The following is a 111,603-nucleotide window of genomic DNA, read 5'->3' as shown; positions in this document are numbered from 1 at the left end:
GACTCCTCAATGAAGCCGCTGTTGTCCTCGTCAAGGATCCTGAAGACATCTTTGACTTCCTGGGGCGTCTTTGAGGACAGGCCACACAGCTGGAAGAACTTTTTGTAACAGAAAGAGTCCGGAGCTGGAGACACATGACACAGGGACAAACAACTACAGATATATTTATATATAAAAAAAAGAACTGAGGCAAAAAGGGGGTTAGAGCTGACCCAGGAAGTTCAGCAGGTTAGGAGCTGATGTGCAGATTAAACCAACATGTGGCTGCTGTCCAGGTGGGAGATTTTCCACTCCTGTTTTTATCTTTTAAGTCCTGTTGACAAATGCCTCGGCTAAAACAGACAAGATGATTGAAAACCTTTTCAAATTCAGTTAAAGCTGGATATGACTTTAGCGGAGAGGATACTGTAGCTGTAGAGAAGATTATGTCGCAGAGTGTTTTGCAGATCAGAGAGTGACTGAATGCCACACAGATTATGAGCATGTTGATTTATCAACTGTGGATTATTGTGAGATTATTGTGCATTTTATCATAATTAGGTGTGAATTTAGTTAGTTAAAATTAAAGCTGTTGATCCCGTGACGGTATCATCATAATGTTGAAGTCATGGATAGATGAGCCACGTATTCTGAATAATTTGCTTAGTCCAGTGTGTGTGTGTGTGTGTGTGTGTGTGTGTGTGTGTGTATGTGTGTGTGTGTGGAGATGCTACCTTGACAGTCCTTGACAGCCTTTTCAATGGCCTCAGCTGAAAGAATGGAGGTGAGCGACATGTTGGTCCTGTAGGGACAAAGAAAAGCTCGGTAAATTATTCACACACACACACACACACACACACACACACACACACACACACACACACACACACTTTCTTTCAGATACACATCTTCTTCACCTACCTCAGGTTTTGTAATTTGCTCCCAGTCTGTTTTTTGTGTCCTGCTGGATTAACTTTTTTTTTTTTTTTTTGGTATTTGCAGATGTATCTGGGTTAATATTATGATCCCATCAAAAGTTCAATCATGATTGCTTTGCAAATATGCTCAAATTGTCAGAAAGATTTTAGAGAATCAGTGAAACCACAATCTTACATGTATTACTATAGCAAACTCATGAGGCTAAACTGCTTGTGTGTTGTCCTAATTCCTAATTCCTAATAATTATGTTATGATCCATCTGATTTATCAGGCTTCCTGGTTGTATTTCCCCTGGTGGCATCTTGGTGACTGAGGCTATTTGGTGTACTTGAACTGCTTAATTGGATTGGCTGGGCTGTGCCAGATAATTGGCACTCAGGGACTGTGCAAAAGTTATTGGGCTGTGAAGCGGGGGTGAGGCATATATTTTATTTTATGGAAAAAAAAACAACAACAAAAAACAAAACAAAGCAAAAGCCTCAACAGTGTTATTAATATTGGTCCTTTACCCTACCAATAATAATAATATAATTTTACTTCAAAATAAATGGAGCAAATATAAATCCATCATCAGAAAAAGTTTAAACACCAGCTGCTGCACTCCAAACAGATACAGAATCCCTTTGCTTAGTAAAAAAAAAAAAGAAAGAAAAAAAAGAAAAAAAAAGATAATAAAATAAATAAAAATAAAATATACAACCTTTCTGTTTTTTAAAGTTTTTATTCATAAATGTGTTGCTTGCAATTTCTTTTGGTTTTATTTGTCTTTTATTGTTTTGTTATTGAGTATCCATTTTACAAATTATATTTTTTGCTTTATGTTTTCATGCTGTGTACAGATATGCATTTTATTACTGACTGTAAAACACTTTGGAAAAGCTGTCTTGAAAAGTGTACATACTGTAATAATTTTAGTACAGTCCCTTAAAGTCTGAGGAGTTCTTGTGTTTTCATTTTTTATTGTTTTAAGTTATATTTATCATCCTATAGGAATATTTCATGGCAATAAATGTTTAATGTGCTGAAAAGAAGTACTATATTTGACCTAACCGCTTGAGAAAATCTTTTAACAAATCATGAATTGCTCATTTTGGTCGGTAGTCTGCTGGCAAAATACTGCTTTTAGTCACTTAAGGAATTTCAGACTAAGCTAAAACGTGCATAAACCCCTGAAAAAAACAAAAAAACAAAAAAAAACATATAATACAGGCTATGGTTCCGGTGCCAGCTCCGCTTCCCTACCGAGCAGGCAGGTAGCACACCTGGCCAGCACCTGTGTCCTCCCCCGTGCAGCTGTGGGACTCACCGCTGTTGGCTCGCTTTCCTCTCCGTCCAGGTCCAACGCAGCAGCAGCAGCAGCAGCAGCAGCAGAGAGAGATAAGGCTTTGTGGTGCCCGCTGACAGCTGGCTTACTCTTATATACACCGGGGTGGATGCACCGAAGGATGCTTGAGTTTCCAACCTGTCTGCGGATCAAGTTTTCTCGCAACCCGCCGCCTCCTTCTCGTGTTCCTCACCTGCCCAATTAACCTTCACTGTTTTATATCCGCTACTCGCTGCTCTGTCTCTCTACCTCACTGTCATAAAACTGTGGGTTTGGTCCAATCAACTTTTCCCACTGTGATACATTTCTCTCTCCTCTCTCCCTTCCCTCCTCTCCATCCTCCGCCCCCTCTCTGCAGGTGCATGTGTGCAAGCTTACAGGCATCTCAAATTTAATCAGGCCCCTTTTCTCTCTTTGGTTTTAGTGAATAATCTCCTAAATTCAGACGAACATAGAGCAGCAGGTCACATCATCTCAGCAGGCAGAGGATTGTTGTCCTCATCTTACATTATGGTATCACTAATATTTCAAGCTTTGTCAGTAAAAGATAGGGACTCGAAACCGCACTGTCTGGCTGTTTGGGGTGTATTTTATTTACCCATAAGCCTGATTAACAGGTTAAAAGAGAACTGTGGTGTAAATTTGACTTTAGTTGAAGTGAATCTTGTGTTTTAACAAAGAAACAATGCAGTATCCTATTACCAGTCTCTATCAGATTGTCATCAGAGGGGGAGGAAGTTGGAAAAAAGGGAAATACTTAACACAATAGTGTGTCATCAAAAATCTACTTCTGTGACAGTAGAAGATATACAAACACACAAAAACAAGATTTTCAGTCAAAATAATACCAGAAATATTTTACTTTTTTAACTCAGATCATTCACTTATGTGTAACACAGGTTAGATACTTGGTCAGTTTTGAGTATTATGATGTGTTTTAACTAGAAATGCTGTGACACACACATGCACCCACACCTGACCTACTGTAAGGTGAAGAGTTGGGTGGTTTTTAGGGTTTTTTTAAGGTTTGCAACTGGTCACCATGACAACAGGCCACTCTAAACTGATGAGTTTGTTGTCTGTGAAGGGAAGCCTCTCAAACAATCTGACACAGCAGCGTCTCCTGTGAATCCAGTCAGCACTAATGGCATTAGCAGAGAGAGGGGAGGGATGCTTTTTTGTAACGAGAACCAAGGGAATAAATCTCATTATTCTCAAAAGTGTCTCAAGCTGTGAAGCTCTGACTTCACACTTTGTGAGTGAGAGCGTTTTCTGTCTCAGAGCCACTTGTTATACTGAAAAAACAAGCTATTAAGGCCTAAGTCATGTGAAGCTCAGTAAACAAATATAGCGTATTTCCATGCCTATAAGTTTGCAATATAAAACCATCAAACATCTGAAACCCTTGTGACTTACTGACAGATTACAGGCGCCATCTTGTGGCTGCTTCCCCTCAACGCAGCGCCATCTTGGGGCATGACCTGAGGAGGAATTAAACCTTCACCGCCACCTCATACTGTATGAGATGAGAGCTGGATTAACATACAGGGCAGGAGTCGGGTGCATGTGAGTGTGTTTGTGTCTATTTTAAGAGATTACATTTTGTGTTCTTTATGACATCATCACATCTGGATTAGACTTCCAGCAATAGTCCCTGTTTATAACGTGAAAGGCAACTTTTAAGGTGAGACTGACTTTTTTAAAGAAGAAGCAACACAATCTTCTATGGGGTGCCGTTTGTAAAGTGTTTCACGCTGAAAATAACATCAACATTTTGCCACATTTAGCTTCAAACAATGTTTAAAAAAGTATTGTGATTTTTTTAACGTCACCTTTTACCACATTTACAGCAATATTTGTTAACTTAGAAATATATTAAATAGTTAAATCTAAATATTAAATGTGGCACCTAAATGTTAAATGTTAAATCTAAATATTAAATCTAAATCTAAATGCTAAATCTAAATCTAAATATTAAATCTAAATCTAAATATTAAATCTAAATGCTAAATATAAATATAAATATAAATATAAATATAAATGTTAAATCTAAATATTAAATCTAAATCTAAATCTAAATGTTAAATCTAAATGTTTTGGGTGAAACTAAATATTTAGCTAATATGCAAATTCACACTGCCGGTCACCGGAAGTACCAAAATAAAAGCTCGAGATGGTCAGACTGTTTATAGAATCAAATAACAAATTAAAACCAACTTATCGGGGGAAATGGACACTTGAACATACATTAGCGTGATAATAACTACCTAAAATAACAAGAAACGTGTTTGGAGAAATTTTATTTGATGTGTACTTTGAGCTGTTAGTGTCCCTTCGGAGGGAATCACCTTGTTGTTTACAAATACTTCCGTGTTTCGGATTTACTCGCGACCCTGGGTCCGTTTCACAAAGCAGGTTTAACAAACTCTGAGTCTAATCCTGAACTCTGAGTTGATCTACTCTGAGATAGGAAACTCTGAGTTTCCAGTTCCAGAACAGCTGATTTGAATCAGTTTAATCAACTCGGAGTAGTTTCACTTGGAGTTAAGCGCATGCACCACAACTATAAAAAGCCAGCATCAATGGAGCCCCGATTTGACGAGTCACCATGGCAACGCGGAAGAGGAGGGCTGCGTTTTTCACCCCAATAGAATTAGAAATCTTAATGCGCTCATACGGCGAGTTTGCACATGTTTTCAAAAAGAAGTGCAACACCGCTGCAGCTGCAAAAGAGAGGGAGACGGCGTGGGAGAACATTGCTGCTCGGGTCTTGAATGGTAGCCTATTAATTTATTTCATTTAGGTGCAATCCCGCGGGGGAGAAGCGCACTTGGCAGCAGTTTAGGATGAAATGTAAACACATTGTTCAAACAGGTAAGACCTCGGCATAATCTCATGGGGGTACCTCATTTTGATCATGCTATACATTGTTAAGTAAATATTAAGTGGCTGTTTGACTGTGCAGTTGTTTTATCCCCAACATAATGCTGTTTTCACACACATAAATGTCTTCTCATCTATATCATGTTCTGTTAAATAATTAAGCCTAAGCCTATTTAAACTTACACATACTTCTACTCAGCCAACAGAAAGAAGGCAGATGCCCGTAAAACGAGCACACTTTTCTGACCGCCCTGCACACAGTTGCCTTACTCAATAAGTGCTCAGCATCTCCGACATTGTACAAAAAACTTCCATTTGCAAAGAAACGCAGCGCAACACACAATATCTGCTGGGATGTGAGAGCATGACTATGATTGGTAATGTTGCAAATGTAAGGACGGATTAGGTTGTGTATGTAGATGATGGAGTGTGACGTGAAACGGTAGACTACAGCTCAAAAATATAATTGTGTGGAAATGCTAAAACATCTATGCGTGATCTGATAACCATCTCCTGGCGAATATTTAATTCTCTGTGCAGTAATGCTGCTCCTTCATCCACGGGATCGTTATCAAAAGGACATGCCATGTAGTAGTGAAAAAAGTCGCCACCTACTGTGCCTGATGGACTTCTAATATACTGACTCTGATTTTTTTTTTTTAATGATATTTTAAAATGACAGACGGCAGAACTAGGCTACGCCAAAACTCGCCTGCTGACTGACTGAATGAGGAAATCAATTGGAGTGTGTGGCTCTGAAAGAGGGCGGAGACAGAGAGAAACTCGAGGTTCATTGAGAAAAACCTGGTCCCGACCAGGTTAGGTTCATAGAGTCTGTTACTACGGTAACTGACCGAGAGCTTAAGTTACCTCTCTCTCTGAAACAGGCTAGAGTTACCTCCCTTTTTGAAACGGAAAACTCAGAGTTTCCCTCATTTCAGGGTTTAACAGACTCTGAGTTTTCACTAAACCTGCTTTGTGAAACGGACCCCCTGTTAACTGGCGACCTTCAGCCGAATGCGTCTGTGGTTGTCGTAGTGACAACAGCTGTTTTCAACCAGGAAGAGAACACGTAGCTGTCCTCGCGAAGGCCTCTTTATTCAGTTTTTCGGAAGAATATCAAAACATAGCCGACCTGATCCGTCTCTGGACTCTTGGTGAAGGAATGTTGAAGGAAGAGCGCACTCAGTTAACGGGCGCCACTATGGCAACGCTACTTTATTGACAGATCCATTAAAAATCCGACAACATACAGCCAGTTATGTCTTCACATTGGGAAGTAGCTAGATCAACTTGTGACCACACTGTCCATGCACTGAGGAACATTTTACATTCTCACTGCTTTCCAATACAAAAACCAGCGGTTTTAAATCCACTTAATTCATAAACCTAACGTTTATTGTTGTGCTACAGGTCGATAAAGCCAATATTCATATACTCACGTGGAAATACTTTATTTTAAATTAAGCAATAAAGCAGCAGAGGTGAAGTTAGTTTCAGTGATTTCCTCTCATAGGCAGAAAATAGTGAGTAACAAAGAGAAGGGCTAATACCCCCATTACTGGACCCAGACACCCCACACCAATGTAGAATGGTTTTGCCAAGTGGGCCTAATAAGGCACACCTCTTTATAAATGGGTTTCAGGCTCTAGTTTATCTATTATCCAACGGCAAACTAACTTCACCCGGAGTCACATGCAGTGCACTCTTGGGATCATTTGGTCTTGCCATGATCTGAGAAAGTCCCTATTTACATGAATATTAACTTGACTTTTGACACTTTCACTTAGTTCCGATGTCATGTTTCCTACCAGAACAATGCTACCGGTAGTAAACAATGATCTGCTGGAAACTACAAGCACAGCCACATTAATAAAAGGTGAACATTGAATGCAAGTTTAGTTACATGAATGACAGCCAGATGAGTACATCAGATCTACTTGTGCGTCATCTCAAGGAAATATGACCTTTTGGCCAAAGGAGTTGTGGTTATGTTGCAGGATCTTACTTGTTTCTTCACTGTTGAACCCAAAATGTTTGGTATACCATATAGCCTACCATGTGTGTTTTTTCTGGACCACCTCAAATGTATTTATTGTTAATGGTTTCATAAAAGATGTGATTTTCAGTGTTTGTCATAAGGCTACAACATGACGTTATCTGCTACAACATGAAGTAGGCCTAACTGGATACATTATTATACAGCTGCTGCTTTATTGCTTAATTTAAAATAAAGTATTTCCACGTGAGTATATGAATATTGGCTTTATCGACCTGTAGCACAACAATAAACGTTAGGTTTATGAATTAAGTGGATTTAAAACCGCTGGTTTTTGTATTGGAAAGCAGTGAGAATGTAAAATGTTCCTCAGTGCATGGACAGTGTGGTCACAAGTTGATCTAGCTACTTTCCAATGTGAAGACATAACTGGCTGTATGTTGTCGTATTTTTAATGGATCTGTCAATAAAGTGGCGTTGTTATAGTGGCGTGCCCCGTTAATGGTGCGCTCTTAATTTATTTTCCCATGACGAAGCGGGTTCGAATCCCGTGAAAATTTTCTTTTTTACGTTTCACAGGGCTGAACGGTTCTTTAATATGGCACATGTTTATTTAGGCAGGCACCAGAGACGAAACTGTGTAGGCCTATTTAGAAAATTTATTCGAGATAGGAGTTAGATTTACAGGAAAAGCAACTTGGCCTCTTCCTGTTTTCAACATTCCGTCATAACAAGTGTAATTCAAACCGCGACTGAGTGTCGGTCCGTGACTGGGTTCCTTCACCAAGAGTCCAGAGACGGATCAGGTCGGCTATGTTTTGATATTCTTCCGAAAAACTGAATAAAGAGGCCTTCGCGAGGACAGCTACGTGTTCTCTTCCTGGTTGAAAACAGCTGTTGTCACTACGACAACCACAGACGCATTCGGCTGAAGGTCGCCAGTTAACAGGGTCGCGAGTAAATCCGAAACACCGGGTAGAAACCCAGCGGAGTTTAGCAACATATATTTATGCACATCTCACGTTTTTCACGTCACTGTATCACCGTTTAGACTAATCTGGTGTTTGTAAAGCCTATAAACACTATGACTGAACAAACATTACTATCACGGTCTGAAATTAATAACATGGTTATCGTAGATTAGCGAGGCTAACTGTTAGCTGTTAGCCCCGTTAGCGGTGTCTGTAATGACTCACTAACTCTAAACGGTCCGTGAAGAAAATATTTTTTCCAGCGGATGTCTTAGTTACAACATGATTGAGCTAACTGGAGTAGTTTAATGTCGTATCCGACAATGGGAGACATTTAACAGATGACGTCCTGATAGCTTTGCTGCTGCTGCGGCCACTGGTGCTTTCTAGACATCGTGATTTCCCAAAACTGAATAAATACCACACATCGCAACACAAAACTGCTTTGCTAGCTCAATCATGTTGTAACTAAGACATCCGCTGGAAAAAATATTTTTCACGGACCGCTTAAGAGTTAATGAGTCATTACAGACACTGCTAACGGGCTAAGAACTGACGGTTGTTATTAGCTTAGGTTGTTAATCCTCCAAGGGACACTAACAACTCAAAGTACACTTAAAATTTCTCCAAACACGTTTCTTGTTATTTTAGGTAGTTATTATCACGCTAATGTATGTTCAAGTGTCCATTTCCCCCGATAAGTTGGTTTTAATTCATTAATTGATTCTATAAACACAGTCTGACCATCTCGAGCTTTTATTTTGGTACTTCCGGTGACCGGCAGTGTAAATTTGCATATTAGCTAAATATTTAGTTTCACCCAAAACATTTAGATTTAACATTTAGATTTAGATTTAGATTTAATATTTAGATTTAACATTTATATTTATATTTATATTTAGCATTTAGATTTAGATTTAATATTTAGATTTAGATTTAGCATTTAGATTTAGATTTAATATTTAGATTTAGCATTTAGATTTAGATTTAATATTTAGATTTAACATTTAACATTTAGGTGCCACATTTAATATTTAGATTTAACTATTTAATATATTTCTAAGTTAACAAATATTGCTGTAAATGTGGTAAAAGGTGACGTTAAAAAAATCACAATACTTTTTTAAACATTGTTTGAAGCTAAATGTGGCAAAATGTTGATGTTATTTTCAGCGTGAGACACTTTACAAACGGCACCCCATAATCTTCCTCTCACAAATAAAAAGTTGAATTCATAAGAAATGAAAAGCACCATTGGTCAGTTTAGCACTCTCTGGGGTTTTGCTGCTATGGCCTTGCTGCTATGTATAAGGAGAACTGAACACTGTATTGGAGGCAGGCCCTCATTGATTCAAGTCCTCAGTTGCACATGAGGCTAAAAAAGTCTGACTTTCTGGGTGTAAAATTACCCAGATCTCCCGCATCGTGGGGCTCATGCATAGACTGTAAAAATATTTGTTGTACCTATTGTGATGTCACCCATTAGTTAGTGGACTCCCATTTTGAAGCCTCCAGTTCAGCTTTTGGCCGTCGCCATCTTGGCTTTTTGGAGCCAGAAGCGACCATATTTGGCCAAGAGGCTGGCGCTGTGGAAGAGCGAGGGGTGGATCTGACTGAGAAGCCGAGGACACTATTGGCTGACAGCCTGTCACTCGAAACACACTGCCCTTAATTATGGGTAACTTTAAAAATGTAAACAGGTGATTTGTATAAAAATTCCCCTTCCCTGTACAGTTGTCATGAAGTGAAGGGGGACAAGAGAAAATAGCTATTTGAACGAGGCTGCTGGAAACATATATTTCTGCTATGGGGGTCTATGGGGACGGACTCGCTTCGCTTCTGGAGCCAGCCTCAAGTGGCCATTCGGAGAACTGCAGTTTTTGGCACCTTCATATTTCAGCCTCGGGCGGGTTGCCACTTGGATTGTGAGCTCAACTAAATGTATCAACAGATGTTTTTTCCACAATGTTGGTCTGTGGGAAAAAGTCTTTTCAGGCCCCATGGCATCATATGACGGACCTGGAAGTTGAACTTCCACAGTTTGGCTATGTCAGATTGCAGTTTACAGAGGTTCATGCTAGCTAATGTTGGCTGATATTAGGTATGGTTTGGAGGCTAATGTCAGCAAACTTTAGGTAAAAATTGCTGTATAATGCACATTACTGAGTAACTTCGCTGACTTTTTGACTCTTCTCCACTTGTGCTCCTGTTGCTTTAAATTAGCATTTTAGCTAAATGTTTACTGTAACTTGTAGCCATAGTCATTGCTGTGGCCTCAATGGCCTGAGATTTATTCTCATGTGGTCATTTAGTGGATTGATCTAGATAAAATAGTCAGATTTATTTTGTAAAATGTTTTTCCTTTTCCCAGATTCATCATCTAAATCGTCCTCTTTAGTGTAAAAACTGGAGGCTAACATGGGTGTTAAGAACATTTCCTGCATTGTCAGAATGTTACCTTTACTGTCACAACAATTTTTTGTAACTTTGATTCACTGCTTGAAAAGCATATTGAAAACCAGGGTCAGATGTTATTGAAAAAGAACCTTTATTGTTAGCTCATCGTCTGTCCGTTTCCCATAAAAGTGCATCATCACTGATCTCACAGTTAGCAAAACTCACATAGTAAAACGAGGACAGAAGTGAGTGAGAGAGAGAAAGACACAAGTTAACCACGCTATACACTTAGTCCGGTACATTCATCGTGGACAGCAAAGGGGTGAACGTTGCCAGAGAGAGAGAGAGAGAGAGAGAAAGGGGGGAAGCGGTGTGTCTAAGGCCAGGGGGGTAAAAGGTCAAGTGTATAAAAGCCATGTAGAGTTGAAGAGAGAGAGTGAAAGGGAAGAGGAGAAGAAGAGAGGAGTCTTGGCTCAAGTTGTTCCTTTAGAGTAGTGAAGTAAGATGTTGGTCTGTTGCTTCATTTATTCCTTGACCAGGGCGGCAAACTCTGTAGGGAGACAGAGAAAGAGAGAGTGTTTTTATTTTAAGATCTCTGGAGAGCTTTGCATACATTTGAAGACATTAAATCTGAATTCCTAATAAAGTTCCTCTTGTTTTCTCACCATCGCATCCGATCATGCCGTCACCATCAGTGTCACCGGCCTTGAGGAAAGCCTTGGTCTCAGCATCGGTCAGAGCTCTGGCAGAGGAAGAGAAGTTCTGCAGGAACAGCCTGTAGGGGGCGATCAGAGGGAAATACTGAGTGGCACAGTAAATACAGAGTAAGGACAAGAATAGGCATGTAAATATTTCTTCTGCCAGATCATGAATTGAGAGTTTGTAGAGGTCATGTTTCAGAAGATCTCTTCTTATTGTATTGTTCTGGATAATTTAAGATTTCTCAATAAAAAGCACTTAATTTGGCTCAAAATTTAAAGCTGTTCTGTTATCTCCTCTGCTGTGCCATCAGACACCAGAGCTGGCATAGGGTTACTGCTTTTCTACTTCTCAGAAGCTTTGGTGCACTGGTATCATCCCCAATTCACTGTGGTCCAAAGAAAGATGATCCCTGCACTACAAGGTTCAGAGAAGCTGTAGGTGAAAAGCTTAAGAGATGGTGCCTACTTCAGCTCATCCTCCTCAATGAAGCCACTCTTGTCCTGGTCAATCACGGCAAAGGCCTTCTTGATGTCATCGGCGCTCTTGCCAGAAAGACCGACCTTGGCAAAGAAGTCCTTGTGCTTGAAAGAGTCAGCAGCTGTGAGGAGACAGAGGAGAGGTCAAGTGATATGATGTCACACAGAGACTGATGATTGTTTTATAGCTGCAAGGTGTGCAGAGGTGTTTTTCTTACAATTGCTATGCTGATACGAACTACTTTCTGCTAAGATGTGCGGAAATTGCACATTTTGCAAGCTAGCTGCACTGTTGATCCAGCCCCAAGACAACCCCATAGTGTTAAATGCAAAAACATCTGGCTGTAATCTGATGATGTGATTCTCTGTTTGCAACTGAATCCTGCGGCATTAAGGACAAAAAGTCTTGCAACACAGATCTGACTGTGGATTTTGTGCATGTGTAGCTCCCATCTAGGCTCTCCTCAACTAAAATATTGCCTGCTGTGTCACTTTTATTGTGGAGTTTACCTTGGCAAGCCGCAAGGGCTGCAGTGATGTCAGCGTCATTCAGAATTCCGGCGAATGCCATTTTTGACTAAGGGAGGAGAGCAGAGGACAAGTCATCAATTCATCAGTTCAGCTGCAGCAAATCAGACAGGAGTTAAGCTGTTTTACTTTTAAGCTTAGCATGCTAAGTTCCCTCACTGCTTTCAAAGTTACAGAGGTGCATGTAATCTAAAATATATCATGCAATATATTAAACAGTTCCTCTCTGTGAGTATTCCTCTCTGGCATCCCCAAAACACAAGCCACAAATGATCAGAAAAGGTAGTCCAATTATCCCAAAACCAAGCCCTCCAAGGCAAAAGATCAAGTATCCTTTGCAGCTGTGGTTGGTTGGCAATTTTTTCCCCTTTGGTTCCTTAGTTAGTCCAAAGCCAAACTCTGAGCCTCTGATGTTCAGAATCTGGCCCTGTGCGGCCCCTTTGCTTGATTTATATCCCATTGCATGAAGTCGAAGCCCCGAAAACCCTCTTTGAGTCAGGCAAGTAGATTTGCCTAAAGGCCTGCAGCTCCTCAGTGAAACTCACTTTAGATTTGTCTCCAAAGGTAGAGAGTGGATTCGCTCAGATGAATCTGCTCAGTCACTGCAGTGAAACCCCTCAGCCTCCCCCGCGAGCTTATATACCTTCACTGGCCCGAAATATGATGCATAGGCTATGTAATGGACACTGTGTGCAGCGCAGTCAAAGCAGTGGGTCGAAAAATGTGTCCAGTAGACAGAGCTGTTCTATTTATATGCACATAAATGAAGATGCTTAAATGGTAGGCTAAGTGTAGGCCTATGCAAAAGTGCTTGATATTGCATAGGGCTAATAATATACGCTGCTGATTTGGGTGAAACGTATTCCATGTAGTGGCCATGAAGTTTTGATCTGTTAGACTGTGCAGAACACCACGGGAGGCAAGAGTGAGGTAAACTTTTATGTTGTGCATTGCAAATTATCAGACAGCTCGAGCAGGCTTAAGTGTGACAGCTGCTTATTCTGTTATCAGGCAGGTTTGTTGGTGAAACTTAACTCAGAGACTGTGCCAAAGTGTTTTAAACATTGTATCTAAGACTTCTTAATATAAGTTGGGTTTTTTTTTGTTTTTTTTTTATCAAACTCTCTAATGTGACTTTTAAACGTTATCTTAATAATAATGGTTATGATGTTTGTAAAATATATTGTGTGTATGGCCCTTTAAAATGTCAGCTACATTGTCAGCTGAGCCATCTAAAGTATATTGCTAGATTTTCTTATTTATAAAAAACAATGTAATTGTGTAGTTTATAGCAAAGCACAAGCCACCCTATACTTTTATATCATAATCACCTGTGATGACTTATCACCCACACGTGCCTCTGAACTGTACAGTTTTGGTGCGCCCGTGCGTAATTGGCGTGCGTAAAATGTCTGCAGTGACATTCCAGTGTCGGAAAACTCTGGTTGTTGTGACTGATTATGGCAGCAGATGGTACTGTGGTGACCAAGTTAAAAAAAAAATCACATTATATTTTTTGAGTCAGTGTGTCTTCATGTGTTGTTTTACGCAGATTGTAACATGAATGTCTCCAACAATACCTAACGTTTCTCTGTTCTTGTGTTTAGCGCAATATCATGGAGCGTTTGTGGACAGGCTGAATGAAAGCTGCAGAAAGTAGTAACTACTGAGCCAGAGAGGGGAGGGGGTTGATTGGCTATCTAGTGGGATTAATTGAAATGCTTTAATTGAATAGCGCATATGATCACAATCTACTCACGCAGCTGAGGAAACGCCAAGCCAGCTCTTATTTTCGGAGCTCAGCCCTTACATCCATTCAGACCATTCCTCCTTATGGCGATGAAACTATTTGTGTTGCTATTTTTAGGAAACACCATAAACTTACCTCCATGCCAACACTTGGATGTGTGATTGCTCAATGACACCGAGTTCTTACACAGTACCAGACAATGAAATTAAATGAGGAACTGGTCCGGGGGGTCTTTCCATGGCCATATTTGCACTCATGACGGGTGCAGGCTGTGATGTGACTGTTACACATCAGGTGGCAGTGTTGAGATGATCCTGTGACTGATATGATATAGAGTTAATAGCAGCAGATTTTAATTGACTGCACAAATCATCATATATGTATTGTATATTATACCTATGGGTATAATAAACTCTCAGTTTAACTGCAGCTTCTAAATAAACTCTTAAAATCTTAAATATGTTGTCTAATTTGTCACTTCCTTCCCCCACACCAGTGGTTTCAGGTGTGTGATGTCTCAGCAGCCTGAAGGAGCACTTACAGAATAAAAATTCTTTTTCACTTTGGTAAAATTAATCTTTGGCTTTAAACATTTGCTGTGGTCAAGTGAGGTCTCTCACCTCAAATGACTCAGCCATTAATACTGCAACTATTCCTGCTCCTTCTTCCACATCAGGTTTAAATTACAAATATCTCACAGCGGGGATGAACTTCTGCAATTTGAGACTGCATAGGATGACCCACCCCCATCATGTTCCGATCTGTATATTTGAAATGTACATTTGTTTTTGCAAAATAAGCAGAATACCCAGACAGCTCAACCCTAATTTCCCAAACTCAGTAAGCATCTATAGGACTGATAAACACACGTATATTTTAAGAAATCAACAACCACATAAAAGTCTAAGATTTTCTAATTTATGATTTTAAATCAACAACCCTTCTCTGATGCTTGACCTGAGAGCAGGGGTTTGTTTTCTCATGCTGCAGCAGAAATAGAAGTGACCTATATTCCTCTGCCATTTGAGAGAGAGTGGCAAATAAATGTGCTTCATTAACAGAAGTCCTGTAAATGTGCTTGCATAGAAACTTTATCCTGTCCCACAGTTTCTCTGCTGGGTCACTGCGAGTATTCCACCAGCAGCCATCACTGAGCTCTGCCTGCCAGACCCTTCGATCCAGCTGTTTCTGGGAGTGCCACTCTGATGCGGTTTGGCATGTCGCGGACAGGCTACTAGCCCAGCACCAACTAATGTACGCTCACCTTTTTCCTTTTATAACTTAAGATCCAGGCGTTCAAGAGGTCTTTCCCAGGGAAAAAAGTATCTGCAGAGGTTTCTTCCTCTCCGAAACAAATGGGCCAGGTTATTTAAACCAATAAAAATACTTAATAAAGCAGTTTCACATAAAAAAGTCAGTGTTTTTGTGAAGCTGATTCTTATTTCAAGGTGATTATACATGTTATATTCAGTCTTACACACTGGAGCTTTGAAAGAAAAATAGGTGAAATGTTGAGTTCATGTTTTTTTAAGTGTTATCATTAAATTTACACCAAATCACCTTATCTGAGGAGTCAAATTCAGGTTGCCAGAATGACAAACGCTTCATTTGCACTGTGAAAAGTTGCTCCTGGTGTTAATTAGAGAAACCAAAAGCCTCCTGACCCCCTGTACAGGCTGGACCTCTCCCAGTGCTCAATATAACATCACAACACAAGCCTTGTGAGATTATTCTGCTCATGTCTACAAAGGTCTTCCTAAGTATAAAAAGGAACAGAAAAACACACACTTCAGCATTTCACGGAGCAGAGTGTATTTATTTGTACAGTTTTCTGGCAGGGACATATAGCAGAGAGACAAGATTAAATTTGTGGATTACTTTCATTACTTTATCATATTACTTTCTGTTAAAACATATTACTTTAAACACATAAGATCCCTGAATGAGTCTGTGTCATTTACTGTAGCTAAAACACTATAAAAGGAGGTCCACCCTGAGATTATCACCATACAACAAATCATAGGAGTCACATATGCTTTATGATGACTTGACCAGCGCAGAAAACTCTGGAAAAAAAAAGAAAAGAAAGAATGTTAGACATTTTTTTTTTATTTACAACCATGTGGAAATAAGAATTCTCCAATTACTGAGCTGTAATATTAGCTAGCTCAGTGGTGCTAGGTGAGCCAGCAGTAGACAGTCCCTCCAGAATTTCGTGGGCTGGTTTTCTGGATTTACATTTCTAAAAACATTGCGATGCATGATGCAATGTTTTAGGGGCTTTTTTTCACGGTGAAGTTATGGAGGTACGTTAAAATTCAGAGCCTATTATTATAAGCATTCAGCGTTTCTCAGAGAATGAGATTCTATTTCTGATGGCTGTGTGATGCTAACAGTTAGACCTGTCACTGTGTGTGTCCCAGGCACGTAGCTCACACTCCCGCAACAGTAGTCTCATGATAAACAGAGACCAGCTCTACAATGAACTGAAATTTTACCTGTTTTAAAAAGCCAAATTTGGGATAAAGTTGTGGTGATTGGACAAAATTGCAAGGTGGCGCACAAAGCATAGGGATTGGCTGAATTTGCATTAATTGTTGTGATCACGTCTCAACATCCTGCAGGGGCTGAGTAGATGCACGCTTCCTTCTGAGCGGTGATATGGTTTGGGGTGTAGTTCTATAGACAGAAAATAGTTTCTACATGAAACAAGGTCTGTGGATTATCTTGAGTAACTGGGTCATGATTTCTGGAAAGAGACATTGCTGTTGAGTTTTTCAAATGTATTTTTATGCCTCTTTGAGCACCACAAGCCGAGTGCCATCTAGTTCCATTATATTAGAGAGAAGGCAGACATCTCTATGACTGATATATCCAACACTCTGCAACACACCCCAAAACAATCTAGATTGACAAATAGCACTAAATGTAAGGGGATGGGGTGAATTGTTCCTTTAAGATTAAAAAACAAACATTTCTTGCTGTACTTACAATTACAATTTGTCATGATGAAAGCAACTTGTATAATTCAGAACAGGGTGTTTTCAGCCTGTTATTTGCATTTGTTTTGTGCATGTGACAGATGTTATCTCTCTTTTTCAGGAGTGCAAACAAGAAATATGAATAAAGCTGATACTGATTCATTGTCCACATTTGTAAATGAGATACTACTTCCTGTATGATCTGTGTTCTTGGATGTAGTTTGATTTCTTTTTATTTCTATTTCAGCCAACTTCCTATTTTAGTATTTCCTTCAACCTTATTACAAAATTGCATTGTTATATATTAAAAAATACTGTGTTCATTTCACTTTTTAGTCACTATTTGCTTTACCTTTTTTGTAGAATATTATATTATCACTAAGTAATATGTGAGGATTTCGAAAAAGAATGAACAACATTGTAGATGGGTAAATTCTTGTATCTGATTGGCTGTTTTTGCTCTTAGCATTAATAGAAAAATCATGTCATCATTTCAGATTGCTTGTTAAGCTTACTGTAACTAGTATTAAGTAGCTTGGCGTCGTATTCTTCACACTCAACAAAGCTTTTTCACTGATCTCGATCACCTCTCTGTTTGCTCCTTCTTATGATAAAGCAAATCTTAAAGCCTAATAAACCACAAAAGAAAGTGGACCCCTGAGCAGTATCTACAGTGAAGTGGCCCTCAGGCCTGCCTACCTTCCCAGCCGATCTTCCCGTCTCCATCTGAGTCTCCCTCCAGAAGGAAACCTCTGGTCTCAGCTGCAGTCAGGGGCCTCGCTCCTTTGGAGAAGTTCTGCAGGAACAGTCTGACGAAGAGCGGGGATGAAGCGACACATTAAGAAAAAAGTTTGGTGAAATACAGCTTGACTTATGAATTATAGATGGAACAGAATATATGTATAAGATATTTCATGTGTATAAAACTCAACTGTAACTCATCCTGTTCTATGAAGCCACTTTTGTCCTGATCCAAAATTTTAAAGACCCTCTCGATCTCTGTTGGATTTTTCTTGGATAAACCCACTGTTCTGAAGAACATCTTTGGGTTGAAGGAGTCCTTCGCTGAAAGTGAAATCACAGGCAAAACTTGATTAGATAAAATTATGATGTAGTAGACACCTTACATCAAGACAAGAACAATTTTCAATGTAGACGCACTCATTTTAATCACAAAATCAGCTCACCTTTACAAGCATTAATAGCTGAGGTGATGTCCGAGGCTGCGAGGAAATCAGTGATAGCCATGATGGTAGAGACTCTGCTGTGGTGGATGTTGCAGCCTGGTGCAGCAAGTGTCCACTGATGAGCAAAAGAAACTACTGGTGACAGTGAATCTGCTACACTCCCTCCCTGGTGTCAGAAACCACCAGTGTCCTTCTGTCTGCTGTCACCTGCAGCTGACCACTCCAGAGAACAGTGTGTGTGTGTGTGTGCGTGTGTGTGTGAGACACTGAAAAGGAGGCTAGAAGACAGACAATCTTGTCATTGCACACGTTATTTGAGAGTGGTTTCTTTAGGGGTCAAAGGTCATAGTAGATTTAAATCTACCTGAGCAGACCCCAGCCAGGTAGCGTATGTCTGTAAATAAAGCTCACAGTCAGCGAGGATATGTTTGGTGCATCTGGAGGGAACCTGGCTGGCCTGTGTTTCCTTTTTGCTCTGGTTTCCAGCCACGGTCGCTGCCTGCTTGTGGTCATCCCTGGCAGCGATTCCACAGGCTGTAAACATCCTGTTATTATGGCCTCTGTCACTTTCAGGCTGCGCTCCATGGAGCTGTCTCCACTCACAGTCACCTTGTTGTCACATGCTACTTATAGTCAAGAGCTCTGTTCTCAAATGAAAGGTTGCTTGCTTATAAAGACTCTGTCACATCTCTCACTACAGTTAATATTAAATTACATTTTTTATACATGTTCTATTCTTTATGAATGCAGGATCAAGGTGCACTAGGTATCTGTAAATTCATTACAAGTTTCTATGCAAAGCTCTTTGTAACTATAAAGAGTGCCTCAAGAATGAGTCCTAAAACCCGGAAATGAGTTAGCATTTTCCCACTGCCGATTCCCTTGTCTCAGAGTCAGTGGAAATTTTTTTAATGTGTTTCTGGTTAGATGCCTGAAATAAAGTCTGTGGTTAACACAAGGTTAAAAGATTTTCATGTTTTGTTCTACGACATAAAGACTCCACTCGTGAACTTTAAAGCTGCTATGTGTCCTAAAAAAGGCAGCCGATAACAAGTGGCCAAATGAGACTACAGAACAGCATCATGTTGAACCTCACCAAACACAGCTTTACAGTCTTGTTATGGCGGTGACGTTAGGTCATGTGACCATAGTGTAGTTTGTTTATAGCCTAACATTAGCCTTTTACTTCTGGTGATGCATTTAGGCTTCAATAATCATGAAAAAGGTGTTGATATGTGAGGATTATCTTGCTGAACTAAGCATAGAAAACGCCCCTATACATTTTTATATGTCCTGACTACAATTCATCATATTTCCACATGCACTTATATCTACTGTTAAGACCTTGTTTTCGTATTTTGAAAAGCAGAGCTAGTCACGTGTGTCCTGGGCCAAAAAATACCCTCCAATAAATGATTAGAGGAAATTACTGCAAGGTATTCAATCATGACATCATGTCAGGAGTGAACTTTTTTTTTCTTTTAGGCCTATTAATTTAATCGTGAGGGTTGCTTTGATTAAATATTGGTCAGATTGTGTGCAGAACTGAGATAGTGTGAAGACTATATGGCTGTTAACGCTCACTTTTCCAGTTATACCCTTTTAGTATCAGAGTAGTATCAGATGGCACTTTAAAATGGATTTATTTATCATGTAAATACATATAGCTTGTATTGTCAGTGATTTAAGTCAGGGGGTAAATTGTTGTACTAGGGTTAGCATGGATCTGCTCATGGGCCCCCCCCCCTTTGACCTTGACCCTGTACCCTTTGACCCTCTCTGACAGCGGGCCTGCTGGTCAAATTAAACCTCATCTGGCTAAAATAGGATCTTTTGATTGAATTAACATTATTTTGTGTTGAATTAAATGTGTAGAACTGATCAATGAATTTTGTGTCCATTTTTCAGCTGCATGTAGGGTTGAAGTCATGTCTCCTCCTGCAGAACACACACAGTTAAACCAATTAAACCAACAACAGTGGACACATCAAGTGATACCCGATGATGACAGAATATGCTTGATGGCCATGTTGAGGCTGAGCCATGTTTTGTTAAAATACAAATACAGTACCTAGAAGCAGACATGCATTTTTAGACTTCCTATAAATCCGTCAATGAGAGTCACTGGAAAACACCTGATAAGGAATTCCCACATTTGCAGGTGGCTTGGCAGTTTGTGACAGGAAATGGAGTGTGGTTCGCTGGCAAAGTTCTAGACTTTTGTTCAGACAAAACACAAAGCCTCCTCATGGTTTCTCTCTACACCACATTTGACCCCTTTAATGGAACTGAAATGCACTCGATGTGACTTTGTGTGGACTTTTCCTGCTTGCTTGTGCCATTATGATGTGAAAAGCAAGTTTTCCACAGTTTTAATCTGCACATGTCTTTATAGCTCCCATGTGTGAGGGGCTACCAGAGCGCTGTAGCTACTGCGTCATACCGGCCACCAACAGGCAGCACGTGTGGGCCCAAGGCCTGGCAAGAGTGACGCGAACGTTGCTTCCTCAGGATGGACTCAGTGAGGCCTGCAGCGACCAGAGGGGCAGAGGAACGACAAAAACATCCTCTGCCTCCCCCTCACGTACCTGCCCCCCTCAGCCTTGTCCCTTTCCATGCTCCCATGCTTGTTTTCAGGAAGACCAGGCTTCCTGAGTGATGGAGTGGTGGATGAGAGGAGGAAGAGGGGGATGGTAGAGAAAGGAAGAGACAGACACAGAGAGAGATGGATGGGGACAGGGGTGATGGTCCTGTGCACGTAGTGGTTTGGGGGAGTTTGTTGCGTTGGTTATTTTCTTGAAAGGCAGGTAGCCTTAACCCTCCTTGGTAGAAGACTTTTTTTGTATCTGGGGAGCAAGGCAGACAAGGAGCGGCCTTATGTGCTACGGGGCTTAATTTGAGGAATATAAATGTATTTCGTGTACATATTAAGATCATGCAGGGACTTTTCCATGCCTCCCACTTGTGTTGGGGAATTCTGAGCGATGGGACAATGAGCACAGAGCATGGAATCCAGCAGAGGTAAGTACAAACACAAACAGATGGTAAGTTGCATTTTACACAGACTAAAGAACAGGACAGTATTTTATTCTTGTCTTGATCTGAATTAGTTTGTACAAGTCTGCATGTCTATGATATATAGTTAGAAAGCTCATCTTATTAGTAAGTGAGCTGGTAGACATTCATTCAGTGTCGCTCAAGGACACCTTGACAGGATGTATCATAGATGCACTCACACATACTGGCTTTTTGGGGGATTTCTGAAATGAGATTTGGCTTACATTGCGCTTTTACCTCTGTTGTGTCAGTCAATATTATTAAGTAATCACAGAACTACAAATTGCTCCCATTGAGTGTGTATAAATAGGAGACACTGTGAGGGAATTTGTCCATTTCAGGCTAAAAAGTGTCACATAAGTGCACCCCATTTACCATTTACTATTTTCTTATGAATACTTCTGAAGTGGTTTAATTCTAAAATTTGCTCTAAATAATATCTGTGTCATTTTTTGTTAAACTGGGGCACTTTAGCCTCTGTGGCTGAGGATCTCCACCCATAGGAAACATATAGGGTTTTTTTCAAATCATGATGTCAACCAGTGTTAAAGGAACACTTTACCCACAGAATGTCCATTTATAAATCACTTAGTCGTTCCATGTTACCTTGAATTCTTGAAGGATACTTAATTTTTCTTGAAAGCCTTCATGGGAAATGGTGAATACATTCATTTATTTATTAACTGATTGGGGACCACACCATACAACAACTAACAACAGCAAAACAATATCAAAACATCCATTAACAAACTCTCCCACAACTCATGCAGTATAATCCAAGTCTCATTCATCCAGTGGTATGCTCTGTACTTCCCAAACACTTGCATTTTAGCTTAAAAAAACCTTAGTATTGGACTTTTTGAAGAGAGTTTTTCCTTCCAGTTCAGTTTTAAACACAAAGATTTTGGCAAAAAGGCATGTGTGTGGAAAGTACTGAGCATACAACTGGATAAATGAGACTTGGATTATATTGCACGAGATGTGTGAGAGTTTGTAAATGGATGTTATGTTATAGTTTTGCTGTTGTTAAATGTGCTCCGAATTAATCAATAAATCAATATGATTGACGTTTTCCATGTAGGCGTGCTAGAAAAACAAAGTTCTCTTCATGAATTCAAAGTAACATAGCATGACAATTAATATACAAATGGTCATTTTGTGGGTGAAGAATTCCTTTAAGCTTTGGATTCCTACATGATCATTTAAATAGCCTGCATTTTACATTCATATACATGACTAGTCATTTCTGTCTGTCACCATTTATGCGTGCTAGAATAAATGTTTGCAAAGCCCAAAAAGTTAAATCATAAGCTGTTAAGTTTATTTTGCAAATACTGCAAATACCTTGGTGAGAAGAAAAACAGGAGAAATATGAAGATGGGAAATGTTGTTGTAGTTGTTATTGTTTAACCTCACAGGTTTGCTTCTCTGTTTATAACCTTCATATATATTTGTGTAACAGAAAAGGTCTTAACATCAATAAATCAAGATTTTTGAGACATTTTAAAGGTGCTGTATGTAAGAATGTGGCCAAAATGGTTACTGCACTCAAATTCAAAATACTGCCGCGAATCGTGTCTGCCCCCCTTCCCCTACAGATTCGAGGTTGCTTGACAGCGGCACACTGGAGACTGATTTGTTTGCTCACGGGTGGCTGCCGTGGCAGGGCCGCGTCACCGCGTCCTTGATCTTCGGTTTTCCTGCAGACCATTCGAGCAAGTCCGGCTTCTCTGCTGCTAACGCTTCTGCTAGGATACAGCTGACGAGGAGCCGGCTGCTAATGCTATGTACCGGGACACTGCTAAGATTTGGGCCACACTGCCAACGAAGTGCTGCGAAGCGCAGTGCACCAAAATTCTCGCGCGAGCCCATTCACATGCCGGTCGACAAGCGCTTCTGCTCCCAGCTGTTGTCTCCGTCACAATTGGGGCTGTTTTTCCATCATGGGTATCTCTCTCTGTTTGCATGTGTGTCCCCTAACCCCCACCCCCTATAGCTGGCCCACTCTCTCTCTCTCTCTCTCTCTTTCTTGTGTGTGTGTGTGTGTGTGTGTGTGTGTGTGCGTTTGTGGGTGTGGGTGTGTGTGTTGGTGTTCATCTTTCTCGCGCTCTGTTTAGATACCACTGACTAATGATGTATATAAACACACACACATATATACATCACATTTGTCAAACGGGGTGTTTTATTTTGAAATTTGTTTTATTCTGAAAATAGACCGGATGCTGTTGTTGTTCCTTTGTGTGACTTCCTGCCTGGTTTGACACATTTCGCTCGTGGCTCGCACAGAAAATAGACCCGCCCCCCCGAACAATCGCTGTAGGGCCAGCCGCGGAGCTGGATGACACAATCTGTTAACATGGGCGCCGAAAGGAAACTGGCTTCACTTCGAGGCTATTCGCAGCGCTTCTGTGCCCGGTGTGGCCCTGGCGTAATGCTGCTTGCCGTGCTGCTGTAGCTCAGTCATAACTGTGATGCTGAGACTCTACTGACTGCGTGACTGGTAGATGACGGTGGGTGGCGCAACAGGCCAAAACACAAATTCAAAACATAAACGTGATTTGCGGACCGTAAATTTTTTTTTAAAATGCGAATATTCTGGCTGTACTATTGTTGTCAGTGAGATCAGTATGTTATATGAACGTTATTCCTTAGTCTCTGTGACATATTAGGAGGATTTTATGACTATTTGCTTTAGATTTCTTACACATAGCTCCTTTAAGAGAAAAAAGTAGCCTTTTCCTTGATATTCATAGTGACCTTTAACCTTCCTATGTTTAGAAAGAATAAATAGGCTATAAGAGATGCTTTGGATAACATTTCAGATTTCAGACGTCTGTGTTTAAGGCCTTCAGTCGAAGCTATTTATGTTGAAAGCCATTTTAATTCAGATGGATGATATTGTTATCAGGTTCAACTTAATGTCCTGCTGCATGCTTAACTAAATCTCTAAGTCCCTCTGTAATGCCTGAGGCGTCTGACTTCTCAGACAGACCTGTTCATCCATACAGTAGAAAGTGGTCGCTCCTCTTTTTTCCTGGGCTCAGTTACTGCCTCTTCTATTTCTATCTGACCAGCTGTGATGTGGGCATGCCAGTGACGCTCTCAAATTCAGCCAAGACGCCCCCCCTCCACCTGTGCTTTAAGCTCCACCCTCCACTCTCACTAACAATTTCATCTCACACCACTGCTTTGGCACCAATCTCTCAATCTGTGCGGTTATCTGAGGCATTCGAGGTGTCTGTGTCTGCGTGTGCATGTTAATCTCTTCTTTATTCTCTGTTTTGACATCAATCACTCAAGCCTGGATGCATGTGAGTTTGTATCTGTACAGCCTGTAAACGGGCCCATCCAAAAATACATCCAAAAGTATGATAATGCTCCATGATAAACTACATGTAAAATTAAAAGAGTAACTCTTTGAGGACTAATGTTGATTGACAGTTGAATGTGGTCACTTTAAAATGGTCAATGAGAACATGCCATTCAGATATTTCAAAATGACTTCAGCCTACCAACCAATCCGTCTCCAATTTAGGTATGATCTGAAATGTTCTCATTATTAAGGTAAAAGAGGTTCAGTACCAAGTGAGTTTGAATAGCCTCTTGATTGATCAAAAACAGAAGTCATATTTTAGCTTGCATAAGTATCAGAGAACAACATTTAATCTAAAAAGAGAGACACTTTTTTGTTTCCTTGCTCAAAGTTAAGGATGAGATAATTAAATCCAATCTCATATTTCTGTATATTAGCAAACTCTAAAGGTACAGATGGCAACCAGGCCTCCAGGAGGTGCATTGCGCTTTGAAGCCAATTTTTATAGTGGCCAAACAGTGGAATTACAACTCCTGAGTCTGTCACATGATGTCAATGGATCCTGAAAGAAATTTTCCTATAGGCTTACATTGGGAAAGACATCTGTAAATAAGTGTAGGTAAGTGTTAAATAAATGTTTTTGAGCATCACAACTGCAAATGACTTGTTTTGCTATTAGGATTTGATCCATTCATCCCAAAAACATTTTGAAAGTGTAGTAGAGAAATCATTTTATCCCACTTAAGTCAGTGAATTGCTAAGCTGGAAGTATTCAGCTTGACCAGCAGAAGTCTCTAGTGCACCCGTTTAATAAGCCCAATGATGCAGAGGCTGCTCAAATCATTCGGGTAATTTCATACATGACAGTTACATTTTTGGCTTCATGCACCACTGAACAACTTCCATAGGAAGGAGCAAGGTCCTACCTCCAATGCTGTATCCAGGTCTTTTTTTTTTTAATATTCATACTAGCAACCAGCTATCTTATCTTAGCACAAAGATTACAAACACAGGTACACAGGGGACACAGGTAACTTGTTTTAGCCAGCTTTGTTTATTTAATAGAAAAACCAAAGTGAAAACACAACAATTTTTCGTTTGACATTGGGTTATGTTCCAGGCAATTTCTTTCAAGGACCAGTAACTTTCTGGTTGTTTGACAACTGGTGCTTGGCTAGAAATAGACTGCTCCAGGGATGATGTTTTTCTGAAGACTGGCGGCAATAAACAAACTACACTACAGTTGAATGTCTTAGTGTCGCTCCCACAGTGTAGCTATAAAGCTGTGTTCAGTATAATGGCATTCTGTGGTTTCATTTAGCCACTTGTTAAAAAAAAGCATAAAAGCTTCAAAATTCACGAGTAGGGTATTTACTTTCGTGTTCCCACCGCCAAATGAAACAGGATCAGATTCCTTAAAGCAGCTTCAGGATAAGAAGTAACTCCAGAATCTGAGCCAAGTCCTCAATGAGGGCGCGTCTCAAGCCCATTGTAGGAGGGAAGCGGAACAGGGTATTTACTTTAATATTTTTTGTTGTAGAACAATACATAAAAGTCTCTTAAGCTTGTGTAACCACAGAACTTATTTCAGGCATCTAACCGCTGACTTTGACACAAGGGAACTTATTTCTTGGTTTTAGGACTCATTCCTGGGGCACTGTATAGTATGGCACACTCCTGCCTGCTAGCTGTTTCCCCATTTCTAGCATTAATGCTAAGCCACATTAGCCTGCTAGTAGCTTCATATTCATACAGACATGAGGGTGGTATGAATCCAACGAATAAGAACATTTCTCTAAACTTTTCCTTTAACATATAAAACACCTGCTTGCAGCATTGAGCTGGCGTTGACCTTGTTTAGCTTCTGTGAAATTCACAGAAGTGGAGCCGTTTCTCTCTTCTGCATCCTGGCCGCTCTGTTTTTTTTCTGAGTCCTGGCCACTCTGTTTTTTATCTGTTTGAACCGTAACTAAGGGGGAATCCTGACTCAATGCATTTTTGATTTAAATGTGTTTGCTGCTGTGCAACTGGATCGGGGCCTGGTGAATACCAGCCAGCTTAGGATGCAAGCGATAGGATCTGTGCTGGGGTAAGGGGGGTTGACGAGTTTGGGAAGGTGAAGTTGGGGACTCCCTCGGGTGACTCTGAAGAGAGGAGGGAGCGGGGATAGTGGTGTCAAGGAGAGAGGCTTGGTTTCGATTTATAGGTGTCCTCGGAAAGCTGCATGTACAGGACGCAGAAAGATAGACGCTGACGCTATATTACTTCTAAACAGCCTTCTCTCCACATGACAAGCCCTAAACAAGTCAGGAGCCTATCGATGTTCCTAGGGTCCTATGTTCGTCAGCTCAGTATCCTCCTCATATAACACAGTAAGGAGATCTGTCGAAGGGTTCATGTCCTCAGTCATGTTTTTTCGCTTGTTCAAATGTTTAATGTATTTTGTCCTCCACTATGCTGAAATCACCCAACTACAGCCCACTGATGTTACTCTCTTTGAGACCTATGCAGTTATATTTACAGGCATATTTGCTCAAGCCATTTATATCCCCACTGTGTCTGAACAAAATGCATTTGAAGTGTCTATTTTCCTTTGTTTTTTTTCAATTAGAACTTTGGAGGTAGCCCTTACCAATCTCTGAAAACACAACTCCAAGCCCTTAGGAACTTAGGACCCTGGGAACATAGTGATGACCCAAACAAGTGTCCATATTAAAGTAAGACTTCAACATGAAAGCACAGTGTCCAGTTTCCTGTTCCTATAGTGTGAGGTAGTGTGATATACCCCAGGGCAGCGCCTGATTCCCAAATAAAGATATTTATGTATATTCCACTGCCGCAGGCCTCTGTAAACCTCATCACATTTAAGATTAGCCGCTGAAACAGATCTGCTCTTATCTGATCGGGGCTGTGTGTGTGTGTAAATGAGAGCTCTGTCAACGAGCGCTCAAGCTCAGCTTCTCCATAAACGCTTTAAACCAGTCGAGAAGTCCCACAGCTGTCTCGGCCTGTGGGCGCTCACAGGAGTCGGGTGTGCCTATGTGAGTGTGTCAGGTCAGAGGTCAGAGCCCCTCTTTTCATCACCTTTCCGCCGTCTTTTTCCCCTCCTGACACTGTGTGTGTGTGTGTGTGTGTTAACTTCATGTTATGGCTGAAATATCATTTCGCCCTGCTTAGCTGCTCCCTTAGCTGTGGTTTGATTTCAGGATGAGATGAGGTAAGTGTTTACATACGTACACAGTTGCGGTCGTTGCTCAACCTTTTAAAGCATAGGAGCAGATATGGGCCCACATGAAGTGACAGACAGGCACAGGCCTTTCACCAGTGGTTTTAGTGCCAGGCTGATGTGATGGCTAAGTGTTAAAAGCTGCTGTCTTTCTTGCTCTTTGATGCTTGTTCAGCAAGGGCAGGTGAGAGCAAAGACATTGAACACGTCAAAGCAAAAAATGCAAAGGGAAAATTAAATAATTTATAATTTGATTTTGCATTGCTATGGCTTTATTTGTCCTAACAAGGTTCAGTTTGTGTCTCTGCTTTTCAAATCCGCAACCCTATTCCCCACACTGAGACTATAACAGCTGCACTCTACTGCCGTCTAGTGGTTGAACACTGCAATAACATTTACTGTGACCTGGAAAATAACATTTCTGCTCTTAATTATCATGTTCACGAATCCTTCAGTGTGTTTGCTCTCCATTTGTGACGCTCCTATATCCTATAATCCTATAAACAATTTAGACTTTTACATCATTACATTTATATATAAAAAAGAATGTTAACACCTCACACAAAGACACCCTTACATTTGAGTTACATTTTCAAGGTTCTGAATATGAAATCTCAGAATGTGTTTATTTTTCAACAAAATGTTTTATCGTTTGCATTCTGCACAACACTGGAACACTTGGCACTCAAAAAGTCACGGCTGAAACAAAAAAAATCCATGCAAATGTGAGCTTTAAAGTGTACATATTCTGTATCCTGCAAATTGTTGTTGTCTATTAATGGCTGCAGTGTGAAAGCAGTGACGTTCCCTTGGAAACTAAATAAAAGCACCGTAACCTTCTGTCATTGGCTGTTCCCACTCAAATCCAGTCGAGGTCATGTGTATCCAGATGTGTTTCTAGGACTTGAGGACATTCGGGGCTTAGATCTGACTTGTCTTGCAGGCTGCAGGGATCCTCCTCTGACCCTTTGTTGATAGAGCATTTTACTGGAATTACATTTCAAGGCAACAGCTTGGATATGTTTACTTCCTGTAAACTGGTGTCACTCACACACACTGCAAAACAGCTGGTCAACAGGAAACATAGAGGGACCCATTTATTTTGAAACAGTCTGTCTATTTTGATTATTTTCTATGTAGTCTGGCAACTTACAAACTACATAAATAAATAAATGAATAAATAAATAAACTCATTGATGGCAGGAAGAATCAAACTACTGTAACAGCAAATAAGCAGATACACCGCAAACAAGAGAGCTGAATTGCTTCTTCTTTTAATTTAGTCTTCACTTGACTTTAGGCTTCACTTGTGGGGTGTATGTAATGCAATGTGTCTGGTTGTTTGCATGACACGGGGTATTCTCAGGTGGTGGGCATGTGTACAGAACCATATATGGAGTTCAGTCAGCACATGATCACCCTGCTGCTGATTGGATTCAGTGTATGTCACAACAAACCTGATGAAGCAATGGGTAAAACGTGTTGTTTGTAACATTTCAAGTGAAGACTAAATTAAAAGAAGAAGCAATTCAGCCGTCTTGTGTGCGGTGTATCTGCTTCTCCGCTATCAGTCGAATAAATAAATAAAATTCAGTGTGAATCGGTTTAGTTTCATTCATGAATTAGAAAATGGTTGGGGAGCATCCGACATCCTATCACGGGCAAGATTTGACTTGCAGGCCATAAGCTGAGTATCACTGGTTTGGTGTGTAGGATTTAGTGACATCTAGTGGTGAGGTTGCAGATTGCAACCAACTGAAACTTCATGTGCCAAGAGTGTAGTAGAATTACAGAGGCTGACATGAAAACGCAAACAACCCTATGTAAAAATGGTCCAGTGTTTGGTTTGTCAGTTCTGGGCTACTGTAGAAATGACATGCAAACTCCATGAAGGACAACCTGCCCTGTGTAGATATGTTCTAAGATAATGAAAAGTGAAAAAAAAAAAAAAGATTTCAGGTGATTCTACACTAATGAAAACATAGTTAAGAATACTATATTCCATTTCTGCCAGTATGTCCTCCTAAATTCTGCAGACTGCTCCTTTAATTCTTGTCTTTCAGCAGGGTGATTACCTGCCAAGTCAGACACAATTTATGTAAACAAAATATGTTTCTCCCTCTCTCATGAAATGTATTCTATCTGATGAATGATGGAGTAATAAATGACTCTCAATAATCCATCGTCTTATAACGTCAGGAGATAAATAAATACACCCCCACCCATCCAAACCACCCTCCTCACACAACTCTCTCCCCTCCCCGTCCTGTCTCTGTCTCTCTACACCTTTTCATACAAACATACACTCCCCCCTCCTCTTTTTCACTTACACACACTCACACTTCACCCAATTTGGCAGTGCCCTTGGCAGCAGCGGTGCTAGTTCAGGCGGGCAGGGTTCCCAGGTCTGGACTGAGGAAGAGCAGGTGTACTGCTGTCAACAGAGGCTCATAAATACTCCAGTCGGCGACCTGAGATGGATTACACGTTTATGTCATCATATTAAAGACACTCTGTCAGCAAACACTTTTAAGACCCTATAATCTCCCGCCGAAGAGAAAAGTCTTTTCTCCCCAGAAAGGGAGAGGGCTCACCGCTGCGCAGCACAGCGAGTGCTGATCTGCAACAGATTAGACATTCAGCTGACAACCAGATGCAAAGCTGCACCCTGGCCTTTATCATTTAAAATGTGCCCAGCTTCCTTTACATCCTCACTGAGGAGGGCATTTCAGTTGAATTACTGTTGAAGACACGCACCCTGAACAAATATGTACACATCAGTGACATGTTTACCCCTCTATATGTTGTTATTTTAGCATCATGTTTCACTCCCTCCCAGCCCCTCTCCTCTCCTCTCCAGCCGTGAGACCCCTCTGTGTCCAAATAAAGGCTGCAAACAGCACTACCGGCGTTCTTACTGGATGTTTAGCTTTCCCATATTACCCACAGTGCTTTGCGGGGGCCTCAATCCATTGGACAGCTCCATGTGTTCCTCTTCAGGCCTCGGGCATGGTGTAGAATAAGCCCAATGCTCTCCAATTACCCTCCTCTCACGGATTGTTTGGTGTCATTCGCCGTCTGCTGCCGGCTGGATATGATGATTCTGCGCCCACAGTGTAAAAGGATAGCTCTACAGTTCTCCTGGCATGTGCTGTACACGTTACAACTCAATCGGAGCAGTAAGATATAGCGGGACCAAGCCAATTATTAAAAAATTCAAGCTGAAGTGACACCCTGGTGCTCAGGCTTGTTCTCACCCCCTGTACTACAACAAACACATTCTTTATTCTTGTTCACCTGCTGATGCCCGTGAGGTCAGGTTTCCCTTTGTATTAGAGGGAATTGTGGGACTGAGACTCTGTAGGCATGATTAGAGAGTTGGCTGCCACACCTCTGGCTAAATGAGCAGAGTAGCTCAGTAGGGAAATGATGCTTTCTCCTGCTTAAATTAACTACATCAGATAATATAATACAACTATTAGGCTTCCTCACCTTCCACCCAGTCGGTCAGAGGGCCTGACACCAAAGAGGTATCACTCATTCATCTGACATTTGGATGCAGAAGTTGTCGAGATATCAGATTATGAACATCTCCAGACACAGCACATCAATCATAACTCCAATGTGAAAATAGAATGTCCCGGAACAAGCTCCCATTTTGCGCCTGTGAGAAGGCTTTCAGCTTCGCGGCTGTATCACATCCTCACATGTCCTGCTAAGTGCAGTGAAAAAAGAGTTGACTACATTGCAACACTGTACTGTAAGTAGGCAGAGCGCTCCAGCTGACCTGATATGGGTCCGTGGGTGCAGGTTGCTGGGGGACATGATGCCTCTGAGGACAGCTCAAGGGAGAGGCGTAAAGGTAGCAGAAAACAAAATCAGAGTAGAGAACACCATCTGTCCATCTCTATGTCTTCTTTACCGTCTATTTTGCCCTCTTCTTTGCTCTTTTATTTCCCCTCTCTTGGGAACCAGAGGTGGACTGAATGGTGATGTTGTTGCCTCCTGGAAACAACATCCTGATGCTGTCTGAGTGTGTGAAGCAGAACTCCAGCATCAGTGATTTTGTTGCCAGGGGGATGACTATACCAGCAGGATCTTTGTAATAAATCTAGCTGTGTGGAAGTTACATGATAATGATCATAATGATGATGATGATGATGTGGGAGACCAATGATCCTCTGTGCAGTTGTTATGATCCCCTGCAGTGCCGCTCTGTCAGCTGCCAATCAGTTTCCATACCAGACTGTGATGCAGTATGTCAGTATGCTGTCTACCGGGCAATGGTAGAAAGACTTCAGCAGTCTGGCATCATCTGAGCAGTAGCATCAGTAATTTTCAGTGTTAAAGGGGAGTGAATGCATGTAATTAAACTAGCACAGTAGTTGGACTACATTTTGCAGTAGCTTGCTGGTAGTTTGATTACAATTCATATTTGCATAGTGATTCAAAAAGATAAAAAACCTTTTTGCTGTTTTTTGTTTTTTTTTGTATGTGTAGTTACATAAATGAAAAAGGAAAAAGGAAAGGAAAAAATGAAAATTTTTTGTTTTGTTTTGTTTTACCGTTGTTTCTCTACTGTTGTTGAGCCACCTTAGACAAGCTCCACCCCCTTCCCCCGTCACCCTGACCACTTTAAAGTACATAGGCCCTGAGGGTCAAAATACTACAACATTTCACAAAACAACATTTTGGACAACACAACATTTCACAAAACACAAAAACATTTTGGTAAACACAACAACATTTCAGAAAATGCAACAACGTTTGAAAAACAAAACAACATTTTAGGAACACAACAACATTTCAGAGAACACATTAACATTTGGAAAGACACAAAAACATTTAAGAAAACACAAAAAGATGTAAAAAAACAAACAAACAAAAAAAAAACCCCACAAGATTCCCACAACAAACATAACATTAAAACAACATTTCCGAAAACACAACAACATTTTGCAAAATGTTGTTGTGTTTTTGGAAATGTTACGTTTTTACCCTCGGGGCCACTGTAGTAAAGGCATGCTCATGTGATGCATTTGTCAGGCAGCCTTTGTAAAACTGAACTTGAATATATTATCGTATCAGTTAGTCAGACAAAGTGATTGTTGCTATGTAATAAAAATGTTCAGAGAAGTTGTTGAGTGCTATTTTAAGAGTTACCTTTCTAACTGATTAATCCTGCTTGGTGTAGTACCTCTACCTGGACTCCAGTTTCTGGAGGGGAGGTGTCTGACTGATGAAAACTGTTTATAAAACCAAAGTTACATTCCTTTTTACTTTCCCATGAATAGTAGGTTATTTCAGGAAAGTGGCAGTTTTTATTGGCGTGTGACTTTTTTGTGTTATATTTTGTTATATTGTGTATCACATGTATATTGTCATTTTTTATTTTTATTTATTTATTTTTTTTCTACAGAGTAGTTTAAATTACTTTTTCTGGGTAGCTTCTTTTAACCAAACTGTAGTTCAGGTTCTGCCAGTGTGGACTAATTAGTAGCTTAAAGAGATGCTTTCAAGGTAGCTTTCCCAGCACTTGTAATGTTTTTGTTTCTATGAGTAAAAAGTGGTATAGTTGCATTAATAGCAGCAACAGTGATAGTTAAAAGTGTACATACAAGGCCAAGTTTTATAACATTATTTTATACTTTTATAGATATATTAGCTAAATTTATAAAGCCTCATTTAAATTTAAGAACAATTTATAAGAGCTCTGCTGCAGTTCCCTCCTTTCCCTCAGTGCTGTAAGCCAAAGCTGCCTGCTGTTCTGCTATCAACCTCTAGAGGGAGCCAATTTTCACTGTTGCATCCAGTGAGATCATGCACAAAAAAATAGACTGAGGGGCTTCCCCAAACATTTAGCCCACAAATGCAGTACACATTCATAGAACCCAAAAGTTTTGTTTTACCTATATGCAGTATTCGTCTGGTGAACACAGACTTTGTCAAGCTGTGCTCTTTATGTAGCAACACCTCCTGAAATGTTAAATACAGACACAAGCCCTGGCAAATGGGCCTAGACTGATGCATGATGATGCATAATAATAATGGAATTATTTTGACAAAATTAAAGACACCATAAATTGATGCAGAAAAGGCACAAATTTAGGAAAATAAGGGTTCGATGGTTGAAATTTTGTGTCAGAGGACTCCCAAGCCTAAATCTGATATGTGTCTTCCTCCAGTGTTGAAATGAAACCAACACATCTGGACCAACTCTGACTTTATAAATGTATGAAAAATGTCAACTGGAATCAGAGCTTCTTAAAAGACAGATTGTTTTGGGGAGAGAATGCACAACAAACCAGAGAAATCTTTCAATTAATTGTGAATTCATGACCTTGAAACCAAATTATATGTTTGATCTTGTATTAATATATCTGATGTTTGCACAAGGTGTGATTTACGTGTGATATAATTATTGAGAACAATGTACGTCACTGTCCCATCCTCCCTGCAGTGACCCTCCATCATTCAGGCAGTTGTGTTACATTAGACCAGATAACTTATTGATCCCCATCTTGCACAGTGCTGCTGCAGACAGGCCAGCAGCCTCCAGGGAGTGTGCTGTATATGTGAGCTCTTTGTCCTCTCTCCGTGTCCTCACATCCTTCCTCTTCATCCCCATCCCTCACTCCTCTGATCTGCTCCCCTTATTTCATTTCCCCCCTCATTCACTCACTCTCTACCCCGCCTGATCCCCCCCTCCCTTCCTCTCTTTTTCTGTGCATCCCTCTATCTCCTGTCTCTCTCTGTCCATATGTGTAGCTTGTCCCTTTCGGTGCCCTCCATGAGGCGTCTGCCGTGCAGCAAAAGCCGGGGGAATGAGTGGGGCTTGCAGCATGCAAGGTAGGAGAAGAAATATGCTGGTGTCATGTGTGGAGGAGAGATTAAGAGTGTTGCAACACGTACTGCAGCATCATGATGCAGCAAGATTTTGAAGCAATGTATATCCGTTTGATAACCATGTTCCTCTCTTTCTTTTTACAGAGTTAAAATACTTCAGGGATGGAGCTACGCTGGTAATTTCATTGGAGGATTTAAATTGGCGTTCTAAAAGGAGATGCAGTGACAAAAGAATCAAGAAAAGGTATTACTTTAGTTTTTATCATGAAAATCGATGGGGACTTTTAATGTGTTTCTCTTTGTCTTTCTCTCTTCTTGTGGTGGGTCTCTGTTTGTGTATTGCCTGTTTGGAAGTTATTATAATCTGTCCCTCTCCTGAGCCCCTCCACCTGTTACACAAAGAGGTGTTAATTTACCCGAAACAGGGCAGATTACAGGCTTCACGGCCTACTGCTTAAGAGTGTGCGTGCATGTGTGTTTATGTGTGTGTGTGAGACCATACAGTAGTGTGTGTGAGTGTGTCCTTTTACATCCTTTACGTCACAGCTGCTGTGAGTCAGCTCCTCTCTTCCTTTCCTGAGTCACTCATCCAGCGGTTGCTTGGTTACTGCAGAGCGGTGAAAGTTTCCTATTGCGTCTTTGTCTCTGCGGATGAATGGGCCCCGATATTTATTCAGGCTCAGGAGTGAGTGGCCAAATAATGTATGTGTTTGTGTGCATGCGTGCATTTGTGTGTGTGCGTGCACCATTTCATCCAACGGGCAAAAGCTGATGAATCAGTTTTAGTACATCCTGTTGTTAGTGGACACTCAGGGGCTGTCTGTGCACTGCAGCTGACCTCTTAGAATATCCAGCAGATAAAAACTAGAGAAGGACCAAAATGAAATTATATTTTGTGTGAAAGAAACCTACATATTATTTTAGGTGAAAGCATCAGTCAATGCTCACCATCTAACATGCAAGCTAATGCCAACACCATTAACTATGGTAAGACACTATACTACTTTTGATATATGCCACTTGCAAATAGCATGTCATCGAGTGGCAATCACCACCTCTGCAGGTGCCATTTTAAACTTGTGGTTTATATCCTGCTGAGACCCTGTGTCCTCATATGAGGACATCACATCTTGGGTTAACTTGATCCTCATACTTCATTCTGATTAATTTAGACCTGCTATCCTCATTCGTGGACACTATTTTGTGTCATCTAGTGGTACTAAGAGTACAATACACCAAACCCTGTAAAAACAAAATGGCAGCCATCTCTGCCAAGTCATCTGCAGCCGATCTCGACACAGAAGTGGACAAGGTCCAAAACCTGATCACATTTTATGGTTGAAACTTGTTTGTTTATGATTATTAATGTTTATAGCTTGCTATGGCAACAAATTTGACCAATTTTAGCAACAGTAACAAACTAAGATGCTGGTAAATAGGAAGTACAAATTTGAAAACATTGGGACTTCACTATTGTCTCATTTGAGAACACTGGGACTATATTATCGTCGACAATTTTATCTATGTTATCTATGAGCCTGATGAAGCTGTAAGCGAAACGCGTTGCTCTATTAAATTCTCGATCCTCTTTCTTAGTCCTGTCTTGTGTGCGGTACGTAGCCACAATATATGTGGTTTTTTCTTTGCAATTTTATCTATGTGTTAAGATTTTTATTTATACTTAACGGGTGCTACTGATCCCACATAGCTAGGAAAAATTAAAAATGCATACCAAACAAAAGTTCAGGTCTCAGGGGGATATGACTATTATATTGGCAGATAACCCTCCTCCAGTGTAACTGTCACTACATAATTACCAACTTTAAGTGGTAACAAAGCTTGCACATAAATTTGTCTTACGGCACAGCATAGAAACAATGTGTTTCTCACCACAGAGCAGTCTATTATTTACTCTCTTTTAGCTCTAGTTTTAGTTTCCTCCAACTCCAGAGGGAAATATGTGGTTCTTTAGCTGCTAAACACTCCACTATGTTCACCAGCTGAACACTAAGTGTGTCTGTCTGCTTCTTTGGTGATAAACAGGTAGTGTTCTAAAATAAAGTCTAATATCATTTGTTACTCCAAAAAATAGTTTGATTTCCTTTACTCATTCATTACAAGATGATGAGCAGAACCGAGTTTAATACATCACAAGACTCACTGTGCATCATTCACACAGGAATGAAGAGCTCCAGCTGTTGATATCCTCAGGTCAGATGATCCCGGCTGACGAAGAGCTGCAGGCGATCACCTGCTTCCTTGATCAAAGAGGAAGTGCAGCCCCTCAGCTGTGGAGCACCACTGACAGCAGATCAGGAATGGTAGCGTGGCCACCACCCTCCTCCATCTCCCCTCGACAGTGCTGTCTTCCAGAGGAGCCTGCACGTGATTCAGCGCTAATTTCTGTAGCTTCTGTTGTCTCAGACACCCCACAGGAGGGCCCATGGACGCGACTTATTCTAAATACGCAGGAAATTTGCAGTTTGATCAAAATTAATTTAAACATTTCGACCCAGCCGAACACTGTTACTGTGAACCAGCACAATAGGTTTATTACTTTCTGTGATGAGGATATACCACTGCAACGTTTTGGTGACATCGGCTACACAGAAGATTGCAGGACATTTATAGGAAGTTCTGGTTATAATAACAACGTGTTAGGTGATTTGAAATACTCCACTGCCCTCAGTCCCAACACCAACAACTCTAATGGGAATCAACATGAACTGGTTATCAGAGACAATTTGAACAACCTTAAAAGTCGTCTGAAATCCTGCCAAATCTATGACGCTCCAGGGATACTATCCAGGAGGGACGTGAATGTAAAAAAGAGGAAGAGTGTGTCCTTTGACAGTGAAGTCATGGTCTACCTGTTTGATCAGGTACTGTTCTCATGTTGTCTGTTAAACTGTAGCTTGATGGGTTTTGGGGAGATGAAGGTTAAATACTTACTGACCACTTTAATCCAAACCAAAGCTGTGACACTTCCTCTGCCTGTCCACTGTTACTATTCTCAGGAGAGTCCCACCGTGGAGCTGCACACCGAGGCCTCCACATCTCTACCAGACGTCACATTAGAAGACAGTGGTACTATTCTGAAGGACGATACTAATGATTTTGCACATTTTATCCCATATTGTGTATGCTGACCATTTTGCACTGGTGGGAAATAACTGAGTACATTTACTCAAGTAATGTACTTAAAGATAACTATTATGAAAGTAACTTTTTGTCAAATATGCTGAAATTGTCACTGCATTTTGAAAGAAATACATAAGACAGAGGATCTATGAAAAAATATTATTTCTCTTCCCTCTCGAAATGCCTCAGTGGCATTACCGCACGTAAACGAAAACAACCAATCAGAGCCCAGGAGTCACTAATGCTGCCGTCAATCATGTCGATCGCTGCTTGCAAAACTGCAGTAAAAGGTCATATTATGCAGTGCTGATCAGATATGAATTTCTCGCATCAAATGTTTCAAACATATTTTAGTGTACTATTTAGCTGTAAAATGAGAAAGTTGGTCTGGCTGGTGTGCGGTGCTTGGTGCTTCGTTTGACTGTCTCCAACATGGCGGCCGGGTTGCAAACTTTCTCATTTACATCTAAACAGCACACTAAAATATGTTTCTGATTTGAGAGCCAAGACATAGGTAATGCAGTTACGATCTTGATTCATATTTGATTAGCGCTGCCTAGTTTGACAGTTGACTGCAGTTCGTGAGCAGTGATTGACATGACTGACACCTGCATTAGAGACTCCTCTGCTCTAAATAGTTGTTTTTTGTGTGCTACAGTATATTTTGGCAAATGTCATTAAAAACAACAGGAAGAGGAGGGACGTGATTTTTTTTCACAGTTTATTTTTCTCATGTGCTTCTTTCAGAATATAGGGACAATTTCAGCAAATATGGTAAAAGGGTATTTTCTTAAAAGTTACCGACTGTAGCTTGAAGTAAAACTTTAAGTAGGCTTATATTCAAGTATTTCCATCTTATACCACTTCATAGTCGCTACAGTAGAGGAAAGTATTTGGGAAACATTTAAGATTTTACATAATATGATGAGCTCATGTTATGCACTGATGCACTGTTATATATATCAAACTACCCAACAGTATACATAGCATACTTCCGATTAGGCTGCCACTAACTATAATTTTCATTGTTAATTAAACTGCTCTTTATTTTCTCAATTAATTGATTCATCTTTTTGTACAGAAAATGTCAGAATCTACTGAAAATTGCCCTTGGTAACTTCCCAGAGCCCAAGGTCACATCCTCAAATTGTGTGTTTTGTTCGACTAACAGAAAACACAAAACCCAAAAATTATAAAAAAGATATTTAGTTTATCATATGTGGCAAAGACAAGCATCAAATTTTCACATTTAAGAAGCATGACATGAGCAACTGTTTGGATATTTTGTTTTAAAAATTACAAAAATTATCATTAGATCATCGAAATCGTTGCAAATTAAATTTCTGTCGATTAATCGACTGATCGTTACAACTTTACTTTCAGTTAGCGCCATCTCAACCAGCTGTAGGAGTAAAATGCTGCTTAGACATTCATTTATCAGTAATTAAAATCTAATGAAACAATACTAGTTTAACATTGAAAAGGAGTACTTCTCTGCAGTACTTCTTTTTACTTTTGATCATTTATGAAAAAATACTTCATAGTAATTTCAAAGCAACAATTTCAATGCGAGAATTTTATTCATAATGAGGGTATTTTCACTTTGGCATGCCATTTTCAGAATCATACCATATGCATAACTTTGACTTTGTCAGTATATTGCTCTGAAGTAAGTATCTGCCTTCAATATTATTTCTTGGTGGAACAGGATGGGAAACAGGGATTATTCAAAACGTAAGGAGTGCAGCTTTAATACCCAGAAAATATAACTGCTTTTCTTAAGTAACAATAGGATAACCTTTGACACTAAAACACAACATGGAAAATGCTTCTTGTGTTTATGTCACTACCTACTTCAAACCGAAAAGCTGCTAACAATGTAACAAGATTAGGGCGGGACACTACCAGGGTTAGCAAACTTTAATGTTTGTAAGTCCTCCTAAACCCGATGCTGCGGGCTTTGGGCTCTTTGTTGTCACTAATTGTGTGTTTTGCCTGCAGGCTTGGAGTGGGAAGATGACTTCTCAGCTTTGGAAAAGAACTGCCATTTTCAGTGTGTCAGAAACTCTCAGCAATACACCCTTTCCCTGCCGACGCAGAGCAGCACCGCTCTGTCCCGGCGATTCTCTCTGCCCCAAACCTGCCTGTTCCTCACCCATGTCACTGAGTCAGACCTTGAGCTGTGAGATAAAGGTTTATTTACACACACATATTGAGTTGGTGCTGATTTTTATGACACAGTGGTGATCAAACGCAGCCTTTCTACCCCATCTTCTACCAGCCAAAGGCCGCCTCACTGTCACCATGGCCCAGTGTGACATCCGCACTTGTTTTTCTTCCAGACAGCCAGCCTTGGCCGAATGGAAAAACTGACTAATCTTCCTGATCTGGTCCTCTTCACCTCTAACTCATCTCCCCACCTCCCTCCTCTTTTATGATGAGTCAGGGATTTTAATGGCTTTTTTTCTCTCCCTCTGACCCAAATGGATTCAAAGCACCTGCCGTTCATGACATCACAGCCACGCAGGACTGTGTGACAGTGCATTCAGCTTTCCCAGTTGTGGCTATGACAAGATCACTGACTATGATGTGATAAAAACAGCCAGTTGCATAACGGCGCTGGTGCATTTCCAGCTGCGAACCTCTCTGGAAGCTGCTTCAGATTGTGTCCTTGGACCTGAGCTGTGAAATACAAACATAAATGTTGTCAATTCCAATAAATTAAATTTAAAAACTTGTCATCTGTGTCTGAAATCCCATTTTATCTGGTTGTATTTAACAAATTCCAGGTTAGTCCTGGAATACAAGAAGTATTATGTTGTTTATCCAGTTTGTTTTGCTCAAACAGAGCATGCTTGTGGAGGCCCTGTTTGCTTGCCTCATTACTAAAGTGTATTCAGCTCAGAATTTATCAGCGGCTGTGACTGAATAAACAGTGTAAGCCTTAGGGGCCAATGGAGCCAGAAACTGAACAAACTAAAAGTACTAGATAATGTTTCCACAGAGCCAGCATCAGCGAGGTTTGGTTGATTAGATACAGTGTACCTGAGGAGGAAACGGTGAACCTGGCAGGACCAGTCTTGGTGTTCACACACACACACAGACACACACACACACACACACACACACACACACACACACACACTGGCCCAGTGTTCAAGGACACCAAAAAGCTAAAAAATGTTTGGCTCTTAGCTGGGAGCGTCACACCTGTACATTACTATTGTTGTTACATGTTTGTGATATTCTAACGCCAGTGTTAATGTGGCTGTTAGCTGTAATTATAGGTCGACTGCTGCTCTTTGACATCATTCATAAACTGCCTCTGTGTAGTGACCTATTTTTAACCGCAGGCCATGATACAGTTTGTTTTTATTTTTGGCCTGTTTTCTGATGTTTCTTTTTATTTTAAAAAAGTTCACTCATGTGCCATTGCAGGTTTTCCTTTAAGCTAATGAGCCACTATGTCTTAAAATTGTAGCTTAAAAAAGCGTCTGAATCATTCAGCAATAGGCTAATCTTTTTTTCTGGCAGAAACTGAGCAAACAAAACATTTTTCCTAATTAATTTATTGAATATTGAAATTACTGTTTCTACATTGTTGCTACATTTGCTGTGTCTCAAATCACATACTTGTGTTAGCACACTTCCATGTAGTATACTATGTGCATTATGTACTTATTGGCGTAGTGCGCAAATTTCAACAGGGTAGCTAGTGTTGTCTCCAACCAAACATGGCCGTTGTACACACCGGAAATGACGGCCGCAAATTAGCTAGTTAGCAAACTAGCATTAGCATTCGCGTTATCGTTCGCGGTACCAAATCATTACAGACTGCCAAATTTACCCAACAAATATACTGCTGGCTTATACCCGACAACAGTATAGTGGTGCTTAGTGCAAAAAAACCACATGTATTTGTACAATGCAGCGACGTTCACGGTTGCACAGTCCTTGGCCGCTATTTCCAGTTTGAAAAGTGGTCCCTCCCCTTCCGCTACATAGCCAAGATGGCGACCATTGAAGGCGAGAAGTGTCCATAGTTCCACACTCAACTTCTTGACCGTTTTGAGTGCACCATCTGTGATGTGTGGCTCCTCAATGTCATTATTATGGTATGAAAATGTTCTAAATAAACCTAAAGGTGCATGTTCAAAAGTTAGGGGGATTTAGTGGCACCTAGCTATGAGGATTGCAGATGTAACCAGCTGAAACTTCTCCCGGTTACAATTTTGTCATTGTTCATTGTTCAGAAATTTTTTTTACCATGAGTCCAAATATCCGCAGAGGTCTCTTTCTACAAAACAAACAGACCTGGTAATTAAAACCCATAAAAACACTAAATAAAACAGTTTCACGTTTCAAGTCAGGGGTTTTTAAAATGTGCCAAATTGTCCACAGAGGTCTCCTCCTCTCTAAAACAAACCGGCCCAGAAAACCTGAAAAAACACTGAATAAATCCGTTTCATGTTAAAATCAATGTTTCTCTGGCAAGGGCAGCTAACCTAGCACCTGCTAATCTGTGCTCACCTTTTTTCTCTCATAACTTAAGATCCACACATTCAGGAGGTTTTAACAGGGAGCCAAATTGTCCCCAAAGGTCTCATCCTCTCCAAAACAAATGGATCCAGTGATTAAAACCCATAAAATCAGTGTTTTCCAATGATATTCATTGCAGAGGGGCTTCTAAACATGGTGGCCAATGAGAAAACACAAAAAAGTGAATGACCCTATGTAGAGCCAGGGTTTGGTTTGTCCGGTCTGAGTCACTGTAGAATCACAGTGGTGCAACATGGTGGACTTTGTAGACAAGGATCTGCTCATTCCAACACCGATTAACACAAAGATTTGTATTTTCAGGTGATTATACACCAAAAAAAACAAACAAAATAATTTCTGCCAATACATTCCCCGTAATCCTACACACTTGGACTTTATGAGGACATTTTAGGAACGTCAATAAGTTCACAAATTTAGAAATGATTATTAAAGTGAAGGCCTAAACATGCATAAGAACACTAGCGTTAGCATCATTAGCATTAGCTAAAACCTTTGCTGTTTCAACTATTTTTGCATATCTGAATCAGTTAAGAAAAAAACGCATACTCTTCCATTAATCTACGCCAGAAAACAAAGTATCAACAAATAAAAATGAGAAATGGTAGATACAGACAGCAGAACTAAAAGCCTATGATAGCCTCTTTTCTAAAAATGTGTTAAAACCACTTAGGCCTACTTGCATTTCAAAGCTAAGAGTTCAGAGAGCTTTACTTTCAAGAGTGCCATTAAATCTTATTAATTGTCAGTTTTGTTTGTTTGTTTGTTTGTTTGTTTGCTTTGTGGCTTTCAAGAGTAGCACAATAAGAATACGAGAAACATAGACCCATGTGTGTCTGGAAAACACCTGAGGAGTTTATAGACTGTGAGGTATTTCTGATTAAACCATGTTATCAAACCTGATTTCACTAGCCTATATGAATGGTCAGTCGTTATACCCCACTGCCATGACACCACCCTGTCTCTGCTCCTCTTTCACAGCAGGAGGGGGCAAATAATCCCAACTGCCAACAGTTGTGTTTAGGCCCTCAGGTCAAACAGACCTCACATCACACATTTAAGTGAGGAAGGGGCGTGTGGGTGATTATTCAAATAGGTTCATTATGTTTCTAATGTTCTGCCCTTGTTTGTTTGATAGCTTTGTTTTGGTTACAGTAGTTTGATCTACATTACGCTGTCATTACATGGAAAACAGCAGCGCAGTTTAAAAAGTTTAAAGGAGTTTGACTGGTTAAAAGGAAACACTAAATAACCTTAAATGGGACCTGTTGCTGCTTCTGTACATTCAGCTGTAGCCTGCAGGACTGTATTCAAATTAACCTGTGGAAGGTGATAAGCCACAATGGAAATTATGTTAACTGCTTGGAGTTAAAGCAGTGGACGAGGAACTGAAACGCAGTGTTTCTAACTTAACTCAGACTGAGGAATGTATTTACATTCAGCTGAAGAACAGTGAAGAATAAAATACTACACTTAACTTAGGGCCATGTGCTTAAGTATTGTGGTAGAACAGTGTGAAGTGGAGTGATACAACCAAAATATCTTCCACCTTAATTAAATATTGTATAGAGACCAGTTGTGCTCCCCATAAAACATATCCCTAAATATACTCTCTGACATGTCTCTCCTCCAAATGTGCAAATACATTTTGTTTCCTTCATTCTCTGTTAACGACAAAATTAATGATAATTATTGTGGTTTTTGATGCAACACTACAATGAAACACCATGGCGCTAATAAGATGCTATGATGTTCCTATTTTTACCACACAGCAGTAATAATATTTGGAGGGAAAACGCTGATTCACTGCCATTTTACTTTATTTTATTCTGATTATCTGCACAAAAGTAAGTCAAAAGGTACTTTGAGTGGTGCCATTTTACGCTACTCCATTGCCTACATTTACTCCACTTAATTTCCTAAGGAAATATAGTACTTTATGCACCTCTTGTGGACCACTACAAATATTTCATAGCTGTACTTCTACATTATACACACAAAACATTTGATTGGTTTACAATAGTATGATACATTAGCAGTATGCAAAGCAGTTAAAGTTAGCTCCACCTTGGTGAAATATAACATTAATTTACTGCTTAATGCATCACTATTAATGATCTGATCTGACAACAGACTGGAGCAATTCTAATTTAACTTATAATGTAACTTTTGTACTTCTAAAAGAACAGTGTGTAAGATTTAGGGGGATTTAGTGGCGTCTAGCTATAAGGATTACAGGGTGCAATCACACAAAAATTCTCCCAGTTAGGATTCCTTTAGTGTTCACTGTCCAGCAGGTTTTTACCATGAGCTGCCGAATTATCTGCAGAGGTCTCTTCCTCTCCAAAACAAATTGATCCGGTGATTTAAACCCGTAAAAACACTGAATAAAGCAGTTTCAAGATACAAATCAATGTTTCTCCTATGCTGTTTGACACATCGCAGATGGGCTGTTCACCTAGTGCCTGCTGATGTGTGCCCACCTTATTTCTGATCCAGATGTTTAGGAGGTTATTACCAGGAGTTGAATTAATCAAAGAGGTTTCTTCTTTTTTTAAACAAACACACCTGGTGATTTAAACCAGAAAAAACACCCAATAAAGCAGGTTTCATGTTTAAAAATATGGGTTTTTGCAATGCTCTCATCACAACCCGGTGTCACTCCGAAGTCGTCAAAATCTGGCGCTTGGGCAGTGACTTGCGGCGTCAGAACTGTACAAAGCAGTCCTTTCACATCAGTGTGATACACAGTCAGTCGCCATTATAGTTTAACAGCACTCAGTGGCATCCGGGAGAAACATGGCAGGACAAGAACGAAAGGTGGCAAAAATCCGAGTGGGGTGGGTGGTGAATGGGTCCAATACACACCAACTTACACCTGAGAGGACGGTGTTAACATCCCATAAAATTATAAAACCAAACCCGTTTTTTTTTTCCCTAAACCCAACCACTTATTTTTGTTGCCCAATCCCAACCAGCGCATTAGAAAAAGAAAACCATCAATTTGCAGTGTACCAACATGGTGTGTTTAATTTGAAAGAAACACACACAGGGTACCTTGCATGTCATATGTGGACATGCAAAATCCATGCCTAAACATTGACATGTGACAAGGTAGGAGGGAGAATGTGTTGTTCGTCACAGAGGGGCTGCTAACTGCAGAAGCTGACGAGAAAACATAAATGGCACTGTCTATTTCCAATGTTTGGTTTGTCCATTCTGGGCTACTGTAGCTCCCTATGTAGATGTAAACAGCTCATTCTAGGGTAACAAAAACACTATGATTATTTTCAGGTCATTGCACACTAAAGAAAACATACTTATCATATCATATTCCATTTCTGCCCACATATTCCCCCAAATCCTACACTCTGGACCTTTAAGAGGACATTTTAGGACGATTTTTAAGTTTAGTTACAAACTTCACAAATTTAGAAATCATGAAGTTGAAGGCCTAAACATGCATAACAACACTGGCATTAGCAGCATTAGCATTAGCATAGTCAGGTGATTACACACTAAAGAAAGCATAGTCATTATATTATAGTCCATTTCTGCTAATATATCCTCCTCAATCCTACACACTGGACCTTTAAGTTAAATTTAGAAATGCAAGACTTTAACTTAACTATGACTAAAACTATAACTTTCACTCTTGTTCCACCACCTAGGCTAAGAAATAACATGTTCAAAAATGTATTTTATTAATTTCCAATCTTCTGTGTTGGATATAAACCATTTTTGGACACTGCAGAGTATTAAAAGTTCATGCCTGTTGCAGTGTTGTGACACCATGCAGCAGCAGCCTGTGGGTACATGTGGGCAGAGCGCAGAGCTGGGGGGGAGTGGGCTCGCTCTCTGATTGGCTGAGCAGCGCTACGTGTACATCAGTCAGCTCCAGGTAGCTCGCATGTGACAGTTATCTGCGCGCGTGTGAGTGTGTGTGCTGCTCGGCGACGCTCCGCTGCTCTGTCCGCTCTTTGCTTCATGTGATGGTGCTTTCAAGGACCGGCTGCATGGTGACGGTTTTTCTGTGAACACTCAGGAGGAGGAAAGTTAGTTTAACTTCCAAGGTAAGGCTTTCTTTTTATTTTTATTTTAAGCTGTTTCATTCACTGTATGGGCTGCTGTGTGTGTATCATTTACTACAGCGAGTGGAGCTGACATTTACATGTTTATCTCATGTCAGTTACAACACTAAAGTAGGTGTGATTACACTTGGGATGCTGAGAGAATACTTTTTATTGTGTGCACTAATCTATGTAAAACAGCTTTATCCTACAGCAGTTTTAACACATTAGCATATTTAATAATATAAAGAAATATTCACTGCTTGTGAACCCTCAACTGAAGCTGAAGCAGAAGTCAGCATAATGACTTACTTCAGGAAGTACATTCACCAATAAGATATTTTAAGCTTGACATGTTCTGGTTAAAATGAAGTTAAAGAGCATTGGAGGTGAGTGAGCTGAGAGCTGGCTGGTCTCCGTGTTTTTGTGAGTGTAACCTTGAAATGTGCATTATCGCAGGGCTGTGGGGATAAGAGAGGCGTAGATTAACAGGCCAACATCATGGAGTTTTCACACTGCGAGAGGCTGATTAGATACAACAGGATGCATGGCTGTTTGAAAAGTAGAGAGCCTCGGTCAGTAACTGGAGATCACTTGCTGACTGGGAAAAATACTCTAAATTAAAATGCCACCTGTGTGTATTTCAGAAACCCAAGTTTTTCTTCCTTTCTGTAACATTCTCATCTTTTCTTCCAGGCCTGTTGAAGCTGTGAGATCTACTCTGTCCGAGAGGTGAAGGAAGCATCAGGATGAAGTCCAAAGGGAAGGCTGTGAAACCATCCAGGAGGACCTGGTCTGACCCTGAGCCAGAACTAGAACCAGACACAGAACCAGGCTCCAGTGAGCAGGAAGGCTCAGAGGCCTCGGTCCGGATTGGTGGCTCCTGGAGGGGGTCGCTGAGAGGCGGAGATGGCAAGCGTCAAGGAGGTGGAGGCCGGCGGCGCAGACAGCATGGCTCCAGCACCAAGGAACGCAGTGTCCGGCGACTAGAGAGCAACGAGCGAGAACGCCAGCGCATGCACAAACTCAACAACGCCTTCCAAGCATTACGCGAGGCCATCCCACACGTCAAGACAGACAAGAAGCTATCCAAGATCGAGACACTGACCCTGGCAAAGAATTACATCAAGGCCTTAACCACCATTGTGGTGGACATGTCAGGGGCCTCTCTGCCCGCTGGCGGCGTCCCGTCAGAGTCCAGCGCTGCCAAGCTGCTCCAGTGCTACCAGCAGCACCTGGAGGAGGAGGGGGAGGATGATCTCACCCAGTACCTCAACCACATGCACAGCTTCAGCCAGGGCAGCTAGCAGTGGCTGCAAGGTGGTTTGGAGAGGCTGTCTCTAAGGCAGAGGGAAGTGTGGGGCGAGACCTTTAGGGCCAAATCTCAAACAATATCCAGTTCCTCCGGGCGCACTGCTCTGGGATCTGCTCAGAAGTGGTGATCTCTGTAGGAAACGGGTGCTGTTCCAGATCATAGACCTCTGACAATAAACCCGTGCTTTTCGACGACTTGCCCTTCATGCAAAATATGCAATGACTTGAGGACCAATCACTTAGCAGACACAAAGACTGCAGACTGGACAGTGAAAAGCCAATGGATCGTCCTAAGACTCATTTGTTATTGTACTCAGAAGGGAAGGGCTAATCTTTCGCCATTCTGTCTCTTTATTTCTCGTCTTGTACGGTTTTAGCCGGGGCAGGAACTTGTTCGCTTTTGTGTTATCTTGTGATCTCCTTGTGTGTTTTCTGTTGAGAAACCTGCTGAGCGTAGCCTCTAGTCATAACTGTCACATCCAGGAAGAACAGAAAGGCAAGCAACTGGGCCTAAATATTGAAATGTTGAAGGTGGAAAGTGTGTTTGCTCATTTGCTCATGACGACAATCTGCAACACTTGTCTTCTAACAGGTTGTGCGACTGTTAGCTGGAAGGCACAGATGATGTTTGAAGTGTGTTGTTTGACTTTTTGTTTCTGGAGACAGGACGTTGTAGTGAAAAAAAGATCAGGAGGAACTATTGGGGGAGTTATTATCAATAAACACATTTATTTATTGACAAGGACTGTTACTCTGACCATGCACAACACTTGAGAAATGTACTTCACAATGTGGAAAGTGCTGATGTGTCGCACGCTACAGTAACACAGCATGATGTTAGTTATTCACAGATAATACAGACAGATCTCTGTACACTTCAACACCTCCACAGGCTGCATCATATATAGACAGTACATATAATATGGAGCCGTTAACATAATTTAATGCCTGAACGGATGCAATTTATCGGTGGGTTTTTGAATATTTATTTCTGGAAAATTTGTCAAATATACAAATACTTATCCACCTTAATATTTTACCATTGAAGCAACCAGTATACTTATTGTATAATATTAATATCTTACAGATTTATAACAAAATATATGTATATTTTTTAACGTTTTCTTCTCATTGCTCAATTATTCTACCACCAACTAAGGAAGTAGACGACATGCAAATGCAAACATTCTCCTGAGAAAGAGGAAGGTTCAGTTTTAGCATTTCAACCACAAGACTTTTACAAGTAATCCACACTTTTCCCTTATTTACAACGCTAACCATTGCACAAACTCCATGATAACGACATAATAAAGATAATATAATAATAATGATTTTAGAAAACAATCTTTATAAAACATCAGTCAACTGTTTTTACAAGGCAAGCAGCAACCACCAGGGGTAAAGAAAGCCAGTGTAGGTCGTTTTAGCTGCTACATGCTAGCTTCAATACGACGGCATCAAAAAATGCATTGAAGTCAATGGGGAAACCTTCAAAATTCCTTGAAAAAAACAAAAAACAAAGGGTTGTTTTTTTTAATTCACAAGAAGTTAGAGTCTCAGTTGCATCAGTAAAACAGACGAAAGCTTACAGAGAAGTTTTGAGGTGCTTGCCTTGATCTACAGATGTCTCAGCCTATCACACTTGGGTTGCTTCAGCCTCACACAGGTTCTACCACATCACCCTGAATTGGATTATCTGGCTCCAAACGACTGGCAGGATTGTTGCACGCATTAAACCCAATATTAGGCTTCAAAAATTCCCTTCAGTACCCTGTGACATTAGAAACCAATGGGGGATAGATGGATGTGCATCATGTTGTTCTGCAGTCTTTGGTATGAAATTACAGAGATGTGTCAGATTAGCAAAAATTAGAAGCGGCCCATCCTGCCAGCTCTATCCTGTTATCATTTTCTTCTGTTCCCAGTAATCAGGATTTACTCTGCTGGAACATGTGTAGTCTTGCAAAGCCAGACCTGTCAAACACTGCAATTTCTAGAGAAAGCACTAAAGGGGAAAAAAGAGTTGTTTGTATTTCTTTAAACGAAACATACTCGTCTTGGGTGGCACTGAGCCCAGAGGCAGCAACGGTGCGCTTACAAAATAATGATTGACGGAACTTTTTTTTAGTGGAACTTTTGCTTAAAAGACATTAGTGTGTCGGTTGCTTGCTCGGAGGTTATTATTTCTTGCACAGCACTAAAATGAAATGTGAAGATAGGTCTGGCTATGCGAGACTAGTTTCACGGAGCGACCTGGATTTTGAAAATGGTAAGACGCAGGAAGTGATTTACTGTTTGAAATAGGTGGCCAATGAGCCATTAACAATATGTTGCCTGCTGGCTAATAATAACAGCGTTTTTTTTTTTTGTTTGTTTGTTTTTTAAATTTCTGTATATAATACCAGCCGTGGAGCTGAGAGTTCAGCAGCTAAGCAACTGTAATTTAAGTACACAAATTTTTCCCTTAAAAAAACCCCCCAAGCAACTCATAAAAACATCATTGTTCCACGTTCATCTTGACCTTACATGAGGTACTATATGCACAGACACCACACAAACCAACAGAAACATCACAGTCTGGTGAATAAATAAGGAAAAAATGCATTAAGACCATCGAGTTCAGTGTCAGTGACCACAGACAAACAGCAAAGACGGACAGAAATGCCTGTACAGCTTGGTAAAAACATTCGGGTCAAGAGATTAAAAATTGTCTTCAGAGAAAAGGAGACAGAAGCAGCTCAGCTATAAGACTGTTAACTGAGCTCTAGAGTTTAGATTTGAAATATCGCTGCTACTTCAGTGTTTAAATTAGAAGTACTTTTAAATACATACTACAAAGTACATATAACTACAAAGATCGTATAGTTTAGGATGGCTATGTGCAGTTTGTGCGTGTTTATATGTGTTTCTAGCATCCCACAGCATTGCCGTTGACCTCCGCGGTCCTGACAGGGAGCGGGCTCTGAGAGGGTGGGGCTGTCAGAGAGGGAAGACAGATGCGGGGCGGCTCCATGGAGTTCCCTCTCACTGTAATGTGGTCCCATCCACCCTGAAAGGCAGAAAGAGTGCACAAAGACAAAGACCCTCTAAAGCACAATCCACAGTCCAAACTATTATACTTTAAATTTATAGTGTAGAACATCTCCTTTATATCCAATACAACGGCCTACATCTGGTATAATAAAATATTTAAGACTTATGCAAATTAAATTCAAGACTGTTTGATACCCTAACAGCACTCTCACAGAGTTTAATTTCTATGGTGTCTTACCCCGATGCCGTAGTCCCACGACTGTCCTTTAGGCTCCAGAGGTTGGACTCCGAGTCGATGGCACACTGTTCCACAGCTCAGACTCTGGCTGCCCTGCACCTTGTCTGCTATGATCCAAACCTACCCCACAACAATAAAACAAAACCAGAATTACCACCTCACGGTTCTGTGTTTCCAGCAACCAGTCAAATTGTAGCTTACAACTATTTCTGTCTAGACTTGTAAGACCTTGACATAATTTATTAGAGTATTAAAGGAATACTTCACCCACAAAATGACCTTTTGTAAATCAATTAGTCATGCCGTGCTGCCTTGCATTTGTGAAGAAAACTTTGTTCTTGTCACATGCCTCCACGAAAAATGCCAATCATTGATTTATTGATTGATTGGGGACCACATTTAATAGCAGCAAAACTACATCAAAACATCTGTTTACAGACTCGTGCAGTATAACCCAAGAATCATTTATCCAGTTGTATGCTCTGTACTCCCCATACACGTGTATTTTAGCTAAAACCTTACTATTTAAAACTGAACTGAAAGTGAAACTTAGCTCTAAACTAGACACCAGTACTATGCTTTTTTAGTGAAATATTAAATGTATGATAAATGGGACGGAGAGAGACGGATGGACAGACAACCCAGAAACATAATGCCACAGCTGTCGCCAGTTTGGAGCCATAAAAATCAAACAAACAACATGCACAGATTGTTTATAACCTCATGCGCTGACACATACTTTTTAAAATATATTCATTTTTTAAAAAATTATTCTGATTCATTTATCACAGCAGCATACTTTCATGTTAGAAGTTTCAAATAATACAAAGGCAACTCACTCTGACCTTCAATGCCCCCTTCAAAAATCTATAAATAAATAATAGCCCACAGCATGCTCATGTTTGCCAACCCAGTTTTTCAATGATGCTTCATACAACAAAGAATACCCATCAGGACAAAAAGACTCATTACTGCGGATATATCGAATTGAACGACTATTATATCTATCATTTACTTCAGAGTAGACAGTAACAAAAGTGAAAAAAGAAAACAAAACAAAAAACAAAACAACAGTGAAAAAAGTTGTCCTGGTACTGACCTGGTCCAGAGGCCCTACAGAGACCTTGCGCACATTATTAGAGATGTGTTCCCAGGAGGAGCCTTGAGGGTAGCTGGGGGTCACACCCTGCCGATACCACAGGTTACCTGGATGCAAATATAGAAACATTAATGTCAGGCATCTATTTATGAAATTAGTGTTTGCACAAAGGTGAGCTGTAAATACAAATGCAATCGCTTTACCATTTTCATCTACAGCGCAGACTGATGTTCTCCCAACAGACACCTGCTTCAACTTCTGTTTGGCCGGGGACGGGATGTGGTACCAACAGTCTCCTGCAGAGGGAGACAATATATTACACTGTGTATGTGAAAACAATCTTTGCAGCATCAGAAGCTGACAAGTTGTGTTTCCCTAACTCTTATGTTTTAGATTCAAATCTGACAGTGGCATATTTCACATTCTCTGCTCCTCCCACTGACCTGCTGGGCTCTGTGGAGAGACAGATCCCCTGTAAAAGGCAGAACCATCCTTGGCGATGGCCCAAACCTGGCTGGCAGCTCCGATGGAGATGGACTTGAAAGGCTGGTCAGTTCCCACGTGGAGCCACGAGGATCCCTGAGAGACCAACCAAAGGATGTTAGAATAATTACCTCCTAAGTACTCTGAAAATTGATTTTATTGCAGCTACACTGGAGGTATCTTTGCATTAGCTACTTATTAACAGAGTCCTACTGCACTTCTGTCAAGTTATGAATGACAACTGTGTCAGAAAAGCCTCCATTAGGGTTAGAGAAAGGAAAGGATCCCTCACTCTGTCCAAAGCAAGGAAAGACAATGTGCCCATGCTCTGCTCAGTTGCAATGAGAACAGAAAATGGCTGTGAGCGTTGATAGGTGACTCATCGAATGGTGTTAAACCTGTTCATGGGGTGTCTGTGTTTGTACAATTAGTGAATGTGACTCACAGCGGGTGTCAGTGCGGTGACTCCCAGTCTGCAGAGCACGTCTCCCTTGTTGCTGATCGCCCACAGAGGAACCACGTCCACACTGCTCTGAGCTGTACAAGGCAGGATGGTCACATCACTCAGTGATATTGGGGGAACTTCTTGCCAGGGTCCTGTGGTGGTCAATTTACATTTCCTGTGCAGGAGGAAAACACAGTGCTCACAGCTGCCCTTGACTGCAGTACCTCCAGTTAAGCTATATTAACGCTTTCTAATTCTCAGCCACTAATTTGGTTCTTTAACGGCAGTTTAAAGGGACAGTTCACCCCAAAATCAAAATACATATTTCCCCTCTTACCTGTAGCGCTATTTATCAGTCTAGATTGTTTTGGTTAGGGTTGCAGAGGGTTGGAGATAGCGGCCGAAGAGATGTCTGCCTTCTCTTTAACATAATGGAAACTAGATGGCACTTGGCTTGTAGTGCTCAAAGCACCAAAAATACATTTGAGCAATGTCTCTTTCTGTCTTTTCCAAGTCTTATTTTATGTGTTCTTTTATTGTTACTGGCATTATTTGGTTCTACAATGACCTTCACGTGTCCACACTTTCTTCACTGGCTTTCATCACAACAGTTTGTTTTTACCAGTTAGTATGGCCAGACTAAAGTGATATTGATGCTTGATTGATAGAGATTCTCAATGAAACCAAAGACAATTTTCAGTGATAATCAGAAGCCTGCTATGTAAAATGAAGCCTTACTAAAATCTTAAAATGCAGCTTTAATTACAGACACAATTTTCAGCAAAGTGAATTCTGCAGTTAAACCTCTAATAAGTTTTAGTGTTCATTTCGTTGTCAGATCAAATGCCACATGCTCTGGCTCTGTTGGTCTTTCAGCAGTCAGTATCTTTGTGTTGAGTTTGTGTCTTTTTGCTCTCAGTATCTCATTTGTAAGCCTTAAAAAATTTAAATAACTGGAGAGATGCTCCTTTTTATTGGGTCCTATACCTCGACACCTCTGTCATAAAAAACTTTGCTAAGTAGTGCCTATTCATTAATCATTAAATATATTTTCCCACACCATTCCACACTGACCAAAAGATCAACTCCAGTCAGACCTCCTTCTCTCTGCTCTGCCTCCTCAGCTTAATCTGACAAAACCTACAAATGTCAAGTCCACTCTCAGACTGCTCTTGGACCTCTGTGTACCTGCTAAGCAAATACATCGAAGAGACTAATATGACAGTGTTGCTTTTTATAGTACCTGGCCCATCGCCTGCGACGCACAAAGTCCTTTATTGTTTTATAGCCATGATATGACCTGCATGGAGAAACGGAAAAGAGGAAGGAAGAATTACAGGAATAAAATAAGTAATTGAAAGTCACCATTATGAGGTTTGCATGGTTTGAAAAAACCCTTGCAGGTGTGTTTGAGGGGTGGCAAATGAAACCTACGCTGGAAAATCAGCTGCATATTGCCAGCCTTCTCTGTCTGTTCCCCCGGACACACTGTAGTCGACTGCCCAGTCAGACACCTGGAAACAGCAAACATGGGAAGTGAAACACTGTGAACACATCTGTATTTCTGGCTACACACCTTGTCTGTGATAATTCAAGACCAAATATTTATAGTTTAGTCAGAATGGAAGGATGGTGGGTAATCTGTGCACCACAGGACTGGTTTCAGACCAGCACAGGGCAATTCCTACTGTGTATATGTAGCTGTACTTACCCATGCCCACTGAGGGGACGGGGGTTTCATATTTATCTTTGTGCACTCATGTAGTCCTGATGCGTCACTCCACATGTAGCGGTCTGTGGGGAGCCCTCTGAAATGAACCAAACACACTTTAAATGAGTCAAAAGTGACTTTATACTTCAAACAATCGGAACAACCTATACTTAAGCTGAAGTAGTAATGTTTGTGTTTCGATGTTGTAGTGAAAAAACATGACTGTAATAATGTTGTGCTTATGTAAAAACTCAAAACTTGGAATGTCATCAAACTGCAGTGACAGGTAGTCTAAGAGAGTGGCAGTGCCTTTCATTTTCATGACATGTTTAGTGTAAACACTAACAACGTGATGTGTAGTCACCGCAATTTCATCACAGTTAAATGTGACAATTTTTCTAGACTCCTGCTGTCTGTGTAGACACAGGCTGCCATGTTAGACTGGAAGATTTAGACAAAGTCATTATGCTGCCAAAGAAATCACTGCAAATATTTCACCAATGTTTCTACTGACAGAAACTAGACAGATGTATTTCAACTCCCTTCTTCAAGGATTTTCCTAAAAAACAATTTGTAGATTCGTACAAAAGTATCTCCTCGCAATCATCACCGAAGACCCACTAGAAGAAAATGCATCTCATGTGACATCAATGTACACTCGGCATGTCGATGTAAAAAGGAAGCAGATTGTCTGCTCTGTGTTTGGTTGCTTAGTTACAGAAAATAATACAGAGATGGTGAAAAGATCAAAGATTGCTTGGACTGACAACGAGGTGAAACTGTTACTGAATGCAACACAAGAGTATAAAGCTGTCAGGGCAGCAGATAACAGAGTGGGAGTCATTGCAAAGCAAATACAGCGACATATTAGAGTGGTATTGGAAGTATTATCTATCCCCTGAAGCAACACTGAAATTGTTGCCTCTACCTGTTAGTGTAGCCAGTGACGGGGTTCCACCTCTGGTTCTCATAGATGTAGACACTCTTGACATCCACCTGTGTGTAAATGTTATCTGTGCTGCTGGCCAGTCCTTGGAAGAAGCCTCCTCCGTAGCCCCCGGTATGGACCCAGGCAGTGTGGTCATAGCCAATCCCCCACACTATGCCAACACTGTTACACTCCACCACACGGAGGTGACCTCCGACCTGCCTCCAGAACCTGGAAGGAAAAGATTATTAATAAAGGCTTAGTGATTAAAGGGTAGGTCCATCTGTGTTATTTTCTGGGTTTTTCAAATAAAAGATAAAAAAATAAAACCTACATCAGGTCACATGGGAAAACATTTTTACATTGGGTTGGGGAAATAGCATTTTTATGCTATAACATAGATACTTCAACCAAAATTTAAATGTTTAGATTTGAACACGTAAGGATCACAACTGGGAAGCTAAAGAATTAATGAATTAACAAAAAATAACAGACCTGGCCTTTACAATAAAAAGACAATATGGCCAAAAACAAAGAAAACTTTGGCAAGATATTCGTTCCGCTGCACAAGTGCTGGGTATTCTTACATCTGGTCGCAGGGTGTGGGGTAGGGCATGGCCTCCAGACCAGGAGAGGGCTCACTGACAAAGATGTCCCCTTTACAAGTGATGGACCATATGGCTTGTTTGGAGGGAGGACCCTGGATCCCCCTGGAGTCACAGCATGAGACACTCAACAACGCCAGCTTGAGAGAGAGAGGGAGGGAGGGAGGAATGTGAAGGCAAACAGATCGGGTCAGAGAGGGATGGGAGACACAAATGAGATTAGATAGAAAGAGGGCAATAAAAAGGGAATGGTAAGGATGTGTGTGTATCCCATACACAAATCTAAATCACTTAGATGACTGGTATGCCAGGTTGTTGTTCTGAAACTAAAAATGCTGTGCAGTATCCATACGTACCCAATCATGCATCTCTAGCTCTGTGGCTGCTGCTAATCTGATTGGCCACCTCTGTTTAGTCCGCTCTGGAGTGTAGATGGCAAAACTGTGTTTGAAGTCATTTAGCACAGGAACTAGGATGGTGACCTCGTTGATGAAGGCATGAAGGTACTGGAGAGAGAGACAGCAGAAAGGGAGGAAGAGAAAAAAGTACATAGGAGGTAAAAAAAAACAAAACATAAAGTCAATAGAGGAAGAAAGAAGAACAGAAAATCAGAAGTGAGTGCAAGAGAGGAACAGCAGTAGTGATTCATTTGAATGACTTGTTCCATTGCCAGAGGTCTCCATTGTGTTTGCAGGTACAGGCATTGTGACAATCTGACCTTGACAATGTCAAAACAAATACTTTCCTCGAGAAGGCTTATGAAACTGCCACATATTGTATCGACACAATCTAACCCACCCACACACACAACCGCCCACACACACACACACACACACACACACACACACACACACACACACATTCTTCCTCACCTTTTTCTCCTCATAAAAGTTGTAATAGATGAAGAGGATGCCGTCCTTGTTGCCCTCTGGTCCTGAGAACTGCTCCAAAGCAAAATGAACATCGATCCACTTGTGTGGCTTCCAGTCTCTCCACCACTGCATGGTTCCCTTCTTCACCCACACAGACTGCATTGTGGGGAAGTGTTCAAAGAGAGGAATAAAGTCACAGACGAGTTAGGGAAGACAGAAAAATGCCACACAAAGACAGACACAGAAATAAATAGAAAAGAGCAAATATCCTGAAGATGGCAGGTCATAGTATACTCCAAGTACCTGTTCTATGGCTTGTTCATAATGTCTGAAATTATCCATCTCTCTTTTGGTCCTCTCACTGAGTTGCTCAAAGATTTGTTTACGCCAGGCTGCCGTCTGGGCTGGAGTCACAGACAGACTCATGGACTGGACTGACTGGACCAAAGCTGGGAGAGACACAAAGGAAAAATCAATAACAAAATGGACTGACCTAAGTGCACCACAGGTTCCCTGCAGACTCAAATGCACTCGTGCTAGCCTTGTCTTCAAAGATAAGATGTTACATGATGTTATTGAATAATTATGTTACACCACATCATGCAGCACACGAGTTGTTGTTTGTGCATAGTTAGAGCTCTCATTTACCTCCAGAAAAGCCTAAATTCTTAAAAGCACTGAATCAATTTTAAGAATCTCCTCCAGAGAAAATCAAGTTTTAACCTTGTTAACATGTCCATATTGTGTTTTTTAATATGCTACTAGACATTTCATGAGCGAATAAGAGTCAACAAGCACATGGATTCAGACAGCCAGGGTTTGTTATGTCACAATCCAAAGGAACCAATCTCACCAACTTGAGGGATGCCGCATTAGCTTTAACTTGTCAGCGCTGGCGATCAGGAACAAGGTTCATCTAACATTTGCAACACATTAATAGCTGTTTCACATGGCTCATGTTATTTATTATTCTTTACAAGGAGAGGTTACGCGTTTGATGAGCAGAGTGAGGGTGAGCGGATACGCTCAAGCTGCAGGTAAGTGGCAGTGGGGGTAATTTGCAAATTTAAAAACTGTTGCATACTAAATGAGGCAAAGGTGTAGAGCTTCATCTAAGCCATTTTAGGCACGAGGAGATTTTTTCAAGGACAAAACATCTAAATATATAATTCTGATGAACAGAGATGGAATTTAAATGGTAAGTTTTTGACTTGGGCCCCCATTTTCCCTTGTTTTTATGTCTTAATGACTGACATAAATAACAATTTTTCATATTGGTCCTGTGTGAAGAAAGAGGACTGCAACTGCCCACTGCCCAAATGTAACCAGATGGAGCAATGGCACACAGTCACTGTACATAATATGGTTATTTTTTACCACAGCCAGGCTCAAACCGTTATTATGAGTGTCTGAAGTGTCTCTTCACCTTTCGATTGATTTGGTCTGTTTGTTATTTTGTCTAAGCTGTGCAAACTGTAGTACATTTTGTTGGCACAATTTGGGAATGCAACATGAACTTTTTTTTTTTTTTTTTTAAATTTCCTAATCTTTTAGATAACACTAAATGATGTTATCTGTACTTCAACACATCAAACTATTCCCAGCTCCTCTCTCTCCACTTTCCAGCATTGTCCTCTACATCTCATGAGATCTAAGAACAAGACTTCAAAACTTAGAAACAATAATGAACAGACCGGATTAAGCGACACACATAATAACAATCTAAGCTTGTCTGTGGCAAAAATAACCACTTCTAATGGACACACAGTGATGGTGCACAGTTGCCCAATCTAATTACATTATGACCATCGCACAGCTCCTGGGTGCAGTCCTCTCTCAATACTGGACCAATTTCAAAAACTGTTGTTAAAATCAGTCACTTAGACACAAAAACATAGGAATATAGGGGCCAAGTGGAAAAAAGTCAAAGTTACCCTTTAAGCAATATCAGGAGAGGAACTTTGAACTGAAGAAATGTACAGTCAGCTCATTCCATTACTAGACAGCTGTCTCATTTAACTCACATGAGGCGTTCAAGGAGCAGTTGAACCAGTTGAGTTGGGAGTGACTGTCCACCGAGCAGCCGCCTGCACTAACCCATGCCCACAGAGGGTGCTCATCTGTCCCGTACGAATCCTCCATGGCCAGAGTGTACGTGGCCACTGAAGACAAGCTGCAGGTATCTGCTGAGTCCACCACTGCCCCAGTGGGGGCCTGCTGGGCCTGTGCCTCTTCCAGATCCACGTTACTCCACTGGGGGTCCAGAGGACCTCCCGACTGGCTGGGGGAAATAGCTACACCAGCACATGGGGCTTTGTTCTCTTCTTCTCCTGAGATGAGTTCCTCCTCCAGAACAGCCGGAGCACCCTCTCTTGAGGTCTTTCCTGGTTCTCGGTCAGAGACGAGTTCAGATATGAAGCTGTCGCTGGTGACTTTAGGGATGCGGGGTTTGGGGGTCTCAGTTGTTTGGTCGGAGTGGTCTGTGGGGGCATCAACAAAGGACTCTGGGACGGTAGAGGCGACAAGGCCGCTAGCTCCATCTGTTGATCCTTTCTCTGTGTCTGACTCCACATCACTCGCTGCTGACGGAGCACGCACCTCACCACTGAAGTAACATCCAGCACTGTGACATGGAGAGACAAAGAATGACTGAATTTATTTTGTTTTCTCTGCAAACATTTAAAAGTGCATATAGTATGTTGACATAATAACCTGCTTTAAAAAGGCATGTCTGTAATCTACTGTAACTGCTTCCTGAATCTTGTAATGATTGTAATTTAAGCACATTTCCAAAGTAGTTAACTCTAATAACAGCACATAATTCTAACCATGTAATGGTACATGTTTGCTCTTGAACTGTGTGTGATCTGTGTGTGGCTCTACTTATGTAATCTGTCTGTATCCATTTCTTTGTCTAAGTGTGTGTGTCCACCTATGCAGGCTGCTTGCACTGGCACTGGAGTGGGATCTGTCTCTGTCACGAGGGACGCTGATGATCCTCCAGGTTTTCCCACTCAGTTCACTAGAGGTCACTCCTTGTCGGAAGTACACCGCCCGATCCTCACAGCTGATAGCCAACACCTACACACAAAAAATATAGGTTGACCTTAATTATGTCCACATCCCATACCTCTGCACTAAAAGCCACGTGGCAATGCTAAAAGTAACCAGCAGGGAGGAGGGTGCTTGATTTGGAAGTTTTTTTACACAGGCTGTGATGTCATATGGCTAGAATTCACCTGATCGTTGAGTCCTACGTTGATCATGATCATTTCTCCCACCATGCTGATCCAGCCGGAGCCACAGGGGTTGTGGGAGTTCACGCCACGTCTGAACCACACCTGGGAAAGCAGGAGAGAGTGGGGAGAAATGTTCTCTTTAGCATGACACACATTTGCTTAAACACTCTGGTTAGAGTGAAAATACACAAGTTTTTTTTATGCTTTAGCACGATGTAATGTCTATAGAATAATGACACCATCAGTGCTTGGACTGGTTCCCTCTAAGCCTTGCTTTCACTATGTAATTCCTTCTGACACCGAGTGCGATCTCCCAGGAAAATTACGGCTTAATTTAAGGCACAGAGTAAGTGCTTAACCATTGCATAACCAAAACAGGAAGAGGGCTGATAGAGGTTTCACATTTCTTTCTACATGTTTGCAGCAGTATTTTAATCATGCAGTCTGTTATTTATAATTTCAGAATTGTCTTACTTTGTTGTCTTTGGTCAAAGCCCAAACAACGTTGACCCCCACGGCTACATGTGTGACACCCATGTCAGGACTGGGAGAGTCCACCACCGCCCAGGAGGTACCTGACATGCAAAAGAAAAAACAAAACAAACAAAAAAAAACCATATTCTCACAACAGACTATAAACACAATCACACACAAACCTCATCCTCTTTCCACCAGTGAGCCAGTGTACCTTTGGGGCAGTCTCTGCCGATGCCCTCCCTGACAATGAGCTGCCCCTCCCACAGCACCGCCCAGATCAGATCTCCTGGGCCACAGCTGATCTGGACCACCTCCCCGGGGAGAGGAACCTCCTCCCAAAAAGAGCCCTCGGGATTTTGATGATAGATCCCCTCTCTGAACCACACCTGGGGAGAAAAGGGGGGTTAGATAATCAAGAATGATAGCAGGACAGTAAGCCAGGAAAAAAATCTATCTGCATCACGCGATGCAAATACAGTTGTTTATGTGATGTGACAAGACTGCGTGTGTGTGATCTTGCTATGGGCATTAACAAGGTCAAATAAAAATAATACAGACACACAAACACACCCTTAGTATGTGTGTGTAAGTGTGGACTTAACACAAAATCTTAAAATCCAGTAGATACAGTTAAAGCTACAGTTGGTAACATTTATAAAATTAAATTTGTGATATATTTGGAATATGATTTTTTTCACAGACTACCTCTCAAGTAATGCTGTCAGAACAAGGTGACAGTTTCAGCAAATATGACAAAAAGTTATTTTTTACTAATACAGCTTTAATAAAAGGTTCTATTTTAAAAAGCATGACAAGTTTTATGAGCTGCATGACATCAACGGTTCAGTAATGCAAACTGCAAGTTGTGCTTACATAGTTAATTTGACTCAATAAGCTATGTTGTATTACTGTAGTAAATAACTGACTGATGGTTATTGCTTTACTAAAGTGGCAAACACCAGAAAGTGTGTCGCATTATGCACAAGGACAGTTAAATATTGTTTTCCACACTTTCGCTGACTTAATTTGTGCAAATTCTAAACTAATCAAGTACATACATACCTAAGGCTAAGGGGTGTGTGTGTGTGTGTGTGTGTGTGAGCTGTACCTTGCCCTGCAGAGACACAGCCCACAGTGACAGCCGACCTCTGGGTTCCTCGCTGATCTCCCAGCCTCCACAGCTGATGTCGCTGAAAGGATCTGGTAGAGACGTCTGCTGCGAGGGGATCTGTCAGCACACACACAGGGAGAGAGACGCAAGTGAACAAACTGAAAGCTTGATGCACACACAAACACACATACCGATCAGTAAAACCCACCTTAGCCCAGGTGTCCATGGCTTTGTACCTCCTGTAGCGGAGCCATCGCCTGCGACGGACACAGGAGTTCCACTTCTTGTCTTTGGTGTAAGTGGCGGGGAAGTCTATGGCGTAGGTCCATCCCTGCAGGTACAAACACATCAATCATTAAAACCAGGCAGGAACTGATGCTGAAGGAGGGGGATGCAAGCAAAACTAATGATTGGACACTCACCCCTTTCTCTGTGGGCTCCCCCTCAAAGTTTTCGTCTGCGTACCAGTCGCCCTCCCACTCCCAGCTGCTTGAGGGAAGCTGGAAGCTGTCCAGAGGTTGATGTTGCAGACCTGTGACGTCACTCCATTGCCAGCGGTCACTTGGCAGCAAACGCTCTGAGAAACCATCGACAGGATTCCATCGCTGACATAAAAACAGACAGACAGAGGTGACACAGGAGGAGGGTTTTTTTCCCCTCATAATCCAAACTAAATGGTTTCCCTACCAATTTCACAGTTTGAAAAATCTGTGCCAAAGAGTAACTGTGGTGACATAGTGAGCCGTACCCTTGACAGGAAGTCACAAAACCAACCACTGCAGAGTGTTGACCTGACCTGACCTGACCTGTGTGAGAACTTGATGGTCCAAAATATTTGCAACCATTCACAGGAAGCATGACTCTAATCTGTATATTTTTTGCTAACTGAGTTATATATACAGTATACTTTAACTGTGTGTGGTATTTTGCTTAAAAACTGGTTCAACATGCTTCTAATGGCTTGTGAAGGCGAGCAGCTGACAGTGTGATTGACTTTGCAACAGAGGAAGTGGGACACTGCTGTATGAGGATGTTGTCCTTTCACAGTCACTCACTCACTCATAACACAAGTCCAAGGGGAACTCCACGTTTTCGATTTCACTCAGGATACGTTGTGCGGGAAAACAAGGATCTAAAGGCATTTTTAACTTGCATTGTGAGATTAAAAATACCCTGGCTTCCCTCTGTTGTGTATTTTTAACTTTAATTAAATTTTTTCCTAGATGAGACCCACTTGATTCTCGTAGGTCTCCTCCTGGTAGCGGACCGACAGGTCAGAAGCGTGGACGTTCAGGTAGATGCTGTTGTCGCAGGCGATGCCCCAGCAACACTGCTGAGCTGCCGTCACCCGCTTGAACTCCATCTGGGCATCACGGCACTGCTCCCACACCTGCCCCGCCGTGGACAGGCTGTAGACCCGCCCGTACACATCCACGGCCCACAGCAGGGAGACAGGCATGGTTGCACCGGGAACCTGGAGAGCAAGATGAAGAGAGTGGGGGAATGAAGGAAATGTAGCTTTTAAGTTGCATTATATTGTTTCCCTTGAATGAATGACAATATTGGGAATCTGTGACAGGATGTGAATTATTTTATACGCATTTACAAACAACAGCAACATTAAAAGCTTTGTGATACTGCCTTAAAGTTCAAAGGGTTTAATAAACGCTTACTATAATGGACCCAATGGTGGGTCAGCATGGTTAGGAATGTTCAGGGGAAGAGACAGGCAGAGGGCACCAAATATATTTACATGGGCCAGAGGATAAAATTGGAAGTAGCAATGTTATGATGAAGAAAATTAAGTGACAGGATGACATTTCATTCTGTTGTAAAATAACATACAAAGAAACATACACTAGGAGTGTGAACACAATTAAGTGTTAGGAGGAGAAAATATCATACCAAAATGAATGACCCTGCAACCCAAAGAGCCAGGACAGGTGGTGAGCCAGCATGAACAATATCAGGACCCTGACACTGAAGCTGATATTGCTAATTTCATTATTTCTCCTGGGGCAGGGCAATATATCGACATTGTGATATCAGACTAGATATCGCCTTAGATTTAGGATTCTGTAAGTGTTGTCTTTTCCTGGTTTTAAAGGCTGCATTACAGTAAAGTGATGTAATTTTCTGAACCTGCCAGACTGCTCTAGCTGTTCTATTATTTGCATTTATCCACTTAGTCATTATATCCACATTACCAATGATTATTTAACTAAAATCTCATTGTGTAAGTATTTTGTGAAAGCACCAATAGTCAACCCTACAATATAGCCACAATATTGATCGAGGTGTTTGTTAAAAAATATTGTGATACTGGATTTTTCCCATATTGCCCAGGTCTAATTTCTCCTGTGCTTTCCCCACTGACATGTCAAAGTGTCCTCTGTGGCATTTTGTCCAGCAACTTCATTTGTCTTTCATTTTAATTTATTTGTACTGGTGGTCATTTGAACTTCTCCTTTATATTGTTATATATTATTGTATACACATTTTTCTTTTTACTCTGTTTTTCATTTTTGTTATACACTTTAGTTCAGTTTCAGTTAGTTTCCAGAGTGGTTTACTTTTTTTTTTTAGTAGTTATTTTTAGTGTTAGTTTAGTTTTTATTACTTTCAGTATTAGTTGTCTCTCTTCTTTAAAAAAAAAAAAAAAAATCATAATACAGGGGTTATTTGTCGAAGGCTAGATTTAATAAGTTCGGAATATGTAACACAATAGAAACACAACACTTTGCCAAGGGAACGGACTTGACACTTGAGTAGACATCCCAGTCTCAATAAGCAAATGTACCGATGCTTGTTATGCTGACAAATTTGCCTTTGTAGTCCTTGTTTTTGGCTGTTATGTCTTTTTCTGTGTAAATACATTGAGTAAAATGTAAAAAAAAAACTGAGTCAAATTCCTTGTATGTGTATGCATACTTGGCAAATAAAGCTGATTTGGTTCTGAACTTTTAACCTGTGTGTATATATAGCACAATACATATACTGTATATGTGAGCTGCCGGTTTAACATGGGTAAATGCATTACCTCTAAAATGCTAAACATCCCTCTTGGAGCACAGCTGTACACAGTGATCAGGGTCATGTGTTGAGGTGGCACTGATCCATGCTCACTGTGTTTTCATGTTTATTTACACCACTTCTGTTCCACTTGTCAGGTCTGACCCATTTTATACACCCTGCACAATGTCATCTCAACATCTAAGCCTTCATGGTTAGTGTTAAAATGAAATGAAATGATGGTTAATACAGTTAATGCAAGGGGTTACTCAAAGCTTGCTGTAAGTAGTCTCCATTTCACAACACTGCGTAACTGGCAGGGATGCTGCTGCTTAAAGGCGTATCCTCTATCACCTACATTCACTATACTGTACACTACAGTCAGCTCACAATGATTATAATAGTTTAAAATAACAGATACATATACGTTTTAAGTACTGACACGGTAAAATAAACAGCATTATGTTTGTTTAAGCGTGACATTTGTTTCTGTTTATCAAGGTAGCTTCATGTTAGCACTGCGCCGACGGCACGAGCTACAAATTAGCCTCATTACCCTGCAGGTTTGAATGAAGGAGCAGTGACATGTAGGCTGTAATGCTCCACACACACGTTCACCGTACAGTAAAAACAGCTTTAGGCTTTAACGACAACACTCAGCTTGCTTTTGGTGCAGGCTTACAGGCTTAGCTCTCTAGAAAGAGCGAATTAACAAGAGTTCAAACACACCAACCTCGAGCTTCCTCTCATACACGGGCAAACGGCGCAGCTGGGACGTCACCGCTGTTCATTCAGCAGGTGGAAATGAATGAACAGCTGTCTAAACCATAAGGTGCCCAGTACCCTCCGATAATCACATCATAATTTCTCTCCTACGTGAAACAGGAAGTGGCCGCTGTTTCTTCGTTCCTATTGGCTGTTTCCGCGGCAGTAGGTGTTTGTAGCTTTAAGCTCCAGCAGGGGGCGCTGCTGCATCTATGAGGCGTGTTCACTCAGGTACTACACTGAAGGACAATTTTTAGGTGTTTATACTCTACTTGAGTATTACAGCTCACAGTACTTTATACTTTTTATTCCACTACATTTGTCTGACAGCTGTAGTTGTTTAATTTTACATACATACACTTTTGTTTCTACTCCCATTTTCACAGGTTTAAGTTCGAGATCAAAGCTTATTTTCATGCACTCAGTAGATATGTTTCTTTCAAATTTGGGTCACAAAGTTGTTTAAAATCCATGTCCGTGAGCACTTCTCCTTTTCCAAGATAATGCATCAATCTGATAGGTGTGGCATATCTGTCTCTAATGTTGTTTTCTTGAATTTGGCAGTACATCCAACTAGCCTCACAACCACACAAGTCAGTTACAATAATGAACTGAACTTCTCTGAGATGGTTTCTGATACTTTGTGCAAAAATTCTTCGGTTGTGCAAACCAATTGTTGCATCAGCTGTTAGGGTGACTAGTGTCAGCTGATCTTGCAGGCTAAGACGCTGTTTGTGGAAATCAGTGTGGTCTGTGGTTGTCAGGCCGGTTGGATGTACTGTCAAATTCAAGGAAACAACACTGGAGATGGCTTATGGTCAAGAAATGAGCATTCAGTTCATTGGCAGCAGCTCCACTGGGGACATTCCTGCAGTCAGCATGACAATGGCACGCTGACCTAAACCTGTGAAAGATGGGTGCAGAGATAAAAGTGTTATGTTTACATTTCTGTTTAGTATAGATGAGGTCACCAGTAATGATGATGAAGTTGTAATTTACCCTGAAACAAAACTAAGAGGAGAAAAATCAGAATCTGATTAATTTCCAATTAGATTACAAGAAATTTGTTTTGTTTTATTGGTGCACTATACTACAGGAGTAATGCTGCTGAGGCTGTTTCCTAGGAGAACAATAGCTGATGAGACAGGGGCGGACCAGTTAAACTCAAAGGGAGAAAAATCAGCTAGCCTCCTCTCTGTCTGTGCTCCAGGTCAACATGTGTGTTATAGGAAGACACTGCAAAAGAAAATGTTTTACCTAATAGTTTTATCTTATCCTAATATGTCCCTCCTGTAGACTAAGTATGTTCCTGTTGTTCTGTGTGAAATTTCCTCAGTGCTGAGACAAACTAGTTTACACTGATTAACAGATACCTGTGTGTAAGTTCTCTGAGTACTCAGATTATATCTTTCATTAGATGGTCAAAAAGTTCCTGAATTCAGTTCAGCTTTGTTGTCACTCAGATGTCTTCATTAGCCCACCGCCCTTTGTGTAAACTTTGCTCTGAATTAGAGATGTCCGATATTATCGGCCTACCGATATTATTGACCGATATTGGCATTAAAATGTAATATCGGAAATTATTGGTATCGGGTTTTACTTTTTTAATGGCACAACTTTTACACAGCATGCACATATTATAAATCAAACTATATATTGGTATCGGTTGATATCGGTATTGGAAATTAAGAGTTGGACAATATCAGTATATCGGATATCAGTAAAAAAGCCAATATCGAACATCCCTACTCTGAATCTTGATCTTCAGAGAGAATTCTGCAGCTTTGTTGTGACCTCCTGTCTTTACTAAGCAGTAAATAAAAACTCATTTGACCCAGCCACTGAATAAGACCTGAAGGATTGTTTTTTTCTTTCTCAACATATATTAGTGTCAAGTGTGCTGTGGTAAATCAGAGTGCAGTCAGTGCTCGGTATGTGGTCATGATAACAAGTTGCTCCCGTTCAGCTTGTTAAATGTTAAATGTGAAATAAAAAGTTCAGATTTTGCAGCATCGCTAGAAAATGAAACGTTCATATGTACACTTGTGAGGTGCATCTGATGTAGGCACTCCTTCCTCACTAACACTTACATTTTTGTATCAGTTAGTCTCCTTTTCCCCCTATTTTTAGCACATGAATGTGCAAGTTCTCTTTGCATCCTTAAAGGTCTAGGTCTAGGTCAAGTATGACGCTGAATATATAAACTGTGTGTACTTTGAACTAATGACTAAGAAGAAATCCCGACCCCGTGGTTGGATCAGTCAGGAACCCCTGGTCTAATGTCTAGGATTTAGTGGCATCTAGTGGTGAGATTGCAGATTACGGAAACTACTGTACAGTGGCGGACACAAAAACACAAAGGCCGATCTAGAGCCAGTGTTTGGTTTGTCCATTTTGGGCTACTGTAGTAACAACATAGTGCACTCAGTGAAAGAGGACCTGCCCTACATTTAGATATAAGATATAAAGGGCTCATCCTAAGATAATGAAAACACAAGATTCTTATTTCAGGTGATTAAAAACGAATGAAAGCAAGGCTATGAATGTTTTATATCGATTCCCTTAAATCCTACACAGTGGGCCTTTTTTTTTTTTTTTAAATCAAATTTAAGATATGACTCATTTTGACAAAAAGAAATTAATAGACAGATAAGACTGCTCAATGACACTGAAGGCCTGATATTTATTCAATTAAATTTAAGACTTTTTGACACTTTTTAAGGACTTGCAGACACCCTGTCTTAGATATCTCACTGTTTCTAATCGTCTTTATTGAAATTTAAATGTTTATATGGCAATTAGTTTGATCATATTCAACTATGTTTTTAAAATCACAGAGAGTAACAAAAGGTAAGGATTTTTATCCCTGTCTTATGTGAGGAGGTAAAATTCATCATATCTTTACAGAAAACAAAATTGAACATGAATTAGGCAGACTTTTACTTTACCTTGTTTTATTGAGAAAAAAAAGACTACATTGGTCAACACAGTGGCAAGGTACTCTGAAGAAAGCATGTGGCTCTAACTATGAGTGGGTTCACTTATACACAAGAGTGGGTCTATGAGGATCAACAAACTGTTCTTATCAGTCAGTTCCTCATCATACATTTACATCCTGTAAAGCAAATACATGGCAGAGTCCTCACAAAACACGTAATACTTAGATTTTAAACAACGACCCGCTATTCATACGATGCAAATGTCTACCACTAAGGTACATTTTTATTTTGCATAAACTGTGCACGGTACACAGAGTCTACATTAAACAACAGTGAAACCACGAGGAGTGAAAAATATTCCCTTCATCAAAAGGTCATTTTGCCCATTTAAAATACATACCAGCAGTCAAATCAAAATCAGCGTGGGATCATGAGCTCGGTGACTATCGTATTCAAAGGGGCGCCTTCACAGAATGGACTTCTGTACACTTATTTCTTTTTATTTAAATATCTCATACAAACTTAGTGTATATAAATAGCCTTCTCATTTTAAACAGTGACATACTGTTTTGCTTTCACTCTAATAACAAACCCTTTTCCCAACACGTCACTCTCCCTTCATTCTCACAGCCTTTGTATATCGTAATGCCTCTTAAGAAAAGAAAGACAAAAATAATTATAATAAAAAACAGAAATAACAATATATATATATATATATATATATATATATATATATATATATATAATTTGGCGAGTCAGGTAGACAGCCGGGATGCTGGCCTTCGTCGTCAGCATCAGGTCACTATCATTTACATCTGAATCTCTTCATTCTGTATTAAAACACTGCACTGACTGCAGCACAAACAAGCCTGAAAAGACCTTATGACACTACGCATCTCTTTTGCATCTTAAAGGAAGAGTTCACCCCAAAATGAGGATTCAGGTTTCTATGTCTGTGTTTGCATGTCAGTAGAAACTCCACCAGGGACCACCAGACACACAAAGGCTTCAATAGCTTTATCTCAGCCTTGTATTACAACGCTAAAGGCAGTTTACGTCTTCAAATAAATATGCATAAATGTCCCCAAAATTCCTGAGAGATGTGGAGAAACTGGAAATTGTTTTATTTTTACCACTTTCTATTAGCGTAAAAGTTCCTTTCAGTATTCTAAGAGAAGGACGACATGAAAGTGTTTACTTGTTTTAATTATTTCATCAAGTTTAAAGTCATAATATTTAATTTTTTCATGAAATCAAATCCCAGTTTTCCTACTATTTATGGTCAGCATTTTTTCTGCAATAGCCATTTAATGTACATTCAGTAATTACCTTTTATATACTATAGTAGCTTTTAGTAGTAATGGCGGGGTCCGCCATTCCGGCACCGGATCCTGATTGCCTTGCTATGCACAAGGGATTCAAAGGAAACAATGAGTGTAATCCAGCACAATTTTATCTCATTGATAGAAGCCTCACTGTTTATTGTTCACTCTCTTTAAACTGTATCAGAGCTGTTATTTCCTACTGCCAAAGGAAACACATCGTCAGCGAGTTGGTGACTCGCCAAAGTCTAAATTTTCATTTTGGGATGAAATATCACTTTAACATTAATTATTGTCTTTGTACTACGAAACTTTTCAGAACGCACGCTTCTCCATGTGTTGATTATGCAGTGTATTCCCTGTTGCTAATGTAAAACACACACCGGCACAGTCAAACACACTTGTGCCAAGAAACAATGGATCCCTTTGATAGAGCAGACTGGTACTGAGAGAGACTAGCATGCAGGCTGGTGAGATGTCAGGTTGGGGTGATATTCAGTGTGTAGCAGGGGGTCCCAAGTTGCATGATTCCCCTGAAGGCATGACAGCGGTGAAAATCCTTATCTGGTGTGTTAGATGACTGGCGCTGATCTGTCATTCGTGACAGTCGGTCTCAGCTTGACCGTCGCAAATGGATTCCCTCCTCTGCAGGAAGAAAATGAGAGAAAAAAATCATAACGCTGGTAAAATGCCTTCGAGTCCATCCTCGTGTTGTCATCAATCAAAGTTTATTTAATAATACACATCTGTGAAACTCAGTGAGTCTTTGTTAGTTGTGTTAGGTCACTCACCCTAAAAAGGGAGCCTTTGCAGTCCCATTGACTAAAGAAACCTGTTGTCAAAAACAGAAGAAAAGACCCTTCAAGATCCAGCAGACAACGAGAATAAACACACAACATTAAACACACACACCACCACAGTCACCACAAATCCACACCCTCCATCCAGCTGTGAAGAAAGTCAGTGTTGTCAGACTGGTTTGTTAAGATTTCTCATCAACAGTTGTCCCCCCGCCTCCCTCCTTCCCAGTCAGCGCAGCGGAGCCTTGACATGTATACATAAGCTGCAACCTCAGACCTCAGAGAGTCTGGAATCTGGACAATCTAGAAAGGCTGGAGAGAGACACGTTCCTCTTTCTCTTACTTAAGGAGGATGATAATCTTATCACCTGCACAGAGCTAAGGAGGCATGGGGACAATAAAGTTTAGAGAACATAAATGCCCTGAAGGCTCCTTTAGCACATATTTGCTCTAAAATGCTGTAAAGAAAGTTTATAGGAGTGCTACAGCGGTTAATAAATATGTCAGAGGAACTTAATATTAACCCTTGAGTTTGTAGTTTAGGATCAGATCAGAACGTGCATTTAAATTAAGACTTTATCACTCATTAATTCAGTGTGTAGGGGCTGATAAAGAGAAGGAACTTACTGAATAGATTTTATTCTATTTTTCAGATGCAAATCTTTATAAATTACCTCTAATATTAAGCTTATAGGTATGGCCGTCATTACATTGATTACTAAGTGCAGGAAAACATGTATTACCCTGCTCGTCCATTAGAGAGCAGACAACATCCAGGAGTCACAGAACATGGAGCACCCAACAGGCTTTTATTCCCTGAGCTCAGTCTTTCAGGAAGCACCTCCTCCAATGGCTGCATACTGAACAAACTCTTACATTTTTTTTTTTTTTTTTTGGAATAAATTATAAACATAACAATAATTTAATTTGAGTTTGTTGATTTTCTGGCTTAAAACATTGGTCAAAATCCTTGCTTAATCCTCAGGGACAGATTTGTCACGTCAAATTGCCAAAAATATGTTGGCAAAATCTGTAATAAATAAAGCAATATTTTCAAAAATAAAATCTTAAATCAACTCTTACTGCAAGAGGTTTGACATTGTGTTAAACAGTGTGCCACAGGCTTTGAGATACGTTTTCTCTTGTTTGGTGGGTGTGTCAGAGGTGTTACCCAACCAGCAGCAACATGCATATCAATAAATGCCCAGTAAATCTTTTACTTATTCTCACACTTACTTTGGCAATATAAATAAACATTTCCAATGCCAGTAAAGCCCTTTGCATTGAACTGAATTACACCAAACTAAAAAGCAGTGCACTTGCGTAACAAAACACGGTGTTCAAGGCACCACCATAAAGTTGATTCTTAAGTGCTGACAGGAAGTTGCATACTGTAACTACAGCACCTAAGCAAATCACTGAAACTGAGGCACCTCAATTTAGGGTCCCTTCCACAGCCTGTTAAACACCTGTGTCCAGCGTACAAAAACTTTTTAGGATTACGAAGACGTGATTTGAATGCTGCCTGAGAGGCCAAACTCAGGGAACAAAACTCCCCATGGCAAAGAAGCCAAGGTCCACCTTTGCCCCACAGTCACAATAACAAACCAAAAGAGCACAGTCAGCCATCAGCCCTCTGAACAAATCACCAAAAGGCATAGCAAGGACTTCCTGTATGTGGCAATATTAAAGTTTTTGTCCAAGCTGGGCTACGTTTTCCAAAAATATCACAAATAAAATAAGAAAATAAGAATATGAGAAGAAGAAGAAAAAAGAAAAGCTCTGGGATTCCTAATTTTGGGGAGGTACATCCCTCACTGTGGTTTATGCCATGGTAAAGCCCTGAGGCAGCAGATACAAAGGACAAAGAGTACTGTACAGACAGAGCAGCAAGGAAGGTGATGATGAGGGAGAAAGAAGTGTGCCTGGGCTTGTCTGCTGGCTGGACAGCTACTAGTTCATTCTCAATCAGCTGACACACACAATGAAATTGTGCCTGTACCCTCTTGTCCTTTATGTAACTCTCTACCTCTCCTCTAATCTCTCCATCCCCGAAAGAGACCTGGCAAACCTGGCTGGGAGCATTTTTCAGATATCTTTAAAGAAAACCTGAGCAAACAGCACTCTGGTCTGTTACACAGTTTTCCCTTTTCTCGTAATAAAGTAGTTAAGGATCAGTTGCGGCTTGCACATCCTTATGGGGAAATGCCATCTAGTTAAATATAGCATATTTCCTTGAACTGGTTGGAGGAATTGAGGTGTGTTTCTGGCTGCGCTCTGTCATGAGGGCGTGGAGGCGATGACTGTGCAGCAAGGAGGTGTTGATAAGACACGATTAATCAAACTAAAAGTGTGTGATGGCATTTTGTGGTGGTGTCTGTAATGAATTAGACATGGCAATAAAGAGATCCTAACAGGACACGTCAGAAGATGTGATGTGGCACACTTCATAAACATGTCAACCACAGTCTTTGACTGTTAGCCACATAACCGGAGCTAAAAACCTGTTAGCAAAAAGTTGCCTGGTTACATATCTGCAGCCATGAAACAACATTTATAGCACAGCATTTATCTGGAGTACTATTCTGGCAACCCGGTGAATGTTATTCCAATATTTGTTCTCCATTTGTCTCTGTTTTTGGGCTCCACCTATGCAGCTAACTAACGAATTAGCTGCTAAATGTCTGTCTGTCACCTGGTGCTACATTTGGTCTGTTCTTTCAGCAGGTATGTATTATTGTGTGTCATTGTTCTAAAATATATTGGAAGACAATTCTGTTTTCAAAGCAACATACGTGATAACGCAACTTTTTAAAATTGCATCTTATCGTCTGGCATAGTGACATGAAACAGCCATTTCTTGATTGAAATCAGTGTCACAGGCAGGACTAATGCTGTGTCAAGCAGCACATCAGAACCAATGACAACAATGGCAAGCGCTATAGATGCTGCTATCAAGACTGTTCTATATCGGCACGCCTTCTCTATAGCGCCGGACACCATAGTTTGTATTACTTCGCTCTGTTTTACTCTTACAAGCCCAGCAAAACATGCTGCTTATGTTGCATGTCTACACAGTAGTGTGGAATTGAAACAATGTTAGATTCAGGTAGATACGTCTGCTGTGGAGTCTAAGTGGACGCAATGTCAGACTGAAGATAGAAATGGAGTGTAACAAGTTGTATCAGGCAATAGTAACTTCCGAGAACTAAAAAAAATAGCATTCTCATTTAATCGAGTGACAAATGATGGATTAAAGGATAAATAACATCAAGTTAATCATATCCACACACAAAAAACATGTACTGATTTAACAAACTCAATAGACAACATGTGATCAGTGCATTCTTAGTCAGAGGCTGGTACTGACTGTGTTCTGTGGCGAGGGCGCTGAAGGGACCACTTGGCCAGAGGGAGCATCATCGCTGTAGTCTGGCGGCGGCAGCAACACCGGCTCCTCTTCATCCTGCTCTGGCAGACTGGCCACGCTCAGGCTACGCACCGGTGTGCCCAGATTGCTGGTAATGCATATGACACAAAGGGTCAGCAATCGAATATCAGTTGTAAATCAAATCATCGATTCACTTCCCAGCATGATGTGATGTTGTCTTACCTATTTGATGTCACTGTCTCAGTATATGGTCTGCAGTAAGATGAGGGAAACCAGCCCCGCCTGATAAGGAGGACAAGCACATAAATATCAGAAACATCATAAAACAGTTTTATATAAACAGTCATAAAATCTTTATTGGTCATTGATTACTTTGATACCCATTAGATGCTCTTGGAGTCCATAACATACAGACAGTATGAACTATGAGAGAGACAATGTTCAGAAGCTAGACCAGATGACATCACAGCATGAGTGGGGAGAAGCTGTAAAATCTTCTAAAAAAATGTCTCTAAAACTTGCTCTATCTCGCACAATTTTCACTCTTCATACACAATTTATGCATCAAAACTTTATTACAGTACTAGATATTTTTGTCTTGTTTCAGATGATGTGCCCATTTAAGCAATAGGACTTACAGTTTTTGAATTTTCTGAACGAAAGCAACACAAGATCCCTTCAAAACCACCCTGGCTGCAATGTTATATCACCATCAAGTCTTGTGCAAAAATGCAAATGTGAAGACTTTTGAAATTGTCATTTCTCAGTCAGTTTTTTTTTTACTTGACCCAAACAATAACATGTCTACATCCTCAGCAAAGTCTTGGCATGCTTATAGTTAAGAGGTTTTAGTGATAAAAGTAACAGTTATTGTCTTTTGATCTCTATTTCTATGTTAGCTACAAATGCTAACAATTACACAATACCATTACAAAAAGCCTACTTATTAAAGATGTGGTTCAATTTTTTTTAGGGAAATACATGTATTAACTTTCTTTCCCAGAGTTCTAAGAGATGATAGATACCACTCTCATGGTGTTGCTGCTGGCAGTCAGTTAGCTTAGCTTAGCACAAAGATTGGAAACAAGGGGAAAACGTTTGCCTTTACATCTAGTTTTTTACTCTGTAGAAAAACTGATATGTAAAAACAACACTTTATGATTATTATTTTCCATATTCTTTCTTAGTGGGGTACAGTCAATTCCTGGAGTCTATCAGCTTTTAGTTTTTGAACATTATTTTGTGTATGGATTTAACTAAGAGCCAGGCTGGCTGTTGTGCCGTCTCCTGTCTTTATGCTAAGCTAGCTGCATTAGCTTCATTTTTACATATAATTTGGCAAGAGAGCGAATAGTTCTAGGAGTATTTTCTTAAATGTCAAACTATTCCAGACAATATCTCAACCAAACATTTACAAAAATGGGACCAACAAGTAAAAATTGCCACAATGTGGCAGATTGTGGTGGTTTGAGCAACCTGCACAGTTACAGTAGAATGAACCCAGGCAGGTAAGTTTCATATCTAGATAACCCAAATAATACATTTCTTCAGAGTATCAGATGATGTGCTGCATATCAGTATATCTCAGCCTGGGTAGGTCACATGTTGATGTAATATGTCTAAGAATTAGTTCCACTAGAAGTAGGGTTATGCTTACTTGCAGGACTTTCAATATTTATTCCTTGTTATATAAAAAACAGTCATATAAAAAAGCCAAAGCAGGAAAACTGACTCACAGTCCTGTGTGCACACAAGAAACTGCAAGGACATCTGCTTTTTAAGGGTTCCTGAGTTAAAATAGTTGAAAATTGCTGCTACAGACAACACACTTGAATCAGATGCATCTATGACAGACAGACAGATTTTGTTCACTAAGTCTCCGAAGCTGTCTCCAAGTCACGTCTGGAGAAAAATATGGCTTATCAGACCAATGCACTGGATTTGTTGCTAAGAAACAGAATGTAATGTGATTTATCCCAACATGTCCTCATCTTGACAAACCGCCACTGACTGCATTAAAACCTCTTCAATTCAAAAAGCCACTTAACAACACGCACACACAGAAAGAAGATAAGGCTTGCGTTAATTTGTTTTAAAGTGGGAATGAAAAAAAATAGTCGACACAAGCTCTGTAAGCACTCCGTAATCCTTTCGCCTGCAATATGAGTCCTAATTGATCTAGCGAGGAGTTGAAGATGGCTGTAATTACACAGGCAACTCAGGGGCTACTTTATGGATCTGTGCCGCTATAGCTACATATACAAACATGACTTATTGTACATAAACATTTTCTGAGCTTATCATTTGAACACATAAAGCTAACAGGTGCCCAATGTGTTACACATGTGTCACAGCTGCTGCACAAAGGTGTGGTTTCATCTGAATTGCTTTTATAGTTGACGTATTCATTTCATTCACTCATCATCATCGTGTGCCAGGGTGAAGATAAATTAAGCATCATCGCTGAGGGATATATAAAAGACCAGATGTCTCTTGTTTGTGTGGATGTTTTGCATGCGTGTGTGTGGTGTTGATGGGCAGGGCAAGAGAGACAGAGAGAGGGAGAGACAGAGAGAGAAAGAGAGAGAGCGCTTTACGACTGTCATTTGGAACATACCTGACATACTCTGTGTTTCTAAGCATGATGCATTAGCTCAGAGAAATCATAACAAACACAAAGCAATAAAACGAGTACTGCTAACCTGAGTTATGTGAAAAATGTGCTGCTGCATATTTGTTGGAATGAAAGTTTAGGTGTGGCAAAGGTCGTATTTAGATTGGGATGCATTTCACAGTGAACTTCCTATTCCATATTTTGAGTTTGTATTATTTTCTAACGAGTTATGTTAGACTTACAAACCCTATCTATCCTATCCAGCTTTTAAAGGAATACTTCGACCTCCAAACGACTCACTCCGTGCTACACTAAATTCGCATATAAAAACCTTGTTTTTCTCTCATGCCTCCATGGTGGACATAGAATCCAAAAATGGAGAAAATTCTTGGTGAATTGAAGTCATATGTACCTGCGTTAAAACTATATCAAAACATCTGCTACAAACTCTCACAACTTATGCAGCATAATCCAAGTCTCATTTATCCAGCTGTATGCTCAGTACTTCCTAACACATTACCTTGCCGTGAGATGACACAGAACTAAACTGAAAGTGAAACTTGTCTATGCTCTCTTCAAAGCCAGACTCCATTGACAAAAACAGTAATTTTACCTCACTGAACACAGGAGTTGCTGGTCTACCGCTGCCTCTATCAGTTAGCTTGTTTGCTATCGTGTGACTTTGGTTGTCAAAAGAGTTAGTTCAGATTCACAAGTTACACAGTAACACAAACTTCTGACCCAGAAATGGAAGACCAGCAGTCCTGTGTTCAACAAGGTAAAATTACCATTTCTGTCAATGGAGTCTGGCTTTGAAGAGAGCATAGATAAGTTTCACTTTTAGTTCAGTTTCCCGTAGAAAAGAGCTGTCAGTTTGGGAAGCACTGAGCATATGACTGGATAAATGGAAAACTTATCATTCTAGGGGAGTTGTGTCAGAGTTTGTAAGCAGATGTTTCAATATAGTTTTGCAGTTGCTAAATGCGGACCCTTATTACTTCAGTTCATCAAACCAAAGATTTCTTAAAGAATTCAGTGTAACATGGAGTGAGTTACTGATATACAAAGGGTCATTTGGGGGGGTGAAGCAGTCCTTTAAATTGGATTTTTTTAAATTTATGTTACTGTCAACAAATCCTAGGAAAAGACCAAAACCAAAAATCTGTTAGTCTGTTTGTTTGTGCTGATTGGTTCCCATTTAAGATATAAATCTTTAAAAGCAGGTAAAAAATGAGTAGTTCAATCTTTTTAAAAGGCTACACAATTTCCTAAAAAGCTGCGCACTGCAAACATTATTCAAACAGAAGTGCGTTAATAATGCATTTGTCAGGGATTTTTACTGGCAGATTAATACACATTTGGTGCATTAAGGAGTATTTATAGTATCTACAGTGCATGTGTGATCGACTCAAAATAAACTGCAGTGGGTGTGTTCTTGGTATTGGAGAAACATGTCAGACAACAGTGGTGATCTCTGGTACAGAGGAATAAGCTTTATCAGACTTTTGGCTACACAGGCAATACTTATGCGTAGGATCATTCCATAGTGGGTTTATATCTTTTCAGGGGATTTGTTGTTACTAAGAAAAGGATAGAATCACCAGACTTATCCTTCAAAGCCGCAGATGCTGTGATGAATAAAAAGATGAGTAAACTATGACTCATCGTGAGACAAAGAACCACCAAAACAAACAAAAATCATTCACATTTCCAGAAACTGAGCTGAGGAGCAACACATCCCTGAATATTCAACTAGTTAAAAAAAAACATACTGCTGCGTCTTCTCCAGCTCTCCATATAGCCAGCCGTCCTTCTCTTCTTGGAGGAGCAGGGTGATGGTGTCACCGTCGTCGAAGCTGAGGAGTGTTTGGTTGTTGCCGGCCGTGTGGGGAAAGATGGTCTTTACTCGGGGCTTCCTGCTGACATTAAGACCGGACGACTGGGATGTCGACCGGGACAGACTGACCTCTCCAAGGCTGCCCTGGTCTGGAAATGGCGGAAATAAAAAAACAAACAAACAAAAAAAACTACCAGAAATTAGAGATGTGATATATTAAATGCAGACCTGCTATGGAGGATCTTTTTGACTCATACAAAGTAATCCCTCTCAATCATCACTTTTGGCCCACACGAATGGTGTTGCAGTGTATTTATCTGCAAAGACTCTGCCCCCTGCCTATATTTACATATTTTCTTCTTATCTTGCTATGTTTGGGATATTTCTGTGCATATAACCCGAGCCAAGAACAGTGCACTGCTGTGGTTGAGACTTATTAAAGAGGTAGTGACCAGGTGCCAGACCAGAAGCAGCACGTATCCAAGAGGAAGCTAAGAAAAGGGGTCACAATGGCAAAAAAACGCAAATATAGCGAGACAAAAATCTTGTTCCAAGATGGAGGGTGAAGAAGAGTTGGACTGTTTTCTGTTGGACAGGTAGAAGCCAGCTTTTAGCTTAGTTAGCTTGCTAAAGTATCTGCTTTTCCAGTACAACAAATGTATCATTCCTATAGTAATGGCTTGCAGTGTATGTACAAGCAGGTGGGAGGGGCTGAGTTTAAATCTTGTGTTTACAAACAGTAACCTACAATTCCTTAATAGTATACCTTTAAAATCAAAGGTAATCTAAAAACATATTAATCTAAAGCAGTAGTTTAACACTTGTGTGGATTTTGCTACGTTCGGACAAAGAAAGGCTAGCTGTTTGCCCCTGTTTCAAGTCTTTGTGCTAAGCTAAGCTAAAAGGCTGCTAACTTCATATCTACTGCACTGAGTTTTACTGATTTTCTCTTTCTATCTAGCCCGCCATATAAGTAGGCATATACGTGCATGTTTTAAAAATGTCAAACTGATTTTTTTTTTTAAAAAATCCAACACAATATCTCAGACAACAGTGCTACCATTTTGACAAAACTTAAAAAAAGGAAATCAATGGCACCTTAAAAGTGTTCTATGATGATTGATGTCTATGCTACATGTTTAGTTTTGATGTAATCTCTCATATGAATGCAGAATCTGCAGGCAACGTGAAAAGATTTCGTTATTATAAGAAGTGTTCTGGTTTACATCTGTAGTCCTTTGTTGTCCAAGTAGTACTGACCAATCATGTTTGAGCTGGCTTCTGTTGCATGCAGGTAAATAGTCAGTGAGGAAAGGCAGAGTGCACTGGTTGTAATGCAATCTCAGAATCAACCAGCTATCATCTGACAACATTCTATCTTTTTCGATTTATCTGCTTTCATATGCAGATATCAGTTTATAGACCGTCATGACTGTGCATATAGCGTCTCAAGCTGCTAATTACAATTAATTAGTCTTAGCCCAGATATCCAATATCCGGATATCCCGTGGCTACACTGGAACTCCCCAGATACCGAAAGATGATGGGTTCCGAGATCTGTTGTGATGAAATGTGGCTGCGTGATGAATCTTGTTCACTACAGTACTGAGAGATGCCAAAGTAATCTGTAGGAGACAGGTACATTCATGTTTGTGTTTCAGAGGAGCCAGCTGTACCTGAGTTGTGGTCTGACGGAGGGGTGAACGGAAACCTGGGATCTTGGTTGAACATGTTGGCTAGCGGACTGGTCTGTGCCTTCAGTGGCGGTGCTGGAGGAGGCACCCCTGGCTCCACGTTGTTCTGAGGAGATGAAGAACAGTATCATTAGAAGATGCATTACATGACAGAATATGAGACAGCAATAGTGAAACTATAACAAGCGTTTTCTCTGAATGACCAGGGTAAAGTCCTTCTTAATGACTTTTAAAAAGTCATTACTGTAATTGAAACTTAATGTCTCCCTCCTACACAGCAATAAACAGCCACAGTCAAATAAACATTCAGTGGACTTTACAAGAACAACAAGAGCACATGCAGGATATCCTACGGCTGAGAGCCAGACAATGAAAAGCAGTCACTTTACACAGAGCAGCCTATATCTGTTGCAACAGACATCAGCACCTTCGCAAGATAAACTTAAAGCAACAAGACACGATAAAGCACTTCAGGGCCAGCATTTTCTATACTATCTGCTCTACTTATGGACTACTTGCAATGCTTTTATCCACAGCTTTTATCTGAAGCATCAAGATGAGTATCAAAGTTAGTGACGAAAAGCAACACAAAGTATAAGATAAGTGAATAAAGCTCAAAATATAATATTCTGCCTCATCTCACAGAGCACATTCTGATGCCATTCAGCATGAATCCATTAACCGCCTGCTAATTCTCACCCTGTTGTAGCGTTCAACCAGCGGTGACTGTTCTGGAGTGTTGGACAGCTCCTCTATCATGGTCGTCACCGTGTCTGGCACCTTGGTGATGTCGCTGCACTTTTCCTGCCAGCTGGGGAGCCTCATGGAGAGAATCTCTTTGGCCTGGAAACACCAAAGAAAGTAAGGTGTTAAACAGTGCATTGATGGAGGGGTCTGACTGCGCAGGATTACAACTCTGTTTACGCTTACTTTCTCATGGAAGTTGCTAGTCTGATAGGAGAACATGCAGTGTTTGTCTGCCAGGAAACAGAAGCGTCGCTTTTCTTCCAGCAAGGCCTCTCTGCAGCCGTCAGCGATGAACTTCTGCATGTCCATCTGGCGCGATGAGATGGTCTCCATATACTGTGGGCAGGGTCATAGGACCGTATTAATAATTAGCATGGGTTCAAGTGATCAATAAAATGATTGATAGATTGTATTTTACTGTACTGTATGTATAATTTTTGGCAAGTGACAAAGACAAAGAGGGCATTGTATTTTGCTCAGCCCTTTGTCAGGCTCATGAAAAAGTAGACAGAGCCTAAATAAATTAAATGAACAGTTGAAAATTATATTTATTAATAAAAAAACTTATAATGTGAAATACCAATAAAATGATAAGTAAAAATAATAAATACTAAATGAATGAAACTGGAAAATATAACTAATAAATAGCAAATAAATGTAAAAGAAAAATATAAATAGGTAAATTTAAAAAAGAAATAAAGAAAAAGTAGAATAAATATAAATTATGGGAAAATTATAGAAATAATTAAAAATATTAGTTAACAAAAAAGGATATATAAAAATTAAAATAATTCAAGAAAAAAGAAACTAAATGTAAATTACAGCAAAATAACTAAAAAATTTAAATATTATTTCAAAACAAAATAAAAGAAAGAAAATTTAAAATAAAAAATAAAATGTGAAAAAAGAACACAACTAGAAATGACAGGAAATTACAGAAATAAATATACATTACAAATGAAATGTATTTATTTATTTTTTTCCCCATAATTTCCTTTTTTACTTTCTCTTAATGTTTTTCTATTTAATTACTTTTACTGCCTTTTTATACATTTATTCATAATAATTTTTTTCTTTGCTAAATATTCATCTTGCAGTCGCCAGCACCTCCACCTCTGCAGCACAGACTGTGCTGCTGTGTGAATCTACATGGTGAATCAGTTAAGAATTATAATTTGCTGCTTTAACACCAACCTGAGTGGGAAACTGGCTCTTAATGTCTCTTCCTCAGCAAAAGCGAACCCTGCAGCCACAACTTTATGTTTGTGTGCTCGAGGTCAGATTCACAAATCGAGGGACTAATGAGCGCTGTAATCAAAGCCTCTGCAATAAGCGACAAGTTTATTTGGGTCTCCTGCTGCTAGTGCATCGATCTTAGCGCAGCACTAAACCAAATCAGTGTGCTGAAAGACACATCGTCACCACAGAGACCGATTCTGTTTGTGATGCAGAGCAGATGGCCGACTGGACCTCACATAAGACATATAAAACTCTTTAAAATGACTTTTCAACCCACTCCTCTATCCCTTTATTCTACACCCACTCCCTTTACAGTATCTCTCCCATTTTCCCAGGTTGTCATGGTGACAGTAAAGCAGCCTGTCTCTAAGGGCTCTGTCGAAGACCCTCCTCTACTGTCTGGTCTCTTTCTCCACAATAGCCTGTCAGATGCTGAATCAAGGCTCTTCTTTCCCATTTTCACAGCAAACAGTCGTCCAGACTCTCAGCGAGAGGTGGGAGAGCAGAAAGACTGGACTGAGCTCATCACTGGCAGCGCCGAACATGATTATGAGACAGCTGGGTTAGTTAGCCTTGTCTCCTCTGTAATCCACTAGTGTCATCCTCTATCAAGGGACACTTCTGTGAGAGGATGGGACCAAGATGAGACGACCTATGTCTTTTAAAAGGTGCCATTCAAGTGCGAGGACAAACAGGAGACTGATTCTGATGTTAGCAAAACAGTGCACCTGAACTGCTTTTTTACAGGCTGCAATCACTTCTTGACTTTTCAATTATAAAAATTTGGTTTAATAATTCTCTCTGAGCAAACCAGGCTCACACACCATCCATCATCGAAGTGAAGACATGAAAACGGTCGATAAATTAAAACAAGAGACCGACAGGAGTTATTACTCTGGCTTTGCAGTCCCTACTTCATCTCACCACATTGATTTACAAAGCAAATCGCTATCTGGGGTGTTATGCCTGGTGGTAGGTGGTGGACAGCAGCATGTAAACATCTCACAATGTGCAATTGTAAGCGTACACTTCAACCAATATACTCAGGGTCACTGCGCACCACATTACAGACCTACTCAAGCAAGGCGATGTAAATACTGACAATCTAAATCTTCAAAGCCATGCGCGTATGTACCTCTGTTCACTCAGCAGTGACACTTGTTTTAGCTCTGTTTGTCAATGCTGTGGGATTTCTGAGATGCTGAAGATCTGGTTTTATGAGACCACGCTGCTCAGAAATAGTTGTCATGCATGTGACACTATTACAATACACACTGTAGCACTTTACACTGTAAAAAGTACAGTTTTACCTATTAACGGGTCAAAATAAAAGACAGGCAGAATATTTCCAAATAGTATAGTAATTGTATGTTTTGTATTTATGGTCATTTATATTTATCTGGTAGCTGGAATGTAGAGTGTCTACAGCTGTACTAGCCGCTCTGTGAGGCTACACTAAAGCACTTGGGGTTGGACACCAACTCAGTACTTTCATGGGTAAGTTACCGACTGAATTACACTGGTACTACCGAGTACTGTACATGTTAAATTAATTGGTGCCAAATTTTGGTACCTGAAACCACATCTGGGCGAGAGAGAGAGAGTAATTTAGACTAAAGAGTGAGAAAGAGTGAGACTAATGTTACATCATAGTTGCAGCCTGTTAAAGTTACAGTGAGTCAGGGCAATGGCATGCTGAAAGCGGCCGTAAGTCTAGTTCCTCTTTCCAAAACTCGACACGGACAATGCTCTGCAGTGTTTGTAAGGTGAAATGCAAAGTTGACCATGGCAACACTTCTAACCCATGGAAACACCTGGTCAAACACAAATCTAAAAGCTAAAGTTACCATGTTTGATAGCGTGAAAGCCAAGTCCCGCCGCAGCAGCTGCAGCTAACGTTAGCATGCCTGTAGCCAGCGTTGAAGAAGTTAAACCCTCCATTTACAATTAACAACCTCATCACCATCTTCAAGTAGTTAATAAGCTAGTAAGATAAGTTTTTGTTGGAGATAACTGGGCTTTTTTCACTGTCTTGGATGACGTTAGCTTAGCACTTTTACTAGCATAAGCCAACACTCAGCCACTGGCTGCACCTGCCTGTTCTGAATAAATAAAAATGTTAACATTGAGAAGTTTTTCAACTAAAATTACATTTGATATTACAGATAGGGTAAAGTATTGAATTCCAGGTCATGGTACCACTTTCAGTTCAGATGTGAATGGTACCCAACCTTATTAGCCACAGTGCTGTTTTGAGCTAAATGCTAAGGCTAACATGCTCTCAATGACGTGAGCATTTTAGCTGATGAAAAGCAGGTGCTATGAAACCATGATTGCCATCTTAGTTAGTAACAGTGGCTAATTAGCAGTAATTATTAGCATTCAACTGCTGTTAGCAACCTGATGTGGGTGTTGCTCTCCAGCTTCAATCATATCCTATCTGGGCAGAGAAGTGTTAACACCTAACATCTAAAATGGAGTTACATTTTCCTGTATTGCAGCCCTACCAGCTCTATATCGTCATATAAAACATGCCTTTGGATAATATAATTATCTAGTTGCGCTGAATATACAAGTCAGTCTGTAAACTCTGATTTTTCTCATTTTTGGTTTCCAGGAATGAAGCCTAAACATAACCATATGGTTAAAATTAATCCCACCCACTGCATCCAATACAACCTGGATCTCAGCATGGGCTGAAACTGTGTGTGTACCTGCATTCGTGTGAGCAATCACGCATTCATTTGTGCAAATTTGGGTGTGTACACCTTCCATAACAACACAATCTTCTGTCTGTAGCTGAACGCAGTGAGCCAAGGTAATGGTGTTACTCTGCTGCGTGTAAAAACAGAGTATCTGCAAACAGCTATGGGTGTGGTGGTACCTTTGATGGTTTTACTCCCTTGTCCTTTCTACGGCAGTGATTTTTTGAAGGTATTTAGTGTTTGAATGCACATCTCAAATGTCTGTCATCAATGATGTCATACCTTTACCTAATATTAAAGAAAGCAAAACCTGGAATTTCAGTCCCACATCTCCTTCGTCCCCCTTTGCATTGGTATGTGATTATCATGACAGCTATCTCTCTGCCCCGTCACATGAATTGAACACCTGTCATTTTCTTTTCACAGCAATTAGAGCGTGAGCATTGAACAGCACCGAGCTATGCAAAATTTTAGATATGCTGTGTTTTGAAGCGAAGGAAAAAGGTTGGGGTCGATTTGGTTTCAGACTTACCTCGTTCTCTTTGATCTCATACTTGGATGAGTGCTTCCCCTGGCTTTTTCTCCTGAGCTTCTTCAGGTCTGTCTGAGAGCGCTCCAGGGATTCCAGCTTCACCTTGTGCTCTGACTGGTAGCGCTTGAAGGTGGCCTAAAGGAGATATTTGATAACAGAGGCATTAGACAAGTGAAGGGAGGAACTAATGAACAGATTGCAGTTTTCATTAGACGAATTCCTCAGATGCAAAGACGTGATGCACAGAACCTAAGAACCTGTTTTTAAGCGCCTAATTAGCAGGTCTAAGCTCTGCATTCATTAAATATGTTCACCTATAAGTGATGAAAAGAGGAACTTACATTCATGTATTTAACATCCATCTCCGTCTTCTTCTCCAGCTCGATAATAATCTCCCTGTGGAACTGCTTGAACTGCAGAGAGAAAACACACACCTTAAAATTCATTGCAACACACATCATGCTGCATGCACGCTGTTTGAAACGCAATGTACAGTTCGGTCACATGGCTCAATGGAGATGTTATGATAAGAGTGAAGTGACCTGGCGGAATGCACGATAATGGGTTTCTGAGAGTATGACATTCCACCCATGAGGGATCAGGGGTCTTATCAGCTTGTTAATGTTAATGATTTACAACTTTCCTTTCTTGCAGATACATTAAAACAGTGTGTTATTTAGATTCCAAAACTTTTCTGGCACAAGACTTTGTCATTTGTTTCGCCGTATTCACACTAGCGACACTCGACTTCAATTTACTTGTCATTAGCAGGTATCTGAAGCATTTCACCCCGAGGCGGCAGGGTCAGGAATCGCTCTGTGGCTTTTCTACCCTTGTCAAACTTTCTTTCACCTTTTGTTCCAACAATTTTCAAACTCTCTACAATGAAAAGAATGAGCTCAAAAGGTTGCAGAGGTGACGTATCTAGGAAGGACAGTGCAAATGGCCAATCTCTGTCTATTATGTGAAGATAAGATGAGCGTTGGCTGGCCACAGGGTTCTTCTAGGAATGACAATCGATCACTCTTACAGGCTCTCGTCAATGCGTGAAAGTGTTTTAATGACATAATTGCGACACATGAAAGATTTTGTCTCTTTTCATCCGTCAGATCCATTATGTTGCTTTCAATCCTCTGATTCTGGAACAGCCAGAATTGAGAAAAGATGAAGGGAACAACCTGGAGCTGTGAGCTTTACTGAGAGAACTCAAGGTGTCTAATCAAAATCCAAGCTGGATATATCCTGTGTTTTTCAAATTGTCAACAAACTTTCTACTCCTAACTGATCACCAGTGTCATTAGAATTTGATATTTGGTTGAATTTAGGTTAGGTTGTGACATCAGGACGATGTCAATTTGACGTACAATACTGGCGACATGATATTTTGTTGGTTTTAAGTTGTGTTGTTAAGTAACAAAAATCTAAATGTCTCATTCCAGTGCCATCTTGACATAGAATAACAACAGTTAATCATAAGGTATGGAGAACAAAACCCAACACCTGCAAAATGTCATAATGTTAACATCCAAACAACGTGAAATTCTAACATCATTAGACATCCATCAGCCCAATTTTCATTCCAAACCAAAATTTAATGTCTGTCCGATATTAGAGTCCAACATCTTTCTGACATTGTATTCAAGTCCTGTGCCAGCTGAGCTATGTCTGCACTCTTAGCCCTGAGACCCTTCATTCCTCCTGAAGATGCAGATCTTTAAAACAAGTCACAAATAGATTTCATTTAAAAAAGCAAGCTTAACAGTTTCTTATAACAGTGGACTACTGTAGTTTTTACTAAACACTGCACTAACATGCGAAAGTATTTATTGGAGACTATTTACAGTAGGAGATTTGGCACACAATAATGAATATCCAGCCTACAGTAGCAAGACACTGTATGTGGGATCTAATCAAAATAAACTACAGTGCCCTTGCTCATTGTAATGAAGGAACGTGTCACTCAGTGCAACAATGTGGCTCATTCAGGTTTTTTTATACAGATTAGGGACAACAATGAAAGCTAATGGCACTGAGGACTAAGATATATTAGGCTTTAGCCACACAGGATATACTTGTTTATAGAGTCAATTCATAGTTGGTTTTGATCTTTTAATGGGATTTGTTGGCACTAAGAAAAATATACAATAACACCAGACAAATATTAAGGCTACTCACATTCTCTTCCAGTTCACTGTAGACCTTCTTGTGGGCCTCGGAGATCTCCATCAGAACCACACCTAGAAAGACATCAAGGGAAACTTTTAGTATTTTGAAGAACTTTACAAAGAAAGAGAAACTCGTTTTGAATGGCCCTGGGGTTTTAGATTCTGACCAGGGTCAAGAGGAGCTTTTGACAAAACAAATGTATTCTCTTTCTTGTTGCAAGTTAGAAAAGAAGAGCCCCTGTTATAGTGCACTGTATTGTTTTTAGACTATAGCGAGCTTCCAAGGTGTTGGTATAGAGACAGAGCATAACACATCATACTTTGAAAACCACACCCATTGGAGGGGAAAACAATCAGTGCCACAATATGCAACCAAGGCTTAAAACGCTAACAAAATGCCTGTAGCTAGCTAAAAACATTAGATTTCTGCATGCCAAAAGCATATTTTAGCACCATATGTCTACCATAGAGGAAAAGTAACATGGACAAACTCAATACTGTCAGTCTATTAGGGCAGAAGTAGCCTGAGTTTGTAGGGACTTGGGTTGGGAACCAGAGGGTTGCCCGTCCGGCCAGAATAGGGAGTGAGAATTGGTAGCTGGAGAGGTCCATGGGCACCCCCTTGCTCTGACATCTGTCCTTTTAATGCATGTATAGGTCCTGTTTGCGCGCGTGTGTGTATTTCGGGCCTGTGTGTATATGACAACAGAGAGAAATAAAATTAGTTTCCCCTCTGGGATTAATAAAGTACATCTCCTTCTTCTTCTTCTATCTCAGTGTCCCTGCTTCTTACATTACTTATCTGGGATAAATAACCCCATTGAATGGTTAGAAGTTAACTACTTTGATATTTACAACTATTTAATCAAATTACTAGGTAAGATCATTATTAAACCTAATGAAGATCAAAACCAGGTATTACATAGCGTTGATAGCTTCAACCTGTGCAGTTTGTCTGGTCACATTAGCAAAATGCTTGCTGGTTGAAGGCATGATGAGTGTCAGGATCCAAAAGCTTTCCCATTCTTCCTGCTGATGCCTCGCATCTTACTGCCAGTGCCCACTTTTTTTTCAGTTCAGCAGCTTAAAAAAACCTCTGGATTCTTTACCCAGTTGGTTGTGTATCCCACCACACAGCAGCTTTTAGGCATTTTTGTCTTGTTTGCAAGCAGACACAGGGGACAAGGAGGCACCGTCATGCATATACAGAGTCAGTGGAGGGCATTGAATTGTTTTCCCCTCCGGTCTGTCTCTATGTGGGTTTGTTATCTTTGGACAGAGTCAGGCTAGCTGTTTCCCCCTGTTTACAGTCTGTGTGCTAAGCTAAGCTAAGCTAGCTGAATGCTGGTGGTTGCTTCATATTTACCGCACAAACAAGAGAAAGGCCTCAAAACTTTCATCTAACTCCCGGCAAGAGACTTAATAAGTGTATTTCTCAAAATTTATTAATTAAGAGAGGTGACAGAGCTTTTAGAAACCACACACCAAACATCCAAAAGCAGTGTGTAACAAGATGCAGATTCAGGAGCAGATGTCAGTAACACCTCCCAAATTTCCTACATAAACGTAACCTGTTTTCCATCCGGTCTTGCGTATATCTTTACAACCCATATTTTACAGATGACTTATCTCCTTTCAATATTTAAACAGTTGTCAATAAGTAATCTCTGTGAAACGTTCTGGTATTGTGTGGTCAGATACAGAACAGTCTCCATTCACAGACGGGACTACAAAATAGATAGAGCAGCATATGACATGAGACAATGGGAGTGAGTCAATACTGTAAACACAAGTGGACAATCGTAGCTAAGCAGTTTATGGTGCTACCTCTGGCACAATGGGGTGAAATCTAGACTCAAGGTTTACTATAGGACACAGGGTTCTGGTGAAACCTATAAAAAGGAGAATGGGACATCATATCTGGATGTGTGATAGTGTCAGAGTGAGGGAACAGAGCAAAAATGAACAACCTGCAACACCTTCAGAGGAAAGTATAAAGCACAGGTGTTGAGTTCACTGTGTGATTTTTAGGTAAAAATCTCTAACAGCTGCTCATGTCAGCAAACTCTACCTAAACACTTACACGCATTTGACCCAACACCTGACATTCCTCCGTGCATGCCTTCAACTCAAAGCAAACAAACGTAATGACCTGTTGATACAGAGCTGTACTTCTGTGATCCAGCAGGCAGCGTCCAGCTACAACAACATTGCCCTCTGAAGGTCACCAGAACGTACTGGTAAATGCTGCCTTTGTGCTTCGACAGGGAGGGGTGGCACTGGGCTCAGGGGCTGTTTGTACAGCCCCAACAACAGGCCGTGGGGGGGTGGTGGTGGAAGGGGGAGGCTGAGAAAGGCCGGGAGGGGGGTTCAAAGGGGCTGTTGTACACCTGCAGGTTTCACCTTTGGGGTTAACAAGGTGTGAAAGCCTGCTCGGAGGGGAGGGTACATAGTTGTCACAACCTGGTATAGACTGTGCGGTGAATCATAAATCTGTCATGAGAGAGAGACAATGTTGTAAAAATGCTTGTAGGCTTTCTCTCCATGGAAATAAGGTGTGAGTGCAGGGGTGTAAAAAGTACAAAAATGGATTTTCTCTGGCTAAAGTGTGAATAAAAAACTAAAAGAAGTACCTGGCTGCACAAAGTTGTTTTAGCATCTACTGGGCTGAACTGGACTGCTATTCAAGTTCATCACCAGGGCGGCTTATTCTCAATTTATCTTATCTCCTATCTTTATCTGTTGCAGATTGTTCTCTTTCGAGGATTTTAAGTACCAAGATAATCTAATCTTGCCTCGACAATTTAAAACATACATTGCTGTGTTCACATGGGTTTTTACGCAGGTTGGTATGGGCTTGATAAAACATCCCTGTGGAAAACTACATCCATGATTCACTCATAACACTTATGATTCATTATTACAAACTCTTATTCTCTCCTACACTTCCCTAGCCAACACTGGAATTCATCAGAGTGTATACTGACTCAAATACTGTAGTTCATAACGGATAAAGCGAACTTTGACCTTTTTATCCAACACATTGGGTGAGCTTTATGTCTGACTGTAATGAAGATAAACATCAGGAGGTTCAACCATTCATAACCCAGCTGTGTTGTCAACCAAAGGTCACGGTGAAGGCTGAAAAGAAATCATTAAGAAGACATTTCTTTTGGTGTTGCAATAACTTAGTTGGATTTAAAAACTGGTGCAGTTAATTTGTATGCCCTGTTTTAAATGCCTGTTTCACAAGACTGCAGATAGGTCACAGAGCAACGCCTTCAGCATTCTCAACAGGTGATGCCATTTATGAGCTGGGAGTGCCCTGTGCCAACCCCTGCCAATTTGGTGTTAGATAAGGAAGCAGTACAATACGAAATTGCGTTAGCAGAGCAAACATTGGCAGCTGACCGGTTGGCACGTATCCCTGGGCTTGCCTTTATTTCACCACTTTATCTAACCGGCAATCCTTCCTCCATTGCATTTCCTCCTCTATCCAGGTCCAAGCAACGTCTGAGTTGGCACTAAACTCGACAGTGGTTGTTGGTCATTGTCTTGTGGAAACGCTTCATCACTGAGATGCATCACTGGGCTTGTCCACGCAGGCTTTACAGTGTGTGTGTGTGTGTGTGTGTGTGTGTGTGAGAAAATGCAGCCACCTCCTATGTGACTCAGGATCGAATGGTATCTCAATTACAGACATTCCAGTGCAGGTGGGGAGAGACGCTGTTTGGAGGTTGCCATAGATGAGCTTCTCCCTTCCTGTTATCATAATGATGTCATTGTGATGAATGCTAAATCCACGGCGGAGGAAACACATGTGGAGGTGACTGCGGTTAAACTCCATCTGGACTCTGGAGTATTCATCATGAAATCACAGGTTGCTCCAAAAGAATTCAGCTATTAGTCACTTCTGTAATTCTATTGTGGTGTAAAGGAATATCCTGTCATCAGATGGGAATATCACTATCATCATGAAAACTCCATCTTTTATGATTCTCATCTTGTTAAACCAAACCTACCACAGAGTACAACTCAGAACTTACAACACCTTTACTGTATAAACAACCAACCACCAACATCAACCACCGCATAGATCATGATATGACTGAAAGCTCCCAATCGGCCTGAGGTGAGACTGTTTTGTAAATTGCCATTTTCAAGTTCAAGAATTATCTCAAACTTAACTTTGAAGCCAGCATCGACAAAAAAATGTAATGTATTTATAAACAGCGCAAGCTTTATCTGCTGAAGAAGATCATGTGATATGATTGAAAGCTCAGGAGTGGCTAATTAATAGACCTTGAGGTGAGATTGTTTTGTCAACAACTGCATAAACTCAAGCACGCAAACTAAAGGCACGGCTGCATTCCTTAACTCCTCAAGTTGACTTGTGGGAGATTCACATCAGTATTTCATTATTATCAATCAATCTACCAATGACTTTTACAATTAAACAAACTTTGACCTAGTCAGTGTCTCACTTAGTAATGGTTCTATTCTGACCTGGGACCAATTTCTGATAAATTAATGAGAATAAATAATGAAGTTGTGGCTGTAGACCGTGGGTGCAGCTGATCCAGTTAATACCGCAATGGCTTTACTTAAGTGAGCCAGTCAAGTTGACAATATGATGCGTAGACATATCACCAAAGACTATAACAGCGTAAGAGAGATGTGAAAGGGATGACAGCGTAAAGCATGAGTCAATTCTGCCTTGTGTTTTCCGACTTGAACTGTAGGCCTTAAGTTCACTGAGCCAGGACTAATTTTATTTATTGTTTTAATTTTTTGTTTTTAATTGTTTTGTCTTATGTTTAAAGTATCCTACTTTGAAAACTGACAATAACTGTTGTTGAAATGATATGGAAATGCATGGTACTGATTTAATTTGATAGATGTATATGGGTAGGCTATAGGATGCAATGTAGACATGAGGTTCGGACCTTTTCTGAGAGGACATTTTAGTAACTGGACCTCTTTTAATATAAAACTCCTGACCTCGTTTTAAAAATGTTGAACAATGCTGAAATAATACTGTTATAACTAAAATAACTGGGCATTTTATCACTACTTTTCTTTTGAAAATGACCTAAGAAGGATTGATTATGAAAGTAGTTGCTGACTAATTTTCTGTCAGTCAATCAACCAACATCATTTCAGCTCTACCACATACACTCAATTTACGCACACACACTGAGTACAGAAAAGTGCATGTGATTTGTGCACTTTGGTTGACACCCTGCAATCATTATCACCAATCAAACATGCCACCTTGAATACAGATCATCTGTTTCTCACACTAATGATGATCTAAAGCAACCTTTTTTTGGTTTATTATGGTTTGTTGAATTGAGCATCCACTGCCATTTAGCATATCTACTGTGTTTGCTGCAGATCAATAGCTGTGACAGCTTCCTTAACATAGAGCAATGGCCTGCCATCACACACAGCACAAAACATCATTTATTACTAGACCACATAAAAATAACTGCAGCCCAGAGCATCAACAATAAATCTCTATTTACTTAATACAACAAATGAAGGCAAACCTCGAATAAGCTTATAAATGGCATGTGTGCTTCACATGTTCTTGTATAGGTTGAAATCTATAACAGCAGACTGACGACTTCAGATGCTGAGTGAGCTGTAGGGTTAAAAAAGAATCAGAGGATATTTTTGTGAAAGGACTGAGGTGTGACAGGGTTTTAGATGCTCCAGCGTTATGGTTTATAGTGTGGTAAGTGAGTCTCTAGTCTCTTTAGAGGTCCCTTGGAGGAAACTCCCAGTGTACTGGGGAACCTTTAGTTTAATGTTGGATGTAGAATGAGGGTGTTTGAGGTCTGGGATCATTAGAGAGCTGTGGAGTGTGACGAGAGGAGTCATAACTGACTGAACAATGAGTGGACTCTTTGAAAACAACCTCCACCCTCCTCTATTTTATTTGTTTTCAACAGTCTATGCCTGGTTTGGGAAAACAATCTGTGTCTGTGTGACTGACCCTGATGTTTTAGTGGCCCAGATACATTTATGCCATATGGTTCAACTAATGGTCCTCTGCATCACAAACAGTAGAGCTGATACCACCCATCCATTTTTAAAGTAATTTGAGGAAACATTTTGGGGAAAACATACTTACACACTTTCCTGATGAGACAATCAATACCACTTTTATGTCAGTATACTAAGGGTGGGTTTGTAAATCCAATCCGACGCTCTACACTTAAATGAGAGCCTGTTGTTCGAAGAAACAGAGCATTCTAGTTCTACATGAATTAATGAACCATTAAGTTAATCACACATTCACTCCGCTTGGCGTTCTGCTGCTCCGTCTCCCCAGACAGAGTGCCCAGAGTACGCTCTACTGCTCCAAGAGTGTGGTGTTCTGAATAACCAAATGGTACATTCCAACAGCCCTCCAAATTTATGAACGGTCCAGTTTGTGCCAGAGTGCGCTCCAGCACTTGAAGTGAGTATCCAAACATACCCAAAGTATGTGGCTGAAGCCAGGAGACTGGTAGCTTAGCATAAAGACTGAAAACAGGAACACACAATAAGCCTGCCTCTGTTCAAGAGTAAAGATAATCCTGATTCCTCACTTATACGATAAGACAAAAAAGATATGTTAATAATTTAGAGGTGCTGATATTTGCCTAAACACTACCTATGTAACTTTACATTAAGTGGATATCATGCAAACCATAAGGACCATGAGGACAGGTTGCACTGGTTTCAAGAAAAGCTGAGCTGTTCTTCTCCAAGTGAACTACCTACTGTTGCAAAGAAAATGAACAAGTTCTTAGACTAACTTTGCACCAGACAAGTTATTCTTTGGATAAATGAGTCTGCTCCGGGTTTTGTCAGACACAAAATATAATGCAGGGGAAAACTGACTTTTCACTGACTTTTGGGAACAATTTATAGTTGGTGCTTCTGGTGATGTTGTGTCTGTAATAAAAGATAAATTGCCCATCATGTACTAATGATAAAGACTTAGTGTATGTTGTGCCTAGAAAGCAAAACAGTCCAGTGAAATAGCTCTAAGCCAGATGTTTGAAATGTCACAAACTCTTATTAACCATAACATCAACCTTCCGTTATGAAAAAATAACTCTCAAAAGCCAAAATCTGTTACCGAAGCTATCTGCAGGAAACACTCAGTGGTCTCTCCGTTTTGAATCCTCATTCCCTGGGGAGAAAAAAAATTGCTCCGGCTGACATTACCATTCTTCTCATGCTGACAGTGTACTTCAATATTTCAAAAAACAATTTCGACTGAGGCGTGACAAACAGCGCAGAGAAAAGGTGGAAGGGGTGGGGATGGTGCTATTCTTTCTCCTGTAACATTTTCAGTCCCTCAATACCTGCTGCTTTTCAGAGTGGAATGGCAACTCCCTGTGGAGTCCAGTCGTGGCCTAATGCACAGGAAGTTTCTAATTGTACACCCACTGAAAACTATGACTTTTAAATATACAGAAGTATGGCACACCGGCTGCACTGCCAGGGTACTGTATCATAGATGAATGACAACAAAAACAAATCTACATGCTGATGAATGTTACAATCGTGTAATTTTACATGTGAAACTAGTAGCTTTAAAACAAGAAAAAACATTGGCTGAACAGTGCCTACTGTGGCCTCAAAAACTAATGGAATATTAAATTTTTAAAACAAACATGAGGAAGCAGGGGAGACCAGGGGAAACAGGGCAATCATAACATCTCAAATTGCGCAAATCAGAAATGAGACAGAACCTCATTATTAAAACTAATTATGCAAACTGGTGTTTCATACTTGTTAACGTTTTTCTGCCAAGACTCATTTTTAAGGTATAAAAGTAATTGTTTTACAGCATTTTCCTCATACTGTTTTAACCTTAAATGTCTACAAAGACCTGTCTAGTTTTGATGACCATTCTGTTGTCTAACATTTGAATAGCGTCAGATATCAGCTTTGTTGTTTCTGGCAAACAGAGTAGCTTCTGTCGTGGGTGATATGGTTGGCATCAGTTGTAACACTGTGTTACAACTGACACAGACACCATCAAAATGGCTTGGCAATGACATTAAAACAAGAAACAGAAGAGTTTTTTGTGTTCATTTTAAATGTCTATGTACACTCTATTACCTGTACATTTTGTGGCAGGCCTATAGTCCAGTGGTTAAAACTTTTGCCTCTCATACTGGGGGACCCTGGTTTAATTCCCATCAAGAGCCAATTTCTCATGCTTTCAGAATCTTCGAAGTCTATGAATCAGAAGTTGTCTTAACTTGTTGTCTTAATACTGCCATATTGGCTGAAGAGCAACACATTTTCCAACAATTATTTTTGCATTTTAATAGTAACCTATTGACACCAAGATTCATCTTGGTTAGCCATTTCATTTTTAGACATTTTATACACAGGGCATTTAATGAGGCAGAACCATGAAACGAGGCATGCCTCTGAACACACAATTTACAAATAACACTGCAGTGATCCCTCTCTGCGTGCTAACCGAGAAACTAATGTCTCATACCTGATATGATTAATTATACTTTTTTAATAAAACTGGAATTAACATTTGACTTTCAGAGTTTTTATGTGACCATAATATTGCTTGTAAAAACAATTAATGACTTAATAATGAAACAAGTACAACACAGATACAAGCTCCCTACATCAAAAATGTATTCAGAAAGTTCAAGAGGTTTTTGAGTAATGACATCAAAACCAAATTTTTTTACAGTTGCACCTGGTGTCTTAAACTCCTTAACCTTTTTTAACTTTTGTGAAAAAAGTAAGATGTATATTCATGCTAAAATGATACCTGCTAAAATGCAGAGAAGAAAAAGTAGAGAAGAGCAATAAAAAGAGCAAATTAACTCAGCAGCCAGTAAACGCAGCAATATCTTTCTTAAGATTGCTAACATTAGCCACCATTAGCTACTGGTTACACAGCATATACGTTAGCTAACATTAGCCACCATTAGCTACTGGTAACACAGTGATATATGTTACCTAACATTAGTCACCATTAGCTACTGGTTACATTGCAATACTGGTTAGCTAACATTAGTCACCACTGGTTACACAACAATATATTGCTAATAATAACCACCATTAGCCATCAGTGACACTGCAATATGTTAGCTAACATTAGCCATCATTAGTGGTTACACAGCATATACGTTAGCTAATATTACATAATATTAACATAATATTACAATACACGTTCGCAAACATTAGCCACCATTAGCTTCTAGTCACACAGCAATACACGTTAGCTAACAATGGCCGACATTAGCTGCTGCTCTTTTAAGTTGTAAGGGGAGGGTTGTTATTTTGTCTTTCAAACATTACATGGAGGGACATTTTTGAGTTTTAAAATTTTCAAATATTTGGGGTAACTGATTGTAACGTTAGTAGTTGGGGAAAGCACATTTAATAATCGCAGATGGAGTAGCTGGGATAAGATGGTTATTTGAGTAGGACATGGGAGAAAATCTCATTTAAGGGTTATCAACAGGGTGGCTTTTATCAGAAATTCTGCAAGTAACTAACTGATAACATGATGATTTTCCCTTCAGGCTATGCTGTTGTTTTTTAATGTCAAGAAAAAGGAAATCAAATCGCACAGCAAGTTATAGGTTTTCACCCATCTGTCTGTGGCCAGCTGTGACACTTGACTAAAAGTCTTTCCTTATTCACCTCCATTACAGCACCAATTTCAAAGAGAAAATGTGGACAAACTGTAGTCTCGGAATAGGAGCAGCATGGTATGAAGTAAAAGCCTCAGGTAACTTTCTGCAAATACCTGCCAACCACAATGACGCAAGTGCTTTTTACACCATACCATTCACAAAGGGAGGGGGAAAAAAACCTTTTGCTTCAGAGAAAAAATCTTACAGGTGTCTGCAGTTGAGGGCTAGTCATAACAACTCAGTAATTTAGTCTGCCATTCTTGACAGTGGTGCAATTTAAATGAAATTATGTTCAATTCTTTGACTTTTATGCCTAAATGAAGTATCTGCGGTATGAAGATTCACTTGAGGCAACAATAAGCAGCTGTAAATTCTGTATAAGTATTTACAAGGAAGGGAGGGAGAAAGCTGTCCTGTCTTAGCCTGTGCGTTATGACACGTACTATCATTCTATAAATCTGTCTTATGCCTTTGGTTTTATTCCCTTGTACCAATAAAGACGGAGGAAAAAAGAATTGAGCGTGATCATTTTTCCATAAGGTTTAAACCTCCACAGACAAACAGTAAAGAGCGGCAGCGGGGTTTTGGTGAGGCAGATGGAGAAAACAGGGGGCTGAGGAGGATCAGTGGTGGGAAGACAGCCTCCTCTGTCTGTCTATTTGTTCAGCATGTTTGCTACTCTGCTTGCTGCAATGTGTGAGAGAATTCACACTGTCTCGCTGTCGTCCATTCCAGGCAGTCAAGGAATGACGGTCGAGCTGGGGGTTCAAGACATGTGCCTTTTTACTGGAAGTGATTTTAATGTTGAGATGGATTTTAAGATTAGAACCAGATAATCACTTCAATCTGTAATCATCAGTTTTGTCTGTTTGTCCTCCTTCATTTTGATTTTTTTGCACTAAAATAAGCTGTAGAAGCACATAAACATCAACAGTACAGCTGCAAAATTTCCACATTCAAAAGTAAAGACGGCAAAGCATACGGCATTTATGAAGTTGTTTCACCTGATTGTTTGTGGCATGGAGTGAAAATGTCACCGTCTGACCGTGTATGAACATATTATTTAATGAAGCGTTGATGTACTTGCATTGTTAAGTGACAGGTGTGGCCCGACAAACTCGACCAACATTGCGTGATAGCAGAGTATGGAGGTTGTTTCACTAATATGCAGCTAGAGGGGTATTATACGTTTAGCCTATATTGTTGGTATCATAATGGCTAGTTAGAAAGCTTTTTTTAACATCACAAAGTCTAACCTGTGTATCTACACATGAAAGCCTGCTCTGTTTACATGTTATTATTGTACGTTTTAGAAAAATGTGCAAGAAATGAATAGAATCTTAATAGAAAAATAGGCAGAAAATTGTTCTGACTGACGGAGTAAAAGTAATATCTGGGTGTCTGAATGTTTTGGCAACACTGGATCCATTTAGCATTGCGAAACATATTCTCCATTCTCTTCATTTTCAGACACTGACACTGCGCTGATGTTCAGCTACGCTGCCTTGGAATTATACTAACTTCCTTATTCCCTTATTTACATTTTCACCAAACGTGACAGACAGGACTAATCTTGTCTCTTTCACACAGTGACAGCTCTGTGAACATCATCTCACCTAGTCTGACATTTCATCAAATATTGTTTATTACTCGAAGCAATGCAAATGCCACATCTAAAAAAAAAAAAAGACTTAGTCACGTGATGTTCACTGTGGTCACAATTTTCCTTTTGAAAGACCTCGGGCTAAATGACAGAGCATTATCTTTCCATTTTCGCTGCCCTGCTCTGATTCTGTGCCCGTCACATCAACCTGAGCGTACATGAGGCCAATTTGTTAACCCCTGCATTAGGGAGTGACGCAGCAGAATAAGAAAACAACTAACTTGATGAACCGTAATAGCACAGAATGAGGACCCCTGGACAAAGTAGGTCAGCTCCGAATTTCAGCACTAATAGGATAATTGGAGATGAGTCACAGGATGGATGAAAAACAACCAGTAAAAGCTTGATTGCAGCCTCAGAAAAGGGACAGAGGAAGCACTTCAATCAGAGAGAGGTAGAGAGCAGACGGTAATGAATTTCTGCTGCTACTGTGCAACAAGGGTTCAATTAAAAAAAAAAAAAATTCCAGATGTTTGAATGATATACTTGCATTTGAAATGGTTGTTGCATGCAGGCAAAATATGCCACCATGATAAATTTGTATAGGAAAAGTGTCCAGCTGCCATTATTTGGTGAGATGTTTGGGTGAAATAAGGGTAGTGATGTGAGTGAAAAAGTCACTTTCATCATTTCATGGTGAATAAATTAGACATTTTGGGAAATACACTTATTTACTTTCTTGCCAAGAGTTAGATAAGAAGATTGAAACCACTCTGTGTGTGTGTCTATGTGATGCACATAAGGCTACAGTACGTTAGCTAAGCTTAGCATAAAGACTAACCCTCACTAATTAAGACATTATTTTGCATTTATTTACTTTGTATGACACAGGGCTATTTCTTGGCCAGGAGCAGTGACTTCCGGGAGTCTTCACAGTAAGGTTGCCAGGTTACCTTCAAGACGTCACTGCTCCTGGCCAAGAAATAGACTGAATCACAGTGTTTGTTTTACAGTAATTTCCAGGTAGAACCCCCCTGCGTCATGTAGATTAAATGCTGCCTCAATTAATTAAAAAAGGTCCACCTATAAAGATTAATATCTGTTGAAGTATATGCTATATTTAGAATATTTTCTTGGCTTTACGTTACCTTCAGACAACAATTTCCAACGGATAACTAAAGCCGTTATATTAAAGCCACCAGACTCCATTGGCAAAAACGGTAATTTTACTTCGCAGAACACAGGAGTTGCTGGTCTACCACTGCCTCGATCACTTAGTGTACAATGTAAAGCAATGAAAATATTCAAAATATAGTGTACACTTAGACTGATATTGGCTTTTAAGGTGGCCAAATCATATTGTGGCCCCTGTCCACAGCAGTACATTGTTTAGCTTCTGTGCTAGTAGCTTTGGTTAGCAAAGGTGCTAGCAAAGCAGTAACGTACATAAAAAGCACAGCAGAAATACCAGATAGGTTGGACTGATGTGTTTAATTATACATGTTTAAATGTTAAATTTGTGACTGAAAATGATGACAGAAATAAACAAGTTTGCAGATTTCACGTTGTCAAGTTGTCAACGCCGAAGTAACTATTGTTGTTAGCATGACATCACAGTGATTTGGTCTATACTCGGAAATATAACATACTGCAAAACCACAAATTGTTTTTTTCCACTTAGGTTTTTGTAGCACATAAACAAATGAGACATATCATGTTGATAAGTGAGCTTTAGAGGGGATGGTGGGCGGATTTTGTTACCTTCAACGAGATCCAAGCTAGCTGTTTCCCCATGTTTCCAGTCTTTGTACTAAGCTAAGCTAGCCTGCTGCTAGCTCTATCTTTAAATTTGCCGTACAGACAGGAGAGTGGAGTCGATTATCATGTCCAGCCCTCAGCAAGAAAGTGAATAAGCATACTTTCAAAAATGTCAAACTTTTCCTCTAAGCACATTTCAACAGAAATGAAGGTGATGAATCATTATCGTCTTCAAGCTCTCACCACAGGGACATTCAAATATGGATATCAGTCAGACTCCCTTGGGAGTTCACTCACTGTGGGTGGTTTTAACCTGGACAGGCATGAAACTCACCAAGCTCTCTGGAGACTGGAGACACAATAGCGTTCTCTCCGACCTTTGAGACTGCATCAAAATAGGCCTTCCCAGCAAGAGTCATCACTGCATGGGGAGACAGACAAACATCACCGAGTTATTGACAAGGAGACTTGCTGGATGATATTGTGCACTGGTGAAATTTTATTAAAAACAAACTTTTTGATTAGACTTATAGATCATTAGGGATCATGCTACATGTTTACCTGTGACTGCTTTCTCATAGCTTTTCCCGAGGTTGACCAGGTTCCTCAGGCCTGGGTTGAACTGCTCCATCACATTCTGGAACAAAGAGCAGGAGATAAACAATCACAACTGCTCCATTCCTGATCTAATCATATAGTTTAACCAGTCACATTCTCATTCGCACACTCACAAACATCTCTAATTTTCTTTAAAAAAAAAAAAAAAAGGACCTGTCGTGAATAATAAACTCATGAGGCTATTTTTGTGGGAGTGGGCGGAGAGGAGAAATACATGAAAACAAGTGCAAGTGTTTATGCCATAGCTCTATTAATACCACCATGTGAGAACAATAAAACTTTCAATCTTTAACTTGACCCCTCACGTGTGCTTTACAACTCCCTCAAAAGAGCAAAGTCCCACACAAAGTTGCAGCTATTTGCGGCATGGACCTCATCACTCTCCCAGCCCCAGCCCCCGCTCTCTCCCTCTCTGTCTCTCTCTATTGAAACGCCTCAACAATCAAGTGCTGTTCACCTCCCTGTCTCTATTCCCCTGGCACGCCCTCAATAGAACAATGAAGGAGCAGGTATGATTTTACATGAAGAACAGAGCAGAGGAGGAGAGAGAAAAGGGAAACAGGTTTCCTTGTTTTCTTTCTCTCTCTGTCTCTCTCTCTCCCAGCTGAAACTGTGGCACACTGTAAACCACTGGTGTGACTCTCTGAACACACACTGATACACACAACACACACACACTTTGTATTCCTAATCCAGGGAGGACACAAACTAGTATTTAAACCTAATTCTACAATCAAACCCAGCCCCATATTGTTTTATAAACCCACTAACTATACTCTTAACTTGTTTCTTTAGGATTTTAATGACATGTGGTCCTCACAGGGACAGAAACACAGCCCCACACACCCTTACACACTATCAGCTGTTTATCACAACTGAGTGGCAGCAGTGTGGACTTGATTAGATTAATCTTGGGTACTCAAGATAAAACCTATATTTATTGATCAAATCATGTCATGGCAAGCCACAACAGGTTGGATTGATGGGAAAAACTTTATTTAGTTTCATCACATGTCAGACAGACAGAATAGGGGGCTTTGACTGCTCTGTGGTTTGCTGTGTTTTATGCATCTTTTGATAATAAAATATTGACTTTTTGTTGTTGTTATTGGACTTTATAAACTGTTATCAGAGTACAAACATACTTTATAGCCCTTTTGAACAACTACAGAAAGTTTCAGGTGCTCAATCAAATGATTTTTTACAGTGTGAAAGCAGAAAGATATATAATAAAAGCACAAGCACACTATAATTAAAAATATATATATAGTATTGCTATCTCTGTGACAAACCTGACTCTTAACCCATTTTATAAAAGCTGACCCCCCCCCAGCCTTTATCACAACCCAGACATCATATCCATCACTTGTCGATTACTGTGTGTCCCTATATGCAATCAAACTTCACTCACCTTGTATGTACTTTCTGTGAGCTTGCTCACATCATCCGGAGCCCGAGACATGATGACAGGTTGTTTCTCAAACCCAGAAGTCGGAATTAAAAACAAATACAAATAAAAAACAACAACGAAAGAAAATAAAAACGGTGTGTTGGATAATCCAGGTGCTCACTCAATCCGAATATTAAATCCCACAGCCGGCCCTGCTCCTTGTCTGTACCCTCACTCCGTACATGCGGGCAGAGAGACGCTCAGCAGCCGGTGGCGCGCACTGACTGACTGACTGACTGACACCAAGAGACTTCCCCGTGCGGTGGCTGCTGATGGGGAGGGCGGGGGGAGCATGAGGGGAGGGAGCGAGGCGTGACGTCACGATAGGTGTTGCGCAAGTTCTGCGCGTGGTAGAATGAAAAAGTTTATGAGACTGTGTGTCTCTACATGTCCGATATAAAAACGTCTTTTAAAGGCACGAATCATTTTGGCTCATGGTCTGGTGTTAAGATGAAGTGCGCCAGTCGGCCTCAAGAGGGCGCTGTGATGCAAATGATTGTACTGTAATGCAGTCTCTGTAGTGGTGGAGGTTATACTGCCTGTTCAGATCCCTTCGTTTAAGTAAAATAACAATATTATTGTTGTTATTATTGTTATTATTATTGTTGTTATTGTTATTATTATTATTGTTTTATGATTTAGTGTTATTAATCTGATGCAACATGATAACAGCATTTAGCAATACCATATGAACTCCTCACATGTTTTGTATTTTAAATCTTAATCTGTAAAGTAACTAGCTGTAGCTCTCAAATACTACAATGATGTATAAAATGCTCTCTGAAACGCAATGGAGTAAAAGGAGAAATCATAATTATATGGATTCTATGTAAGATAGGCCTACATGAACCTTAGAAATTGTATTTTAAGTCCAGTACATGGGTAAATATGATTTCCACCACTGAGTCAAATGGGCCATATGTTGTTTTTCACATGCTGTTCTTACGCAACTTGATGACATTTGTATCATATTAAGCGAAGTAAAAAAAGACCATATTGCTTTAGAAAGTTGGGGGAAAGGTAATTTTGGCAACATGGTTTGGCTTTTAATGTAAAGCATGGCTGTCCATGGCCTGCTGGGGTGACTTCATTCGTTAAAAGGCCATTAGAGTATCATCACCAGCCTGATTTTTTGAGACTTAAAGGCATCACATATCATGACCGGAGTAAAACTACATGATAATTCTCATTGCAAAGTATTATCATATTGTGTAGCCTGTACTCAAGGATGGCCAAAAAACATAGCACAGTTCTCATCCTCACAGGTGTTGTTGGAAACATATTGTATATGTGTATGCAAACAGACTGGATTAATGTGGTCAGGAGCCAGAGGGCAAACAGTTTTTCTTCCGTGTTTCTCTCTCAACACCAATTCTGATACCTAAACTAAGGTTACTTGCCAATACAGAGTATCAGTGAGACACTAGTGCAATTTTCTTTTATTTTACTTATTTATTTTCAAAATTTTTAAATCCATACAGCTAATTGTGTGGAACTGGGATCATTTTAATGAAAAGTAGCACGAGGACCATTCTCTAAGGCTTCAAGAATAATTAATAATGCAAGACCCCATTTCACTTGATAGTACAACCTTGTTATGCATATTCATTATTCAGACAATTTTGCAATTAATCAAATGACCACAAACAAAAAAGAATTAGGGTCTTTTGGGGCCCCTGCAGGTAGGGAGCCCCGAGACAGTTGCTCACTATTCCTAATTGGTAATCCAACTTTTGATACAAGCATAGCTTTGATATTTCAGCCGGACAAAATACATAATGAAATGTACCTGCTTGGTTTTATTCACTAGGACTATATTTTAAATATCTTAATACATACAATTCTCTTTGTTTTTTATTTAGGCTACTGTATATGTAAGAGAAAGGGGGAGACATTTAGAATCAAATCTGAATATAGGCCGACAAGAAATGTTTCTATCATGGGTGGGTTATGAGACAGTGGGTACCTGATATACGAAAGGCTCCACCGCCTCTCCTACAGACGAGAAAGACAAACAGACATTGTGGTTGGTTTGTGTTTCTTTGTGGTTGTTATGCATCTTTTGTGGTAATGGGTCTCTTCGTGGTTGATTTGTGTCTCTTTTTGGTTGTTTTTGTAGTTCTTTTGGAGTCTCTTTACTTTGACTTTGCATTATTTTGTGGTCTTTTGTGTCTGTTTGTGGTCATTTTGAGTCCCTTCCTGGTCTGTACGTGTTTATTTGAGTAACATTTTGCACCTGGCTCCTGGGCCTATGCCTGGTAGGCCCATTCAGTAATCCATCCATGGTTTCTGATGTGCATATTTATCTGTTATCAGTCAGGTAACTTCATCTAAACATAATTTAGGAATACTACCAGTAACCAGCCACTTTGAATAACCTGCCTTTTGGGTAGTTCTTGAGTTGTTAGCACCACCATGTGGACATCAATATCACCTCTACCTTCCTTAGCAAAATTTGGAACTAGACATCCTTTCTGTTTAAAAAATAAAACAGAAATACTCACCACATCTAGGACAGATGCTCCACATCACTAACATATGTGACCCGTGGCAGAGCCTCCTACTCAAAAGCTGATTGTTGTAGCAAAGCCACATGATTGAAACGCATGGTGACAATTTCAAGCCTGTACAGCTCTCATCTGCATGCTCTGAATCTCAGAGGCAGTCAGAGGGAGCCACACATCCCCCACATGACTAACCACTCTGCTCCCAGGATTAACTTTATTTCTACTTGAGGCCCTCCTGTGAGAGGACCTGCAGATATGGACAGGTAGGCAAAAATCTAACATCTATTACATTTAAGTTAAATGGCATTTCTTGATCCCTTATTTAATCTGTGGGATGTATGCTTACAGAGGAAATGTCACATGGATCTTGATGTTCCTTCTCCTGGTCATCCTGGGTGTGGCCGAGACAACAGACCCTTTGACAGAATTAGGTAGGTCGTCCAACATTCCTCATTTACACTTTTCTTACATGCATCATTGCTTCATAACCATTTCTTTCTTTCAAACAGAAAATATCGCTGGGAAGTTGGTTTTCTATCAGATGGAAGGAAATGCCACGTATGTGCGGGACACAGGAGAACTGGCTTCAGATGTTCCCACTGAGACCATGTTTCAACTCTTTGATCCCCAGAAGGATTTCAGCAAGGCAAAGTTCACCTATACGTGGGACTTAGGGAATGGGTATGAGAACTTTGCATGTTTGAAATATAAACAAAGGTTCAGGATGCTTTCCTTTATCATTTCATACTTTTTTTTTTTTGACGCAGAGAGGTGATCCATGGGACTGAGCCAGTTGTCCGCTATCATTACTCAGCATCAGGGAACTACACACTGCGGCTTAAAGTAGGAGTGAATGTGACCAAATCTGCACCTCCAATCACTGACGTCTACTCCACGGATGTCCAAGTGCTCGGTTTGTAGTTTTATATTTTAGTTTTTTTTTTTTTTATTTTAAATTTTAAATTTTCATTTAGCCTTACAATTTACAATGTCAAAATGAACATGACGAGGCCCCAAAGTATGGTGTCAGTCAAATGTTACACCTTCAGTAGGGGAGAACGGGGTCAGTTGGAACAGTAGTACAGTTGGGACAATGCTTTTTTAGCAAGTTAGACAGCAACTGTACCATTTGCCATGGTCATACTAGCCACGCCCTCTTCACTTTCAACCTCAAAGTGGAGACCCTCTGACTATGATTGAAGTCTACAATGTGTAATTAAATTTAGGCTCTTTTGTTATTTTTCTTTCACTATACAGTTTAGTTATGCCACACACAAAAATCAAATTATTGGAAAGCTGATTGTCAGACATATCAGTTGATGCTGGTGTCCATGTTAAGTGTGTCTGCTATAACTGGGACAGTTCAGACAGTAACCCGGGGGTGGCTTGGATTGTATATAGTTCCAATCTCATTACAAATCAACAAAAAGTAAACAAAAACAAGACAAAGGCTTTTCCTAATTGGATAAGACCCACTGTGAAGTCACTGAGTGACGCTTTTAATCAATTAAGAGATTTAAACTGATAAGCTGAATTAAAGTAGCGTGTAAACATGCATTAACTTTGTATAGGCCTACATGTCAAGCCCTGAGCATATTCAACTATTTGACTTTTTTTTTAAACTCTCAAGTTGTTGTTATTAATGTTTCTTTTTTTTTTCAAAATAATACAATAGCCAATAGGCTACATGTAGCCTATGGTAACTACATTGAGCTAATAGGTGCCACTAAAAGAAAGACTCAGAGGACAGCCAGATGCCACTAATTTATTAAAATAAAATAATTTTATGATTTTTTTTTTTATCAAATATTTTCTTTTTCTTTAAGAAATGTGTGAATAAATTAGCCTGGTTCCAGACCATAGACCCCGCCCATTCAACTGAGTAGGCTTGCATCTCTGGTCTGGCATACTTTAATGAATTTGCGATTTATCTCGTCCAAACGCTGGACGGACCAATGAACGCGGGGGGTGGGGGCGGGTCTAGCGATTAGCCAATCAGCGCCACGCTGATGTCAAGCTGTACGCTGGTGGGTAACTGGTGAGGATAGCAACAATGGCGACCGCTACAGATCCTACAGACCACATTAACGATGCTATCGAGGTATTTCGCCACTACTTGTGTTAATGGAGAACCAAATTAAGGAAGCTGCTAAACTGGATTTAACAGCGATGCAGCTGGGCGTGCACGACAACAGAGACATTTTAAACGGGCAATGCTCACTTGTTTTCAGCATCCCCGAGGCATGGATACTAATGACGTCAGATTCTGGGTGAGTCGTCGACCTCTACTGATTGGTTAGGGAAAAATCAAATTTCCTCCCCCTTGTAAATCGCCTTCAATGAAAGCCATGTCAGACTGAAGGTTGTGGGAGCTTCAGTCTGACACTCAGGCTATGAATAAATGTAAGGTGTGCAACTTTAGACTTTTTTTTTTTCAATTGAATTTTTTTTTTTTAGGAGAATTTATTCAATAAAATTGTGTCACGTTTGGGTTGAACTTTAAAAAACCTGTCAATACAAAAATGTCCCAACTGACCTCGCTCTCCCCTATCTTAGAAATTAATCCTAGAAAGTCCCTCAAAAGACTAGAGTGCCATCAGATGTACACTGCTATATTAACTGTCAAAATGGATTTATATAAAGGTATGCTATATTTTTTCCAAATAAAATTGAGTCTTAACTAATCCAAGACAGTGACAATTTGATGATAATAACTGTGATTAATTTGTAGATGCCATTAAAAACATCGAGCTGAAGGGGCCGTCAGATTATGAGGTGTCTCAGAACACCACTTTGGCTTTTCATGTTGATGGAAGGTAAGCTGTACTTTTAAATTTTGTGTTTGTTGCAATTAAAGACAGGTTATCCTTTGAATTTGACATATTCAGTGTCAATATCATCTTATCTCTTCACCTCTTTAATATTTAAGAATTTAATTTGAAATTTGACAATTTAATATGCTTGACCAATACAGGTAAAACATTATGACACCTCTCTCCTGTACGTGTGTGTGTGTGTGTGTGTGTGTGTGTGTGTGTGTGTTAAGTCCTCCTTTGTGGGTGTGCTGGCGTTTCCTGCCCGACTGTGTTCCAGACACGACGGGGAGCTGCACGCTGACCAGGCTGTATGGAAACATCCTACGACTGAACCACACCTTCACCTCAACCGGCATTCACTGCTTGGAAATCAACGTCCGCAATGACATCAGCAAGCTGCAGACCTCCTTCAGCCTTTATGTCAGGAGGAGCAGTGAGTGGTGATGCACACAAACACAAATACCTGCAGGCCAAGAGGCTATGAGACAGAGTATTGCTTTCTAAATTATATATTATTCTTAGAATAATATAAAACCTTAAAACTTGAGTGATTTTTTTCATAATCAAACATGGTCTCTATGAGAGTTTAGGAAACTCTGGACTGTATTTGTTCAAGAGTCAAAGTCAAAATGTACAAATCCATTCTGAGAGGATGGGTGGTTTGAATGACAGGTAAAAGAGGCCAAAATTATACTTATTGAACAGGTAAGATAACAGTGAAACCACCGGTCTGCTGTCTGCTGCACTGTCTATATATACTCTAGAACTAAGAGAAGCTGGCGTGTGGTGTCTCGAGGTGTCTCAGATAAAACCTACCATGTGCTGTGTTAGTTCCACAGACAGAGAAAGGACTTTGAAAATGGAGGAATCCAGGCAGAGATTGATCTTACAGCTTAGCACATGTCTGCTGTGTTGAATTGATTCGCTGCTGTTGTGATCCAACTAGAACTGATATTAACCAGCTTTTTGTGTCAGTGTCCTATTTGCTGGTAAGCAGGGACATTTGGAAATTTGGGCTTGGTATTGAAGACTTCTGTTGCTGTGGCATTTTATAGACAGCCACATTATGTGGTATGATTACTTACCATGCTAAACATGGTCATAAATCCATACAGAAAATAAACTGACACTCATGGGCTTTCACTTCCCATCCATGGACTGCATTGCTGTTAGAGCTTCTACTGTGTGGTCCAGATACTGAATGAGACTTTAACATTATTCACATGACTCACTTTAATTCAGATGAGCTCTTTTTCAGATATACTGCACTTTCATACCATGAATGAATGTAAAGCAACTTAAATCCAAAGGTACTAGGTGTCATTTTCAGAAAATCCTTGTTATTAATGACTCTGATGTCCATTACATGAACTGTCGTCAGCATCTTGTTGCTCACACTCTGTAGGTGCGAACAAGCAAACATTAGTCTGCAGAAACATCAATATCATAATATATTCGACATGCTTTGCAGTAGCTTACGTGCCCTATAGGAAGAAACCCAACTCCGGGTCGGTTTTGATCCCCAGAATGGTTTTGGCAAAACCAAACAAAGACTCAAATGGCCTGCTGGTTTCACCGTGGTTTCCCATGACGTTGTCACATTCTAGTTTGTTTTTATGTTCATTTTTTTGTGCTTATGTGGAGTTTATGTTGGAGTCTTTGTGTTGTGGTGGGTGGTGGCTGTTTTTTTTTTACATATGCGGACTCCATTTCTAAGCTATTGTTAGCTAGTGTTGCACACTGATAATGGTGTAGGGGAGCTGAAGAGAAGCAAGGCATTCAGGAGTATAAGTATCACATGCTTCGGATGCCACCAAATCCTACACACTAGACCAGGAGTGCACGTCTCCACACATTTCCTGATACAGATTCTTTTGAAATGAAGCCGCTAACTGACAATATTTAACACAATGTTCAAGATCTTTAAACATGGTCGTAGTAAGTATTCATGTATATCAGAGAACTGTATTCTGGTCAAGGTGGAAAAGCCTCTGAAGCAGAATTTCACATGAAATACACATTGTTTACCTTGCTCCTGAGTCATCTAGTGGGCTGCATTCAACCTTGTTGTGTATGTTTGACACCCCTGCACTAGACCTTTAAGTGATCTGTTGACCTTCTGATACCAATATGAACAGCCTGGGTATTTAAATAGCAACTCTTAAAGCTACTTGATCATTTCCTCCTCAACATGAATATCTCCCTAACTATGATACCCAGTTTCAAATTAAAATACGTCAAAATAAGAAACACATGGAACCACATCAAAATACAAAATGAACTGCATTAAATAAGACATTGTTAAAGTGTTATTTAAAAACAACACACTCATTTTTTTCCTGTGTGAATTGCAGGTAACACCCACATGTTCTTCATCCTGTCATGCGCTGCCATTCTTGTTGCAACCTTCTCCTTTATCACAGTCATCGCCTGCCACCCTCGTCATCACAACAGATCACAGGTATATAGAAGTGAAAGTGTTGCAGCATCTCACAATGCCAGCTTACACTGTAAAAAGCATTGTTCTGTTTTTCAGTGTAACTCTTTATTACCAAGATTTTAAAGTGGAACAAAGTTGTGACTATAAAAGTGATGTGATCAAACTGGGTTTAATGCATATGCACTTAGAAAAACTGGGTCAAGTTTCAGTAAAGCGGTAGTAAAAGTGAAGTGCTTTATCATGTATAGCAGTAAATCATCATGAATGTGTGTTTGTCCCCATTAGCTCTGATAAGTAGAATCTAAATGCTAATAGAGAGCTTCAGTAATTGCATCTGAATGCAGTTTATGACCACAAGGAGGCTGTCTGTGCCCAGAAATACATTATGCCTGAGCAACAAATTGTGTGTGGCACACAGGGAACTTTCAGATAAGTTGTTACTGGACTGACTATCATTCTTCAGACTAAAGATCTGTATATAATATAAAAGCAACTTTAACAGAGTCATATTTTATAACATTTATCTGGACATATGTGATTTTTTTGCAGGTTGTCACTTCCAGTAACGCTTTATTCCTGAAGAAACAAGACTCTGAAGGTCAAAGCAAGATTCTTCTTAACTTTTCCAACCTGGAGAGAGGAGAGAAGGAGCCACTCCTCATGCAGTATGGGTCTCAATACTCCTCTTAACCATCAAACTGCTCCTCTGTCTGCTCTCCATCTGTGTTCCACATTTGCATATCACCTTGTTGTTGATGTACATACCTAAATCTGTGAATGATCAGTGCACAACACTTTTATTTTTAAATGTAAATGAAGTTGTGCTGTTTGTATTTAGGGTCTAATTAGTCACTCATGTTCAGTAAGCTTTCGGTCACATGACCTCTATATTTCAATAAAGTAGGTAATGGTGATGAACTAATGAGTTATGGAGCTTAGGCTGACATTCAAATGTACTCATAATAAATTGATAGCACAACTGCAGGTCATGTTTGAACCATGAGTGTTAATGTAAGCATGCTGTGAATAGATTATACCACTCATTTATTTATGTTTTATTTTATTTTATTTTTTAGGGACGA

The 111,603-nt window shown here is 40.2% G+C and overlaps 8 protein-coding genes across 9 annotated transcripts in view; 3 read left to right on the top strand and 5 right to left on the bottom strand.

Moving 5' to 3' along the window:
• pvalb9 (parvalbumin 9) overlaps positions 1–4,133 on the bottom strand; it is an 8,538-nt gene extending 4,405 nt beyond the window's left edge. Inside the window, exons 1-4 of one of the 2 annotated variants that reach the window (XM_049562611.1) lie at positions 3,659–4,133; positions 2,225–2,435; positions 714–781; positions 1–124 (exon numbers count right to left, since the gene is read on the bottom strand). The exon at positions 1–124 is cut by the window's left edge and continues 9 nt beyond it. In XM_049562611.1, the coding sequence (XP_049418568.1) occupies positions 1–124; positions 714–774 (185 nt within the window). In that variant the 5' untranslated portion in view covers positions 775–781; positions 2,225–2,435; positions 3,659–4,133. Of the gene's footprint in view, positions 125–713; positions 782–2,224; positions 2,506–3,658 lie in introns of those variants that run through there. The other variant, XM_049562612.1, reaches the window with a different exon arrangement.
• Positions 4,134–10,624: 6,491 nt separating this feature from the next.
• On the bottom strand, positions 10,625–12,897 carry LOC125880302 (parvalbumin alpha). The gene is made up of 5 exons (XM_049562605.1): positions 12,744–12,897; positions 12,181–12,247; positions 11,660–11,792; positions 11,158–11,267; positions 10,625–11,042 (listed from the first exon to the last, which is right to left on the bottom strand). Exons 2-5 carry the CDS (start codon positions 12,239–12,241, stop codon positions 11,017–11,019), a joined length of 330 nt encoding a protein of 109 aa, XP_049418562.1. The 5' UTR covers positions 12,242–12,247; positions 12,744–12,897; the 3' UTR covers positions 10,625–11,016.
• Positions 12,898–15,743: 2,846 nt separating this feature from the next.
• Positions 15,744–18,241, bottom strand: LOC125880301 (parvalbumin, thymic-like). The gene is made up of 4 exons (XM_049562604.1): positions 18,117–18,241; positions 17,862–17,994; positions 17,629–17,738; positions 15,744–16,014 (listed from the first exon to the last, which is right to left on the bottom strand). Exons 1-4 carry the CDS (start codon positions 18,175–18,177, stop codon positions 15,986–15,988), a joined length of 333 nt encoding a protein of 110 aa, XP_049418561.1. The 5' UTR covers positions 18,178–18,241; the 3' UTR covers positions 15,744–15,985.
• Positions 18,242–20,882: 2,641 nt separating this feature from the next.
• LOC125880300 (uncharacterized) lies at positions 20,883–40,409 on the top strand. Its single transcript, XM_049562603.1, has 6 exons — positions 20,883–21,137; positions 34,484–34,564; positions 34,706–34,805; positions 36,741–37,443; positions 37,579–37,648; positions 39,704–40,409. Exons 2-6 carry the CDS (start codon positions 34,540–34,542, stop codon positions 39,886–39,888), a joined length of 1,083 nt encoding a protein of 360 aa, XP_049418560.1. The 5' UTR covers positions 20,883–21,137; positions 34,484–34,539; the 3' UTR covers positions 39,889–40,409.
• A 5,772-nt stretch (positions 40,410–46,181) lies between these two features.
• bhlha15 (basic helix-loop-helix family, member a15) lies at positions 46,182–48,206 on the top strand. The gene is made up of 2 exons (XM_049562602.1): positions 46,182–46,332; positions 47,026–48,206. Exon 2 carries the CDS (start codon positions 47,079–47,081, stop codon positions 47,634–47,636), a length of 558 nt encoding a protein of 185 aa, XP_049418559.1. The 5' UTR covers positions 46,182–46,332; positions 47,026–47,078; the 3' UTR covers positions 47,637–48,206.
• A 986-nt stretch (positions 48,207–49,192) lies between these two features.
• On the bottom strand, positions 49,193–65,782 carry tecpr1a (tectonin beta-propeller repeat containing 1a). The gene is made up of 24 exons (XM_049562600.1): positions 65,630–65,782; positions 63,119–63,358; positions 62,307–62,489; positions 62,093–62,215; positions 61,882–62,001; positions 60,985–61,159; positions 60,771–60,871; positions 60,297–60,398; positions 59,990–60,138; positions 59,082–59,680; positions 57,361–57,506; positions 57,058–57,213; positions 56,542–56,691; positions 56,168–56,325; positions 55,581–55,811; positions 54,653–54,749; positions 54,376–54,455; positions 54,185–54,241; positions 52,942–53,116; positions 52,457–52,592; positions 52,217–52,309; positions 52,014–52,120; positions 50,915–51,034; positions 49,193–50,692 (listed from the first exon to the last, which is right to left on the bottom strand). Exons 2-24 carry the CDS (start codon positions 63,341–63,343, stop codon positions 50,552–50,554), a joined length of 3,624 nt encoding a protein of 1,207 aa, XP_049418557.1. The 5' UTR covers positions 63,344–63,358; positions 65,630–65,782; the 3' UTR covers positions 49,193–50,551.
• Positions 65,783–68,598: 2,816 nt separating this feature from the next.
• On the bottom strand, positions 68,599–102,993 carry baiap2l1a (BAR/IMD domain containing adaptor protein 2 like 1a). Its single transcript, XM_049562599.1, has 14 exons — positions 102,720–102,993; positions 101,252–101,327; positions 101,025–101,111; positions 87,657–87,718; positions 85,823–85,894; positions 85,482–85,616; positions 81,189–81,341; positions 80,958–81,101; positions 80,241–80,364; positions 78,500–78,713; positions 74,336–74,395; positions 74,093–74,240; positions 70,714–70,754; positions 68,599–70,567 (listed from the first exon to the last, which is right to left on the bottom strand). Exons 1-14 carry the CDS (start codon positions 102,768–102,770, stop codon positions 70,495–70,497), a joined length of 1,440 nt encoding a protein of 479 aa, XP_049418556.1. The 5' UTR covers positions 102,771–102,993; the 3' UTR covers positions 68,599–70,494.
• Positions 102,994–105,520: 2,527 nt separating this feature from the next.
• tmem130 (transmembrane protein 130) lies at positions 105,521–111,211 on the top strand. Its single transcript, XM_049564353.1, has 8 exons — positions 105,521–105,528; positions 105,614–105,696; positions 105,775–105,946; positions 106,033–106,178; positions 107,997–108,081; positions 108,312–108,514; positions 110,436–110,542; positions 111,071–111,211. The coding sequence occupies exons 1-8, from the start codon at positions 105,521–105,523 to the stop codon at positions 111,209–111,211; spliced, it is 945 nt and encodes a 314-aa protein (XP_049420310.1).
• The last annotated feature ends 392 nt before the right edge of the window (positions 111,212–111,603 follow it).

This window comes from Epinephelus fuscoguttatus, linkage group LG20 (assembly GCF_011397635.1).
Source record: "Epinephelus fuscoguttatus linkage group LG20, E.fuscoguttatus.final_Chr_v1".
NCBI lineage: Eukaryota > Metazoa > Chordata > Actinopteri > Perciformes > Serranidae > Epinephelus > Epinephelus fuscoguttatus.
The sequence above is the reverse complement of the archived record's forward strand: the minus strand, read 5'-3'. Positions and strand labels throughout refer to the sequence as shown.

Bases quoted from the DNA above. Each gene is read 5' to 3' on its own strand.
- LOC125880302 (XM_049562605.1), bottom strand. From the start codon at position 12,241: ATGGCATTCGCCGGAATTCTGAATGACGCTGACATCACTGCAGCCCTT. The intron at 11,793-12,180 runs GTAAACTCCACA...GTCTCCTCACAG, and splicing joins AGCCCTTGCGGCTTGCCAAG to CTGCTGACTCTTTCAAGCAC. The intron at 11,043-11,157 runs GTGAGAAAACAA...GTCTCCCTACAG, and splicing joins CGGCATGATCGGATGCGATG to AGTTTGCCGCCCTGGTCAAG.
- LOC125880301 (XM_049562604.1), bottom strand. From the start codon at position 18,177: ATGGCTATCACTGATTTCCTCGCAGCCTCGGACATCACCTCAGCTATT. The intron at 17,739-17,861 runs GTTGAGTTTTAT...GCTCTTCGTCAG, and splicing joins ATAGAACAGGATGAGTTACA to ACTGTTCCTGCAGAACTTCT. The intron at 16,015-17,628 runs GTAGGCAGGCCT...TTTTTTTTCCAG, and splicing joins CGGGAAGATCGGCTGGGAAG to AGTTTTCTGCGCTGGTCAAG.
- LOC125880300 (XM_049562603.1), top strand. From the start codon at position 34,540: ATGAGTGGGGCTTGCAGCATGCAAG. The intron at 34,565-34,705 runs GTAGGAGAAGAA...TTCTTTTTACAG, and splicing joins TGGGGCTTGCAGCATGCAAG to AGTTAAAATACTTCAGGGAT. The intron at 34,806-36,740 runs GTATTACTTTAG...TCATTCACACAG, and splicing joins GACAAAAGAATCAAGAAAAG to GAATGAAGAGCTCCAGCTGT.
- bhlha15 (XM_049562602.1), top strand. From the start codon at position 47,079: ATGAAGTCCAAAGGGAAGGCTGTGAAACCATCCAGGAGGACCTGGTCT.
- tecpr1a (XM_049562600.1), bottom strand. From the start codon at position 63,343: ATGCCTGTCTCCCTGCTGTGGGCCGTGGATGTGTACGGGCGGGTCTAC. The intron at 56,692-57,057 runs GTGAGGAAGAAT...CTCTCTCTCCAG, and splicing joins ACTTTTATGAGGAGAAAAAG to TACCTTCATGCCTTCATCAA. The intron at 55,812-56,167 runs GTAAGAATACCC...TTTTCCTTCCAG, and splicing joins CCCACACCCTGCGACCAGAT to GTTCTGGAGGCAGGTCGGAG.
- baiap2l1a (XM_049562599.1), bottom strand. From the start codon at position 102,770: ATGTCTCGGGCTCCGGATGATGTGAGCAAGCTCACAGAAAGTACATAC. The intron at 74,241-74,335 runs GTAAGACAACAT...ATGCATTACCAG, and splicing joins GAGACAGTGACATCAAATAG to CAATCTGGGCACACCGGTGC. The intron at 70,755-74,092 runs GTCAGTACCAGC...TTTTGACAACAG, and splicing joins CGCCCTCGCCACAGAACACA to GTTTCTTTAGTCAATGGGAC.
- tmem130 (XM_049564353.1), top strand. The intron at 105,697-105,774 runs GTAGGTCGTCCA...TCTTTCAAACAG, and splicing joins AGACCCTTTGACAGAATTAG to AAAATATCGCTGGGAAGTTG. The intron at 110,543-111,070 runs GTATATAGAAGT...ATTTTTTTGCAG, and splicing joins GTCATCACAACAGATCACAG to GTTGTCACTTCCAGTAACGC.